Raw genomic sequence first — 144179 nt, forward strand, 5'->3', positions numbered from 1 at the left:
TAGATTTCCTCGTGTTTGCATCTATGGATATTGTACACTTGGATTTTCAGAAGGCCTTTGATAAGATGCCACACATGAGTCTACTGAACAAGTTAAGAGCTCATGGTATTACAGGAAAAACACTAGCATGGATAGAAGATTGGCTGACTGGTAGGGGCATAGAGTAGGAAGAAGTGGCACATTTTCTGGTTGGCTGCTGTTAACTTGTGGTGTTTTGCATGAGTAGGTGTTGGGTTGTTTTACGGGTGTAGGTGTTGGGACTGGTTCTCATCACCTTGTGAGTTAATGATTTTGATGATGGAATTGATAGCTTTGTGTCCAACTTTGTGGATGATACGAAGATAGCTGGAGGGACAAGTAGTGTTATAGAAGCAAGGAGTCTGCAGAAGAACTTAGACAGATTAGGAAAACAGGAAAATAGGAAAAGGTGGCAGATGGAATAAAATGTAGGGAAGTCCTGTACTTTGGTAGAAGGAATGAAGGCACAGATTATTTTCTAATGGGAAGAAAACTTGGTGGAACAATGGGTCTTGGGAATCTTCATGCAGGATTCCCTAAAGGTTGACTTGCAGGTTAAGTCAGTGGTAAGAAAGACAAATGCAATGTCGGCATTCATTTTGAAAGGACTAGAATATAACAGCAAGGATGTAAGGCTGAGGCTTTATAAGGCATTGATCAAACTGCTCTTTGAGTATCATGAGCAGTTTTGGGCCCCTTTTCTGAGAAAAAATGTCCTGGCGTTGGATGGAGTCCAGAGGATGTTCATGTAAATTATTCCAGGAATGAAAGAGTTAACATATGAGAAGTGTTTGATGGCTCTGGGCCTGTACTTGCTGGAGTTTAGAAGAATGAGGGGGATCTCACTGAAACCTATTGAATTTTGAAAGACCTAGATAGAGTGGATTTGAAGAGAACGTTGCCTATAGTGGGGGAGTCTAGGACTAACGGCACAGCCTCAGAATAGAGAGATGTCCCTTCTTAACAGAGATGGGGTGGAATGTCTTTAACTAAAGGGTGGTGAATCTGTGGAATTCCTTGCCACAGACAGTTGTGGAGGCCAACTCATTGAGTATATTTAAAATGGATGTTGGTAGTTTCTTTACTAATAAAGGCATCAAAGTTTACAGGGAGAATGGGGTTGAGAGGGGTCATAAATCAGCCACGGTGGAATGGCAGAACAGACTCAATGGGTCAAATGGTCTACTTCTGCTCCTAATTCTTTTGATCTTATGATCTAATTTTCAGAACTCATGCTGACAAATCATCTTTATAAATAAATACAAATAAAGTTTGCCCGCTCACTTATTCACATAATGTCATAGATTCTATAATTTATATGGTATATAATACATTACTATAATATAATAAGAATAATGGTAAGACTTTCATCACTCATTGCTTCTGCAGAGTAAACCAGAAAATCATTATCTGTGTGTGTGTAAGATGCAGAGATCAAGGAGTTGCTGTTAAATTTCTACAACTTCAGGCTGTAACTTGCCCTGCAGCCTTACTCTTAGAGTGTTTTGGTACAGATGTTGGTTAAGGAGATATATATCTGCTTGTCCTGTTTACACTGATCTCAGATTCCTTGAAGAGGTTGATTCTTCATTCCCTATCTTCTGAAAATTCCAGATGAAAAAAACCATCGATCTTCTGTGGCCAAGTATAAATGGAATGAGAGACATTGCTTAGAGAGGTTTATGAGACTGCCCTTTAAAGTCATGTATTTGCTTGAAGTATGTGTTTGTGTACGATGTTGATCATTTATCTGAAAGAGTTTGAAAACAGACAGAAAGAGGTAATATGTTTATTGCACAAAGCTTTAAAGATCCCATCTCAACATTACATTTGCTTTTGGCCACAATTTCAGTTAAGATTTATTGGCAGTCAAGAGAGTAAGTGTCAAGAATGAGATCAGGTCTTAAAGAATTATAAAGATTGAAATTGGTTGGCAAATGCAGAACTTGGAGGTCCTAATCTTGAAAGCAGAGCTTGATTATTTGGGTGTGTAAATAGGACACATTATTCTACAGAACAGACAAGTGAAATATGTATGTCTCATTAAAGAAAATGTAGATATCAGAGCAATAAATTTTTTTCAGTCCTATCAGCAATAGATTTCTATAAGGTAAGTATGTTAGGAGTTATAGATAAAGAGCAGTTAAATGACTCTAGGTATAATGACAAATAATCTAATTGAATGATAAAATAACCCATTTCTATTCCTCTACACCCAGGCGCATGTTATTATGTTAGTCTGATTCACTTGCATTGGAAAAGATATTGGTTTGGATTTTAAATTATTCTTCTAAAAATCTTATCAAGCCAAAGCAAAGTATTATTCTAGTTTGGATTCAAAAGATTCCTTTCTTTAAGCTTTGTTCTCATAGTCAGTACCACACCAGGTCACTCATAATCAGTGCAGGAACTCTTAAGAGAACTTGATCTCTTTTTCCATTTGTAGCTCCTTATAATTTCCCCTGATTTATATATAACTACTTATCAATTTTTTTCCTGGTTCTGAGTGTGTGTCTGAAGTGCTCCTAGGATACAGAGCAACCTAGGATATAGAGCATTGTTCTTTATCAAAGCCTAAAATGCCACCTCTGAAATTCTTGGGAGCTGGTCCATTCTAATGTTCCACCACTCACCACTATTTGCCAGTTTAGATTCAATTCCTGCCTAAATTCCAGCATTAGTTTCAGTAATAATGCTTAACAGGATAACTTTAATTGATACATGGCACTCATGATTCTATTTAATTGATGTTTGGTATTGGCTAGATATAGCTGGTTCTTCACTTGCAAAGATCAGGAGGGACGAAGAGCCCTCGGGAGTGAAGGCAGATACATTGGTGACTGTAGAGGCCAACTCTAGATCTGTAGACTCTGGAGCAGTAGGGACACAGAAACAGCTGGGACGTAGGTGCTTGTGCAGTAGAATCCTTCCTGTGTCTCCTCTTCTCTTCAGCAGTTGCTATCCAATTGATAAGTTTGGTTTGGCTAGATATAGTGATTATTAAAATTCCTAAGAAGCTTAAGTTGAAATGTTTCTTAAAATATTGAAGAACGGAATTCTTTCATTGGAGTCATAGAGCCATAGAAAAGTACAGCACAGAAACATGCATTTCGGCTGATCTAGTTTGTGCAGAACCATTTAGTCTGCCTGCTTCCATTGACCTGCACCGGGACCATAGCTCTCCATACCTCTACTATCCATATAGCGTTCCGAACTTCTCGTAAATGTTGAAATCGAGCTTTCATGCACCACTTGTGCGGGCAGCTTGTTTTTTGTGGCCCTCTGAATAAAGAGGTTTCCCCTCATGTTCCCCATAAGCTTTTCACTTTTCACCATTAACCCATGACCTCTGGTTGTGATCCCACCCAACCTCAGTACAAAAAGCCTGCTTGCATCTATCTGATCTATACCCTTCATAATATTTTACCTCTAACAAATCTCATCTCAATCTCTTGTCATGGTCCGGTTCACAGTCCAGTCCATCGACCCTTGCCCCAGATTTTCCTGTCGACCCTGTTTCTGTTCTTGTTGAGCTCTAATTGAGCCAGCTGATGCTCGTTGGGGCTGGCTGCATAAATACCTCCAGAGACCAGGGTGTGGCTGCTGGATTGTTCTTGTCCTTACTCCTTGTATCCCTTCCCCCTGCCTTCTGTTTCCTCGCCTGAAGCCCTGTCTTGCCTTGCCTTTGCCTTGCCTTTGACTTGACCTGGAGCCACCTTGTACCTAGCTCCCTTCCTGTCCCTTGGCTCTGCCGGGTAAGTCAGGCTGTCTTGCTGTACCCTGCGGTTGGTTCTGTCCCTTCTTGTCCCTTGCCTCCGTCGGGTGGAGACCTGTGCCATGCCCAGGTGATCTGAGCCCTGCCCAGGAGTATCGCGCTCTGCCCAGGAAGAGCTTCAAGACCCCAAGCCTCAAGCCTTGCCCCAAGCCAAGCTTCAAGACCCGAAGCCTCAAGTCTCTGGTCCCCAGCCTCGCCTCAAGTCTCAAGCCTGAAGACTCCAGCCTCGTCCTGCCTGCCAGCCAAGACACGTCCTTGCCTAGCTCTGGGGTCCGAGCCAGAGACAAGACCCAGGTTCTGGGCCCTTGTCCAGTCTCTGGCTCGGAGTCCAAGCCCTGGCTCCTAGATCTCTTGTCCTGTTCCGGGTTCCCGGTTTTCATGTCCATGTCCTAGCCCTCACCCTGTATCCTAGTCCTGTCCCTAGTACTTCAGTGTCTGTGTCATGCACTTGGGTCTGTTCCCAGCCATCTCCTTATGACATCTTTTATATTCCAAGGAATAAAGTTCTGACCTATTCAATCTTTCCTTATAACTCAGGTCCTCCAGACCTGGCAACATCCTTGTAAATTTTCTCCATATTCTTTCCACCTTACCTACATCATTCCTGTAAGTAGGTGACCAACACTGCACACAATACTCCAAATTAGGCCTTACCAATGTCTTATACAACTTCAACATAACATCCCATCTACTTTGATCTATGAAGGCCACTGTGCCAAAAACTTTCTTTATGACCCTATTTACCTGTGGCACCATTTTCAATGAATTATAGACATGTATTTCCAGATCCCTTTGTTCTAATACACTCCTCAGTGCACTACGGTGCACTGTGACTGACCTACCCTGGTTGATCCTACTGAAATTCAATACATAGAAACATTGAAACATAGAAAACCTACAGCACAATACCGGCCCTTCGGCCCACAAAGTTGTGCCGAACATGTCCCTACCTTAGAAATTACTAGGCTTACCCATAGCTCTCTATTTTTCTAAGCTCCATGTACCTATCCAAAAAAAGACCCTATCATATCTGCCTCCACCACCGTTGCCGGCAGCCCATTCCATGTGCTCACCACACTCTACGTTTAAAAAAAACTTACCCCTGAAATCTCGTCTGTACCTACTCCCCAGCACTTTAAACTTGTGTCCTCTTGTGGCAACCATTTCAGCCCTCGGAAAAAGCCTCTGACTATCCACACAATCAATGCCTCTCATCATCTTATACACCTCTATCAGGTCACCTCTCATCCTCTGTCACTCCAAGGAGAAAAGGCCAAGTTCACTCAACTTTGTACTTGTCTGCATTAAATTCTATCTGCCATCTTTCTGCCCATTTTTCTAGCTGGTTGAGATCCTGCTGCAGGCCATGATAGCCTTCCTCGCTGTCCATTACGCCTCCAACTTTGGTATCGTCCACAAACTCGCTGATCCAGTTAACCAAGTTATCATCCAGACCCAGCACCAATCCCCCCAGCACTCCACTAGTCAGACAGCCAACTGTCTAATTCCACTCTCTGGCTTCTCCCACAGAGCCAATGTCTAATCCAGTTTCCAAGCTCATCTTGAATGCTGAGCAACTGAACCTTCTTGACCAACCTCCCATATGGGAATCTTGTCAAATGTCTTACTAAAGTCCATATAGACAATTCTAATATTCTTTTCTGACCCAGCATTACTTTTCAAACATGTTTGGAACTTTTGAACTTTGGTCCTCAAATACTCATTGTCCTCTAATTTTTACACAGATAGGTACCTTTATGTGACCCTTGAAGGCTGACATTGAAAAATAGATATCTGCTGCATGGGATGAAATGATATCATGTATGTCTATACTGTTAGATAGGCACATGGATGAAAGAGAAATGGACAGAAGCATTAGATTGATCTCAGTGTAGATTAAAAGGTTGACACAACATCATGGGCTGAAGGACCTCTACTGTGGTGTCTTGTTCTATGTTCTAATCTTGGGTTAATCATACGAAGCAAATTACATGCCAATATTCAAAAGATAGGAAGCATGTAAACTCTTAAAAACAGGTATTTTCCCCACTATGCCAAAAATCTGACATAAAAACATGATAAGTAGAAATAGGCCACTTGGCTTATCAAGGCTCCTCTGCCATTCAAAGTTTCAGAGATTCATTTATTATCAACGTATACAACTCTAAGATTCTTCTTCTCCATGTATCCACAAAACCAAGAAAAAAAAGGATGTCAATGGGATCATCAACCTTCAACACTCACCCTCCCCACCCCCACAGGAAATGCAACAAGAACGTCGGCCCCCAAATACCTCTCACCCAAACACAAAAAAATGAACACAAACACAACAAGAACATTGACCCCAAAACCTCCTTTCCCTGCATAAAATGCGAAAAAAGAACATTGGCTTCCAAATATCCAGCTCCCTGCACAAGAAACTAACAAAGAAATGCAACAAGAACATCGACCCCCAGATTCCCCTCCCCCATACAAAATGGCACAAGAACATCAACCTCCAAATCCCTGCCCCACCCCCCCCCACCACCACCACCACCACCACCACCACCACCATCATCATCATCATCATCATCAGGTGCTGTGCCCAATTTGAGCTTTGACTGCTATGGCCCACACACTCCTGTTTCGGGTCAAGTGGATCAATCAATTGGTACTCATTTTCAAATCTCTGGCAGCTGTCTCCATCATCATTTGTCTTTGTCTTCCTCTTGCTTTCTTCCCTTGAGTCTTTCCCATAATTACTGTGCATTCTAGCTCCCCTTCCCTAATCACATGTCCAATGAAGTTACGTTGCCTTTTCATGATCGCATACATTATTTCTCTTTTTGTGTTTGCTCTTTTCATGACATCCTCGTTAGATATTTGTTTCATCCATGACATTCTTTGCATCCTCCTCAAAAACCACATCTCCACTGCTACAATTCATTTCTTCATGTTACTAGATGCTGTCCAATATTCTGAGCCATATAACATAACTGGATAAACATAACACTTTAGTACTCTGAGGCGGGTTGTCATGCTTAGTTTAGTATTGGTCAGTATACTCTTCATTCTCATAAGGTGTCTTTTGCGATCCCTATTCTTCTTTTGATGTCCATGTCGCACCTGCCATCTGATGTTACCCAGCTTCCTAAGTAGCAAAAGTTCTGTACTTATCTTATGTCTTTCCCGTTTATTATCAGCCTGCAGATAGGATTCTCCTTCTTTTTGGATATCACCATACATTCTGTCTTTTTGCCATTGATAGATAGACCCATTTTTGCACTTTCTTCAACAACTATATCAATTAAGTTTTGTAGTTCTTCCTCCATACTTGCAATTAACACAGTGTCATCCGCATATCTGAAATTATTGATGTTTTCACCGCCAACTTTGATTCCCAAGATGTCTCTTATTTTTTGTAATATTGTTTCACTGTACACATTAAATAAATCAGAGGAGAAAACGCACCCTTGTCTAACGCCTCTCTCGATTTTCGTAAACTTACTCAGTTCTCCATCTATTCTTACAGCGGCAGTTTGTTCCCAGTACAGATTTCTGATTAGGCGGAAGTCTTTCGAATCTAGATCTAGAGCTCCCCCCCCCCCCCCCCACCACTGCATAAAAAAATGAGAAAGAACAGGAGAAAACACAGAGTATAAAAAAAAACACTGAAAGAAAATTCCACAGTCCATCGTCCAAATCCATATCCCTGTCCAAAACGCAGAAAACCTTGGTGACATCCTCCAGGCACAACGGCAGGGCACACAGTCTCCCCTTTCTGGCAGTGGAGCAATCTCAACAGCGATCAGGAGGCAGCAGCTGGCACTCCCCTTCTGCATTTGCCTCAATATTGCAATCTCCCTCGTCATCAAGGCATTGGCTAATCTTCAGTCTCAGTGGCATTTTCCTGTAGCCTTAACACCACTGAGTTTCTTAATGCCCAGAAATCTATCAACTTCTGTTCTGAATATTTAATATCCTGTTTATCTCCTGAATTAAAATACATTTTCATACTTTTCAAAGTGAATATAGCCATTAACAAACATATGTACAAAAGTAGTCCATAAAGCTGATCCAGTGGAAAGGAAGTAAGGTTTATATAATGAAAGGTCAACAAATCAAAACAAAAACATTTGAAATTTACTGACAACGCACACAAAAAATGCTGGTGAACACAGCAGGCCAGGCGGCATCCATAGGAAGAGGTACAGTCGACGTTTCGGGTCGAGACCCTTTGTCAGGACTAACTTCGTTAGCCTCGGCCCGAAACATCGACTGTACCTCTTCCTATAGATGCTGCCCGGCCTGCTGCGTTCACCAGCATTTTTTTGTGTGTGTTGCTTGAAATTCCAGCATCTGCAGATTTCCTTGTGTTTGTGAAATTTACTGATGGCTCTTTGACAACATTTGTATGAACAGGGTCCAAGTTCCATGTCATGTAGACCAGTTTTCTGAAAGGACCTTTAACCAGAAGAGAAAAGAACTCCGCTTACATGTTTAATACAAGATTGATTGGAATATATTATCAGTAAAAACGTCTAACACAGCACATTAGCACACTATCTACAGAAGGCAAGAATTTGAATCATTAGAATAAGGTGTGTGCTGAAAGAATAGCAACATAAAATGCAGTAGTCAAGGTGCAATTCACCTGTAATGAAGATAATGTTATCATACAAATCCTTAGAACAAAGGTCAAATGCATTTTTTAAATCAATTTCTTATCTACAGAAGTTCATATTGAATTAATAGAAATGAGTACTGTTATTCAAATGGTTTTTATTTAACAATACTGTACATTTATCACATATCTTATTTCTATATAAAGCACAATTTTGCTAGAGCTGTGATAAATTTTGGCATCAGTCAAAACTGGTATTAAATGCTTGGTTAACTAGCATTATATCTTGTAGTTAACAGCACAGTAAAGACAATCTAATGACATTTTGGGCAGTGATACAAGATGTCAGCCTGAACTTGGATTAATACATGAACATTTAGTACCGTCTTTAACAGAATAATTTTTATAAGGTTCTCCATTTTGAGGAACTTTACTGCACTTAAGTTTGGGAGCATGATTATTAGTATTTTTATGACTAATAATTCTATTCATGTTATGACTAATATTTTGTGATCATGTGGCCATAAACATTGCAACACAAAAGCAATGCTGGAGGAGCTCAGCAGGCCAGGCAGAATCTATGGAGAGAAGTACAGTTGTTGTTTTGGGCTGAAACCCTTCCGCAGAACTGGAGAAAAAAGGCTGAGGAGTAGATTTAAAAGGTGAGGGGAGGGGAGATAGAACCACCAGGTGATAGGTGAAAACAGGAGGGGGATGGACGAAGTAAAGAGCTGGGAAGTTGGTTGGTAAGATGAGGTGAAAGAGGGAAAAGGGGATGGGAAATAGAGGGGGGTGGGGTGGGTTTGGGGGGCATTACCAGAAGCTTGAGAAATCGATGTTTATGCCATCAGGTTGGAGGCTATCCAAATGGAATATAAGGTGTTGTTCCTCCAACCTGAATGTGGCCTCATCTCAACAGTGGAGGAGGCCATGGATGGACATATCAAAATGGGAATGGGAAGTGGAATTAAAATGGGTGGCCACTGGGAGATCCCACTTGTTCTGGCAGAAGGAGTGTAGATGCTCAGCGAAGCAGTCTCCCAATCTACATTGGGTCTCACTGATGTACAGGAGGCCACACCAAGAGCACTAAACACAGTAAGTGACCCCAACAGACTCACAGGTGAAATGTCGCCTCACCTGGAAGGACTGTTTAGGGCCCTGGATGATAGTGAAGGTGGAGATGTAGCACTTGTTCTGCTTGCAAGGATAAGTGCCAGGAGAGAGATCAGTGAGGAGGGATGAATGGATAAGTGAGTCACGTAGGGAGCAATACCTGCAGAAAGCAGAAAGTTTTTACAAGTAACGGTGAGAAGAGATATAGTACAGGTAGCTGTGAGAGTCCGTGGGTTTATAATAGATATCATTAGATAAGCTGTCTCTGGAAATAGAGACAGTGAGATTGAGAAAGGGAAGGGAGATGTTGGAAATGGACCAGGTGAATTTGAGGGCAGGGTGGACGTTGGAGGAAAAATGGATGAAATCGACAAGTTCAGCATGGGTGCAGGAAGAAGCACCAAAGCAGTTGTCGATGTAGCTTAGAAAAAGTGTGTGACGGTCATCAGTGCAGGCTTGGAACATAGGTGGTTGCACGTAGCCGACAAACAGGTGGGCATAGCTGAGACACATGCGAGTGCCCATGGCTACCCCTTTAGTTTGAAGGAAGTGGGAGGAGCCAAAGGTAAATTACTAAGAGTGAGAACAAGTTCCGCTAGGCAGAGGAGAGTGGTGGTGGAGGGGAACTGGTTAGGTCTGTGTCTAGAAGAAAATGGAGAGCTTTGAGGCCTTCCTGGTGGTGGATGGTAGTGTATAGGGACTGGACATCCATGGTAAAAATGAGATGATGGGAGCCACGGGACTTGAAATCCTTGAAAAGATCAATAACCATAAACATTTAAGTTTCCTACCAGTTTGTGTCTGTAATTACGGATATTTCCCTTATGGTGTAGGGTATTGTATCAAGCATCAAGGAGTTAATAATTGATCACATTGCACACATTTTTTGGAATAATGTTTGAGTGTAAGGTTCCCACCTTGGGGCCCACAGATCCCTTGGTTACATAAAAAAAGGTTGGCAACCCCTGTTCTAGTGATAGTTTGAGTACAAATATCTCCCAGCTCACAAGACAGCCCTTTTGCTTAACTCAAATGATATAAGGGAATACATCATGGAATCTGAATATTTCTAAGGTGATGATATCCTGCAATGATTTAAATTAACTTACTCATTATCCTCTTTCTTTAATGAATAAATGATACCAATAGGAAAAAAATATCACTGTAAAGGAACACTCACAACACGCTGGAGAAACTCAGCAGGTCGGGCAGCATCTGTGGAAATGGTCAGTCAACGTTTCGGGCCAGAACCCTTCGTCAGGACTGTCCTAATCACATGGTACTGGAGACACAAAGAGTTAATCACGAATCAGCATAAATTGAATCTGGGTTTAGTGGAGGGACATACCGCCATCAGTTTTGGCCATGTGTACCAGCTAAACCAAAGCACTAACTAGGTTCAGCTAGAATAAAGTCCAGAAATTAAGAGTGGCTGAACATGGTTTTGCATTCCAAATTTCTAAATCTGATTGTATCACCTCAGAGTTGTTTGAACTGCTAATGGAAAAGAACACAAAGAATCCAAAGTAGCAGATTAATTCTCTGAGATCCTTAAGTGGGATCATCTTTTGATTGAATTATCTGATTCACTCCCTCTGATATGACATTCTGGAGGTGGTGGTGTGGGTGTAGGTAGGTTGATCAGGTGTCTCTATAACCAGGAGGCCACAGTTGTTGGTGCAGTGGTTATAACAAACATTTATTTGACAAGTCTTGATTCACAAGGAGACAGATTACCTTTCTGGCCAGGGCTTTCTTTAGAGCCAAGTTGCCCTTATGTATGGCTTTATAACATCTAGGTTAAATCGCTCCTTCAAGTCTCCTAGTGTTAATGTTCATTACACTGCTTGTGTTTAGGGCAGCTATGAAGATCCTCCATCTCTGGTGGGGTTCAGGGATTCCTTCCAGGTTTTCACTATTGTCAGTCATGCAAATCCAGAGTGGAGACTCCGGAGTATCATCACACTTAGATGTAAAAGGATTCTTCATTGCTGTTTCCATAACAATTTTGTTCTACCAGTTAGGGTTGTTAGCCCTGAGCTGACACCCCCCCCACCAACCTGGAGGACTGGTGGATCGTTGGTAGTCTGTCCTCTATGCTTTGATCTGTATGGCATGGGTGGCCCTACCAAGAGCCAGCCAAAATGGCTCTCCATGTCATTGAGGCACGTAAGCCTCCAACCCACGACTAGGTTTTGGTACTCTTGGAGGCTATTTATATACTCGTGGCATAATTATCACGTTTACAGTAAAGTAGGGGCTTGTTTTTTTTTGCTGGTGCCCTGCTCCCGGCTACGATGAGCAACTTAAAATGGCAATGTGCCTAAAGGCAACATGTTCCAAGTAAGTGACTGTATGACCATTTGACCTGCACTCCGCGCGCCATTGTTCGAGCAGGGTTAAAATTGCTTTTGCCGGGGTGTAAATTGCACGTAGGTTTAAGTTTGGTGTGTAAGCCAAGCCATACATTCGCAGGATATAAATATCATGACAGTCTTTTTGCAGCATAGCAATAAACGTTATACAGTACGGAGATTATATATTCAGGACCCATCGGCTAGTGGGAAGGGGCAAAAAAAGAGAAACAAATGGCTCCGGAATCCAAGCGCTGTTCACCGGTAGGGGGTGGGGGGAATCAGTGGAACGGGTCATGAGTTTCAAACATACACTGGCATTACTCGCGGTAAATCGGTCTGAACTGTTTAACACTGACATAAGCAGATTCACGCTCTGATGTAACAGTGGTAGCCAGGGATACGTTTCCTGCTAATCCTTTAATTCCCATTGTGAGCCAGTTTTAACTTTACTTCGGCTCGTTCTCGCTGGAACTCCCCATTTGTTAACCGCACCGTCGGCGTGTCCACGGGAAACAGCGGAGCACCAGAATTCAAGGCGGGACTAACAAAGTCTATAAAATGGCCCTAGGTGACTGGAAGCTGGGCTGTTGGTTATACAAGAGGAGATAACTCGACTTTACGTCTCCGAAATTGTTTGGTTCACGGGAAGTACTCGCCTCAGCATGGCACAGAACTCGACAAACAACAGACAGATATTTAACAAACCTAGGGTAAGACAAGCAGACTTGTTGCTTTGCCAGCGGGGCAGTTGCAAGTTATTTTAAACCGCTTAACCGAAACTAGATATGTAACAATAGACCCTAGGCTAAAGAGAAAGATCCTGGTCAAGAATGATTGATTGGTTTGACTGCTTATTGTTTTTATTTACTTGTCTGCTAAATTCAATTTATTTCGATTGTTCACGTGTACTTCCGGGCGGTATAAAACTGGGGTTTGGAGTGGCTGCTTGTTTGGTCTCGGAACAGGACAGATTATTGGTGCTGTAATCCTAAAGGAGATTAATTGCTAGTTAAAACAATTGAAATTTTAGGGATTATTGCCATTATTAAAATTGCATATTTTGGTATTAGTATAAAACGAGCTTTGCAAGCTGAAATCATGTCCAAGGTTTTGAGAACCTTTTGCAATTATTACTGTAAATCCTAAAAGAAATTAGATGTTGTCGTGGTTTCTCGTTTCTCACAAATGACAAGGAGACGCAGAAAATCTTTCAAGTAGTTTTAAACTTTAATTTGCAAATCAAAACTGAGACAATCAGAAAACTAGATGCTGACTGCCCGTCGAACCTTGTACATAGCACTTTTTATAGCAATTTTCCTATCTTAGCTACATTATCATATCCAATCGGCCTGTGATTACATATCATCAATATATCCACTCTTGACTTTACACTGTTGTTTTACTCCCCAATTTAATTATGTCCTAGTTTACATTTTTGGACCATATGTCTTCTCATCCCTAACCACAGTTATTTCTTAATTAGTCTTGCATTGACATACTGCCACATATTTCATCATCTTACCCGCCACTGTCATCTCTCTACTTGGTTTCATTCTAGTTCTCTTCATGAATTAATAGTGAACAGGTCAAAAGTCATGGCTACATAGTGAATACCTTCTATTGAGCTAACAGTGGTTACATAGTAAATATTGTAGAAAATACAATCTGTGCATTTGAGTAAATACAGGTTTCCCCTGCCATCCGAAGGTAGAGCGTTCCTATGAAACGGTTCGTAAGCTGAAATGTCGTAAAGCGGAGAAGCAGTTACCATTTATGTATATGGGAAAATTTTGTGAGCATTCGCAGACCCAAAAATAACCTACCAAATCATGCCAAATAACACATAAAACCTAAAATAACAGTAACATATAGTAAAAGCAGGAATGATATGATAAATACACAGCCTATATAAAGTAGAAATACTTCTCTACGACGATTGGCTGCACAGATCTCCGTAGCGAAAATCTCACACAAGCGCTGTTGGCATAAACATGCTCTCCAGTAACTTTTAAACTATGAAGCTGCCAAATCTATCAAATAACACGTAAAAATACACAGCCTATATAAAGTAATAATGTATGTACTGTGTAGTATCACTTACGGGAATTGGGAACACATCGAGCACACTGATGATGGTGTGTTAGACTGAGTCGTCGCAGGTTGGGGTGGTGCAGTGGCACCCACCCTCTAGGCCGCTGACTGATACATTGCCGCGAAGCACGTAGGGGTAGCCGGGAGGCACACAGCACATCTTTAAGAAAAAAGCCGAAATAAACATGCTAATTAATTAGGTGCTGCCCGGCACATAAATGTCGGCGCAGATCAGAAGTGATTGCCGATTGCAAACCATGAGCACAGTAAAAAAGAAGTCTCAAAAATCCCCAAGTCGATCGATTCCCGAGTCCCCGATAGCAGGCGGCAAAAGGGAGAAACTCCCTGCCATAAACCTCCAGGGACTGTCAACTTGTCGATGCTTTGGAAGCAGCCGACCACAGCCGACGCTGAGTCCATCCGTCTGAAAACTTCGAGCCTCCGACCAGCCCCTCCGATACAGCCTCCCGAGCGCCTTTGACCTAGCCCCGGCCGCTGAAACAAGCAAAGCTGAGGATTTTGGGGCCTTTTGCTCTGGAGATTCCGGTTACCACACAGTAGCAGCGGCAGTGAAGCAGGCATTTCAGAAGTTTTCCAGATGTTCCTTCGTACTCTGACGTACGTCTCCATCAAATCAGAATTGTGCATGGTCCCCTACTTGACAGATTAGATTATGAGGACACGCAGTCCTCTTTTATTGTCATTTAGTAATTCATGCATTAAGAAATGATACAATATTCCTCCGGTGTGATATCACAGAAACACAGGACAGACCAAGACTGAAAAACTAACAAAAACCACAGAATTATAACATATAGTTACAACAGTGCAACAATACCATAACTTGATGAAGAACAGGCCATGGTCACAGTAAAAAAAGTTCAAAGTTTCTCGAAAGTCCCACATCTCACGCAGACGGGAGGAGGAAGAAAACTCTCCCTGCCATGCCAGACCATAGTCCGACTCTGAGTCGTCTGAAAACTTTGAGCTCCGATCAGCCCTCCGACACCGAGCATCATCTCTGCCAAACGCTTCGACCCCAGCCTTGGTCGCCAGCAGCAGGCAAAGCAGGGGATTTTGGGGCTTTCCCTCCATAGATTCTCGATCGCACAGTAGCAGCGGCAGCGAACTGGGCATTTCAGAAATTTCTCCAGATGTTCCTCTGTGGCTTCTCACGTCTGTCTGCATCAAATCAGAATTGCGTACGGCATCCTACTTACAAATACGATATAATTTCACCGGACAGCTGTGCGCGCTGTGTCGCTCCGCCATCTTCTCCTCCAGATAACAGATATTATAACAGAAATAACCTTTGACAGCCCTCCACACTATCCACAACACCTCCAACCTTTGTGTCATCAGCAAATTTACTAGCCCATCCCTTCACTTCTTCATCCAGGTCATTTATAAAAATCACAAGGAGTAGGGGTCCCAGAAACAGATCCCTGAGGCACACCATTGGTCACCAACCTCCATGCAGAATAGGACTTGCCTACAACCACTCTTTGCCTTCTGTGGGCAAGCCAGTTCTGGTTCCACAAAGCATTGTCCCCTTGGATCCCATGCCTCCTCACTTTCTCAATAAGCCTTGCTCGGGTACCTTGTCAAATGTGTTGCTGAAATCTATATACACTACATCTACTGCTCTACCATCATCAATGTGTCTAGTCACATCCTCAAAAAATTCAATCAGGCTCGTAAGGCACAACCTGCCTTTGACAAAGCCATGCTGACTATTCCTAATCATATTATGCTTCTCCAAATGTTCATAAATGCTGCCTCTCAGGATCTTCTCCATAAACTTACCAACCACTGAAGTAAGGCTCACTGGTCTATAATTTCCTGGGCTATCTCTACTCCCTCTCTTGAATAAGGGAACAACATCCGCAACCCTCTAATCCTTCGGAACCTCTCTTGTCCCCATTGATGATGCAAAGATCATCGCCAGAGGCTCAGCAATCTCCTCTCTTGCTTCCCTCAGTAGCCTGGGTTACATCTCATCCAGTCCCAGTGACTTATTCAACTTAATGCTTTCCAAAAGCTCCTGCACATCCTCTTTCTTAATATTCCCATGCTCAAGCTTTTCAGTCTGCTGTAAGTCATCCCTACAATCGCCAAGATCCTTTTCTGTAGTGAATAGTCATTGTCATACTTTATTGATCCTGGGGGAAATTGGTTTTCGTTACAGTTGCACCATAGATAATTAAATAGTAATAAAACCATAAATAATTAAATAGTAATATGTAAATTATGCCAGGAAATAAGTCCAGGACCAGCCTATTGGCTCAGGGTGTCTGACTCTCCAAGGGAGGAGTTGTAAAGTTTGATGGCCACAGGCATCAATACTGAAGCAAAGTACTCATTAAGTACCTCTGCCATCTCCTCCAGTTCGATATCCTTATCCTCTTGCTCTTCGCATACTTGTAGAATGCCTTGGGGTTTTCCTTAATTCTGTCCGCCAAATTTACTTTGAACTTGCAACGTCTGTTTGGTCAGAATCTGGAATCCTAAATACTATATACTAATACTAAATGGGTTCTGCACATAGTGCTAATGTGAAATCATGAGCTACCAGCAAAATTGTGAAATCAGTCCCACTATTTAAAGAATATTCACACTAGTTGTAATTGGACCATCCCCATTTTCCCCAGTCGTCCTTTTCTCTGTTTGCTAACTATAGATTTCATCTCTCTCCCTAGCAGTTGTCTGAGGCTGAAGCAGTCTGTTTGTTATCTTGGTATCACATTTAACCACAAGATACAGAGCAGAGATAATCCAGCACTAGTTAACATAGGAAGAGATGCAGGAACATTGCTTTATGGCCCAGTTAAAATAGTTAAAGATAGTATTTGCTGCTGAAAAAGGAGCAATATGAAGTTGCTTGAGGGAAAAGTATTAAGGCTGATGATTGGGAGCAGTTTAAACTTAGGCAAAAATAGACAAAAGATTAATTAAGAGTGCCAAAATCAAGTATGAGAATAAAGTTGCAATGAACAAACAGTGGACCATAAGAGCTTCTAAAGACATGTAAAGAGGAAAGAAAAGTCAGATAAGAACTTCCTCATGTGGTCCGTATTCCATGCTCCTCTCTTATCAGATTCCTTCCTCTGCAGCCCTTTACCTTTCCTACCCACCTGGCTTCCCATCACCTTTTAGCTATCCTTCTTCCACCACCCCACCTTTTTAATCTAGCATTTTCTCCCTTCCTTTCCTGTCCAAAATGTCGACAGTTCATTCATTGCCAAGAAGGCTGCCTAACCTGCTGAGTGTGTTCCTCCAGCATTTTATGTGTAAAGATAATCATAGGTTGCTTTCAGTCAGAAACAAGTGAATTTATAATGCAGTTTGAAAAAACGACTGAGCAATTAAAATAAGCACTTTTCTGTCTTTATAGGAAAGAGCACAGACAAAATTCCAGAAATGTAAAGGAACCAGGAGACTATTGAATAGGATGAATTAGAGTAAATTAGTATTAATGGAAAAAGAAAGTGCTGGAGAAATTAATGGGACCGAAAAGTGATTAAATTAATTCCCAGGGTCTGATGATCTACATTTCAGTATAGGTAGTGTGGAGATAATGGACATGTTCATTGTTAAGGCCTAAATCCATAGATTTTGAAACGCTTCTTGAAAATTTGTTGGCGACAGATGGGGTTTCACTATTCTCTAATGGAGAGGAAAATACCAGATAGCTTGATATTAGTAAGAGCAAAAATGCTGGAGTCTGTTTTAAAGGCTGTGATACTAGAACACATGGATTAGAATCGCTTAGATGCGATTGTTATTCCTCTCTGTGCCTTGAGGCGCATCAGGTGGCAACCTTGCCATTCCTTTAGCATTTTGTCTGTTTTTTATAGAGGGGCTAGCTCAACACTCAACCCACCACAGATGGAAAGCATAGAAGGACCTGGCCGGATTCGAACCCAGGGGCAGTCATCTTAAAGTCCACTACATGACTGGCCAGCAGTATTAATGCTCAATGTCAGTTTATGAAAGGAAATTTGTATTTAAAAGATGTACTGGGGTTTTGGAAGATGCAAATGTTAGAATAGCTAAGGAAAAACCAATGAAGACTGTTGCCGAACATCGCACTTGTGTGGCCATTAGACACTACACCACGTTTAGAACATGTGTGTGTTTGTGTTCAAAAAAACAGTGATTTTTGTCACTGATTGTTGGTGAGAAATAGGCAGTGAGACAATTCAGAACTGTTGTGCTCACTGCAGTTTCAAGTATTCAGGCTTGGAAATGTCAGAAATGGTCAGGAATGAAAATGAAACAATTTCACTACTTCATCAAGTTAAGAACTACAAAGAATGTGAAGGTTTCAATAATCATGTTAAATGTTACAATGAAAATGAAGATTTGGAGGATACAATTTTCAAAAGCATTGTACGAAGGTAGTCCATTATTTGCAATAGGTGTGGTGCTCCTTTTGTTCTTTTACAGTCAATCAAAAGATCTTAGCAGCATATGCTGGAAAAACTCCTCTGTTGATAACTATTAGGTACTAAAACACAATTTTATGGTAATGTTGTAATATTGGTATTGTTCTATTTTATTCTATCTTTTATTAAAATACATAAATTGTATCTCAGTTAAATGGTGGTATGTCTTTGGCTAATTGGGGCAGTCACTTAATTGGGCCAAAATGTACTGGTCCCATTGTATTCTAATTAACTGGAACCCACTGTATTCCTAAATTTGCTGAGGATGCAAAACTGGGTGGGACTGTGGATTAGCAGGAGTTCACAGCCGACCTTCAGATGAGTGAAAGATGAGTTGTTGTTGGGGGGGGAGGGGGGGGAAACAGGATGTGTTGGTGGGGATGGGCAGAAGATAAAGTACATTCCATATGAAAGCAGCTGATCATACACCATTGCTGGGATTGGACCTGTGAATGGGAGCAAACCACCAGCTTGCTGCATGGGTTGCAGTTGTGTTCGACATGAAAAATTAAGGAATTGTTTTAAGACCTTCATTGGCATTTGTTAGTACTTCTGTTGAACAAGGAGTAATGAGTCGCAGGACATCATCATATTCAGACAATGTTATGGAGTTGGCACAGGGCCTATCATGAATCATGCAACACACATCAAAGTTGCTGGTGAATGCAGCAGGCCAGGCAGCATCTCTAGGAAGAGGTACGGTCGATGTTTCAGGCCGAGACCCTTCGTCAGGACTAACTGAAGGAAGAGTTAGTTAGATCTCTTACTAACTCTTCCTTCAGTTAGTCCTGACGAAGGGTCTCGGCCTGAAACGTCGACCGTACCTCTTCCTAGAGATGCTGCCTGGCCTGCTGCGTTCACCAGCAACTTTGATGGGTGTTGCTTGAATTTCCAGCATCTGCAGAATTCCTGTTGGTTGCTATCATGAATCATGATGGAAAGTTCCTGGTCCAAAATACAAATGATTGGGACTTTTATTTCCCCCCAAGAAATGGACGCAAATATTTAAAAACAGGCCCAAATGAATTTTTATTTGCAATTGATACACAAAATGGTAGTTTAGGGTCACTAATCAGCCTTGCATTCAGAGATGTGCATTGTATCTGGTTAAGTTCCAAGTCATTTGAATTGCTTCATGATCTCATGCCCCACCCACTCCCATCTTTATCCTTCATTCCATTTCTTTCCCTTTGTGACATTCCCACTTCTCCAATCCTGGTCTGCTGAGCATTCCCATTAGCACACTTTTCCAAGAAGCTGATCTTCAGACATCTCAAGCTAAAAGTTCTGACTGCTTCATGTCATGTCAGCTCCTGATGTCATGTGGAATGAATTAAAGAGAGTTAGTGAGCTACAGAACTGAAAGTCTTGAGCCTGGGTGTACACACAGGGCTTGACTTTTGGCACACAGTATCAAGCACGAGTTCTTCAGGTGACCTGGAATTCCCAAGCAAATCTCTGGAACTCCAGGAATTTTCATAAATTAACAGACTCCAGATCAAACCATAGAGAGCACCTTCATATAATGATGGCAACAAGGTCTGGAATTCCATGCCCAACAATTCCCAACTTTTTAAATTCCTCACTTCAGTTAATCATTAAAAACTTAACTCTACCAAACCTTCGCTACACACACAAAATGCTGGAGGAACTCAGCAGGCTAGCAGCATTGGTGGAAAAGAGCAAACAGTCAACGCTTCGAACCGAGACCCTTCATCCCAGATCCATTTACCAAGCCTTTGTCCATTTTCCCAAATACATTCTTATACTTGCACATTGTCCTTACATTGTGAAAATTTAAATGTTTTTTAAGGAGATTTAGTAATTTGAGGTACATTTAAAAAGATTTTGCTTATATTACTGTAGGAGTGGGATCTTGCATGCTTCCTTCCTGGGCAAGAGTTTGACTGGCAATTTGAATGGGAAGATAGCTAGCAGTGCAACATCACAGAATTCTAACATCTATTTGCATTAATCCAGGCATATCTTGTTCCATACCTTCATCTATTTACAATGCTGCTCTTGTTTTAATGTATAATGGTCGGGCGAAATTTGCTTATGTTGGCCTTGGATCAAGAATCGTGTCTAGCTGTTGCTTTAAGCAAGTGAACGTGAGGGTCAGTATCCTAATTGCTTTTTAAATGCTTAAGCTTTATGTGATTGCAGTAAGTGAATTGCTGAATTTGGTTGCTTGTTCAGTTTGTCAGAATTTGGCCTCCTTGACTCAGTTTCAATGTAACCTGTGTTTCAAAAGGCAAATGTACTTAAAGTAGGGCTGCTAAGTTTGGCTGGCCATATTCCTGAAGGTTTCCTAGCACGACTCCTGCTTTCAACCACCTAATCCAGTAGAATGGCCTTTTATTTCACCTGCAGTACTTCCGTAACTCATGAATGAAAACATTCAAAAATTGTAGAAGGAGAAAGCATACTATTTTTGAAAGCCCCTTGTCTCCTTGGTGTATGCCCCAGTAACCAGGGAATTAATTGTGATTCCTGGAGACTTCCAGGCAATGATTAGTAATGTTAGGGAAGACCCAAAATGATTAAATTCAATTACAGGTCCAAATGGGTACAGGACCCTGTCCTTTGCGATTATTTACATATATAGTTGTGGATTTGAAGCAATAGTGCAATTTACATTGGCCAGCCATGGGTAGGGAGACCAAGTGAGTGTCCTATACCGTAGCTTGACAACCTGTGGTTTTCTGGCATTAGGCAACCTCAGCTACAGTCAGTGAAACCTACGAGGATTTGGGGGCAGGAAAGGGCTGTAGAAGGGATTTAGAGGGTCACTATGGCAGTGAATCAAGTCACTTTTAGAGTTTGGAGAACAGAAATGCCATAAAACTAATTGCAAACTTGCTTGCTTGCACCTCATCAATAGATGTTAGTGTGCTCATTGGCAGAAGATACCCAACGTTAGGCTCTTTTCAATACATCATTGATGTTGTAGTTGGTGTTACCTTGGCATCACTTTTCTGAAGGAAAAGCATTAGCTTTCAGTGAATTGTGTTCAAAGATACCCAGACACTTTTGAATGCAGCATTTATCAATTTCTTGCCATGAAGAAATACCGTGTCTTTATTTATTTTGCATCTACCTTTTGAACTATTACTATTTTCTGAATGCAATGCTTCCACTTCATGAATAATAGGTTTCAGCTCTTCCTGTAGTCCTTGTTCATAAAGGTAAGTGTTTCTTTAACTCCCAGTTCTTGCTGGTGCTGTTCCACTATTGTCTCAATAGCAACTTCCTTAATTATCAGGGTGCCTGTTTGAACTTGGCAATTTATCAGTTTGACCAGCTTGTCAGTTACCAGAACTTCCCCTTTTTTCTGCTCTGTTCGGCAGATGGTTCACAGTTACACAGCTCACGGTGGGAAATAAAGCTGTTTCAGCTATGTTTTTTCATTGACACTTACCGGAGTGTTGATCATGTGAACTTCCTTCACCGTACTTCTTTGTTCTTGGTTCCCAGATCTCTCCCTTGTCAGCAGAGTGGCAGAGTGCCCTCCCAGATCCTGAAGTGATACTTGACCACTCTGTCTGGCTGCTATAACGTAATCTAGGGGATTTGATTGCCACCTGCATCACAGTCCAATTAACTATACCATTCCCTAATGAATGGCAGTTTTAGCTTTGGACTCTAGTCATTAGATTAAATTAGATTATGAGGACACTCAGTCCTCGTTTATTGTCATTTAGAAATGCATGCATTAAGAAATGATACAATGTTCCTTCAGAATGATATCACACAAAAACAGGACAAACCAAAGACTAACACTGACAAAACCACATAATTATAACATACAGTTACAGCAGTGCAAAGCAATACCATCATTTGATAAAGAACAGACCATGGGCACGGTAAAAAGAAAAGTCTCAAGTCCTGATCGACTCCTATAGCCCCCAATAGCAGGCGGCAAAAAGGGAGAAACTCCCCTGCCATAAACCTCCAGGCACCGACAACTGACAACTGCTGATGCATTGGAAGCACCCGACCACAGCCGACTGAGTCCGTCCGAAAACATCGAGCCTCCGACCAGCCCCTCTGATACAGCCTCCCGAGCGCCATCCACTGCCGAGCGCCTTTGACCTCGTCCCGGCCGCCAAAACAAGCAAAGCCGAGGACTCAGAGGCCTACTCCTCCAGAGATTCTGGACCACACAGTAGCAGTGGCAGCGAAGCGGGCATTTCAGAAGTTTCTCCAGATGTTCCTCCGCGCCCTCACGTCCGTCTCCATTAAATCAGGATTGTGCATGGTACCCTACTTAACGAATACAGATATCATTCCGGAGCAGCCACTCGCACTGCGTCACGCCGCCATCTTCTCCTCCTCCATCACCTTTGAGTTGAAGTTCCTTGAGCTGCAGACAGTTAATGCAATGTAGTGGCCTTAGATAACACAGGATTTTAACAGCATCCACGTACTATGGTATCAACATGCCATTTGTCTTGCCATATCTGTCTTAATTAATGCACAAAAAATAATGCACTCAGAGCAACCATCATGGTGGAAGGAATGTTGGCTTTTGATGAAAATAATATGTGTAATTGTACAAGTGATGCCATACCTATGGTAATTTGTGTAGTTTTGATCTTCATACCTGAGGTGATACAAATGTAGATTCGCTAGAGTGGATTCTGGAAACAGAATTTTATATCAACAAGAAGTGGTTGATTAGAATTGATCTACAGTGAAGTGTAGATGACTGAGAAGTGATTTCATTGAACCACATGTTTCTGAGACCACTTTATAAGATTTGTACATTGAAAGGCTATCCATTCAGGTTGGATTGTTTCAGGACTGACACAGCCATTGGGGCTGACAAAAGGAGAAAGCTCAAGATAGTTGTAGAGGACAGGAGATGTTCAGTTGTTGAAAGTCAGTTCAAAGTAAAATTCAGTACATTTTTAGTCTCTCAAAGAAACTGAAGAACATTGGGATTGGGTGGAGAAGTCAATGCGATTGAAGAGCAGCCATGGTTTTGTTATTCATTCCTATTATTTTTAGATTCACAACCATTATTGTAGTAAACCAGTTCCATATTTAATACGTTTGTACAGGAATCATATAACTAACATGGAATTTTCATGTCTTTTCTTTGCAGGTAGAAATTCACCTTCATCTTGATGGGGCGATAAAACCTGAAACAATTTTGTACTTTGGCAAGTAAGTTGATGTATAGTTTGCTGTTGAAATGTCAGTTAGACATGGCATTTGCATTGGAAAAAGATCCAAGGATGCTGGATTCAAGCTTATGCCATGCACTTAAGACAGAAGTGAGAAGTGTTAACTATTTTAAGTTCTGTAAAGAAAAATCAGTCTGCAAATCAACTAATTTATTGCTGAAATATTTCTGATCATTTTAACAGTTCTTTAAGAATATTTTGAAGCTATTGAACTAGGAATAGTTAGAATCCCTCCTGAAGTATGTTGTTGGTATTTTTGCAATAATTATGGTTGAAGATGTAATTAAGGGTCATGATTCCAACAAAAGTGAAATGTGGACATATGAAAATTTAAGATAAAAGCCAAAATCTAAGCATTGGCTGTATGTCTGTATTTTTGGAATAAACGGTGGGTTAATTCACAGGTCATTCTTCAGATGAGAATTTTCAGATTGTTCAACAGATCATTTAGTATTTCTGGTTTCTGACTGGGATTATAAGGGAATTTGTTTCATGCATACTGAATGCGCAGATATCCTTGTTACTTACTATGGGTTAGGTCTTTTTGACTTTTTCAATTCTCTCTTTAATCTATGACTGTCCTGTACCAAGGATTTCTAGTTCTGGTATGATGTGCTTTAAAGATTTGTTGCTCTGCTCTAATTTTCCCATCACCGATCCCCAAAAGGTCTGTTATTTACCTGCAATATCTCCCCCCACCAAGTGGAAAGTGAATAAAACTGAATGGATGATTCTTTCCTTTATTTAACCGCAATTCTTCTTGAGCTGCATGTTGCATGCTTAATAAATATAGAGTCTGACAGGAATGTAAAAATATCACATCAGCTTGTAACTTACAGGTTCCCCCCGCCATCCGAAGGTAGAGCGTTCCTACGAAACAGTTCGTAACCCGAAATGTCGTAAAGTGAAGAAGCAATTACCATTTATTTATATGGGAAAAATTTGTGAGCATTTGCAGACCCAAAAAAACCCTACCAAATTATGCCAATTAACACATAAAACCTAAAATAAAAGTAACATATAGTAAAAGCAGGAAAGATATGATAAATACACAGTCTATATAAAGTAGAAATTCTTTTCTGCAATCATTGCTGCACTGATCACCGTTTTGAAAATCTCACGCAAGCGCTCTCGGCAGAAACACTCTGTCCAGTAACCTTTAAGCTATGAAGCTGCCAAATCATATCAAATAACACATAAAAACACACAGCCTATATAAAGTAGAAATAATGTATGTACAGTGTAGTATCACTTACTGGAATTGGGAAGACAGTGAGCACACTGATGATGGTGTGTTAGGCTGAGTCATCGGAGGCTGGGGTGGTGGGACACTGGGTCATCTCATCGTTGTCTGTTCCCATCAGGGCAGGCAGGTCATCTTCTATGTCTGCTTGCCTCGATGTCGAAGGTTGAGGTTCTTTGTCTTCTGTGGCTGATGTGGAAGGCTTGAAAAATGACAGTATGCTTGACTGCTTAGCCTCACGCATTTTTCTATCATACAGTTCTTTGTAAGCACTCAAACCATCCTGCAAATATGCCCTAAGCCTACGTACCCTTTCAAAATTAGAGTCGTACTTTTCTGCAATCATTCTTGTCAATTGCAGTGAAAATCTCGCACAGTTGCTTCGCGTTCAGTTCCTGGATGACTTCACTTTCGGTCCGTTCGCTACTGTATTCAGTTTCGATTGTTATCCTTTCCTCTTCCAATTGCATCAGCTCTTCATCTATCAGTTCTTGGTCATGGGATGCCAAAACCTCTTCAACATAATCTTCGTCAACTTCCACAAGCCAAACTCACTTTGTCCTTACTTCGTTCACCACGATCGAAACGCTGAATTATGTCTAGTTTTACGCCAAGTGTAACACCCTTACAAGCTCTCTTAGGCTTTTCCAATACCTTAGAACTCATCTTGTTAACAGATGCTCAAAATAAATCAACGTAAAGCACAGATGCTCACAGGCACGTGTTTAAGCAATGCCGGCTAGAATGCAGTTCCGGGGAAGGAGCTTGGCTGCTCGGGGCGCGTGCTGCCTTTTTTCACACGCTGCCTTTTTTCGTAACAGTGAAAACACCTTCTGTTAGCTTTGTACCAGCGAGGTGTCGTAAAGCAAACATTCGAAAAGCGGGGGGACACCTGTATTTAAATTCCTGGAAGGCTGTCAGACCTTAAATGTGAAAACTTAAGTCCATTTATCTGCCTTCAAATCTCCTTGTCACAAAAAAGCCAGTTAATTTTGTCGCAAGTATTTCATTTCTCTCAACATTCATAGACTTTGAGGAAGAATTGCTAATTCTAATTCTATATCACCAATTTGGTTAAATTGGTAAGAGCTTGCTTTGCCAGCAATATTCATAGGTTATGGTAAAATGCACAAAAAAAGACCCAGCTCTAATTTAAGATTATACCCTTTTTTCTGAATCCCCTCACCAGATGAAAGAGTTTTTTTTAAGACCTATCATTACCATTTTAGTCATTTTGATCATCTACAACAGCGGTCCCCGACCACCGGGCCGTGGACCGGTACTGGGCTGCAAAGCATGCGCTACCGGGCCGCGAGGAAACCACATGATTTGGCGATATGAGTCAGCTGCACCTTTCCTTATTCCCTGTCACACCCACTGTTGAGCTTGAATGCACACGAGGTCATTACCCGCGTGTCATCCATGTCAGCACGGGAAGGAGATCAACTCCTTGAGCTTGCAAATGACGGCGGGCTGAAAAGCATGTTTGATATAACATCTGTGCCGGCATTCTGGATCAAAGTCAAGGCTAAATATCCTGAGATAGCCACGAAAGCACTGAAAACGTTGCTTCCATTTCCAACATATCTCTGCAATGAATGCAACGAAAACTAAACTGTGGAACAGACTAGACATAAGGAATCCCCTTCGAGTATCGCTGTCTCCCATCACCCCTCGACGGGACCGTCTTTGTTGCAGGAAAACAAGCCCAGGGCTCCCACTGATTCAGCGATATTGGTGTGTTGTAATTATTTTGTATGTTCATACGGGGAAAACATGTGCTGTGTGTTTAATATCCAAACATTACTTAAAATGTTATGATGCTATTGACTTATATAGCCATATAACAATTACAGCACGGAAACAGGCGATCTCTGCCCTTCTAGTCCGTGCCGAACGCTACTCTCACCTAGTCCCACTGAGCTGCACTCAGCCCGTAACCCTCCATTCCTTTCCTGTCCATATACCTATCCAATTTTTCTTTAAATGATAATATTGAACCTGCCTCTACCACTTCTACTGGAAGTTCGTTCAACACTTACTTCAAGCTCCCCTGATAATTGACTTATCACTATATTCATGCGAGGAAAATATGCGCTGTGTGTTTAATATTAAATTCGTTAGATAAACCCCTTTAGAAACGAAATTGAGTGTATTAGCCACTTATAACCTATATTGCGCTGGTGATTAACACCCCCCCGACAGAATCGCCAAAACCGATTTGTAGAAAAAAACCGGCACATACACGCATGCGCACTGGTGCCCGCGCAAGGCTTCATGGTCATTGTAGTCTTTCTCGGAGTAAACCCAACGTATTTGACTGCTACTCTTCAGTCCTGATGAAGGGTCTTGGCCTGAAATGTCGACTGCACCTCTTCCTAGAGATGCTGCCTGGCCGGCTGCGTTCACCAGCAACTTTTATTGTGTTGCTTGAATTTCCAGCATCTGCAGAATTCCTGTTGACTGCTACTCTTGTTCGTTGGCAACCCTACCACCCCCTTGGTTGGCCGGTCCGCAGGATATTGTCAATATGAAACTGGTCCGCAGTGCAAAAAAGGTGAGGGACCCCTGATCTACAATCTCTTCAAGAGGGAATACAAGCCAAGTTTATGCAACCTGTATTTATAATTTAACCCTTTATGACATTGTCGGCTGATGGCGCAGTAACACCAGCGCTGGACTCCAGAACGGAGGTTCCCGGGTTTGAATCCAGTCGGGCCACTCCCGAGTACGCTTTCCATCTGTGCCGGGTTGAGTGCTGAGCTCGCAACTCGACCTCGTAAAATAAAGAAAAATACTGCGAAATGTCTGTGTGAGGAGTGGCGCCCACACAGCCTTCCGATCTGCGGAAAGACATGAAAATGCCTGACGTTGGCCTCTCAAGCCTGAGTCGACATCATCATCATCATCACATCATCTTTATGACATTGGACGATTGCTATGAGGTTTCTCATTACCCCTTCAAAAACTCTTATATCTTTCCTGCTGCACGCCCAAGATTATGTACAACTGCTTCCCTTTTGTATTCCAGACCCCATGTAATAAAATGTAATCTTTTATTATCCTTTTTGACTTTTTAAAAAAGTGCATTTAAAGATTTGTCTATCTTGGCACATAATTCCTTTCCAAAATGCAGAATATTGCAGATGCTGGAGTAAAAACAAAAAAAGAAATTGGAGATGTAGAAAATAAGGTTGCAGCAGTTTGGAATAAAAAGATATTGACCAGAAGCATTTTGAGTTTTCAACTGATGTTGTCTGACCTAGTCAGATTTTCAACAATTTTCTGTTTTTATTTTTAATTACCTTTGTCTATGCACATGGCCTATTTACTGAATATTTAAAAAAAATGTCCAGAGAAACTGGGTTTGTATATCTTCTCTTGCCAGTTTTCATACTGTTTATTTCTTAATTTTAGTCTTTTGACTGCATATTAACAGAGTTTATGGAACAGTGCAGTTTACAGTGTTTGGTATGCAATACTCTAGTCATCCAACTAAATAAGTGTGAATGATGAAAAATTCTGCAGTAATTACTGATTGCTGGAAAATGGTGTTTGTAATGTGCTGCCAATTCAAATATAATCTCCTTTATCTTAACCTCAATTACTGACCCACTTAATGAGGCTATTTGCAGTTTTGTATTTCAATAACATCTGGAGCAAAGCCTTCTGAATTACCATCTGAAAATGCAACAGGCAGATCTCAAGAGCACTCATTTGTCCATATTTCCTTGTTTCTTTCGATGCCCTGGAATGGAAACAGTTAGCTCATGGAAAACAGTTAATTTCTCCACCAGCTCTATACTAAGTCGATTAATTTATGTCATTACTTTTATGCCATTCCTGATGCCATTCATATTTTTCCTGGACTTCAATACCATTCTTACTGTTCAGGGCAGTGGCTCACCAATACCATAAAGTCATCTAATTGGATAAATATACAAATGGGAAAGAAAACAAACTCCTGGAATAGCTCTACATTAGTGTTCATGTTGGGTTCTCAGAAATATTATTGTCAACAGCACCTCACAATGCCCATTTTGTGTGTGGGAGAATGAGATAGGGTTGTCAAACATGAATCTCAGATTTGGTTGTGGAATTTTGGCTGCCAAAACTGGTTGAATCCTTACACAGCCTGCATCAACAAACAGGTCCCTCCCCTTCTGGGGCAGGTGAATTTGGGCTTGGGGTGACCATGGGTGCCTAATTGTGGGTTGTGATCTCAAGCCAAAAGTCCAGTCTCTAAGCAATTATTAAAAGAAGTAAGGAATTACACAGTGTGTCAAATTTGGCTGGGGATTAAATTGGTGATTTTAAAAACAATGTCATATTTTGCTTTGTTTTGAAATTGGCTGAATCTAACGTTACATTGTAAACATGAGATTTTGAAGTTATTGGAAATCTTGAGTAATACTTGCAAAATACTGGAGGAACTCAGCAAGTCAGGAGTCTATGGAGGGGAATTACATTAGAGTGAGTGAGTATCTCTGAGTCAGCAAGCCCTCTTGGTATTTTCATTAGGGAACTTTGGCAATGCAAACTGTCTTGGGCAAATTGATGATAGTACTCTTGCATTATTGCTTTCTCATGTCTGTGGTTGTGTGTACTAAGCAACTGAATTAAATTTGCAGAATAGACTTATGCCCGTTTTAAAAAAAAAAATCACCCAATCCTGCTTAGTGATTGGATTTCATAAGAAGCAAGTCATACGGTGCTACAAAAATTTTCTAGGCTATTGTATATTCTCCATTTTCCAGGAGCCGTTTGCTTGAATAAAAATGTTTCATAATGTCCTTATAGTAATATTAAGTATTATTTAGTAACCTTAAATCATTGTTTGTGTACTTGTCATAGAAAAGCAGTGGTGAATGACATTTATATTCAAAATTTATCTTTATAATCATTTTGATCTGCAGCAGTAAAAGTAGTAAGCTCCCAAGATATTGTGAAAATCTTCTAAAGATATTGTGAAAATATCTGTTCATTTGAATTGAAATCATTCAATAAATGCTTTTATCTAAAATGCATTAGTTTTGAATTAATAGAAGTAGATTGAATGTAGCATGAAGGGAAGATGTGAATATTCAATGATTGTGGAAAAAGCTAGTTGTGCATTCATACAGTTAAACACAGGATACTCACCCTGATTGTTTCTGCAGGTATGATTATAAATAGTTTTCTATCTGTGTTGATTACCTTTGCAGTATCTATAATTGTAGATCTGAGCTGTGACAAACTTTCGTGACGTCAGATTCCAGTGTAAGTTTTGGTTAGAGGAGTTAACTTTAGCATTTAAATGTATTTCACTTCCTTTTGAGATGAATCATTCTCTGATCATCCCCAAATTGCTTCAATTAAGTGTATATGACTTGTGCTTTGGATTCACGCATTGATGCATTTGGGTTATATCAGCAAGAAGGATCACTGGATACTGGGTTTCACTTTCAGATTCAGAGCACGTCAGTAGAGTGGAGCAATGAGACATCTAGCCAAAACTCCCAGCAAAAGGCATGAACCATTTTTATGGTTGGGTGTGTTTTTAACTTTGACTCTCTGCTCTTTGAGTTTAGTGTGCTGGGGTTGGGTAACGGTGAGTTACAGGAGATCAAATGCCTTCTTTACACCTTCAAATTCAAAATGGGGTGTAGTTGGGGAAGAAGCGGCAACAATCACCGATAAGGCTGGCTTCTTACAGATGATACAGGTTTTGTGTGCAAGGCTATGATGCCTTTTCCACTTGCAATGACATTGATCATTCTGTTGTAGCATTTGACACGATTAACTCCATTGTTGTCTCACTTTTGATCTGACCTTGTTTGGGTTCATCTTTATCAAGTCATGAGAAGGATGTTGCTGGAGTAGGTTCCAGTAATGTACAGATACCTCTGAAAATGTCAAAAGATCTACAGCTCTCTTCTTTCTATGTTACTACTTCTCCTCGGATTTTCTTTATATTTATTTGCACCTAGGCTGTGCGGTTGTTCTGCTGGCCTGTTCTTTATCCTATCCTGCATCAGCTTGGTATTCTGCATACTAAACATTTCTTTACCAAGCCATGTTGACACACCTTCCTCCTGGGTCTTGCAATACCCTCTGTTTCTTAATTTCATTCTCCGTGTGACTTTGCACCTGGCATCTTGCTCTCCCCTCTCTCTGACTCTTCAATGGGTACCATTCTTTCAGCCATCTCAGTGTCAAGTCTGAATTCCTTTCCCAAAACCGTCCATCTGCCATTCCTCCTCCAAGCCCTTCTAAACATTCTCCTCTTTAACCAGGCTTTTAGACAACCTTGCTATCTGGCACAGAATACACTTTAGACTGATTTATAGCCTATAGCATTCTGGCAGGCTTTTATTTGCTTTAGGTCATGGGAATGCCAGCGGTGGCTGCATACTAGTAAATTTTTCTTTGCCGCCCTCTTTCAACTTGTATCTCTTGTTATATATAGCTGAAAGTTACAATACTTACCCAAAAATTCATCCATTATCTCCACAACTACAGTACTTCCAGTCCGTATACAGTTCCTCCATTCCACCCCCCCCCCACCATTAGGTTCCCTTATCCTCTCCCCACCTTTGCAACAGTTTTCTCATCATCTGCATGTTGGCATTAAAACAAGCCCTTTTGCTAGAAAAGAGGCTGTATGACTGAATTTCCTGCACTGGTTTAAACATATTCCAGACTGATTAATATTCATGAAAGTCACATTTGCAAAAGACTGTAGCTGTCTCAAATTCTATGTCCACAATATGTTTTACATAATCATTATTGAAGTTATATAACATGTAATAATGAACATTATGTAAGCAACAAGAACTATTTGGATAATCTTCTATATCCTCTCTTTAGAAAACGAGGAATTAAGTTGCCAGCAGACACGGTGGAAGAACTTATGTGCTACATTGGATATGATGAACCAATTGATCTCACTCAGTTCCTTAAGAAATTTAGCTATTATATGCCGGCTATTGCGTAAGTGAAACCACTCCTTCATTATTTTGATACATTTATTGAAACCATGATTTGGTTTTCTTTTTTGAATTTAAATCTTCATAAACAAGTGTTCAACTTGGCGTAAATTATATATCGTATTATTTAAAGAATATAGTTACAGAGGTTTGGATTCAACAAGTGACATCAAGCAACTGTTAAGAGACAATAAGGAAGATAAGACTCCAGTGACAAGTTCTGTCCAGCTTTCCAATGAGGCTGATAAATAATACTCTCTTTCTCTTCTCCACCCCACACCTCAAATGTTTGACCAAGAAGCTCACCTACCTGACAGATAGAAGTAGGAAATCACTGTTAGGAGGGTGCTGCAGGGATCCTAAGGAACTGTGCTCAACACCATCTGTGTGGTCGGGATGACGTCTAACTTGGTGGGGGAAGATGATGACCAAAGTACGAGAGCCACATGATTTGCCTGTGGGCTTGCAGAGGAGACATTTGGCTTTTCCAGGTCCTGCTCCTGGTCTTTCTAAGGAGAAAGGTGCCCTCAAAATGATCTTGGACTTAAATTACATTGGAACCTCAAATGCAAAATTAGAAGAATTTTTTTCACTGCCTTCTGGCACTATTCTCTTGCCTGTTCCGAAGCAGGTTAGCCAGCCAGTGCGTAGGAATGCATTAGGCAATGGTTTCAGCCGTTTTAGTTGTATATCTAGACAGCCAAGTTTGTAATCAGCCTTCAAATTTAAAGTTCAATATAAGTTTATTACCATAGTACATATATGAAACCATATACAACTCTGAGGTTCATTTTTCTGCAGGCATACTCAGTAAATCCAAGAACCGTAATAGAATCAATGAAAGACCGTACCCAATGGGATGGACAAACAACCAATGTGCAAAAGACAGCAAGGTGTGCAGATACGAAAGAGAGGGGAAAATATAAATAAATACCCAATAAATATCGAGAACATGAGATGAAGAGTCCTTCAAAGTGAGCCCATAGGTTGTGGGAAGAGTTCAGTGATGGAATGAGTGAAGATGAATGAAGTTATTCCCTTTGGTTCAAGAGCTTGATAGTTGAGCGGGAATAACTGTTTCTGAACCTGATGGTGTGAGTCCTGAGGCTCTTGTACTTTCTTCAGAAGAGAGCTTGACCTGGGTGGTGGGGGTCTCTGCTGATGGATGCTGCTTTCTTGTGTCAGTGCATGCAGGAGAGTGAAGGAAGGTACTGAATGATCAAATTAAGTAGATAGGCTTCTGCAAACAGGAGAGATGCAATGATGTGGGGGTTTCAGGAACGTGAGACCGGTACCACTGATGAAAATAGGCTCAGTGTTGATGAGTCAATAAAAAAGGAGGAATGGATTCAGCTGGTGGAATAGAAATGGAGTGCTGAGTTGGAGGGGGATGCTTGGCGAAACTGTGCAGAGACTTGTAAGCAGAAGTTATGAAGTTTCTGTATGAGGAAATGGGCTGTTCTTGCGGTGAGGTGAAAGATTAACCAGGACAGACTGTGAGTAGTTAGTCTGAACAAAACTAGGTTAATTTTGTGTAAGAGAAGGATAAATGAAGCCTGCTGGTGGCTGACTTAGTTGCTATAAAGCATTAAGTATTTAGGCAGCTAATATAGCAAAGTTAAAGTAAACACCCTTGACGTTATCTATGAAATTTGAAACTTTGCTCAAGATCAGGCTACATAACCCTTGTGTTTGTGAACTTAGAGTTAAGTCGTACAGCAAAATAGCAGGCCTTTCGGCCTAGCATGTCTATGCCAACCATCAGTTACTTATTTGTAATGACATTCACCAGTACTCCATCCGAGCCTCCCATCCACTGGTGAATCAAATGGCCGTGCAATGCTTCATATATGCTGTACAAGTATCTGCCTCTACGATCCAGTCAGGCTGTACATTCCTGACTCTAATCACTGTCTGAGTGAAAATGTTCTTCCACAGATCTCTTCAAAGCCTCTTACCCCTTACCCTAGACCTGTACCCATGACTTTTGGAGACCTCTGCTGTGGGAAAAGTTTTCTATTCTCTATGCCCCTCATCATTTTGTATACTTATTTCTCTCTCAGATTCTAGTTTTTATAGGAAACCAAGTCTCTCATAACTGTATCATTCAGTCCTAGGCAGCACTGAGGTGAATCTCCTCTGCACCTTCTCCAGTGCAATCATGCTCTTCCTATAGTGAGCAACCCGTACTCCAGCTGGGTCTTGTCCAGTGTAATGGCTAATGAGGACAAGTATCCGGTGAGCCGCCTTCACCACTCTGCTGCCTCCTTCAGGGATCCTTGCACTCGTACACCAAGGTCCGCCAGTTCTTCAATCCTTTGTAAGGCCTTGCCATTCATTGTGTATTCCCTACCCTTGTTAGTCCTCCTAATCACCTCACTCTTTTTAGGATTAAATTTAATTTGCCATTGCTTTGTGCATCTAACAAACTCACCAAAATCATTTTGTAGCCTCCTCACTATCAACACCTTTGGTTTTTTGTGTCATCTGCAAACTTATCAGCCATACCCTCTCCATTCATGCAGTATACAAATCATTAATATGTGTAAGTAAGGGTTCCATCACCAATCCCTATGGTACATCAATGGTCACAGGCTTCACAGAAACATTCATGTACCATCACTCCCTGCCTCCTATTACCAAACTAACTTTGGATCCATTTTGCTGATTTGCTCTAGGTCTAATGCCCGTTGACTTTTTTGGACCAGTTTCCAAAGTTGTATCTTCTCAAAAGTACAGTCCATGTAGACTGCATCAGCTGTATTGCTCTCAACACGTGTTGTTACTTGATAGAAAAAAATCAATCAAATTCACCAGATGGGATCACCACCATCAAATCTATGATTAAGCCCTGATTTTTAAAATGCAGATTAATCCTTACGTTCCTTATTGTCTTGTAATAATTTCCCCGCTCTGCTGATGGACTCTTGGGCCTTTTTTTGACCTAGCTTATCCCCAGTACTTTTTTTGATTAACAGTTCCCATATTTGTTGCTCTTCTGTCAGCTGACACCTTTTTAAAAATACCTTTCAGGGCACCGGAAATCTCCACTCATGCCCACTACCCCCACCCTCCACAGTAGCCTAGAATACATTTTACCGGGGCCCTACGAAGAAGAGGAATGGGCAACATTTAATTTTATTTTAGCAAATACGGTATGGATAACAGATAAAATGTGTACAATGCCTGACTTTTTTTTATTTTTGACACAATTTGTCCTCTTTTGCCCATTGGATGTTTGTCAGTCGTTGTTATGTGTGTTCGTCCATCGTCAACGTCAGTGAGGACCTTGACAGTATTATGATGGTGTCGAGACTACCGTGTGATTTGTATTTAAGTGAGGGAGCGCAGCGTCAGTCTCTCTCTGTCTTCCCAATTCCCATCTGGATCCAGTGGCAAGACAGAGTCGAGACGGCTGGAGATGGGACTAGGTGCAGTGGATGACCAGGACGTCTTCTGTGTCTTGTCCTGTTCTACACGTTCCACGACGCTTGCAGAGACCGCCTTCTTGACCGTTGGACCTTCCGCTGGTCTCGTCCGCTCAATCCGCCGGAGTCTGTCTTCACATGCTGGGATAGACAACTCCCTATCTCACCGAGGGTTTGAGACCCGTCGGCTACCCTCACCTGGTTTAGCCGGCTTGTCGAAGCCGTTGCCCGGGGTGTGGCTGCTGTCACATGCAAACAGCTACAGGGAGCCACAGGTGAGAGCTGAGTGCCAGGTGGGGACCAAAGGTGGACTAACTGCCTTGAAAAGGACGTGACGTGTTCCCGCAGCAGAGGTGCTACCCCTCCCTGACACCCCATACACCCCAAATCTGTTCTCTCTATTATATCATGCTGATTCTATGCAGTTTCCAGCATCATATTTTGTAATACAAAATAATGTGTTGTATTGAAGGTAGCAACGCTAAGATGATAATGCAGTGCTGAACTTGTGCCTTTTAAAATGACAGACTTTGAACTATTGATTCCTGGATTGCTTGATTTGGTTTCCTACCTTTGAGCCATCTGTTAAGTGAAATTTATGGTTCAAATCCATATCGATATGTACCTGTGTATTTCATGGTACCTGGACTCTCATGATTTAGTGGAAGCACCCTGTTTCTTTTTCCATTGAGTACATAAAGTTCAATCAGATTGCATTTAATAAGTAAGCTTTATCTTGGTTATAAATGTATGTTTATCTTGAAATGTACCTGCTTCATTAATCCTCTGCTGCATGGCTCATTCAAACAATTCTTGTTGCTGTATTAAGATCACAGTCCTAGCTTATGATCTTGGCAAAATGGCGCAAGCATATTTTCATTAGCAACGCTCTTTCTTTCTTTCTCTATTGTTGTAGGCTGTCAGGAGAGGCACCAACATCTAGTGCTTTAGGCTTGACAACAAAGGCAGTAAAGCAGTGATTTCCAACCTTTTTTTATGCCATGGACCAATACCATTAAGCAAGGGGTCTGTGGATCTCAGTTTGGGAACCCCTGCACTAGAGGCAGTGGAGGAGGGAGGGCATGACAGAAGAGCATGAAGGCAGAGCAGCACATTGTGTAATTGTCACAAACACAAGAACATCTGCAGATGCTGGAATCCAAAGCAACACACACAAAATGCTGGATGAACTCAGCAGGCCTGGCAGCATCTATGGAAAAGAGTAAACAGTCGACGTTTCAGGCCGAGACCCTTCATTAGGACTGGAAATGAAGTTGGGGTGGTGGAAGTCAAGTAAGAAGGTGCAGGGAGGGGAGGTAAAAGTACAAGATAGCTGGTGATAAGTGAAACTGGGAGGGAGGAGAGGGTGCAGTAAAGAGCTGGGCAGTAGAGGAGGCCATGGACTGCCATGCCAGAATAGGAAGTAGAATTGAAATGGGTGGCCACTGGGACATCCTGCTTTTTTCTGGCTGTCAGAGCATAGGAGCTTGGCAAAACGGTTTTCCAATCTCCGCTGAGTCTCTCTGAATTACAGGAGGCCACAGCGAAGTTACAGCGAATTATAACCAAGATGAAAGAGATAACAGGCTAGAAAAGGGGAAATCTGATTGGCGAGGAGAGAGGACCATGGTAGAAAGGGAAGGGGAGGAGCATTAGAGGGAGGTGATGGGCAGGTAGGGAGATACTGTGAGAGAGGGAAACAGGAATGGGGAATGGTGAAGGAGAGAGGGGAGGCAATTACTGGAAGTTCAACAAATCGATATCCATGTCATCAGATTTGAGGCTACCCAAACAGAATATAAAGTGTTGCTTCTTCAACCTGAGTGTGGCCTCATCATGGCAGTAGAGGAGGCCATGGACTGCCATGCCAGAATAGGAAGTAGAATTGAAATGGGTGGCCACTGGGACATCCTGTTTTTTTCTGGCTGTCAGAGCATAGGAGCTTGGCAAAATGGTTTTCCAATCTCCGCTGAGTCTCTCTGAATTACAGGAGGCCACACCGGGAGCACCGGATACAGTAGATCACCCCAACAGACTTGCTGGTGAAGTGTGGCCTCATCTGGAAGGATTGTTTGGAGCTCTGAATGGTAGTGAAGGAGGAGGTGTAGGGGCAGGTGGGGCACTTGTTCCGCTTGCATGGATAAGTACCAGGAGGGAAATCAGTGCAGACGGATGAGTGGACAAGGGAGTTGCGAAGGGAGCGATCCCTTCAGAAAGCAGAAAGTGGGTGGGAGCGAAAGATGTGGTGGGATCCTTTTGGAGATGGAAGAAGTTACAGCGAATTATGTGCTGGATGCAGAGGCTGGTGGGGTGGTAGATGAGGACCCCACCAGCCTCTGTGTCCAGCACATAACTCTATCCCTGGTGTGGCGGCAGGAGAATGAGGTGAGGCCAAATGTGTGTGAGGTGGAAAGTTGCAGTTGAGGGCAGCGTTGATGATGGAGGAAGGGAAGCCCTTTTCTTTGAAGAAGGTGGACATCTCAGCTGTTCTGGAATGTAAACCATCATCCAGAGAGCAGAAGTGCTGGGGACAGAGAAACTGACAGAAGGGAACGGCATTTTTACAAGTGACAGGATGGCAAGAGGTATGGTCCAGATAACTGTGAGAGTGAGTGGGTTTATAAAAGATATCAGTACATGGACTGTCTCCAGAGATGGAGACAGCGAGATCAAGAAAGGAGATCAAGATCAGGAAATGGACCAAGTACATTTGAGGGCAGGGTGGAAGTTGGAGGCAAAGTTGATGAAATCAACGAGCTCAACATGAGTGCAGGAGGTAGCACCAATGTAGTTGTTGATGTAGTATAGGAAATGTTGGGAAGTCATATTGGTGTAGGCTTGGAACATGGACAGTTCCATGTCGCTGATGAAAAGGCAGGCATAGCTAGAAACCACGTGAGTGCCCATGGCTACACCTTTGGGTTGAAGGAAGTGGGAGGAAGCAAAGGAGAAATTGTTGAGGGTGAGAGCCAGTTCTGTCAGATGAAGGAGACTGGTTGGGTCTGTTGTTCAGAAAGAAGCAGAGAGCTTCAAGGCCCTCCCTTTATGGGATGGAGGTGTATAGAGACTGGATATCCATGGTGAAAATGAGACGATCAGGGCCAAGGAGCTGTGTAATTGTGCCTGATAACCCTCAGCATCATTTCAGATATTGGCCCTATGAAGGCAAAGACACTAGGGGTGTGAATTTTCTTGCACTGATCTGTGGTCAAGCAGGAGGCAGGGAAGTCCAATGTGCTGGAGCCATAGAAGGGGAAGTATTGTGTCAGAAGATATGGGTAAAGTCTGATAAGTAAGAACCCATGGGAAGATTGGTGTAGGTCGACAGTTAAATGTTTTGTGTGTTGTTCAGAATGGCAAATAAATTGCACACGTTGGCAAAGAGCATGGAGAAGTTGGTGTAGTAGATCATGTAGAGCCAAGAGGGCATCATTCCCATGTTTGAGCTCATTGGACTAGATGTTTCAATCCCTTTGATAAGCAGATCCGAATTCGGGTCATAGCCTCGAGATCTTGAGGGGGGCTTGGTGGGTGGTAGATGCTTCCCAGGAGTCATCAGATGGGCACCCTCCTTCTTAGATATTTCGTCAACTTAAATCCTAGAAAGGGACTCCCAATCCCGTCAGCAATCTGACCATGGAAATAGCCACAAATCCTCTGCAGCCATCCTCTACTGGGAAAATTTGCACCTTCCATCCACGCCGGTGAGCATCTGTGGTCAGCTCAGCGTATCTTACATGTTTCCACTCGTACGCCTTGTAGGCTGCATCTTCCCAGGGCACTGTGAGTTCCGAGATTACTACAGCCTTCAGACTGCTGGACCACAAGACCAAATCTGGTCTGAGGCTGGTAGTGGCTATCTCCGGGGGAGATATTAGCCTTTTGTCAAGGTTGACAGCCATGTTCCAGTGTGCCTGCCACCAACCGTGTCACTGAGGGTGGCACCGTCTGTCCTTGCTGGACAAAGGGGATGGTGGTTCTTCCGGTCATAGGGGGCTTATAAATGCAAACATAAGGAAATCTGCAGATGCTGGAAATTCAAGCAACACGCACAAACCGTACTGGTGAACGCAGCATCTCTAGGAAGAGGTACAGTTGACGTTTCGGGCCGAGACCCTGCGCCAGGATTAACTGAAAGAAGAGATAGTAAGAGATTTGAGAGGGGGAGGGGGAGATCCAAAACAATAGGAGAAGACAGGAGGGGGCGTGGGAGCTAAGAGCTGGACAGTTGTTTGGCAAAAGGGATATGAGGCTGGAGAAGGGAGAGGATCATGGGACGGGAGGCCTAGGGAGAAAGAAAGGGGGAGGTGGGGGAAACTCAGAGGATGGGCAAGGAGTTATAGTGAGAGTGACAGAGGTAGAAAAAAGAGAGAAAAAAATACATAAAAATAATAATAAATAAATAACGGATAGGGTATGAGGGGGGAGGTGGGGCATTAATGAAAGTTAAAGAAGTCAGTGTTCATGCCATCAGATTGGAGGCTACCCAGCCGGAATATAAGGTGTTGTTCCTCCAACCTGAGTGTGGCTTCATTTTGACAGTGGAGGAGGCCGTGGATAGACACATCAGAATGGGAATAGGATGTGGAATTAAAATGTGTGGCCACTGGGAGATCCTGCTTTCTCTGGCGGACAGAGCATATATGGGGCTTAGAGTTGTTATTCAGCCTTTGCTTCTCCCTTCAGCAATCTGACCATGGAAGTAGCCACAAATCCTCTGCAGCCAACGTCTATTGGGAAAATCTGCACCTTCCGTCACACTGCTTAGCATCTGTGGACAGCTCAGCATATCTTACGTTTCTGCTCATTCTAGGGCTGAACAGTACAACTGTGCCAGCTGTTGGTGACAGCTATAAGAGGTTGATGGATACCGTGCCACCCTGTTCAGATTGGGGCACCATGGTAGTGTGGCGTAGGCATAATGTAGGCATAACAGCACCAGTGGCCCTCTTCAATTCTGCTGCTCTCTGGAAGGAGTTTGTATATTCTCCCTGTGACCACTTGTTTTTTTTTCCAGCTGCTCCAGTTTCCCCCCATGTTCCAAAGACATACAGATTAGTAGGATAATTGGTCACCAGGGTGTGATTGGGTGGTGTGGGCTTGTTTGGCCAATTGGGTGTATTACCATGCTGTATCTCTAATAGTAATAGTAGTAAAATGTCTTAAGGTGGTCGTCACCAAGTCTCTGTGCCTTGGTGTAGTCTCTGCCTCTGTAGTCTCATTTTTAACATGTATCAAAGCAGATCCACAATGCCAGGTTGTCTGGCCAGTCCCACGAGAGTTTAATTGGCGTTGCAGAGTGTGAAAGTGCTGCTGTGCTTCAGGAGTTCAGCATTTTGCTTCTTAGCAACACTTCACAACCATTGACCTGCCTGTTAGCCAATTATGCCTGAGTGCAGACACTTGTGATGACATGCTCCAGTTGGAAGCTGGCCCTTCCAGGGCAAAAGCTTGTTGTAGCTGTTTATCACTAGTGAAAGAGAGTTCCTTATGTCAGTAGCTGGAAGGCAGGTCTAGAAAGGTAGCATCTGATGCTTCATTACTGTCCTAGACCATGCTGGAACAGACCCTGTGTTGCCACCCATCCACACATCTTACCAAGATGTGCAGAGCTGATTTTACTGACTCGTTTCCTCGAATCAAGTAGTGAGGTCATGTTGACGGGTTTATCCCAGTAAGCCCATTCTGTAACATTTTGATAGCTCTCAGTTTAAGGCAACGCCTAGGTGGAGTTTATTCTCCTGTCAAAATCCGCTAATGAACCTAATGTGTTTTGTTTTACTTCTTGGGCATCCAGAGATACTAAAAATGTTTATTTTATTTAAAATATTTCTATATAATGTATTGTTAAAGACATTAAAACTAAGAATTTAATTAAAAGATTAGAAATCTTGAAGTCAAAGTTGAGTTTTTTGTCATACGCACAAGTACATGTAATACAGGTAGAATTAGAAACTTGAAGCAACCTCACAGACAAATATCATCATATAAGCAGCATTCAAAAGAAAAGCACGAACAACTTTTTACAAAAACGTGTATGGAACAAAGAAATGTAAAGTCATCAAAGTCAGTATTGCTTAACTTTAGTGTTTAGCATTTTTCTGGTTCAAGAAACAAATAATTGAAGGGAAGTGGCTGTTCTTGAACTTGATGGTATCAGATTTCAGGCAAACCAGGTGGGGACTTCAGGTACCTCCTAAACACAGTATTTTACAGATGCTGGAAATCTTGAGCAACGTACAGAATGCTGGTGGAGCTTAGTTCATCAGGTCAGGCAGCATCTATGGAGGGGATGATGAAGTGTCTTCATCTGAAATGCCAATTGTTTATTTCCTTGACTAACTTGTTGAGTTCTAGTATACTGTATCTCCTGCCTGATGGTAGCTGTGAATAGAATGGCATGGCCCAGATGGTGGGGAATCTTTGATAGATGTTGTCTTCATGAGGCAGCGCCTCCTGTCAATACCACCAGTGGTGAGGGAGGGTGTGCGTCTTGATGTATTGGGCTGAGTCCACTATCTCTTCAGTTTCTTGTGTTCCTGGGGAATATAATGGGAAATCTGTTCCCTCCATCCTACAGCCTGTGAATCTCCAGTAATATGATGTCTTACCACATGCTATTCTGGTAAAAGTTGAACTTCCTGCTAAAGTAAAGGCATCCGTTAGTGTTGCGAGACCATGGATCTGCGCCCGGAAAGTCTCCCCTCTCCACGACACCGATGTTGTCCAAGGGAAGGGCATTAGGACCCATACAGCTTGGCACCAGTGTCGTCGCAGAGCAATGTGTGATTAAGTGCTTTGCTCGAGGACACAACACGTTCCCTCGGTGGGGGCTTGAACTCACGACCTTCAGGTCGCTAGTCCAATGCCTTAACCACTTGGCCACGTGCCCACACTTCCTGCTAAATAGTGTTGACAATGCCAGAAGCTCCTGTATGGTTTTGCAGGTAGTTTTGTTATTCTAACTGAGTTATTCTAGCAAATTGAGAACAGAAACCGGGAGTTAAACAGACATTTGAATCAATGGTGAAACAACCTGAAAAGGAAATACATTTATATAGCACCTTTTAACTTTTAAGCATTTCCAAAACCAGGCATGTGTAAATTGTCAGGTCTATAAGGAACAAGCAAATTAATTAGTTTCTTTTTGGGATACAGAAAAATAGTGGTGAAAACAATAGGGGCAAGATTTTATTATAAACCACCTCCTTCAAAATTTGAGCCAATTTTTAATTGGAGATTGAAAAGGGTGCTGCATTCAGCACTAAAGCTCACTTGAGTTTCTGAAGAAAGGTAAAATCTGTGAAAATAAGTAGTGCGGCATTTATATTACAATCACTCACTAAGCATGCAGCTCTGTGCTTCCCATTGGGAGCAGCATATTAAGTTTGTTGCTGTGGGAAGTGAGCTAGTGTTTAAAGACCTCAAGCCGTTGAAGTTACAAAACAGTGGTAGAAAAGGCTGCCGTGGATATGATAAGACACTATCTGAAAGTTCTAATTTCCTCACCAACATTTGCATGTGATAATTTAGTGTACTTGCCTCAAAACAGAAGTCATTGCGTGTGGTTTGGGGTTGGGGGGAGAAGATGGGGGTAGTGGCATGCATGTGCACCAAATGGCTCTTTGGTCATAAAGTGACTTCTACATCATTAATCATGAAGCTTCCCCTTCCTTCCACAAGTAAGAGAAATTGTAGTATCTGTAACTTTATGCACAAGGAGCCTTTTGGAGTGTTTGCATGTCACCAGTGCCACACCACCACCATGCCACATCTAATGAAATACCCCAGCTTGTCACCTGTCCCATGAGTGAGTGCAAACCGCCCAGGAGCTGCAAGCTGGGTCGACAGAACTATCATCATTTATACAGGGTAATTGTGCAAACAAAATGAGACTTTCAATGGAGGAAGTTCCAGTGAACTGTGTGACATTATATTGGCCATTGACAAGTGAGTCTAGAAATTGTGTGTACAGAATGTGTAACCATGACATCTCATTCCTGACCTCCACCCAGCTTTACTCCTGTTCACTCTTTAGATTGTACTTTTTTTTTACAGATGGTAGAATTTCTGCTTATTGTGGAGGGAAGGGGAAACTTCATGATTAATGACCTAAAAGTCATTTTCTAGCTAATCACAATACTTAAAAATGATCACCAGCATGGTCTCACAGAATATTTAACACAGAACAATGCAGTAGTGGAAAAGGCCCTTTGTTCCACGATGCTGTGCCAAATTAATTAAGCTATTGATGTGAATTAAATTAATCTCTTGTGCTTGCACATGAATCAAATTGCTCATTATGCATAACTCGGTTAGTAGTGATTCAGTAGGTTCTGCTTTGAGGTACAGTTGAGGTGAGCTATGCCCTTGAATGGGAAACCCTACAAAAAGTAATGGTTATGGCCCAGTCTGTCATTGAGCACATCAACATGAATCATAGGAAAGCAGCATTCACCATCGGGTACCCCGACCATCCAGGTCATGCACTCTTCTCGCTGCTGCCATCAGGAAGAAGATACAGGAGCATCAGGCCTCACAACGTCAGGTTCAGGAACAGTTATTACACCTCAAACATCACGCTCTTGAACCAAAGGGGATAACTTCACTCAACAAGTATGTGAAGAGCAAGAGGATAAGATGTGAGAGAATTGGAGCAATCAAGTGTGACAGTGGAAAAGTGTGTCTGGAACTGGAGGAGATAGTGGAGGTACTTAATGAATATTTTGCTTCAGTGTTCACTATGGAAAAGGACCTTGGCGATTGTAGGGATAACTTACAGTGGACTGAAAAGCTTGAGGATATAAACATTAAGAAAGAGTTTGAGCTGGAGCTTTTGGAAAGCATTAAGTTGAATAAGTCACCAGGACTTGACAAGATACACCCGACACTACTATGGGAGGTGAGGGAAGAGATTGCTGAGCCTCTGGCAATGATCTTTGCATCATCAATGGGGACAGGAGAGGTTCTGGAAGATTGGAGGATTGCAGATGTTGTTCCCTTATTCAAGAAAGGGAGTAGAGATAGCCCAGGAAATTATAGACCAATGAGTCTTACTTCAGTGGTTGGTAAGTTGATTGAGAAGAGCCTGAGAGGCAGGATTTATGAACATTTGGAGAGGCATAATATGATTAGGAATAGTCAGCATAGCTTTGTTAAAGGTAGGTTGTGCCTCATGAGCCTGGATGGATTTTTTGAGGATGTGACTAAACAAATTGATAAAGGTAAAACAGTAGATGTAGTGTATATGGATTTCAGCAAGGCATTTGATAAGGTACTCTTATGCAAGGCTTATTGAGAAAGTAAGGAGGCATGGGATCCAAGGGGACCTTGCTTTGTGGATCCAGAACTGGCTTGCCCACAGAAGGCAAAGAGTGGTTGGAGACAGGTCATATTCTGCATGGAGGTCAGTGACCAGTGGAGTGCCTCAGGAATCTGTTCTGGGACCCCTTCTTTTCGTGATTTTTATAAATGACCTGAATGAGCAAGTGGAGGGATGGGTTAGTAAATTTGCTGATACACAAAGGTCGGAGGTGTTGTGGATAGTGTGGAGGGCTGTTAGAGGTTATAGCGGGCATCAACAGGATGCAAAACTGGGCTGAGAAGTGGCAGATGGAGTTCAACCCAGATAAGTGTGAGGTGGTTCATCTTGGTCGATCAAATATGATGGCAGAATATAGTTTTAATGGTAAGACTCTTTGCAGTGTGGAGGATCAGAGGGATGTTGGGGTCCGTGTCCACAGGATACTCAAAGCTGCTGCGTAGGTTGACTGTGGTTAAAAGGCATATGGTGCATTGGCCTTCATCAACCATGGGATTGAGTTCAAGAGCCGAGAGGTAATGTTGCAGCTATATAGGACCCTGGTCAGACCCCACTTGGAGTACTGTGCTCAGTTCTGGTCACTTCACTACAGGAAGGATGTGGAAACCGTAGAAAGGGTGCAAAGGAGATTTACAAGGTTGTTGCCTGGAATGGGGAGCATTCCTTCTGAGAATAGGTTGAGTGAACTTGGCCTTTTCTCCTTGGAGCGACAGAGGATGAGAGGTGACCTGATAGAGGTGTATAAGATAATGAGAGGCATTGATCGTGTGGATAGTCAGAGGCTTTTTCCCGGGGCTGAAATGGCTAACACAAGATGGCACAGTTTTAGGGTGCTCGGAAGTAGTTACAGAGGAGATGTCAGGGGTGAGTTTTTTATGCAGGGAGTGGGGAGTGCGTGGAGTGGGCTGCTGGCGACAGTGGTGGAGACAGATACGATAGGGTCTTTTAAGAGTCTCCTGGACAGGTACATGGAGCTTAGAAAAATAGAGGGCTATGGGTAACCCTAGGTAATTTCTAAAGTAAGTACATATTGGCACAGCATTGTGGGCCGAAGGGCCTGTATTGTGCTGTAGGGTTTCTATGTTTCTAAGTTTCTGACTTTGCCCCATAATTGATGTGTTCCCACATACGATGGATTTACTTTCAAGGACCCTTCATCTCATGCTTTCAAAATTTACTACTTATTTACTTATTATTATCATGTTTTTGTTTTTGCATTCGCACAATTTGTTGTCTTCTGCACTCTGGTTGGATACCCAATTTAGGGCAGTCTTTCATTGATTCTGCTATGGTTATTATTCTATAGATTTATTGAGTATGCCTGTAAGAACATGAATCTCAGGGTTGTATATAGTTTCATATACATACTTTGATAATGAATTTACTGAATTTTGAAGATTGTAAATTATTGCATTAAATATCCCAACATTGTTTTTATATAGTTATTTCAAATTATCTGGATACCAATAGATGTGCAGACAAAAACAGACAACAGAGTGAAGATTAGATTTTAATACTGATGATTGAAAGAAAAAAGTTAAGATCTTCCAAGTTGTATCCTTGGATATCTGATATGTTTATATTGGGACCCAACTTGACAATGAATCCTAATGCAATGGCTCCTCATTATTACATAGTGAGAACTTAGTTTATATACGTGACTGAGATAGGGTTTCCAATTCAGTATCTGCCCTGGCGGCTGGACTGAATTACTTGAGTCAAGCTGATATTCTTTGCCAAATGTCCAGCTCCTTCAATTAGTATGTCATTTTCAAAATGCCTTGTCACTTGTTGAGGCAATAGCCTGTGGAAAATAATTTAACTAGCACAATGAGATAATGTCCAGGAAATAAAGGAATTCCTGAAATATCTGTAGGAAGTATGAAACTTTGCTAGAATATGTTTTCAATACTACTTTAGTCAGATTTTACTCATGGAAAAAGTGTTCTTTTCTTAATTATTCAGGTTAAATGCATTCAAAACTATAAACGGAGGCCAAAAAAAAAAAATCACTCCCTGGTTACTTAGGACCTAAGCTTACAGAATAAGGACTTTACGAAAAGACTTTTTATTCAGCATTGTTAAATAAACAAAATACAGAATATAAATAAGCTGCTTTAGAACTGATAAGAATGTATTTCTTTAGCCAGAGGTTGGTAAATCTGTGGAATTCATTGCCATAGATGGCCGTGGAAGCGAACTTATTGGGTATATTTACAGCAGAGGTTGATAGGTTCTTGATTAGTCATGGTGTCCAAAGTTACATGGAGAAGCAAGAAGATAGGGTTGAGGGGGATCATAAATGAGCCATAATTGAATAGTGGAGCAAACTCGATGGGCCAAATGGCCTAATTCTCCTGTGTCTTATGGTCTCATGGTGAAAATGAGTGTGTGCTTTCCTAGTTTAATTGACCAGCACCATGAGGGTTATTTTTGTACTAACTAAGGTGATCTATTAATAAATATTGTTGCCTCTGTACTTGTATGTTGGTAATATAGACTCAGAGGCCACTTTTATTAGATACACCTGTGCAGCTGCTCATTACTGCAAATATCTAATTAGCCAATCATGTGGCTGCAACTTAATGCGTAGGAGAATGCAGACATGGTCAAGAGGTTCAGTTGTTCAGACCAAACATCAGAATGGGAGAAAAAATGTGATCAAAGTGACTTTGACTGTGAGATGATTGTTGGTGCCCGATGGGGTAGTTTGAGTATCTCAGAAACTGCTGATCTTCTGGGATTTTCAAGCACAAACTTTTCTGGAGCTTAGAATCTCTCGAGTTTACACAGAATGGTGTAATAAACAAGAAAACATCCAGTGAGCAGCAGCTCTGTGAGTGAAAATGTCTTGTTAATGAGAGAGGTCAGAGGAGAATGGCCAGAATGGTTCAAGCTAACAGGAAGGTGACAGTAAGTCAAATAACCACATGTTACAACAGCAGTGTGCAGAAGAACATCTCTGAACACACAGCACGTCAAACCATTTTGTGGATGGGTTACAGCATCAGAAGACTGACAAGGTGACAGTAATTTACATAACCACAAGTTACAACAGGTATGGTTGCCATGGCAGCGTAGTGGTTAGTGTGATGCTATTACAGCTCAGGGGCGGTCTGGAGTTTGGAGTTCAATTCTGGCGCTGCTTCTAAGGAGTTTGTATGTTCTCCCTATGAAAAGTGTGTGTTTCCTTCGGGTGCTCTGGCTCCTTCCCACAGTCCAAAGACCTACTGGTTTGATCATCATAAATTCTCCTGTTATGAGGCTAGTGTTTAAAAAGGTGTGTTGCTGAATGGTGCAGCTTGAAGGCCTCTCTCGTGCTGTGTCTCTAAATGAAATGGAGTGCAGAGGAGCATCTCTGAACACATAGCATGTTGAACCTTGAAGTGGATGGGCTACAGCAGAAGACCAGACCGGGTTCCATTATTACCCAATAAAGTGGCCACTGAGTGTATCTGAAACGAATTTCCAGGTTGTTTGCTCAAATCGTAAACACGACAAAGGCCCTCCGTTGGTCAGGACCAACCACAGGTATTGCCTCCTAGCTATCTATGCGAACCAGGGTAGTATGATATGGAGAATAAGATATTGCCCATGCAGCAGGCTTCCCCTCAGATCAGAGTTTTCCTCTTCCTTGATGTGCTGCCAACCACAGCAGATGAACTCCATCTGCCCTAAACGACTGGCTTTAAGGCACCAGTAGCCTGCTTTTGCCTCTTCTGTCAGTGGAAACAGTTCCGCTGGGCTTAGTAGCTAAGCCACATGGAGCTAGACTTGGTTGTCAGAGGCTATTTGAGACACGCCATTGGGAGCATTTAATAGGTAGTGGAAGCTTATCCCCACCACCACCACTACCACGCCCAACAACAGCAACCTTAAGGAACCATAAAAACACAAGAGATTCTGCAGATGCTGGAAATCCAGAGCAATACACACAATATGCTGGAGGGACTCAGCAGGTCAGGCAGCATCGATAGAAATGAATGAACGGTTGACATTTTGCGTTCAGACTTCATCATGACTCTCAGATGTTATTGTAACAGTTAAATTTATGCAGTTGTGGAAATTTGTTCTTGTATTCATGTCACTACTGTCTCCCCTCTCTCCAGGACAGGCTCTATAGACCATAAGATATAGGAGCAGAAGTAGGTCATTTGGTCCATCGCGACTACTCCGCCATTCAGTCATGGGCTGATCCAATTCTTCCAGTCATCCCCACTCCCCTGCCTTCTCCCCATACCCTTTGATGCTCTGGCTAATCAAGAACCTATCTATCTCTGCCTTAAATGTACCCAATGACTTGGCCTCCACAGCTGATTGTGGCAACAAGTTCCACAGATTTACCCCCTTCTGACTAAAATAATTTTTCCACATCTCTGTTCTAAATTAATGTCCTTCAATCCTGAAGTCATGCCCTCTTGTGCTAGACACCCGTACCATGGGAAATAACTTTGTCATATCTAATCTGATCAGGCCTTTTAACATTCGGAATGTTTCTATGAGATCTCCCCTCATTCTCCTGAACTCCAGGGAATACAGCCCAAGAGCTGCCAGATGTTCTTCATACAGTAACCCTTTCATTCCTGTTATCTTTCTCGTGAATCTTCTCTGAAGCCTCTCCAATGTCAGTATATTCTTCTAAAATAAGGAGCCCAAAACGGCACACAATACTCCAAGTGTGGTGTCATGAGTACTGAGCCTCAACATCACATCCCTGCTCTTATATTTTATACCTCTAGAAACGAATGCCAACATTGCATTTGCCGCCTTCACCACTGATTCAACCTGGAGGTTAACTTTTAGTGTATCCTTCACAAGGATCCCAATTCCCTTTGCATCTCTGCATTTTAAATAATAGCCTGCCCGTTTATTTCTTCAACCAAAGTGCATGACCATACACTTTCCAACATTGTATTTCATTTGCCACTTCTTTGCCCATTCTGCTAAACTACTGTATCTAAGTTTCTCTGCAGGCTCTCTGTTTCCTCAACACTACCTGCTCTTCCACCTATCTTTGTATCATCGGTAAGTTTAGCCACAAATCCATTAATCCCATAGTCCAAATCATTGACGTACATCGTAAAAAGCTGCGGTCCCAACACCGACCCCTGTGGAACTCCACTGGTAACCGGTAGCCATCCAGACTAGGATCCCTTTATTCCCACTCTTTGTTTTCTGCTGATCAGCCAATGCTCCACCCTTGCTAGTAGCTCCTCTGTAATTCCATGGGCTCTTACCTTGCTAAGCAGCCTCATGTGCGGCCCCTTGTCAAAGGCCTTCTGAAAATCCAAGTACACCATGTCTATGGCATCTTCTTTGTCTACGCTGCTTGCTAATTCCCTCAAAATAAAAACGCAGTAGGTTAGTCAGGCAGGATTTTCCTTCCAGGAAACCATGCTGGCTTTAGCCTATCTTGTCATGTGCCTCCAGGTATTCCGTAATCTCATCCCCAACAATCGATTCCAACAACTTCCCAACCACTGATGTCAGGCTAACAGGTCTATAGTTTCCTTCCTGCTGCCTCCCACCCTTCTTAAGTAGTGGTGTAACATTTTTGGTTTTCCTGTCAACCGGTACAATGCCAGAATCTATCGATTCTTGGAAGATCATTGTTAATGCCTCCGCAATCTGTCCAGCTACTTCCTTCAGAATCTGAGAGTGCATTCCATCAGGTCCAGGAGATTTATCTACCCTCAGACCATTAAGCTTCCTGAGCACCTTCTCAGTGGTAATTTTCACTGCATATATTTCACTTCCCTGACACTCTTGAATATCTGATATGCTGCAGAGGTCATCCACTGTGAGGACTGATGCAAAATATGCATTCAGCTCCTCTGCCATCTCTGTGTCTTTCATTACAATATCTCCAGCGTCATTTTCTATTGGTCCTATATCTACCCTCAACTCTCTTTTACCCCTTATATACTTAAAAAAGTTTTTAGTATCTTCTTTGATAGTAGTTGCCAGCTTCTTCTCATATTTTATCTTTTCCTTCTGAATGACCTTCGCAGTTTCCTTCTGCAAGTTTTTAAAAGCTCCCCAATCCTCTATCTTCCCACTGGCTCTGGCTTCCTTGTATGTCCTCTCTTTTGCTTTTACCTTGGCTTTGACTTCACTTGTCAGCCTTGGTAGTGTCCTTCTTCCATTCGAAAATTTCTTCTGACTTGGAATGTATCTGTTGTGCACTTCCCTCATTTTTCGCAGAAACTCCAGCCATTGCTGCTCTGCTGTCCTTCCTGCTAGTGTCTCTTTCCAGTCAACCTTGGCCAGTTCCCCTCTCATGCCATTGTAATTTCCTTTATTCCACTGAAATACCGACACATTGGAATTTAGTTTCTCCTTCTCAAATTTCAAAGCGAACTTGATCATATTGTGATCAGTGTTTCCTAAGGGTTCTTTAACCTTAAGCTCTCTTCTCACCTCTGTATCATTGCACAACACCCAATCCAGCACAGCCAATCCCCTAATGGGCTGAACAACAATCTTTTCTAAAAAGCCTTCCCTCAAACATTCTACAAATTCTCTCTCTTAAGGTCCAGTACTGGCCTGGTTTTCCCAATCCACTTTTGTGTTAAAATCCCCAATGATTATCATGACATTGCCATTCTGACATGCCTTTTCTATCTCCTGCTGTAATTTGTAATCCACATCCAGACTGCTGCTTGGAGGCCTGTATACAACCGTCATTAGGGTCCTTTTACCCTTGCCATTTTGTAACTCAACCCATAGAGACTTTACACCTTCTGATCCTGTGTCATCCCTTTCTAATGATTTAATATTATTTCTTATACATAGGGCCATACCACCCACTCTGTCTACTAACCTGTCTTTCTGATACACCGTATATCCTTGGACCTTCAACTCCCAATGGCAACCATCCTTTAGCCAAGTTTCAGAGATGGCCACAACATCATACTTGCCAATCTGCAGCTGAATTTCGGGACAGTCCATTTTATTTCTTATGCTGCGTACATTCAAATACAACACTTTCAAGCCAGTACCTGTTGCTTTCTATTTTAACTGCACCACGCCTCTATTGCCCTGTAACTCATCCCACTGGCTGTGATTAGGCCTCATCTCCTGCTTGTCTTTTCTATCATCTCTGTTGCACGCTACCTTTGATTTATTTCTGTTTTCCCTTTCCTCAGCCCTATCACTCTGGTTCCCATCCCCTTGCCAAATTAGTTTAAACCCTCCCTAACAACTCTATTAAACCTGCCTGCTTGCATATTGGACCCCTTTGGGTTCTGTAGCCTGTCCTTTTTGTACAGGTTGTATAACAAGGCAAACAACGTATTGAACAAATCAGTTGCTTTTATCTGTAATTGCACTTTCCTCTGGGATAAGGCATCTTGCTTCTACGTAGTGGCTCAGACAGCTATTTTATTATTGGTGGTAATGTACTCCTGTACCTCGTCACATGGTGACTACTTCTTTAGTTAATAGTTGTATTGATGAATAAGCACTCATTGGATGGACGATGTACTTTCTAATCAAGGCCTGCATTTGGCTCAGAGCATTTGGCTCGGGGGCCATGCACATTCTCACCATAGCTGACATTAGAGGTAAGAATCATCCTTAATTATTGCTGCCAAGTATTTTCTATTGCTGCTCATGTTGCAAGATGTGACCTATTTTTATTGCTAAGTAATGATATAAGAGTTAAAGTTTCAGCATGAAATTTTCCAATACCCTATTTAGCACACTTGCTGGGCATCTAATTGAACCACAACCCCACCTCCCCCATGATCCCATGATTCATGGGGACAATGCACCTGTAGTTTTTTGTAAGCTATCCCCTGCATTTAATATCTTACGGCTGCAAGATCATGAACAATTATTTCCTTTATTACCATGTTCCATGAAGGAATGTTCTTCATTGATTCTATGACATTGCCAGGTAATCTTAGCCAGACAGATGATGTTTTTCTGGTTACTGAAGCACCAGTTAATTTAGGTCATAATATGTAATTGCCAAGCCTACCTGAATATGTACATTTCTAGCTTCCAAGTACAGCAGATAGGCCACACATTCTATTTTTATTTTGCGAATATGCAAAATGAATTCCAACTGTGGTGGGCCTTAGCCTGATGTACACCGAAGTCATTTGTTTTACAGCTGCTGTCATTGCTTCAGATCAAAAGAACACATAGGACATATTAGAACTGTACTTGACACAATGCCATATTGTGATTCCAGTGTGTATACCCTCTACAAAATGGCATCTGCTCTGCAAGTCTCCTCTGAAGTCACCTCCCACTGAGAAGGACAAGGTCAATATGTGGAACACAACCATCTGTAGATTTCCTCTCAAATCCCGCCACCATCCTGATTTTGGGAATGTATTGCATGTCTTTCTCTCCCTGGGGCTGAATCCCGCCAATCTCTATCTAACAATGATGTGAGTGAAATTTTGAGTGTACAGAGTTCGTATGTTCCTGTCAGAATAAAAAGTGAGGCTAACAGATTTAAGGAATCTTGGTTTTTGAGAGATATTAAGGCCCCAGTTAAGAAGAAGGTTGTGCATAGCAGGTATATGACAAAGAAGAGCAAAATGAGGCATTTGTGTATAGAAAATGCAAGAGGACAAGAAGGAAATCAGGAGGGCAAGAAGAAGGCATGAGGTTGCTCTATCAGACAAGGTGATGCAGAAGCTGAAGGGGTCCTTCAGGTATACAAGGAGCAGGTGGATAGCAAATGACAAAATTGGTCCTTTTATGCATTTATAGATCTTAAATGGATTTTTTGTGTCTGTATATACTCAGAAGACAGAAACAGTCTATAGAAGTGAGGCAACATGGCAGTGAGTTCATGGACCATATGCGGATTATGGAGGAGGGGCTTAAAAGGGATTGGATATATATTTGGATAGACAGGGACTGCTTAGGGATAATCAACATGGCTTTGTGCATGGTAGGTCATGTCTAACCAATCGTTGAGCTTTTTGAGGAATTTACCAGAAACACTGATAAAGGAAAGGCAGTGGATGTTGCCTTCATGGACTTTAGCAAGGCCATTGAACAGGTCCCGCATGGGAGGTTGGTCAGAAAGGTTCAGTCATTTGGCATTTAGGATGAGGTAGTAAACTGGATTAGACATTGGCTTCATGGGAGAAGCTAGAGTGTGGTAGTAGATGGTTGCCTCTCTGACCGTAAGCCTGTGACTAGTGGAGTGCCACAGGGATTGGTGCTAGGTCCATTGCTGTTTGTCATCTATATCAGTGATCTGGATGAGAACATGGAAAACCGGATCAGCAAATTTGGAAATGACATCAAGACTGGGGCACAGTGGAGAGTGAAGAAGGCTATCATAGCTTTCAGCATGACCTGGTCCAGTTGGAAAATGATCTGAAAAATGGCAGAGGGAATTTGATGCCAATAAGAGTGAGGCATTGCACTTTGGATAGACAACCTAGGGTAGGACTTGCAAGGTGAGTGGTAGAGCACTGAGAAGTAGGTAGAACAATGGGAATTTGGAAAAACGGATCTATAATTCTCTGAAAGTGGCATCACAGGTTGACACAATCATAAAGAGAGCTTTTCATACATTGGTCTTCATGAACACTGGACACAGGCATTTTGCTTTCTGAATATTTTTGGGTGTACCTTATGGCTTTTGGGCTGCTGATCGTGAAAATCATCATGAAATTTGCCTATTTCACACTATTTTCTTGAATTGCCATATATTTGTTATTTCAGTTCATAATTAAAATCAGAATAACGGATGCCAAAGTTGGGGAAGGCATTTTTGTTGGTCCACAAATCAAACAAATAATCAATGATAGGCAATTCAAAAAACCTCTTGTGGGGTTGGAGAAAATTGCATGGAAGGCATTCAATGAAGTTGAAAACTTTCTTGGCAACTATACAGCACCAAACTATGTGCATGTGACAACATGCTTCAAACGTGCAAAATCATGGAGTTCTTCCCTACAAATCTTGGCGCTGTCAGTGGCACTGAAAGCTTCCACCAGGACTTTGTGGTCATACAGATTGGTATCAGGGCAACTGGTATCTATCAATGCTGGCTGATTATTGTTGGACACTTAGACGAGAAGCCTCAGATACTGAGTACAACTGAAAATCATCCACAAAATATTTTTAGATTAGTTGAACTACTGCAAAGCATCAGCACCATTAGATTGGATTATATTAGATTATGAGGACACGCAGTCCTCTTTTATTGTCATTTAGTAATATATGCATTAAGAAATGATACAAAGTTTCTCCAGAATGATATCACAGAAACACGACAAACTGACTGAAAAACTGACAAAAACCACATAATTATAACATATAGTTACAACAGTGCAAATCAATACCATAATTTGAAAAGAACAGACCATGGACACGGTAAGGAGTCTCAAAGTCTCTCGAAAGCCCCATCATCTCACGCAGATGGTGAACCTCCAGCGCCGCAAACTTGCTGATGCAGCATCCTGGAAGCACCCGACCACTGTCCGACTCCGAGTCCGTCCGAAAACTCCGAGACTCCGACCAGCTCTCCAACACTGAGCACCGAGCACCATCTCTGCCAAACGCTTTGACCCCGGCCTCGGCAACAGGCAATAGGCAAAGCCGAGGATTTGGGGCCTTCCCCTCCGGAGATTCTCGATCACACAGTAGCAGCGGCAGCGAAGCAGGCATTTCAGAAGTTTCCCAGGTGTTCCTCCGTGCTTCTCACAGCTGTCTCCATCAAATCAGGATTGTGCACAGCCCCTAGTTAACACATACGATATCATTCCCGCGCGCTGAGTCATGCCACCATCTTCTCCTCCCACCGCCAGTGAACATTAGACAATTAAATTCATCATATTCAATAAGACTTTATTTCTTGTTTCTCCAAATTCCTACATGATACAAGTAGTCTGAAATTATATTTGTGTTTAGCTTCAGGTGGGCTATCATAAAGAAAACAAAAATTCTGAGGATGCAACACTTTCAAAAAAATTTGTTGTCGAGTGAAATCAAAGTCTTGAGTACAGGAGCTGAGATGTTATGTTGAAGTTGTACAAGGTATCGGTGAGGCCTAATTTTGAGCATGTGTGCAGTTCTGGTCACCTACATAGAGGAAAAGTATCAATAAGATTGAAAGAATGAAGAGGAAACTTGGAAGGATATTGCCAGATCTTGAAGAATTGAGTTAGAGGGAAAGGTTGAATAGGTTTGAACTTTATTCCTGAGTGTGGGAGAATGAGGGGAGATTTAGTAGAGGTGTGCAATGTTATGAGAGGTATAGAGAGAGTAAATGCAAGCAGACTTTTCCCACTGAGGTTGGGTGAAACCAGAACTCGAGGTTAAGGGTGAAAGATGAAAAGTTCAAGAGCAACATGAGGTGGAATTTCTTCATTCAGAGAGTAGAACGAGCTGCCAGAGAAACTCGGATAGGTATATGGGTGGGAGAGGCATGGCTTGCTATGGGCCAGGTACAGTTCAATGGGACTAAGCAGCGTAATAGTTTGGCATGGACTAGATGTGCTGAAAGACTTTTCTGTGCTGTACATACTCAATGACTTTATGAGAGTACCTTCACTAGAAGGTCTATAGCAATGCCAAAGGCAGATTACTACTGTCTTGTTGAGGATATCAAGGATGAACAATGACTTCTAGATTTTCTGTGATATTCTCTTCCTGTAAATGGTTTAACATTCAAATAGCTCATCATACACTGAGAATGTAGGCTATGCGTTTTCCATCACAGCCTGCTAATAGGCCCGCTGCAAATTATTTCCGTATTTGTTGTATATTAACTAATAATGTTTTCAAAACCGACGAGTATCATCCCAATTTTACTTACGAGTCAGTCTTTAAGTATTGAAGACTTTCATTCTCTTATGTTTGAGGGTAACCATTAATATCTTTCCCTCCCTATGTATAGTGGAAGCAGAGAAGCTGTGAAACGAATAGCTTATGAACTTGTAGAAAGTAAAGCCAAAGAAGGCATTATATATTTTGAAGCAAGATACAGTCCGCATCTACTGGCTAACTGCAATGTTGATCCAATTCCTTGGAATCAAACACCGTAAGTAATCTGAATATTATCTTTAAGGATTATTTTACAATTTTTTTTACAGAAATATTTTGTAGAAACATAATGGTTAACTATCAACTTTACGAGCTGCTTTCTCTCATTCTCTTTATTGGTTAGATTGCATAAAGTTTTTTTATGTCAATAAATCACTGTCAAAAGTATGCTTTTTATAGCTTTTGGCATTTATTACTTCTTCTACAAATCATGTTGTTCTGCATCAAGAGGGGACAGGAAAGAACAACGTTATTATTAGGGTGGAAATTAAACTAAAATTTCAGCTAGATGAAAGGGCACTGAGCAGGTGCAGAAGGCTTGGTGTATTGAAATGTTTATCTTTTGCCATTAATTTGAATAGTGCTTCTAAGATGCAATTTCTTTAACATAGGAATTCTAATACTGTATGTGGAAGTGCAGCAACAAAAGATGTAAACACACAGTCACTTACATGAGAATGTATAAGGCTCAGCAGTCAGCCACTCAGAAAATAGTTATTCTCTCCAACAATTATTCTCTCCAACAATTATCATCGAGTTGTGTCTGAACAATTTGCTGTAATAGCTATCACAATCTGTTCTGTAGATGGTCTGGTCGTTCTTCCGTCAGCCAGCATGTAAGCAGCTAAATATAAGCTTTTGGTGCCATTCTTCTTCCAAGTTTGAGTAAGTCCTTCAATTTTGGACATTTGGCACTTTCATATACTGTTTTGGCGATCCATAGAAATTCATAGAGCTATACAGCAAGCAAACAGACCCTTCAGCCCAACTTGCCTATGCCTACGGAGAAGCCTGTCTTTGATAATCACATTGACTGTGTTTGGCTAACATCCCTCTCTACCTTTTGTATTCATGCACATATCTAAATATCTTTTAATCACTCTAATTGTACCTTGCTGCCATCTCCTCCAGCAGGTCATTCCATTACCCTTTGTAGCAATAAACTTGTCTTTCTGATCCCCTTAAAATCTGTCTACTCTCACTTTAAAACTGTGCCTCACCTACCCTAAGAAAAAAAAGACTGTGGCCGTTTCTGTTCCTTAAAATTTTATAAATTTCAGTAAGATCAACCCCCAGCTTTCTTCACTTCAGGGATAACAGTCCCAGCCCGTACAATCTCTCCTTATTATGCAAGCCCTCCGATCTAGGTAACATTGCTCTGAATCTTTTCTGCATTCTTTAACTTACTTGCATCCTTCCTCTGGTGTGGCAAACAGATCTGCGCTCAATACTCCAAGCATGGCTTTACCAACAACTTGTACAAGTGTAACATGAGGCCTCAACTGTACTCAATGCCTCAGATGATGCAGTAAGCATCCAAACACCGACTTCACTACTATGTGTTGCTACTTTCAGGGAACTTCCGACTTAGACTGCAAAGTTTTCTGTTCAATAACACTGCACAGTGCCCTGCCATTCACTGTAAACTTCCTGTTCTGTCTTAACATTACAAAATACATCATCACTTCATAACAGTTCAAAATTAGAATGAGAATCAGGTTTATTATCACTGGCATGTGACATGAAATTTGTCAACCTAGCAGCAGCAGTTCAATGCAATACATAATATAGAAGAGAAAAATCAATTAATCAATCAATCAATAGTGTATATTTTTTTTTAAAAAGTGAGGTAGTGTCCAAGGGTTCAATGTCCATTTAGGAATCGGATGGCAGAGGGGAAGAAGCTGTTCCTGAATTGCTGAGTGTGTGCCTTCAGGCTTCTGTACCTCCTACCTGATGGTAACAGTGAGAAACAGGCATGCCCTCGGTGCTGGAGGACCTTAATTATGGACACTGCCTTTCTGAGACACCGCTCCCTAAAGATGTCCCTGGGTACTTTGTAGGCTAGTACCCAAGATGGAGCTGACTAGATTTACAACCTTCTGCAGCTTTTTTCGGTCCTGTGCAGTAGCCCCTCTGTACCAGAGAGTGATGCAGCCTGTCAGAATGCTGTCCACAGTACAACTATTGAAGTTTTTGAGCGTATTTGTTGACTTGCCAAATCTCTTCAAACTCCTAATAAAGTATATCCGCTGACTTGCCTTCTTTATAACTGCATCGATATGTTAGGACCAGGTTAGATCCTCAGAGATCTTGACACCGAGGAACTTAAAGCTGCTCACTTTCTTCACTTCTGATCCCTCTATGAGGATTGGTATGTGCTCCTTCATCTACCCCTTCCTAAAGTCCACAATCAGCTCTTTTGTCTTACTGACGTTGAGTGCCAGGTTGTTGCTGCGGCACCATTCCACTAGTTGCCATATCTTACTCCTGTACGCCCTCTCGTCACCACCTGAGATTCTACCAGCAATGGTTGTGTTGGTGACCTTTCACTGATCCCTATGGCACAATAGTGGTTACATGTCTCCACTCTGAAGAGCACCCTCTACTTCCATGTGCTAGCTCTTAACACCAAGCCAGTTTTGTATTCAGTTTGCTCTCTTACCCAGGATGCCATATATTCTAACCTCCTTGACCAGTCTACCATGTGACGGCTTCTCAAAAACCTTGCTAAAGTCCTTATAAATGACATACACCAGTCGACCCTTGTCCATAATACATAGGAGCAGAATTAGGCCATTTTGCCCATCGAGTCTGCTCTGCCATTCAACCATAGCTGATCCTTTAGTCCCCTCCTCAGTCCCACTCCCCAGCCTTCTCTTCTCCCTGTAACCTTTGATGCCACATCCAATCAAGAATCTACCAAGCTCTACCTTATATACACCCAATGACCTGGTCTCCACAGCTGCATGTGGTCATAAATTCCACAATTTCACCACCCTCTTGCTAAAGAAATTTCTCTGCATCTCTATCCTAAATGGACCCACTCTATCCTGAGGCTGCACCCTCTCGTCTGAGACTCCCCCACCATGGGAAACATTCTTTCCACATCTACTCTGTCTAACTAGGCCTTTCAACATTTGAAAGGTGTCAATGAGATTCCCCCCGTCCTTCTAAATTCCAGCGAGTACAGACCCAGAGCTATCAAATGTTCCTTGTATGATAACCCTTTCATTCCCAGAATCATCGTTGTGAATCTCCTTTGAACCCTCTCCAATGCCAGCACATTTTTTTAGATGAGGAGCCCAAAACTGTTCACAATCCTCAAGGTGAGGCCTCACCAGTGCCTTATAAAACCTCAGCATCACATCCCTGCTCTTGTATTCTAGAACTCTTGAAATGAATGTAACATTGCAATTGCCTTCCTCACCACTGACTCTACCTGAAAGTTAACTTTTAGGGTGTTCCGCACAAGAACTCCCAAGTCCCTTTGCATCTCAGATTTTTGGATTTTCTCCCTGTTTAGAAAATAATCTGCACATAGGTGCATGACCATGCATTTTCCAACATTGTATTTCATTTGCCACTCTCTTACCCATTCTCCTAATCTGTCTAAGTCCTTCTGCAGCCTACCTGTTTCCTCAACACTACCTGCCCCTCCACCAACCTTCGTATCATCTGTACACTTGGCAACAAAGCCATCTATTCCATAATCTAAATTATTGATATACAGCATAAAAAGACCCAACACCAACTCCTGCAGAACACCACTAATCACTGGCAGCCAACCAGGAAAGGATCCTTTTATTCCCACACGCAGTCTCCTTACCTTTTAGCTAATGCTGTAACCATGTTAGTGACTTTCCTGTAATACCCTGGGCTGTTAACTTGGTAAGCAGCCTCATGTGTGGCACCTTGTTAAAGGCCTTCTGAAAATCCAAATATACAATGTCCACTGCATTCCCTTTATCTATCCTACTTGTAATCTCCTCAAAGAATCCTAACAGGTTCATCAGGCAAGATTTGCCTTTAAGGAAACCATGCTGACTTTGTCCTATCTTGTCCTATGTCACCAAGTACTCCATCACCTCATCCTAAACAATTGACTCTAACATCTTTCCAACCACTGAGATCAGGCTAACTGATCTATAATTTCCTTTCTGCTGCCTTCCTTCTCTCTTAAAGGGTGGCGTGACATTTAAATTTTCCAGTTCAGTTCAATAATTTTCGAAAGATCATTACGAATGCCTCTAATCTCTATCTTTCAGTGCAGTTCATCTGGTGCCTTAATGTACCCTTAGGTCTTTCAGATTATTGAGCACCTTTTTCTTTGTAATAGTAACTGCACTCACGTCTCTTCCTTCACACCCTTCAACATCTGGCATACTGCTAGTGTCTTCCACAGTGAAGATGGATGCAAAATACTCATTTAGTTCATCTGCCCTCTTTGTCACCTTCTCAAAAACAAAAATTCAATCAAATTTGTGAGACATGATCTCCCTCAAACAAAGCAATGTTTAATGTCTCAATTCAGTCCTTGTCTTTCCAAATGCAAACATCAACCTGCCCTCAGAATCCTTTCCAGTGTTTTTCCCACCAATTAATTAAGTAGCGCTCACCAGACATCTGTTCCCTGCTTTTCTTTCCAGTGTGTCATAAATAAAGGCCAAAGTTAGCTTTCCTCCAGTCATCCAATACTTCCCTCATGGCCAACCAGAGCCCTAATATTTCCCTTGTATGCTTTCCACTGTATCCTAGGCTATGCTTGTTAAGGCCCTGTTTATTTACCCACCTTTATGTATTTCAAGACTGCCAATATCTGCACCTTAACATTTATATGTTTCCACATATCTCATTATTTTGGGTTGCTGCATCCAGGATCAATATTTGCTTCACATTAAACAACTGGGAGCTCTCATTTATAGCTCCTTGTAATTAAGCATTAATTTGCTTAAATTAATCTTTTGTAGTGAAATAGCCAATATTTTATAAAGGCTTAATGTGAACATTAGTGTTTACTGTGCAAGCTTCCTCACCAGTCGTCCATAATTGTGCTCCGACATTTCTGTCTATTGCAGCAAAATGTGTTATGGGGTTTGAATGAGTAATTTACCAGTATTCCAGATCTCCCCCATTTCCCCTCTCTCCCCCCCCCCCAAATTTTGGCTTTTTGATTTACATTCAGACTGCTGACATCCCTATTTACTGTACAACTGGTGTGTGAAATTCAGTGTGTTATCTATTTTCACTTCCCCAAACATTTTGTGTATTAGCTTGTTTTTCCCTATTTTTACACGTCAGCATGATTGAAGTAACTTGCCTCAAAAAAACCAAAGTAAGCTTTTTTTGGCATAACCTGACTCATTCATCCTATGTCTGAACTATCTAAGTGCTTCATGATTGCCCTTGCCTCTTTTTACGCTTACAGCCAATGATATTAGGCTCATTAGCTAATAGTGTCTAGGATAATTACAGTGATTTTATTTCTCCTTTGAATATTTTGTCCTAAATATAGAGAAATTGTCAATGGCGATGATGAGAACCCACATGTGTCTTTAACAAGCTTTTGACTGATGGCTAAGGTCAAGGTGATCCTAAATGCTGTTAGTAGTAGGTGACGGTTTAATTGTTGCAGCCGGTGTATCTGTTTGAAAAAAATACTGCTTCATTGGTTGCCTAGTGTAGCTACCATTGCCTTCATAAGGCAGAGGAAAGCTATGTAGTATAGAACTGTCTTGAGGTTTTGGTTTGAATTGGCAGGTGCAACTGGAGTGGAGACATTGGACTTCTTTGAGGGGATAGGCCAGTGACTGATGCCACTGCTTTGATCACCAGCTCTTCTACCAGAAATTAATTGTGTTATATTGTTGAGTATTGCTTCCAACTGTGTCATTGTTCAGTCCATATTCAGTGCCTTGAAAAAAGTATTTGTTTTTTCACGTAAAAAGCAAATAAAGTATTTGTTTTTTCACCCAACCCTTTGTTCACGTAAATGAGTATTACAATCAGGGATTCTGATAAATTTAACTGAAATTTTTTATTTGTGAATTACGTGCTCCTTTTTTCACAGTAGAGCCCCCTCCCGAAAAAAGGGGAAATCATAAAGCATGAAAAACTCAAAATTCAAAAACTGTAATGCATTCATCCCCCTTTGCTCAGTACCTAGTTGAACCACCTCTCCCAGCTATTACAGTCAGTAGACTTTTAGATTAAGTCTTTGTTAGCTTTGCACAGTTTTGGAGCACGATTTGCCCATTCGTCCTGGCAAAATTGCTCAAGCTGTGCCAGGTTAGTTGGGGAGCAACAGTGGACAGCAATCTTAAGATCTTGCCAAAGATGTTTGATCAGCTGAAGGTCAGCACTCTGACCGGGGCACATCAATTTTCCTCATGTGAAACCACTCCATGGTTGTTCTGGCAGTGTGCTTTGGGTCGCTGTCCTGCTGAAAGACGGAATTCCGCCCTATTTTAGCCTTTCTGGCAGAGGCTAGCAGGTTTTTATCCAGGATCTCTCTGCATTTAGCAGTATTCATCTTCCCATCAATCCTGACCTGATTTCCAGTCCCTTCTGTTGAAAAGCATCCCCATAGCATGATGCTACCTCCACCACACTTTACAGTAGGGATGGTGTTAGCTGACTATGCGCAATATTTGATTTATGTCACATGCACCATTAAGCATAAGCATATCCTTACCCTTAAAGACTTTACAAAGCATCACTTAGAAGGTATTGTAAATATGTGAAAGGAGGTCTTGTGTTCAGATGAGACCAAATTGGAACTTCTTGGCCTCAACACTAAATGGTATATGTGGTGTAAATCTAATACTGGGTCAAAGTAAACTCTGGCAGAGAGTTGAAATACATCAATTAAAGTGTACCAATTCCTTTTTTGAAAGGTCTGGGTTAATTTTATAAGATAAGATAAAATAGTTTCTATTAAAATTTATATTTTTCAGTTATCTAGATGTGATTTTTAAAAACAAAATCAAGGTTTATCAATTGTTTCTGATCCACGATATGTGTCTGCAATGAAATCAATATCAAACCTGCAATAAGTATAGTGGTTCTGTTAAATTATTTACATGGGGACACGTGGTATTTTGTTTTGGATTGAAACAGTATTAATGAAGAAGACATTGACTGTTTCAAAAAAAAAACAACTCTGCTCTTCTAAAATTACCATGTTGGCTGGTTTTATCCAAAATGGCTGCTTGAGTATGTGCAAGATGTGTGTGTTCAATCTGTCTCTAGCATGTTTCCTTCTGTATCCAGAGGGGACTTGACTCCTGATGAAGTGGTTCACCTTGTCAACATGGGCTTCCAGGAAGGAGAAAAGGATTTTAAAATTAAAGTAAGATCCATCCTTTGCTGCATGCGGCACATGCCAGGTAATATGTCATTGCACAAGCAAATAATCTTTCACCTTTGCCTACTCTCTTTTAATCAAATGTGCATATAATGGGCATTTTGTTAATTATCAGCATTGCTACCTGAAGCATTTGATAAATCTGTTAATGTTCAGTCCTTGTTTATCATTATCATAAGTGAGTTCGCCAAGCTTAGGCCCAAAACTAAATGGTGTTGTCACACCAGTCTTTTCATTTGACCTATTTTTGGCTAATTAGGCCAAGAAGGAAAACAGCCTCATTCCTTCCAAGGCTGTCATGCTGTAGTGTTGCCACTGCTTTCCCCTGTGATTGATGCCACTGTTGTTTCTAGGTCCATTTGGAGCCTTGTAGGACTTATGGATTATCTTCAGTCCTTTATGCCACTTTAATTTATTTTGTATTTTCATTGTTTTATACACATCATCAAATTTAAAATAAATAATTTACTGCAGTAAGAAACAGGCCAGAAATTTGGGATATAGGAGTGGAGTAATTTCTAGAAGCAAATTGGATGGAATGGAATTATATTTGGGGTCTGCCTCTGTCGGGTCCTGGTCTATCCTTTCCAACTCCTCCACCTTCTCTCTAACCTCCCACAGTCAGTTTTCTTCCAGTCTGTTTTCTCCCTCTCTTGTAAGCTATCTACCATCCCAACTAGCAGTTCTCACTGGTGAGTTTGTTGTAGCTATATTAATGCATAATTGGAAAAACAGAGGGGAAGAAAAACATGTGTTCTCATTAAGACTTATTTCCTGGATATTTTCAGTATTCCCAGCACAACTCCCTTCTGAGCTGTTCTGAAACTCACGGCCATGCCCTTCGATTTGAAAGGTCAAATTACAAATTTTCAGAATACTAATTTCTTCCAAGAATCTGCTGGACCTCAGGCAATTTCTATACCTTTTCAACTTAGGAGTGTCTTCCATCTACCAACAACTGAGATTTTCAGTGTATTATCTTTGAATTGCGTTCATCCAGTACAATTGGATCTAGGATTCATTATGTCCCTCTGTCTGCCAAATCCAACTTAAGGCAGCAACGGAAGATTTACACCAAACTTACAATTCATAGACTTTAATAATTATTTTCTATGTGTTCTCAGTGGAGTATTTTTTAATTGCATTATTCCAGAGGAAGTGATGCAACCATAACCTTGGGAATACTTATGAATCTCTATTTAAAGATGGAAACTCGAGTGGACCCGATTTATTGTATGTCTTATTCCTCACTTAAAATAAGACAATTGCTCAATGAGCCTGGCAAGATTACGAAAAAAAGAATGTATTTTAAAAAAATCTTTTAAAACATTGGAAAAGGTCCTTTTTAAGCATCTGGCACATGGATCTGGAAAAACAGTTAGTATTTAGCTGTCACAAATGTCACCGTTTACCACTCCGATCCTGTGAATATTAAGTTAATAAATATAGACTGAGAAAAAAACAACTACCTTACTGAATTTTTTTGGGTGCAATCCAGAGATGTCTTCTATCTAGCATATTTCACACCAATCTTGGAATAAGAATATTGAGTTATGAAGTGAATTGGTGATTGATGATATCTCCATGAAGAATATATGGATGGACTTTTGGTCAATGGGATGGATAACTTCCATTGCTCTGTAAAAGTGACAGTGTGCGAGTTCATAGGCTGGTAAAAAGGGTGCATGGCATGCTCGCTTTTATTAGTCGAGGCAGTGAATGTGAGTTATGTTACAGCTTTATAAAACTCCTGTTAGGCTGCATTAAGGGTATGCATTTAATTGGAGTTCCCCTTTATAGGAAGGATATGGAGGCTTTGGAGAGGGTGCTTAAGAAGGTTACCAGGATGTTGCTTAGATTAGGGGGCATGTGCTATAAGCAGCGGCAGAGGCTGACAGTAGACCTGATAAAAGTTATAAAATTACGATCTTGAATATCCTAACCCTGACTGACAGTGGTAAAGTGACAAAATTACGCTTTTGGTATTTCTTTTCAGAATGGTCTGCTGAAGTTGTACGCTTGTGCAAGAAATATCGCAATGAAGGTGTTGTGGGCATTGATTTGGCAGGTGATGAGTCTTTAAGTACTGATGTCCATTCAGGCCATGGCAAGGCCTTTGAGGTAGGTGTTTCCCATTCTCATAATGAATTAACTTAATAGGAAAGACTGGGAGCTAAATTCAAAAATAAAATCAATCCCATTTGGTCTGTTGGACACCTAAACTTTGCAACAGATAGAGGTGGTAACACAATGCATTCCTTGAACTGCTCTCATCAGAAGGCACTCAGCTTGTTCTGTCGCATTCTGAGGGAGACATTTCCAGCAGCATTTCCAATGAGCCTCCTGAACGGAGGATTAAAAATAGATGCCCTGGGTACATCAAGCAATCTTACTTTCCCTTCAGCATCAGCTGAGGTCAGATGAGTGAAAGGGAGAACCCCCTTGTACATCTGCCTCTGTGTCCATCAAGAAGTAGGGTTTGATTTTTTTTTTAAATCTTTCATAATTTAGGTAGAATAAACTCTTCTTGGGCTTCCAGCCAAGTACAGGTATCAATTATAACTGATGTTTTGATGACAAACTCTGCCATCTCCATCACGGATGATGCTTGGGCATGTCTAGTGTGGTGGTATGTAGACCCCCATAGCCCCTCCCTCCTGAATGGTTGGTGATCATCCAGTTAGGTTTCCACTCTCCCACCTTGTTTACAATCAAATTCCATTTCTTACTTAGAGTGAGACCATCGTCTTTGTTAAAATTCTTTTCTTCTAGTTTTTTTTCAATGGTTTCCTATACCAGGCGGTCCAAAAGCCATTGGCATGGTACAGTAGTTTTGTGCTGTCGAAGTCAATCCTACGGCCATTGCAAATGCAGTGTTGTGCTACCGCTGGCTGATTTCTCTGGGTAACCCAAATGAATATTCCAATTATAATCAATACCTGTACCTGCAGGAAGTCCAAGAAGAGTTTATTCATCTTGTTTGCCGGGAAAGCACTAGATCCTTTTTCATAATTTAGGTAGGATTAGCAGTTTATTTCATACACATAAATACACCATTGCCACCTTGATTATTAACACAGAATATTCTTTCAAGTGGCTGACAATTGGTTAATCCCATAGTTTTGTTGTTATATGAATTGATTGCTATTAAATATACAAGTTATGTGTGTGCTCTAAAATGTTCTTTGATATTGTAGCTTATCACACAAAATATAATTCTCACCTTCAACTGACCTTCCTTATTGCAAGGATCCCAATGTCATTGGTTTCAGGTTGAGTAAAATGGTGTGAATAAAAAATAAATGCAATCTGGATATATATTTATGAAACAGTTCACTGATTAGATGAGGAAAGGCTATTATCTAGATATCATAACTGCAATAAGGACTTTAATATATTAGCTTTGTAATGTTTAATTTCTGCCTCATAAAAATGAAGGTAAATGCTGTTGGCTGTCTTATAAACTGTCAACATTTACTTGTGTAAATACATTAGGTTTAGGACTGGGGTGTGTTTGGCAGTTCCGAGCTTACTGACAGATTTCTGCTGGTGAATTTGTCATTGAGCTCCACAAGCAGGCCACACTTAGATTGAAAACCCACAGCACCTGCACTGGGGAGTGTGCTCACAGGTCTAGGGAGCTGAAGGCACTTACGTGGAGCTGGAAGAAATAATGCTAAAAGGAAGACTTTTTTTGAATAATTTGTATGTTTTGTAATGATTTTAAAATGTTCTAGGTGAATTTATTTTTTAAATTATACAAAAATTTATTTATTTTTAATATTCTCAAGGTTTCTGTATGTCAGTCTAGTCAAAAGCATTGAGGAAAAATAATTTCACAGTTTTGAGAGATGGCTTTTCTGCCTGTAAAAAGGTTAACTCTGGAGGTTTGTGCGTGGGGCTTGTGCTGGTTTATTCATGTGACCTTATTTCCTTACTGCCTGTATGCTGGGCTTTGCCGATCAGGTCCAGGAGGCTTGAACCCAGAAGCTACTTTTAAGAATAAGCATAAGGTAAATGAGAAACCGAGCACAGGGAAAGCAAATATTTTCAACCTTGACCTTAAGTATGTCACAACAAGAGAAGGGAGAGCTATCTGAATTACTCAAACACAGGGTGAAACACATACTTTTTATTACTGTGTTAACTTGTGCATGTCTTTCTTCTAGTGCCAAAAGATACAAAATTATGATAGTCCACATTTCTTTATATGCTGCTGCTCCTGAGTTTCATAGACTGTCACACAAGTCAATTTGCAGTGACTTTCAGCAATTAACTTTTCAGTGATCCTTCCCATAGAAATAACCAGACCTTGAAAGAGGAAGCATGTTAAATATTACTGCCAATTTTACACTAAATTATTATAATATGCTGAAACACATTTGGCTGGTAATGGAATAAATTTTTGGTACGGCCGCCTTATTCTTTCAACACAAACCACTGAATGGGATTACTCAACCAACACACATCAAAGTTGCTGGTGAACGCAGCAGGCCAGGCAGCATCTCTAGGAAGAGGTACAGTCGACATTTCGGGCCGAGACCCTTTGTCAGGACTAACTGAAGGAAGAGCTAGTAAGAGATTAGAGAGGGGGAGGGGGAGATCTAAAATGATGGGAGAAGACAGGAGGGGGAGGGATGGAGCCAAGAGCTGGACAGTTGATTGGCAAAAGGGATATGAGAGGGTCATGGGACAGGAGGCCCAGGGAGAAGGAAAAGGGGGAGGGGGAAAAACCCAGAGGATGGGCAAGGGGTATAGTCAGAGAGACAGAGGGAGAAAAAGGAGAGAGAGAGAGAAAGAATGTGTGTATATAAATAAATAACGGATGGGGTACGAGAGGGAGGTGGGGCATTAGCGGAAGTTTGAGAAGTCAATGTTCATGCCATCAGGTTGGAGGCTACCCAGACAGAATATAAGGTGTTGTTCCTCCAACCTGAGTGTGGCTTCGTCTTTACAGTAGAGGAGGCCATGGATAGACATATCAGAATGGGATGTGGAATTAAAATGTGTGGCCACTGGGAGATCCTGCTTTCTCTGGCAGACAGAGCGTAGGTGTTCAGCAAAACGATCTCCCAGTCTGCGTCAGGTCTCGCCAATATATAGAAGGCAATGGGATTACTCATTTATTTTGTGGGTGTGCGTCCATTGACCTCCAATACAGTGCAAGTGTGATTAAGGCCATATGTGGATTAGCTATTCTCTATTCATGGAAAATCTTGCCACAGTGTTGATTCAATGATAAGTAATATGAAGTAGCTATATTATTAGCATATTGGCTATTTAAAAAGATTGTACTATAAAAGGACCACTAATCCTTTTAACCTAAAATAAGTGATTTGTTACTCGTGAAATCAATGATGGACTGGAAAACCAAATGATCAATATCAGTCAGGAGGAGACCCAATCTCTCTGATCTTTGTGGTACTCCTCTAGTCACAGTCTGTCAGCTTGAAAAATATTCATATATTCCCAATCATTATATCTCTGTCTTATAACCTGATCAGTACAGTACACCAATTCCACGTTACTTGCTAATCAATCAGTAGGTAAGGTGAAACTAATTTATGTGAAAGCCTTCTGGAAATTTCAGATACACTGCATCCACTAATTTCTCCTCATCTCCTTTACTCACTACATCTTCAAAAAGCTGCAAAACAATTTTCCTTTCATTGAATCTGTGTCTAAAGCCTTGTCATTCACTTCTAGCTGTTTTGTTATATCAAGCTTCAGTATAGGTTCCTACTTTTTCCCCACCACTGACACTAATGTAACAACCAGGTCCTTATTTTGTATTCATTAATTTAATAAGGCAACTGTTACTATAGTGTGATTGTGTAGAAGTATTTTTTACCTTTCCTCTTAAAATGCTGGTGTTGGATTTGGCATCATGTACTATATTTCATAGATACAATTCCAGAATCCACAAAATCTTCAAAGATGATCAGTTGTCCCTGTCAAAACAATAGGATAAAGATGCTTGGAATTAATAAGCTTTCAAGTTCGCAACTTCTATAGTACAATTTTTGGACTAATACTTTTTCTCACCAGGATCTTGATTTCGCGATATATTTGTCTGTTTTGGTTTTAATTCTGTGAAGACTAATACTAACTGTTTATTTGTTCTACCACTTCCTTACTTCTGGTTATAAATTTCCTTGTCTTTGTCTGCATGGGGCTCATATTTGCCCCCACCTCTCTGGTGGAGTATAATCAATCTGAAATATTATCTGTTTCTTTCTTGACTGATGCTGATTGCTTGCAGGATTTTTGACTTTTGTTTTAGATGGTGAACATTTTCAGCTTTTAGCTATTACACTTGATAAATAGATTATTTTATTGAAGGAATGGAAAAAATACCAAACAATCATTTAATTATCAACCGAATCCTCCATTTGCAAAATTTAAAAAATTCTTGTCAATTCTAGCTGATATACAGTATAAAATCAGAAAAGATGGTGACTTTGGAGGTCCAAATTCACCTCTTTGCCAAGAGTATAATTGATGTCAGCAAATTTACTCTTTGAGTGGATATGTTGAGAGGAAAATTGTTCTTGCCCACTTCAATAAAACAATTTATCAGGTGCTAACTTAAATGCCTTTAATAAGATAAAGAGCCACACTCAATTATTAAGGACAAAAGTCCATTGGTGAAACATTATAATAGGAAGAAAGTGTTATTCTTGGAAAACTAGATAGATCCTTTTAGCAGCAAGGTAATCTGAAATTACATAATGAAAATAGTCTACTGATATGTATACAAATTGTGAAACAAATAGAATTGATAAACTTTGGACTGCTACACCCTGAACAAAGTTCAGAGATTACAAAAGTTGTGATTTCTCTACTTATCAAAAAAGACAAAATGGTATGTATCAAGAAAATATTAATGGTGATTAACTTGTTCCACAAATTGCATCATGAAGCAGGAGTTTGTCTTTCTGGGCAATGCAAGACAGGTTTCCAAGTATTCTTCAAAGCATAATGAGACAGAAAAAATAGCATGTGACAACACAGTGTTTGGATTGATGACCAAAGCCATTTGTGGCCTTGGTTGGTACGGGAGTTAAGGATTATGGGGAGAAGGCAGGAAAATGGGATTAGGAATAAAATATATCGGTGATAATTAAATGGCAGAGCAGACTAAATATGTCAAATGGCCTAATTCTGCTCCTATATCTCAGTCTTGAAGAAAGAGAAGAGACAGGGGTTGACAGAGTGGAGTGATGTTCAGCAAAGGGCTTTCTAGTGTGTCCATTATTTAGCAATCCCAATCACTGAATTTAAAGATATTTCATTGTGAAGTACCTCATACTACACTGTTATGAGGTCTAAGGTCATGGAAGGGAATGATGCCATTTTTTAGTACTCTAGATGATGCTGTTATTAGGTTAACCATCCAACTTGCTTCTCTTCAGTCATTTTAGTTGTAGGCATGGGCGGTTGTCCAACTGATGGAATTAGACAGTCTTTGGATACTAGACCCAACAGGCATGCTCTGAGTTCAGCATGTTTGTTTAGGTTATATACATATGTCAAAATCTCTTCTTTTTTTTGCATTTCCTTCTCAGGAAGCTTTCCAGTGTGGCATCCATCGAACTGTACATGCTGGTGAGGTTGGAGGACCTGTGCTAATCAAAGAGGTGAAGCAGTTTTTATGGTTCTTTATAACTTGTGTGCTTAATATTTTACAGAAGTGATTAATTTAAATCCCAGTGCATTCTGACGTCCAATCAACTTCTCTTTTAGTTCTAAGTCTGTCATCAAGAATGTTTTATGCTGGACAATGTATGACCTTCTGGACAAGTAAAATGAGTAACAATTATTGACATTGAAAAGAGAATGCAGATCAAATTATTTACTTTGGAATGGTCTGAGTGGAGAACTAAAAGCAACAAATTGGAAAAATGTGAACTTCAATTACATGTCCAGATTGCAATACTTTGCTGACATAACATGAGTTATGTTTTAATTTTTGACTGAATTAACTGCAAACCATATAGCTTTGTTGGCTTTCTCCAATTTAGATTATTGATTTCAAAAGATAATTAGTTAACATTTGTTTTGTTGATAGGCCGTAGCTGTTTTGAAGGCAGAACGGATTGGACATGGATATCACACAATTAAAGACCCTAATCTCTACAACCAATTATTAAAACTAAATATGCATTTTGAGGTAAGCAGTTCCTGATATACACCTAAGATTTGATGGTTTGGAAAAAAATTTGAACTATTTTTTTAGTTTTTACTACACTAAAATCAATGATTCAATTCTGAATGGAGCATTCAGATGTGAAAGGTTTCAGTTATTTTATTTTTGCCTATCCAGGCTTGTCCTTGGTCTAGCTATCTCACAGGAGCATGTGATCCAGATCTTACAAAGCATCCGCTCATAAGGTAACTCCAGTTCTTCTTTTATTTACTGGGAGAATAAGATATCTTTAAAGGAAAAGCACTGGTTTAAGCCAGGGGTTCCCAACCTTTTTAGTGACTTGGAGCCTTACCATTAACTAAGGCTCCGTGGATCCCAGGTGGAAACCCCTGGTTTAAAGTGTCACATTATTATTGAGGGGTACTTTCTCAACAAACTGCCACTGGTGCAGCAAACATTAAACTTGTTGAATGTTAACTGTATCTGAACCTATTTATAAAATTTGTGCAGCCAGAAGCAGGCACTGAACTTACTATTTTCAAATCGGTACAGCCATGTCGAAGAGTTTCCAAACTGAAAATAAGAGGTCTGATCATCTCAAACATGTCAGTTGATCAGATAATGGTACAGCAGTATCAACAAGTGATAAGTTATTCAACCATGTTCTTGGTCACCCTAATGCCTGAAATTTTAGAATAAATGGACAGGTTGATCCTAGTTGATTTTTTTTTAAAGTAGCAGAATGACTGTTGACATCCAAAATACTCCCAGAGGGCATCTAATAAACACAAGAGATTCTTCAGAAGCTGGAAATCCAGAGTAATAGACATAAAATGCTGGAGGAACTCGGGGATTAGGCAGCATCTTTGGAGAGGAATGAACTGTCGACATTTCGGGCCAAGACTCTTCATCAGGACACTGTTCATTCCTCCCCATATTTGCTGCTTGGCCTGCTGAGTTCCTCCAGCATTTTGTGCAGTTAATAAACTGCTATATGTGATTAGCAAATGGAAGTCATAGAATCTTAAATATGAATCATAGAATCATAAAGATTGATAGTACAGTATAGAAAGTGACGAGTCTGCCCACATCCTCACGGTATCGCGGAAACCTTGATATGTAGGTTTAAATTTGGTTTAGAAGCATTAAGAGGTTGTTGTGACACTGGTTGTGTTTCTTAGTGTTCGGTATGCCTTCCCACGTGGCTTGAATGAAGTACAAAATTGCCATTCTTTGTTGGAAGATGCTGTCAAATTATGAAGAACAATATAAAGTTAGAAAAGGGAGAAAAGTTAAGAAAAAAGAAAAGTGGTTTGACAGAGAACCAAGTGGGAAAATGAGATAATCCTGGAAAGACCCATTGGAATATTTTGGAAATTTAGTAAATAGAAGATTAAAATATTTTAATGCCAAAGCACATAAATCAGTGAAAGTTAGAGCACAGCCAATAGTCAATGACCCAAAAATAAAATTTATCAAAAAATAGCATTTATCTTGAGGATGAGGACATATGGAGGGAATGTTCTGATTCAGTTGTACATTTCTGAGACATGAATGTTAATTCCTTCTTCTATATTCACAGGTTTAGAAAAGATAAAGCAAACATTTCACTGAATACTGATGATCCTTTGATATTCAAATCCACAGTGGATAAAGATTATTACATTGCATCAAAATACATGGGTTTCACAGAAGAAGAATTTGAGAGAGTGGTGAGTTATGTTAGGGTTTAGCAAAAACAAAGCACATTTAATGTCTTGGGACATTTTCTGGTTATTCTTTGAACATTAACCTCACAAGAGCAAAAGTATATTTTTAATGAACATGAGAGCAATATTTGCATTTTTTAGGAAAAAACTATAGTTGTAAATAAATATTGCGGCAGTTATATGCAAAGTATTAGTTATTGTTTAATGCTGTTTTAAACTCAAGGAGAAGTATTGGAACTAGAAACTTAATACGGAGAAATTGCAGCATATTATGTAGTTACAAAAGTGTGGAGAGGATGCAAGCAAAGTAACAGTATATTTCAATGAGGGGAATTAAAATTAATATAGGGAAAGTGTTAAATGCAACATCTTGGTGCTTGATATGGGTCACATTCAACAAATGTGATGAAGGCAAATAAAGTAATATTTATTTTGAACTTCTATCTTGTAAAGCTGTAACATAACTTCCAAATTCTTCTTCTCAGTGACCTGGCCAATGAAGGCAAGCACGTCAAACACCTTCTTCCTCAACTGTTGCCATTTTTGGGAACTATGTACTTGTACTCTTTGATCTGTCTGTTCTAGAACACTTTCCAAGGCCCTATCATTTACTGTGAAAGTCTTGCTATGGTTTAAAGTCCCAGAGTGTAACACTTGGCACTTGCCTGATTTAAATAACATCTGCCATTTGTGGACTCATTTTCCCAGTTGATCTATATCTTTCACTGTCTACTAAGCCACCAGTTCTGGTGTCATCTGCAAACTTGCCAACCATATTCTCATCCAAGTTGATAATATGAATGACAACAGTAGACCCAGGACTGATCCCAGTGGCAGACTGAATTAACCTCTCCTTCCACTAAGCCACTTTGTTATCCAGCGGCTAGCTCACCCTGGATTCCATATGACCTAACCGTTTGGACTAGCCTACCTTGCAAGATTTTGTCAAAGGGCTTGCTAAAGTCTAGAGAGTCATAAGGCATAGAAATAGGCCCTTTGGCCAATCTAGACTATGCCAGCCTGGTCTTCTGTCTAGTCTCATCAACCTGCACATGGATTATAGCCCTCCATACCTCTCTCATCTATGCGCCTATCCAAACTTAAATGTTACGATTGAACTCACATCTCCCACTTTTGATGGCAGCTTGTTCCAAACTTGCACCAGTTTCTGAGTGAAGAAGCTTCCCCTCAGATTCCCTTTAAATATTTCACCTTTCACCCTAAACTTATGACCTCTAATTCTATTCTCACCTAACATGAGGGGAAAAAACCTGCAAGCATTCACCCTGTCTACATTCATCATAGTTTTGTATACCTTTATTCTCCCCAGCTTCACGGAATAAAGTCCTAACCTATTCAGTCTTTCCCTACAAAGCAGGTCCTCAAATTCTGTCAACATCCTTGTAAATTTTTCTCTCAACATTATTGGTATTTTTGTTGTAGGTAGGTGACCAGAGACCACATCTACCACACTGAGCTTATCAATTCATTTGGTTACCTCATAAAAATATTCTATCAAATTAGAGAGACATAACTTCCTATCTACAAAACCATGCTGACTATTCCTAGTCAGGTAAATTGTGTTCATAATTGAATGACTGTATAGTTTGGTGGGGGGGGGGGGGGGTTGCTAAGTGCAATATATCTGCTCCTAATTCTTGTTTCCAGCTACTCTGCAATTGATGTGGTAATTGAGGATCAGTCTTCTGAAGTGTACTCAGTGTCAAACAAGGATAAGATCTCAGTGTACTTAGAGGCACATGATAAAATAGGCCCAAGTAATTAAAATAATCTGGCAGGGGAATGGCAACTGGAGTGGTAGTGCTGAAGATGAGATAGTTGGGTTACAAAGGGAGGCAATGTGCAGGCCACTCCTAGCAATGAGAGGCTGATAATAGGGCAAAATTACAGTCATCAGGATGAGTTGCAAAGTAAAAGGCAGACTAAATCGAAAAGGGTGAATACAGGACTAAAGGTGTTGTATTTGAATGTGCGCTGTAACAATAAGATCGATAAATTTGTAGCAGAGTTGCAGATTGGTATGTTGTAAGCATCACTGAATCATGGCTGAAAGAAGATTATAGCTGGGAGCTTAATGTCCAAGAATACACATTATATTGAAAGAATACATCATGAGAACTGTACAAGACCTACCTGGAATAAGCATAGGAGGATACAATATCAACAACCTCCACTATGCGGATGATACAGTACTGATAGCAAACAGTGAAGTAAATTTACAGAAACTAGTATATACCATCAACACAGAGAGCGAAAGACTTGGCCTAACCTTAAGCAGAAGGAAACTGAAGTAATGGTAATATCAAAGAAACCTGATATCCCAAACTGTGGGATCGTATTGGGAAATGAAGTCGTGAAACAAGTTCACAACTTCCAGTACCTTGGAACATGGGTAACATCTGATGGCAAATGCGAAACAGACATAAAAGCAAGAATAGCAATGGCAAGAACAGCATTTACAGAAATGAGAAACATCCTAACGAAGAAGAAAATAGCAATTGACATCCGCCTTAGAACTCTCAGCTGCTGCATTCTTCCTATATTGATGTATGGCTGCGAGTCATGGACCATCACAAATGCAATGGGAAAAAGAATCAATGCAGCAGAGATGTGGTTCCTCAGAAGAATGCTATGCATATCATATCCGGACGAGATAACCAACGAAGAAGTTCTACAGAGAACAAAAACAAAACGTACATTACTTAAAAAAATCAGAAAACAGCAATCAAAATTCCTTGGACACCTCATGCGAAAAGAGACATTAGAACATTTAGTTACAACTGGAAAGCTGGAAGTTTAAAGAAGCAGAGGCAGACAGAGAATGAAAATGATAGATGGATTAACATCGTGGTTAGAAACAGGGGCGGCAACAACGCCGAACGGCAAGGCACCGGCATGAATGAATTGAAAGAATAGGCAAGAAGGCAGAGGGGGTGGCATAGTCTGTTGGTGAAAATGAAATTAAATCATTAGAAAGAGGTGTCATAGGGTCGGAAGGCATTGAATTGTTGTGGATAGAACTAAGGAACTGCAAGGGTAAAAGGACCCTGATGGGAGGTATGCACAGACCTCCAAATAATAGAAAGGATGTGGTCTACAAATTACAATGGGAGATAGAAAATGCATGTCAAATGGGCCATGGCATGGTACTCATGGTGGATTTTAATATGCAGGTAGATTGGGAAAATCAGGTTGGTGCGGAATTCCAAGAGGGTGAATTTCCAGAATGCCTACGAGATGGCTTTTTAGAGCAGCTTGTGATTGAGCCCACTAGGGATCAGCTATTCTCGACTGGGTGTTGTACAATGAACCAGAATTCATTAGAGAGCTTAAGATAAAAGAACCCTTAGGGGAAAGAGATCATAATATGATCAACTTCACCCTGAAACTTGAGAAGCAGAAGCTAAGGTCAGATGTATCAGTTTACAGTGGAGTAAAGGAAATTACAGAGGCATGAGCGAGGAGTTGGGCAGAATTGATTGGAAAAGAACACTGGCAGGGATAACAGCAGGGCAGCAAAGGCAAGAATTTCTGGAAGCATGTTGAAAGGTGCAGGATATATATACATTCCAATAAGAAAGAAGTGTTCTCTAGGCAAGCTGACACAACCATGGCTAACAAGAGAAGACAAAGTCAACGTAAAAGCCAAAGAGAGGACATATAATAAAGGAAAAATTAGTGGGAAGTTAGAGGATTGGGAAGCTTTTAAATACCAATAGAAGGCAACAGAAAAGTGATTAAAGAGGGAAGGATGGAATATGAAATTAAGCTAGCCAATAATATTAAAGAGGATACCAAAAGTGTCTTCAGATACATAAAGTGTAAAGGGAGGTGAGAGTGGATATTGGACTGGTGAAAAACAATGCTGGAAAGATAGTAATGGGGGACAACAAAATGGCGGACAAACTAAATAAGTATTTTGCATCAGTCCACTGTGGAAGACACTAGCAGTATGGTGGAAGTTCCAGGTGTCTGGGATTATGAAGTGTGTGAATTTACCATTACTAGGGGAAGGTTCTTTGGAATCTGAAAGGTCTGAAGATTTGTAAGTCACCTGGACCAGGTGGTGTACACCCCAGGATTCTGAAAGAGGTGGCTAAAGAGACTGTGGAGGCATAATGATCTTTCAAAAATCACTAGATTCTGGAATGGCTCCGGAAGACTTGAAAATTGCAAATGTTACTCCACTCTTCAAGAAGTGAGGGAGGCAGAAGAAAGGAAATTATAGGCCAGTTGTCTGAGCCCACTGTTGGGAAGATGTTGGAGATGGTTGTTAAGGTTGTGGTTTTGGGCAACTTGGAGGCACATGATAAAGTAGACCATAGTCAGCATGGTTTCCTCAGGGGAAAATCTTGCCTGATTAATCTGTTGGAATTCTTTGAAAAAATAATAAGCGGGATAGACAAAGAAGATTCATTTGTCCTGTATTTAAAAATGCAAACACGAGGAAATCTGCAGATGCTGGAATTTCAAGCAACACACACAAAATGCTGGTGGAATGCAGCAGGTCAGGCAGCATCTATAGGAAGAGGTACAGTCGACATTTCGGGCCGAGACCCTTTGTCCTGACAAAGTGTCTCGGCCTAAAACGTTGACTGTACCTCTTCCTATAGATGCTGCCTGACCTGCTGCGTTCCACCAGCATTCTGTGTGTGTCAGTTGTTGCGTACTTGGATTTTCAGAAGGGCTTTGGCAAGGTGCCACACTTGAGCCTGCTTAACCAGCCCTTGGTAATACAGGAAAGTTTCTAGCATGGATAAAGCAGTAGCTAATTGGCAGGAGGCAAAGAGTGGGAATAAGGGCGCCTTTTCTGGTTGGCTGCCAGTGACTAGTGGTGTTCCACAGGGGTCTGTGTTGGGACTGATTCTTTTTACGTTATATGTCGATGATTTGGATGATGGAATTGATGGATTTGCAGCAAAGTTTGCAGACAATATGAAGATTGGTATAGGAGCAGGTAGTTTTAAGGAAGTGGAAAGGCTACAGAAGGATTTAACAAATTAGAATGGGTATAGGAGTGGCACATGGAATATAGTGTCGGGAAGTATATTATCATACACTTTCATAGAAGAAATGAAAGGGGTGACTATTTTCTAAATGGAGAGAAAATACAAACATCTGAGGCACAAAGAGATTTGGGAGTTTTGTGAAGAATTCCCTAAAGGTTAATTTTCAGGTTGAGTCTGTGGTGAGGAACGCAAATGCAATGTTGCCATTTATTTCAAGAGGACTAGAATATAAAAGCAAGGATGTGATGTTGAGACTTTTATAAAGCACTGGTGAGGCCTCACTTGGAGTATTGTGAGCAGTTTTGGGCCCCTTATCTTAGAAAGGATGTGCTGAAACTGGAGAGGCTTCAAAAGAGGTTCACAAAAATGATTCTAAGATTAAACGGCTTGTCATATAAAGACTGTTTGATGATTCTGGGCCTATATTCACTGGAATTCAGAAGAATGAGGGGTGATCTAATTGAAACCTATCGAATGGTGAAAGGCCTTGAAAGAGCGGATGTAGAGAGGATGTTTCCTATGGTGGGAGTATCTTAAGACCAGAGGACACAGCTACAGAATAGAAGGGCGTCCTTTTGGAACAGAGATGAGGAGGAACTACTTTAGCGAGAGAGTAGTGAATCTGGAATTGTTGCCAAAGGCAGCTGTGGAGGCCAAGTCTTTATGCATATTTTATCTGATTCTTGATAGATTCTTGATTGGTCAGGGCATGAAGGGGTATGGGAGAAGGCAGGAGATTGGGGCTGAGAGGAAAAGTGGACTAGCCCTGATGAAATGGCGGAGCAGACTTGATGGGCCAAATGGCCTAATTCTGCGCCTATATCTTATGACCTTAGAGTCTCCATGGTTTCCTCCAGGTGAAATCTTCCCTGACAAATCTTTTCAAATTCCCTGAGGAAATAATAGGAAGGTTAGACAAAAGAGAGTCAGTGGATGTTGTTTATTTGGATTTTCAGGAGGCCTTTGACTAGGTGCTGCACATGAGGCTGCCTAAAAAGATATGTGCCCATAGTCTTACAGGAAAGGTACTAATGTGGATAGAAGATTGGCTGACTGGCAGGAGGCAAAGAGTGGGAATAAAGGGGGCCTTTTCTGGTTGGCTGCCGGTGACTAGTTTTGATCCAAAAGGGTCAGTGTTGGGATCAACCATTTCTTTTCATGTTATATGTCAGTAATTGGATGAAGGAATTAATGGCTTTGTGGCCAAGCTTGCGGATATAATGCATTTTTACAAAAGGAGTAAATTCTAAATGGGGAGGAAATTCAAAAATCTGAGGTGCAACGGGACTTGGGAGTCCTTGTGCAGAATACCCAAAAGGTTAACTTGTTGTTTGAGTCAGTGGTAAGGAGGGAAAAAGCAGTGTTAGCATTCATTTTGAAAGGACTGAAACACAAAAGCAAGAAGGTAACGCTGCAGTTTTATAAGCTATTTATCAGTCCACACTTGGAGTATTATCAGTTTCGGGCCTCTTATCAAAGAAAGAATGCGCTGAAATTGGAGAGGGGCTAGAGGAGGTTTATGAGAATGATCCCAGGAATGAAAGGGTTAACATAGGAGTGTTTGATGGCTCTAAACCAGTACTCACTGGAATTTAGGAAAATGATGGGGGGGGGGGGCACGGTTGAAACCTCATTGAAACCTTTCGAATATTAAAAGGCCCAGATAGAGAGGATGTTTCCTACAGTGGATAGGACTAGAGGACAAAGCCCCAGAATAGAGGGACATTTAGAACAGAGATGATAAGGAATTTCTTTAGCCAGTGTGGGGTGAATCTATAGAATTCATTGCCACGGACAGCCATGGAGGCCAAGTCTTTGAGTATATTTAAAGTGGAAGTTGATAGTTTCTTGGTTAGTCAGGTCTTCAAAGGTTATGGGGAGAAGGCAGAAGAATGGAGTTGTGAGGGATAATAAATCAGCCATGATGGAATGGTGGAGTAGGCTCGATGGGCCAAATGGCCTATTTCTGTTCCCATGTCTTAAGGAAGGACATTAAATGCTGACCTTTGCAATGAAGCCCAGTTCTCAAAAAAAGTGACTAGAATATCATGTCCCACTCAGGTATATCAGAATAAATAGATTGGGGATTAGGGTGATTTTAAGCTGTCTGAAGTTAAGATTCCAAAATGGCTAATTTATCCAGAGGCTTATAAACATGTTAGTAGTAAATCACTGAATTTTCACAGAAACATCCACATTCGTGAATCCTATTTGGTGACAATCATATGTTGTCTTTCCTAAATAAAATAATTTTCCCAAATAAAAATAAGTTAAAGAGAAAATGCAGCTGGGGAAAGGTCCTTTGCTATACTGAACCTGTCTCTGAACACAACATCTCATGGTCCCAGGACACACCCTACACAGTCGAGAAAGCTCACCAATGCCTCTGCCTTCTGAAGAGAGCTTGACTTTGCACATCCATATTCTCATTATTCTACAGGTATGCTGTAGATACCATCCTGACAAGCCGCATCACTGCGTGTTACGGAAACTACCACTGCAGCAGACAGGAAGGCTCGACAACGGGTGGTCAAAACTACCCAAAGCATTACTGGCACCAGCCTGCTTGCCATCAAGAATATATATATATACAGAAAGGTGCCAGAAAATGGCCAGTAACATCATGATGGATCCCACCCACCCTGCTCATGGACTATTTGTCTCACACTCATCAGGAAAGAGGTTTCATAGCATCCACAGCAGGACCACCAGACTAAAATAATTACTTCCCCCAAGCAGTAGGGATGATCAGCACCTCTATCCACTAACTCCACCACTACTTTATTATTTCTAGACTGTCACCTTGTGTAAAATACAACATCACATTATGGGCGTACAATCAATCAATGTATATAAGCTATCTTATGTATTTATATTTATTGTTTTTATTATTATTGTTCTTACAGAGACATCTGCATGATGCTAAGCTAGGGCACATCATCGGTGATGTTACCTGGGGTCGTTGGGTGTTTCGGGTCTTTCAACATCATCCACCCTCGCCCAGGCGTCCCGACCGGGGTTGATCAGAACCCAGCCTCTGCCCTAACAGCAACCCACAGATCTGCCCTCTTTATCCAGAGCCATCTTGACACTTTCTCTGCTGCATCTGCGGTGGTAGAAATGGCTGTCCTCCTTCTCTCTCCCGTGATTCCAAGTGCAATGTATACTTTGCAGAGCGACTGTCTGCAAAGCCACGACACCCAGCCTCCATGGGCCAACACTTAGCTCTCCAGCCTCTTCTATGGCAGTCGTTCTTCAGATCTTCATACTTGGCTCTTTTCTGCTCATAGGCCTCCTCCATGGTGTTCTTTATCTTTTGTGGGGTTTTTTGTACTGCATTGAATCTGGATTAAAAACTATTTTGTTCTCCTTTACACTTGTGTAGAGGAAGTGACATTAAATAATCTTTATTCTTGAATATGAAGATCATTATTGAGTTACTTTATTTTAATGAAACCAACAATCTTTTAATAATCAGTAAATATTCTTCAGTGGAAATGTGGCTTATTATACTTTGTATAATGGGGCCCTAGTCTTTGCAAAGGTTATAAAAAATGTTTGCCATCTAGAGCATGTATAGACTTCATTAAAATGGTTACATAGCAGAAATGGAAGTGTGGGGGGGGGGGTTGTAATTCATGCTTTGCATTTACTAATTTGTCCTAATTTAGAGAGAAATCAGACTTTGAGTTGCTTCAAAAATGTCTTGTGAAATGTGCTAAGAAAATTTGTATCTAAGCAATTGGTTGTAAAACATTTTTTTTCCTCATTAATCCACAGAATATTAATGCAGCTAAGTCCAGCTTTCTCCCAGATAAAGAAAAAGAAGAACTTCTACAAACATTATACAAGGCGTATGGTATCCAGAACAATGCTGTGTAAACAGTTGCTAATATATCATCAACATGATCAGGAAATTCCAAGTGACTACCTGAAGAATCCAGTTAATGGATTAGAACATTTTTTTGCTGAATACTCCATTATTAACTGTTCACTTTGTGACAAAGATGTAACATAGCTTTTCTTGCAAATCTTATGAAAAGAACACAAAACAATCTAAATTGCCTTTTGATCTTTTAAGTATTGTATAATCAAAAATATGGATTTAATTTTTTCTAAGACACTATTATTTTTGGCAATGGCTTTGCAGAAGAGTTTAAGAAATAGAGAGCACTTATATGATAGCAGAATTTTATAAAGCAGCACCTTGCCTACAAATGTCCCAAAAGGATCACTAAACCACGTCCAATAATGGATGGCTGATTTACTCAACTAGTATACTGAATTTAGGATGATGATTTGAGAGAGAATTTCACACCAATCAGCAGAGAGGATTAATATTGTCTGGTGGAATGAGGTGGGCATGAGAGGAGCGAGGCCTGACTTCGCCAAGTGATACATCACCAAAAATGAGAGAAGAGGCCTCATAGGAATTTAAGGAATTAGCTTGTATTCCAGTGGATGGTTAGAACCAGGCTGATATTGCTAGATAGGAAATAGCTGAGTATGGATTTTGTCCACAAATTAGTGATTATAGAATATTAGATGGCTCCATTTTCCAATAGCAATAGTTCTAACTTTTCCCACCTTGTATAAAGATTCCTCACATTCTGCTAGTGTTTCAGTTTTTCCCTGATATGGTCCTTTTTAAAGGTTACATTATTGAGTATTTAAAACTTGCTGACATGGTGTTTAACAGTAACAAAGATTAAATTTAAATATATTCTTACTAGGAAATTATCATTTGATGCAACTGGCTAATTGTTCAAGTATTTAGAATATATTACTGTAGGTCCCCTCTCTGTTACTCCAAATCTCTTATATGACTCTTTGTGCTGAGTTGCATCTTGCATCTCTGCCATCAGTAACAGCTTGTTTAGTGTGCATTTCCGAGAACGATCACAAGTAATATTTTGACTGCAGAATCCTTTATTTCACCTGTAAACATTAGAACTCTGTTAATGTGGGATGTCTGATTATTATTTAATTTGCTGTACTGGCATAAAGGCTGATAAGCAGTATTTTCACATTTTGTTAATTTTTGATCCGAACAGTGCCACCAGTGACAGGTATCTCACTACCAAAAGTTGCACATTGGGAAAGATAAGTGACAGTGTCAATGTGTAACAGTGATAGAAATGAGATTATCAAAATTCATATGAAAAGGATTGTTGACAGGCAACTTTTATAATTCACCATCTGGATTGAATTCAGATGTATAATCTCTTTTAGACATAATTTGTACATTTGTATGTGTCAAATTTGTAAAATGTTTAAAAATAAATTTTAAAAAAGAGGCTTTTCCAGAACTGTTTCTAACCATTTGAGTCCTAAATGTGTTTTAAAATATTTTTCCAATATTATGCTGCCAATGACATCCATATCTAATAAGCGCATGTAGCCAACAATTCTATAATCACCGTCCACTTCTATGAACTTATCAAAAACAACTTATTCAACATCTTCAAGGGAGTTAATTTTACTTTATAAATAGAACTGATGAATTAGACAAAAAAAATTAAGATTACATTTTAAAATGTACTCCTTTTATTAATCAGAATTGAACACCTCAAAACATATTGGGGATAAATCTATTTCTTAAAGATGGTAAGTAACGTCTATATAATCCCACTTTTGAACTTGTGCATAATTCATTGTTGGTGGAGAGGGAGATTAGTGCTTGAAAGTTAAAAGGTAACTTGAAACATCAAACACTAATATGAGATACTGGTTATCTATTAGAGGCAATGCGCTGTGACAGATAACCTCTACTGCAGTGAGCAACTTTATTTATTTTATATACTTCAAGGTACGGCACAGTAACCAATCCTGACCTAACGTGCCTACGCTGCCCAATTACGCCAATTAACTACTAATCCACACGTCATTTGAATGTGGGAGGAAACTGGTGCACCTGCCCAAGCCCATGTGAGAACGTACAAGCTCCTTACAGACAGCCCTAATTGAACTCGGATCGCTGGCACTGTAATATTGCTCCACTACCATGCCGTCCTGGTTAATTCTGATAATGTGCTAGACTACCATATGCTAAATATCAGTGTTCAACCACCCCACCAATAAGTGGTCAGTGTCCAATGTCTTGGGTACAAGTAAAGCCACGTGAAAATGATGTTTGTATGTGTGCACGTGCACTTCAGTAAATGGATCAGTGTGTGTCTACCCTACACCAAACAATGCAGGTAACCCATAAGACATAGGAGCAGAACTGGCCATTCAGCACATTGTGTCTGCTCCACCATTCGATCATGGCTGATTTATTTTCCCTCTCAGCCCCATGTTTCCAGCCTCCTCCTTGAAACCTTTGATGTCCTTACAACCAAGAACCTATCAACCTCCACTTTTAATATACCCAGTGACCTGGCCAGCTGTGGCAATGAATAGAATAATAAAATAGGACCACTGTTTGATTTTGTTGGTTTTTGGAACTGAGGTCATACCTGAGAGCGTCGGCTGGGGTCATAAGTATTGTGTCAATAGAGGTGATTTTCTTGGACTGGTGCAAGATGGACTAAAGCGAAGTTAAACTAGTTATAAAGAGCTAATGCTTGAAGTTATGCAATTTCATTGGAAATGCGTTGTGAAACAGTAAGGCTGGTGGTAACAGTTTGAGCAATGCAGCAGAGAAACATTAGAAAGGGGGAACAGATTTTACAAAAAAGTTTCTTTGTATATTTTGATTGGATTGTTTCATGCACTGATTAATTAACTTTTGCTTCCATAGACACGTAGGAAAATTTTTAAAATCTGATTGTATTAAAAATTTAACACTATTGAACATAGATACATATTCTGAGCAGTAATGAACCTGTTTTCTGATGTTGGATATTATACCTAAGAGCAGAAACCAAGGGCTATAACTTCACTGACAGGGAAGCCACATTAAACCTGCAGTGAGAGCCCAGTAGACTGTTCTGTGACTGAAGACTTTCTGTTGCAAAACATGACAGAGTACAATGCCAAAATATGTAATTGAACAGGCCTCACAAAGGGTGTAGAGATGGAGGAAAGGGTAGGAAAATGGGCCCTGCAGGAGGAATTCTTGCCACTTGCAATGATCCCCTATCAGTTACGCCAAGTCTATTATATGCTGTTGTGCTGAACTGCATTTTGCATCTCCGCCATCAGTAACAGCTTGCAGACACTCTATTTCACAAGTAATATTTTGACTGCAGAAGTTATTTCATCTGTAAACATTAGAACTGAAACTCTGGAACTGAGGGATGTTCTGATTAATATTTCATTTGCTGTATGATCCCGTGAAGCTATTTTCCAGTTCCAACTCTTAAACACGATGCTAGTGTCCTACTCTAACAGGAGGACCTACACTACAACTGAAGAGGGCACTCGATGCCACAGTTTTGAGCAGCATCCCAGAATGGGTGTAAACCCTTTTACTATGCCACAACTAGCTAATTAAGAGCGGCAACAGTGTTCCTATAGACCTTGCATGCCTGGTGATATGCAATGGGTATCAAACTTGTTCATCATTTGATTCAATGCATCTGCCCAAAATCCATGTGTACAGAAAAAAAATTCAGCTGTTAAATCAAATTGACCATCCAAGCTCAAAAGTTTTGGCACCCTTGGCATCAAAGGCATATGGTTCCTAACGAAATTGGTTCAAATGAAAAGACTAATTCTTAAAATGTATTTGAAAGAGGAAATCTCTATGTAACCCTCGGTTCGGCTAGCAGCTAAGTCTAGGGGAAGGCAGCCCCGGCCCGGCCAAACTTAAGAAATCTTATTTGGGTGGATACTGCATGATGTGTTCGCCTGTTACAAATTAGCACCATGAAGTAACAAACAGTACACAATATGCGATTAAGCAATTGAGCTTTGTAATTCTTAATTTGACTATATGGTTAGTAAAGAAACAAAAAAGGAAAAGGGCCCATTTTCATGAAGCAGTCTAATGTGCAACATTGGAGCTCACAGTTCCGTTCATTTGTTCCCCGTCGACCTTCTCCGAGCGTAGCTGACCCTCGGACACTTGCTCCAAGTCCACTCCGTCCAGCGGTCTACCAACCCTCTCCATTTGCATCTTCTCTCTTCATCTCTCCCCAGCAAAAGACTGCAAAATCTCTGCTCCCAGACCCACAAAGAACAACATGCCTCTCATTCGATAGCCCACATTCCAAAGCCCCGTTATCTCTAGTCATAACCCAAACATTGCTGCTACAGAGAAACTATTACCATAGCAGTGAAACGTTACAGAGAGGACATTACATTAGCAGTGAAACCTTATGGCACGTTACAACTATATTATAAAGCTAGGGCTTTACTCTTTGGAGAGAAGGAGGATGAGAGGAGACATGATAGAGGTGTACAAGATAATAAGAGGAATAGATAGATTGGATAGCCAGTGCCTCTTCCCCAGGGCAGCACTGCTTAATACAAGAGGACATGGCTTTAAGGTAAGGGGTGGGAAGTTCAAGTGGGATATTAGATGAAGGTTTTTTACTCAGAGAGTGGTTGGTGCGTTGAATGCACTGCCTGAGTCAGTGGTGGAGGCAGATACACTAGTGAAGTTTAAGAGACTACTAGACAGGTATATGGAGGGGGGTTAGATGGGAGGCAGGGTTTGAGGGTCAGCACAACAATGTGGGCTAAAGGGCCTGTACTGTGCTGTACTATTCTATGTTCTATGTTAAAATGCTTTAACAAAATGTCCCAAGAACATAAAGAGGAATAGTATTTGAAATCTTCTTGCAATCTTGATTGAACCCCTACAGCAACCCCACTTTCCCCGTGCTTTTGCCGCATCCAAAAGTCTGAAAATCCACTATTCTGAATTTTGACTCTACACAACTGAGCACTACTAGCCTATGTGGGAATGAAATACATGAATTCACAACCCGATTAGTAAACAAATACATGCTTATCCTAATTGACACAAACATTATCATGAGAATATGACCCCTGGTTCTAGGCTCAACTGCCAGTCTTATTTAAAAAAGATCACCTTTCATTTTTAAAGGAATCTGGGGACCTTTTTACACAATCTTTCAAGATAGAAAAGTCCTCCCTCGATAATGCAAGGAGGTGTGTTCAGGCTTTCCTCTTCCAATATTTCATTTCCTCAACAACACATCTTTTGCTATTTTCTGCAATTGCAAATTTGCAAGTTTCCAAAAGTACTTGAGTACATTCTCAAAATCATTTTCTTGATATATAAACTACTTTTCCAGGAGGATACTAACCGACAAATAAGAAAGAGCTATTTTGAAAGGATCTGTTTAGTTAAAGCATTCGTTTTCAAAACATTTATGGGTAGTATGCGATTTTGCCCTTGTTTCACTGCATATTTGGCTTCAGATTGATGTGACGTCAGACATAGAACTTAAACCTGCTGCAAAGCAATAAATTCAACTTTGGGGAAAGGTAGCTGACAATGTTCTTCCAAGTACAGCTGGTAATGGCTTGTGTTACTGCAACAATTAAGTTCAAAGGAACAACTAGAAAACTGATGAACCACAGAAGGCCGCTATAACTTATTTAGTGAAATATTTAGTGACCACTTAATTCAATAGTGAACTCTCCATTCTTCAGTACCTGTAGTACAATGAATGTAAGTATAATAGCATTTGCTTGTTTGCAGTTCCAACACACCTCAGGTGGAAAATATCATCAGATCATTTCGTAGTTTGTTTTTCATAAATTAAGTATTTTTTTCCAAACTTGAAATTACAAACAATAAATAGTACTTTCAAAATAAATCATATAAATAACTTTATTAAATGGCAGGCATATTTACATAAGTTGCTTTAAGCAGGAAGATGTAGCAATACCTAAGTCTCTTTCATCAATAGTAGAGTATTTTTTCAATTCACATTACATAACAATGAAAAATAAATAAACAGTAATTAATGGGATTCTTGTTCCCAATGTTTCTGTTTAATTATTAAATTTATGCATTTTATGAATAGCTTTATTAATAAATGCCATTTTTAGACTTGGTTTATCAGTTTAAAAATCCACATACTAAAATACTCTCATTCTAACTGTCCATGCAAAGCCTTCTTAAACAGGGACATTTAATTTCATACATTGAGAATATGGAACTTGAATATATGCTGTAGAACATAATAAAGTTATCCTTTAATAGTGAATATTAATTTAGATTCTGCTTCTAGAGCTGTTTAGACAAAATAACTTGAATGTACACTAGAACATAATAAAGCTATCCTTTAATTGTGAATAAAAATTTAAACACTGCTTCTGTAGCTGTTTAGAACAAAATAGTCCACATATACCAGACAGCTCTGAGAATGTATATAGGATGGCAATGCTCCAAATTAATCAGGGTTAAAAAGATCTAATGAATTAATGTCATGCCATCGTGCAGCAAGGAAATACTATGCATATAAATGTGGTCCTTGAAAGATTGCTAAATAGGAATGGTGAAACACATACAAACAACTAATTGCTTACCTTGTAATAGCAAACTTAATGCAAGTAATTTAAATAATGCTTAGTGTACCTGAAAAGCTTACCAAAGTGACAATGAATGATTATAGTTTTGCAATACTGTTTCCTGTGTAGAATTCCACTGGAAGAAAATATAACATCACATCCTTATGGCATTACATTCTGTGTAGAATGTACAGTTTTGTTCTAGCAGTCATCAGGAAATTGGCCAAATACCAAGGGACAGAGTAGTGACAGAGTTGATACTTTACTAGTATTACATGATTAATGGTATCCTGTTACTACATGATTAATGAGCCTGAACTAATCTCAACAATTGTAAACAGATGATGAGCTAGAAAACTTCTCCATAGCATATCGATTGGTAGCATTATAAACAGAGTAGGTAGAAGCAGGGGATTACAAAGAGGTATCAATAGATAGGCCAATGGGCATAACTGTGGCAAATAGATTTCAATAGAGGTAATATAGAAACATAGAAAACCTATGGAACAATATCGGCCCTTTGGCCCACAATGCTATGCCGAATATGTACTTACTTTAGAAATTACCTAGGGTTACCCATAGCCCTCTATTTTTCTAACCTCCATGTACCTATCCAGGAGTCTCTTAAAATACTCTATCGTATCCGCCTCCACCATGGTTGCCAGCAGCCCATTCCACGCACTCACCTTTCTCTGTGTAAAAAATTTAACCCTGACATCTCCTCTGCACCTGCTTCCAAGCACCTTAAAACTGTGCCCTCTCGTGTTAGCCATTTCAGCCCTGGGGAAAAAGCCTCTAACTATCCACATGATCAGTGCCTCTCATCATCTTATACACAAGTACAAGGACACAAGGATAAAACAGAAATTCTAAGCAATAACTTAGAAATGGAGATGCTCCAGAAGGGACTTGGTAGCATCTTCACAAGGATCAGTAAAATAACATGCACAAATATAGAAAATACCTGAAATGTTAATGTAATACTGTCCTATATATTTAAAGGATAATAAAGGAATAGATTTTATGCTGCAGATTAACAAAAACAGGGTTGGATCATACCTGAAAGATTGAGCATTCCTGGACCCTGCTCCCTCAAAGAGCAACAAGTCCTTCTAGAGGCTTAGTGTATAGATGATTTGGAATGATACTTCGATTCTAAATGATTAATTGTATGGCTGGATTACACAAAGGTGATAAGGCTAGCAGATCTACTGCCCCACTGCTTCGGTGAGCAAGATTCAACCCTGACCCCGTGGTTCTGTCAGTATGTGCTTTCTCTCTATAATGCCAGGGGTTTCATCCTGGAGCTCTCATCTCCTCAAGGTATGCAGGTTTGTAAGCAAATTGACCCCTAAATTGTCCCTAGTGGGGTAGTTTAGTGAGTGAATTGGCGGGGGGGGGGAGGGAGGGAGGCAAAATTGATGAGAATGTGGGTAAATTATAGGTCCTCTCCAGATTACAAACTCCCTACAAAGGACCGAGCATCTGGGAGACTGGGGGGATGGATTTGCTGGTTGGTGTGAGGCTGCAGGTATCCTCTACCAGGTGTAAATGGTATATTTCCACTTCTCCCCTCATCCTTGCATAGCAATTGGGAGCTCGGTTAAGGCAAAGGGAATTGGGAATGCTTGAGACTGCTCACTGTCCTGTCACAGTCATTTTCTGTGATCCTCTCTCAGAAGCTTTTTTTCAGTTCATTTCTTGACATTTTTGACACTACTTCCTGAGGAGACTGAGGTCCTTTGGAGTATGCAGGCCTCGTCTTCAAACATTTTACCAGTCTGTTATTGCCAGTACAATCTTCCCTGCAGTAGTGTGCTGGGGCAATGGCATCAACACGGGTGATGCCAATAGGCTCAATAAACTGATTAGAAAGTCTGGCTCTGTTATAGGAGTCAAACTGGACACACTGGAGGCTGTGGTAGAACAAAGGACCCTACGGAAAACCCTGGCAATTCTGGACAATGCTTCTCAGCCTTTGCATGTTACCTTGGCAGAACAGAGGAGCAATTTCAGTAACAGACTGACAACTGCGCTGCTCCAAAGAGCACTATATGAGGTCATTCTTACCCTTGGCCATAAGGCTCTATAATGAATCAACCTATAGCCAGAGTGATGACCCCCCCACCCGTTTAAGGTAACTTATTTTTTATTTATTCTTCTTACAAACATTTATACTTCTCTTCTAATATTGCATATCTGTGAACTTGTAATGCTACTGTGACACTGTAACTTCCTTTGGAATCAATAACGTATCTATCTATCTAAAGAATTATTGGAAACTGAACCCTGTTATAGCCTGGAAACTACTTGTACTTGGAATATTAGTGGGGGGAAAAGGATTGCTTTGTAGACCAGCATGAATTTGATGGGCCAAAGTGGCCTTCTATGTTATAAGGAAATATGAAAGCAAAATAAGTTTATGTTCCCTGAAATTTTGATGCTTAATGATGGCTAATTAGTCAGTTTATATTTTCAAGATATTACAGGAAACCAGTGGTATTTCTCCATCTTCAATTGGTTATAGCTGCTGGGAATGGGAAATAAAATTAAAGTAGTGCAGTGTCATTCAGGAGTGATGGGAACAGTTTCTTCTGCAAAGAGCTTGTTTGGTGGATTGTCAATTTCAAGACTGACACTAATATACCATCAGAATCAGAATCAGGTTTATTATCACCGGCATGTGTCGTGGAAGTTGTTAACTATCACTAAGATATTAAGGAATATGTGGCAAAGGCAGGTTTATGGGTTTTTAGTCATGGTCAGTAGTAATTTCACTAAATTGCAGAACAGCTTTCCAAGGGATAAATAATCTTCTCACAAAATTTCTCAGTTTAAATTATGCAATTATACATATAAAGGCATAATCAAATTTTTCCCATGTTTTTATACCTTCTCATTCATCCACCATGTTAGCAACAGCCTAGCATTTTCACAAAATTATTCTTATACATGACATTGGTAAAAATACGGAGGAAATCCACATTTCATAACTGCTAATTAGAGTTTCTAGTTCAATGTTTAAGAATCATCCCCAAGGAGACAGCTATAAAGAAATTCCTGACTAACTTGATACTGTTTATGATGGAAATGAATCTTAAGCTTTGACATTTTGTGCAACAGGATTCCTCTTACTCTGTACTAAGTCTTCCACATTTAGTCTTGCCTCCTTGGACACTCATTCTAAATTTCTCCAGAGTAACTCTCTAGGAACCTGACATTTTTAAGAGATTTTGTTATACCATCCATTGTCCAATGGATAAAAGCCCAAATTGCCACAGAAAGTAATGCCGCTTGCTGCGTACTTAAACACGTTCAAGGTGGCAGATTAGTGCCTTGCATTTTCACCTATCAGGCATAAACAGTACTCTGACTGTCCACTGAAACTTTGCTAAAGTCCACAGTGTTTACTCCAATTTTCTGCTATTATCTTGATAGAAACTTCAATCATGCTCCATAAACAGTATTTCCACTGACTTTTGGTAAATAATGTCCTATCTAATTAAGCACTGATGCCTGACATCATCCTCTGAAAACACAGGACAAAATTCCTTCCAAATGAATGTGGACATGGACCAAACACTAATCCAGATGACTAAGCATTGGAAAGACTGATCTCAGAACCTTAAATCACCACGTGAATCCTCTTTCCCCAGGTACGCAATGGCATGGCATTTGTCCAGAAACAATACATACTGTTCACGACCCTATCATCCCACTTAATCCTGAGATTTGGACCTAAACCTGATTCAGATTATCACATATTCACCATCCCTGCCTTGACTCATCTGCCTCTGATGCCCTCATCTATGATTGTGTTACCTTTGACCAAACTAATCCAGCTGATACTCTCTGCTGTTTTTACCCAAACTCTAATCAAGTCTGATCCAACCATTTCCCCTGTACTTGATGATTGATCCTGGCTCCCAATTATGCATGAACTTAAAATTTTCATCCTTGTTTTAAAGTCCTTACGAGTTGTATCCCTCTGTATGTATACTCTCCCCCATCTCTGTCAGAAATATCTGCATTCCTCCAATTCTACTCTCTTGAACTTATATAAAATTTAGTCACATTATTATTGGTGACAGCCCTTTGCCTAGCAAATGGCCTAAACTCTGAATTTTTCTCCATACTCAATTCAGGAAAGTCCTTCAAACCCATTGTTCTAATCATTTATTTGGTCCTCCTTATTAATTTCCTTATAATATCAATGCCATTTTTCTATTTGTTACTACACCAATGAAGTGAATTGGGATATTTTTGTGTTTTTGAATGTACAGCCTACAAGTTCAGGAACTCAGAACAAAAAATCCCCTGGTGAACAGTGTAAAGCAACAAAGGGATGTGAGGAGAAGTCTAAAGGTCAGGGTGGGACTTATGTAAAAATGAGCACTTGATGATTGGTGTGGATTTGATTAACCAAAGCGCCTGTATCTGTGCTGCACTACTCTCTCTCTCTCCCTCTCCCCCTCAATTATTTACTTAAAAAATTAGGGTCACAATTTCATTTAGGATATTTAGTATCATAAAACCCCAAAATCCCCTTTCCATAAAAACATACTAAATAATTAAAAAGGCTCTCTTTATTGCTCTGTGAAAACAAACCTCCAAATTTACTTTTCCATAGCACTGAACATACTTCCATTCCAGGAAGAATTTTTTAAATTGTTGCCCAACCAAAATGCATCATTTTGTACTTATTTATGTTGAATTCCACCTTTTTAAGTCGATTCCTACCTCTCAACAATACACCTTTGGCCACCTGAAGGATTAAATGTGTCTTCGATTTTGTTATTTTTTTCAACCAGTTCCTTCAGTTTTTACATTGAAATCTTTGATGCACAAACTGAAGAGGCCTCAGAGTAAAGAAATCCACTTCTTCAATGAGAGAATAAATTTTTTGCAAGCAGACCAATTGATCAGCAACTGGCTTTGGAAGGACTTGCATTCAATTCAAGCAGTGTGTATTCAATTTAACCATGTGCTAGTGTAATGAATTTGTTTTACACTATGCGTAGATTTAGACTTTTGAATCTAGACTGCATTTATTGATTTTCTTACAACTATACCAAGTGAAATTTAAAATGCCTAGAATACCAGATACTTTGTATATAAAGGAACTAATTTATCTTATGTTTTTGCAAGTTAGTGGAGACTGGATTTTGCTGTAGAAATAAGTGAAACTTTTAGTACTTATTATTAATATCCCGTTATCTTACATGTTTAGTTACATGCAGCAATCAGAAGATAGCATATGGAGTTACCCTGCTACTCTAGAATTTTTTTATACGGCCATCTAAACATGCGGCATTAAATTACAACAAGCATGAAATTAGTGTACTCTGTCTCACTTTTATTCTTCTTTCAATACTAACTTTCTTTCTGTCTGTCCCGTTTTCTGTACATTAAAGTCTGTCTCGAGCCTGTACATATTATTAAATAAATGATTCTAATGTATATTTCCTGGCTCAGACTCTGATGTTCACTAACCAGTCTTCAAATGATTGGTCAGGAAGAAATTCAGTTGTTTTCTCTGTTCACTGCTTCTAAATCCGCTATAGAATTTACTGCTCCAAAATGATTACCTATTCATAGCAAGTTCCATTGCAAATACCCAGAAATGGGCAAATGTAATGACTGATGGTATCTGCATACCTTTGACTATAAATACCATGTGCTATTTTTTTAATGAAGACTTGCATCACACAGTGGAATATCTACAAATTTTTTTTGTGGAGTTCTGGTCCCCAATTGATATTATGAAGTGTCTGATAATACTTTTCCAAATTTCTTACAAATTAATGCCTAGGTTTAACGTATCAAGAGATCTGAAAGGAATCAAATAATCTGTATAAACATTAAATGTTATTCAATTAAATGCAACAACTTCAATTTTATTTTTAATCTACAGAAACCAGTTATCTTGTACCTTAGCTGCAGTAAAATATATCAGTGTTTAGAACATAAATCACAAATGCTAATTGGTGTCAATAAATCAAATGCAGAATTTCCTTTGAATTCTACAACTCTTCAAAATATTCTTTTGGTATTGGAATGAATTATATTCTGAGAAATTCTTAGCTCTTGGATGATCAAAACCAGATTTGCATTCATCATTGGTTTTCACAACCATCCTTGCACTGAGAGGATGTCTCCTGGTTCTCTACTTGACAAGGAGTCTGTGCTTCTGTAACAGGCTTTGTATCTTCAGTGCATTCTATAGATTAAAAAAAAGCAAATATTAAAATACAATATAGATGCCATTTTCTGACAGCATGCAAGATGCCAGTGAGGCAATATTGAACAGAATCGATATTATAACAAAACCAAGAAAAATACAAGAGGGATGTTCCATGAGAGATTTTTAAAATATGAGCAAACCACCAGGCCTTGGCTATAGTAGATTACTTAACAACTATTGTGGCATATTCTGTAATCTTTTGTAGAAGAGATTCTGTAGATGTTGGAAATCCTGAACAATGTACACAAAGTGCTGGAGGAACTCAGCAAGTCAAGCAGCATCTACGGAGGGAAATAAATGCTCAGTCATTTGTGTGCTTTTGTTTTTAATTTAAAGCAGTCAAAAAAGTTGTACAGAAAGAATAACAAAAAGTCCGGACAGAAAAATGAATAGTGTAAAATGTTTTTCAATCGATAGTTAATGTATTCTCACAACTAAATCTTTTAAGATTTATTTTTTATCTAAAGCTACAGCGTGGAACAGGTTTTTCTGGCTCAGTGATCCGCACCATACAGCAGCCCACTTATTTAACCCTAGCCTAATCACAGGCCAATTTATAATGACCAATTAACCTACTAATTGTTAAATCTCTGGACCGAAGATGCTGTCATATTCATTTAACAGGCATGGCCAGTGATGCCAAAAACAATGCTAACACAGTTCCTAATCCAAAGTATATTTTACTGCTAGAAAGTAAAAAATCTTTCTTTACCCCCTCCCCACTCCAAACTTCATTCTGGCAACAGAACCGAGAATACAATCTTGGATTTGAACAAGTTTTGCAGTCTAGAATATATGACACATATCTGTCCCCCTCATAGTGATTCCTTTCAGAGTTCACAAAAGCTGGAATAAACCTAATTGTTAACCAAACTTTGTGAGTGACTGCATGTAATCACATCAGAAGTATTAAATGTATTGAGCTGGCATGCTTACAAAAGATAACCTATAAAATTTACAAAGGTTAGAGATTCATAGCAATTCAAGCAGAAAGGATATTTTCCATTGGTATTCAACCCTAATGGGTTTGCGAATCATAGATAGATCTCTAAATCAGAATTGAGTACAAACCTTCAGATTTGATTGTAAGCTTTGTCATGTTTACAGTTAAACTGCTTTTGACCACATCGTCCCTTGAAGGCTCCTGCAAATCTGTTATGTCAGGTAATGCATCCCTTCGACCAGCCCGTTCAGAAGAAATGAATTCTCTAAATGAACTATCTACGTCCGTCATTTGAGACCCATTTGTAGGCATCGGCACCTAGAAACAAGTAAGGTTAATGTAAACCATAAGCAGATAATAAAGTCAGATTGAAACCAAATTCTGGCTAACTTATATTTGCAAGAAACTGGTAATATTACACAAGTTTCCCTTTTAAAAATGTGTGCTTTCTTGGCAGCTTTATATATAGGAAAGATAGTCTCTTCTTCCCCACTTCTTACCTTAGCAGCTAATGATCCAACTGGTTTACAGATAAAAAGTAATCATAAAAGCAAACCCTCAGACCAGATTTGGTCTTGTGGTCCAGCAGTCTGAAGGCTGTAGTAATCTCAGAGCTCACAGTGCCCTGGGAAGATGCAGCCTACGAGGTGTACGAATGGAAACATGTAAGATACGCTGAGCTGACCACAGATGCTCACCGGTGTGGATGGAAGGTGCAGATTTTCCCAGTAGAGGTTGGCTGCAGAGGATTTGTGGCTATTTCCATGGTCAGATTGCTGAAGGGATTGGGAGTCCAAGACCAGGGCTAGTAGCAAGCTATAAAAGACCTCTCAGAGGTAGCTGAGCCAAGCAGCCACTGGTTACGAATGAAGAGGAATGAATGCAGCTGGGCCCTAAAATGACCCATGGGTGGCCAGATGTGAAGGGAGTGCCTCTGGGATGCTGCACCGCACTGTTGAGCCCTCTGGAGATGTAGTGAGCTAAAATTGATGAAACACCTAAGAAGGGAGTGCCCACCTGATGATCCCCAGCAAGCAGTTGCCACCCACCAAGCCCCCCTCAAGATCTCTCTGCTATGACCCAAGTTAGGATCTGCTTATCAAAGGTATTAAAACAGGGGATTCAGATGAATCAAGGTTGAGGGAAGCAGACAAACTAATTGTCTTTGTTTCCGCCATTTTGTGAACTGGGAACTGATTCTTGCTGTGGGATAATCTAATCAGAGCAATTGAAAGTGGACACAAGGAGCTTCAGGTAATGACCTGCTAAATTTGAGACCATTCTCAGACAAGTACTACCTATTATAAAGAAGTAATTTGTAATCTTGTGAGACTCAGTGACTGGTTCAAACCAGTCAGAGATAAGAGGCACAAATACACATGGCTGGGGGGTGGAGGGTGCAGAAACCATGGAACAATGTTGGTTGTAGCCCTGGACTAGAGCCAGTAAGAAGGTGACCCAGAAAGGTCAGGTGAACTTGAGGCAATGGGATGGAGATCCATCAGTTCAACAGTTGTGGAACACTATGAGAGTCAGGAGCTCCAAATATGTAACAGTGTAGGAAAACAAGCATTGCATTTGAAGAGGGTCACGTTAAAATGGAGATTTGAGTTGGGACTACGAGGAACATACAGCCAGTAGCAAAAACTCCTTTTTAACTGGTATTATATTTTCTATTCTTTGACTGTTCATGGAAGGTCAAGAAAACTTAGTAGGTGTGCGCAGGTATTTGCTTGTGTAAGTTCACGTGTTCTTCTGTTGAGACAATAAAGGTAGTTGTCGGTAATTACAGATTCACTCTGTGCCTCACCTGATCATTATTAAAGGGGGTGAATCTTGTAATAATCCACATCCTCTTTAAATAGCCCCAGTGTCTAGCCTCCATAATTCTAGAGATTCACTGCCCTGTGTGATAAGTTACTGTGCATCTCTAACTAGGAGTATGTTAAGCTAGTGATGTGTGGGACAAACACAGCATAGGCTTGGCAGTAATTGGAGGCAACTGTATATTTGAACTTGTCTGAGATCTGGTGCTCATTTGGAAAAATGCTGTGTTGATAACAGTCCCCACCAGTCCCACAAGATGACCGCTAGATTATCTTGTAACAATATTCCTTGTTCAAGAGTCCCTCACAAGTGGAAACATCTTGCTATCTACACTGTCATGCACCTTTAGTTCAAGTTCAAATTTATTGTCATTCAACTGCACACATGTATACAGCTAAACGAAACAATGTTCCTTTGGGATCGAGGTATAAAACAAAGTACATATCACCTTAAATGTACCTTATTATTGTTATTATTTATTATCACTGCCTGTTATGCTGCTGGCATTTAGCAGCAATGAAGTTCCTCCAATTCTGATGGTGTTCAGGGCTTCCTCCATCATGTCAGTAGCTTCCTCTCAGTTTTCACTATTGTCAAGCATGCAGATCCCAGGTGAAGTCTCAGGAATACTGTCGCACTCAGATATAGAAGCATTCTTCACTGCTGTTTCCATACCAGTTTTGTTTTATCTGTCAGGGTTGTTAGCCCTAAGCTGAACCCCTGAATATGGAGGACCAGTGGACCACTCAGTCTGTCCTCTACCCTTTGACCTGTTTGGCATTGGCGATGCTACCAAGAGCCAAAGCATAAAGTGCTGATTCCAGCCAACATAGTTCTCTGGGTCATAGAGGCACGCAAGGGTCCAATCCACAACAATGTTGTGGTCCTCTTGGAGGGTGTCCACTATATGATCCAACAAAAATCACCCCCCATTATTCCAGACTCCCAACACACACCATTCCCTGTCCACCCCAACATTCCAGACATGGCAATTCAGCATGCTGCTGGGACAATGGGCTAAATACTCCTTTTGTCAGATATTAGTTTAAACCAGCTACAACATGATGCACTGAGCACTGTTTTTGTTACATTTGAATAGGGTTACCAACCTTCCCCATTAAAATCTTAAGTGAAGGCTAGTTGTATTTTTATAAAGAAAAACTGATTAAATGTATGTTGAAATAGACTCAAGTAAAACTGAAGTAGAATGTTGACATTATATGTCAAAGGATGTCGTTTTTCCCTTATCGGATAGCAGTGGAAAAATGAATGTGCTGAGATGGTTAGGAATTGCACAAATGAAAGAATGTAAAGTGACTTTGTTTGTCATCTATATAAATCAATATATCAATCATCTGGATGATAATGTTGTAAAATGGATCTGCAAATTTGCAGATGGCACCAAGACCCGGGGTAGTGGACAGCAAGAAAGGCTATTGCTAATATTTAATATTTGAATAACATTTGAATAATTTTGTGTTTATATATGTTGATTAAGCATTCTTGTTTGTTAAATAATTCATTACAGGTTATAAGTATAAATACATGAATTAGATACGTTTTCACACTACCAGGTGATACGTGCGCACCTTGCCAAAAGTAAATTCGAAATTAGATTCATATTTTTGGACTCCCATATCTTCATTTGAATTAGTTTAATGTTTTGAAATTACAGAAGATAATATTATGTTTACTCAAACAATATTAAACAGACAATAGCTATCAAAGCTTGCAGCATGATCTGGACCAGCTGAAAAAATGGGCTGAAAAATGGCAGGTGAAATTTAATGGAGACAAGCGCGAGGTATTGCGCTTTGGGAGGACAAACCAGGATAGGACTTACATAGTGAGTGAAAGGGCACTGAAGAGTGTGGTAGAACAGAGGGATCTGGGAATACAGATTCATAATTCCTTGAAAGTGGCATCATAAGTAGGCCATGTCTGCTGCATTCCTTCAGCATTTTCTGCGTGTTGCTTTGAACTTAAAACATCCGCAGATTTTCGCACGTTTATTGAGTCCAAGAGTTGGGATGTTATGTTAAAGTTGCACAAGACATTGATGAGGCCTAATTTGGAGTTTTGTCTCAAGTTCTGGTCACCTACCTGCAGGAATAATATTAATAAGATTGAAAGAGTGCAGAGAAATTTTACAAAGATGTTGCCAGGCCTTGAGGACCTGAGTTAGTGGCAAGGATTGAATAGGTTAGTATTTTATTCCCAAGAGCTAAGGAAATGAGGGGAGATTTGAGAGAGATATACAAAATTATGAAGTATATCGATACGGTAAATGCAGGTGGGTTTTTTTTCCACTGAGGTTGTGTGAAACTAGAACTAGAGGTCATAGGTTAAGGGTGAAAATTGAAATATTTAAAAGGAACATGAGGGGCAACCTCTTCACTCAAAGCGTAGTGAGAGTGTGGAATGAGCTGCCAGTGAAAATGATGGATCCAGCTATGATCACAATATTTAAGGGAAATTTGGATAGGTACATGGATGGGAGGGAGACTTAGAACTCTGGGCCGGGTGCAGAACAACCAGACTGGGCAGAATAATAGTTTGGCATGGACTAGATATGATGAAGGGCCTGTTTCTGTGCTGTTGTACTCCAGACTGTATAACCTCTAAACAATGCAGCAGGGCAAAAAGCATGAGTGTCCCTGTATTTGTCCTGTAGCCTTTATTTTGTGACCAAAACTGGCCCTGCCACATATGGATCGGTTGCTTGGTAATGGCATTCAGCATTTGTTTCTCAAAACAAAATGAAAAAAGGCTGAATATTAAAGTAAGAGTAACCACCGATACTGGATTTAATTGTTTTTTTCCTGAAATCAAGGACATTAAAATGGACTTCTGAGTTCTAATGGATAATAAAAAAGTTGACAGAGCAAGGGCCACAAGTTTATTTAAGTTCTCTTTAACATTACAAACATGCTACCAAATACAGTTCAGGTTTTCAAAGAATGCATTTTTCCTTCTGACTTCTTCTATGTTCCCAGCTTTCCGACTGAATGAAAATGCAGGAGGCAACACAATCCAAGCAATACATTACCCACAGCTGCTATCATTACTATTCCGAAGTCAGCCAGCATGAGAACCTTCATTACATGCAGTAGTCTGTCAGCAATAAAAAGGCAGAACAACAATGTAGTCTGAGACTCATATTTATGGTCTTCTAGCCGAGAGAAGTTTAGTAACTTCATAGCCCAAGTGAACTCCATAGAGTGGAGTACATTAAGATAATTTCAAGCATGCTGCAGCTGAATTAATTCTAAATACAGATAACTTCATACAGAGAAAAGGCCCTGTACTTTGTGTTGGGAAGTTGATTGCTATTTACAAACTAAAGCTCAAGTTACAGCAAATATGATGGTGTTTAAAAACTTCTAATGCTCATGGTGCCCAAGAACTACTGCCAAGACCCAATGTCTTCCATTACTTGCGTAAATACACCTTGTTGCTCAGTTTGTAATGTCCACGAGCGGAGATTTGTACACGTGCAAGTTTCACTAAGCAAAACTCTCACTGCACTAAATAGATATGCATTTTTATACACAAGTAGAATGCAGAATTGGAAATTAAAAATTACTTAAAACTGCACAGTGCACATGGGTGTATTTTTCATTTTTGCTGGGATCAGCCTTGGAGTTTTGCCCAGTATTTTGTATTCCAGCACAAAATATCAGTTCCCACGGCAATGTAAAACACAAATGATAAACTATTTAAACTGAGCACCCAAAATTGACACTGTGGCCTTAGTTGTGCATGGATTCATCATTCATGGACAACGCTCTGCCTTTTAAAAGGAAAATACTTATTTTTTTTCCCTAAGACCATACAATATAGGATAAGAATTAGGCTAGTTGGGCCATTGAGTCAAATCGATTCCTCATGCAGTCCAATGTTCTCCTCTTAATCAATTTTTACTCATTTGTTCACTCTAATTCACCTTCCTTTCCCATTGTTCCTCATTTTATGCTTCATCATTCAAATCTTGAGCCACATGCCCCAATACTTCATACAAATTATACAGTACGTCAGATGAGGAAAATGCTTTGCTGAAATCCATATACACTACATCTACTGCTCTACCTTCATCAATGTGTTTAGTCACATCCTCAAAAATTTCAACCAGGCTCGTAAAGCACGGCCTGCCTTTGACAAATAGTCATAGTCAAAGCCATGCTGACTATTCCTAATCATATTATGCCTCCACAAATGCTCATAAATCCTGCCTCTCAGGATTTTCTCCATCAACTTACCAACCACTGAAGTAAGACTCACTGGCCTATAGTTTCCTGGGCAATCTCTACTCCCTTTCTTGAATAAAGGAACAATATCTGCAACCCTCCAATCCTCCGGAACCCCTCCTTGTCCCCATTGATGATGCAAAGATCATTGCCAGAGGCTCAGCAATCTCCTCCCTCGCCTCCCACAGTAGCCTGGGATATATCTCGTCTAGTCCCTGTGACTTATCCAACTTGATGCTTTCCAAAAGCGCCAGCGCATCCTCTTTCTTAACATCTATATGCTCAAGCTTTTCAGTCCACTATAAGTCATCCCTACAATCGCCAAGGTCCTTTTCTGTAGTGAATACTGAAGTATTCATTAAGTACCTCCGCTATCTCCTCTGGTTCCATACACACTTTTCCACTGTCACACTTGATTGGTCCTATTCTCTCACGTCGTATACGCTTGCTCTTCACATACTTGTAGAATGACTTCTGGCGTTCCTTAAACCTGCTTGCCAAGGCCTTCTCATGGCCCCTTCTGGCTCTCCTAATTTCATTCTTAAACTCCTTCTTGCTAGCCTTATAATTTTCTAGATCTCTATCATTACCTCATTTTTGAACCTTTCGTAAGCTCTTCTTTTCTTCTTGACTAGGTTTTCAACAGCCTTTGTGCACTATGGTTCCTGTACCCTACCATCCTTTCCCTGTCTCACTGGAACATACCTATGCAGAACACCATGTAAATATCCCCTGAACATTTGCCATACTTATACCGTACATTTCCCCGACAGCATCTGTTCCCAGTTTATGTTTCCAAGTTCCTGCGTGATAGCTTCATATTTTCTCTTACTCTAATTAAATGCTTTCCTAACTTGTCTGTTCCTATCCCTCTCCAATGCTATGGTAAAGGAGATAGAATTGTGATCACTATCTCCAAAATGCTCTCCCACTGAGAGATCTGACACCTGACCAGGTTCATTTCCCAATACCAAATCAAGTACAGCCTCTCCTCTTGTGGGCTTATCTACATATTCTGTCAGGAAACCTTCCTGAACACACCTAACAAACTCCACCTCATCTAAACCCCTTGCTTTAGGGAGATGCCAATCAATATTTTGGAAATTAAAATCTCCCCACCATGACAAAAAATATTTTAATACAGTGCAGATTCTGTGCATTACTAATCACATCAGGCAAGAGAATGCCTGAACTAAGGTCCAAAGTAAACAAAGTTTTCAAGTTGCAATCTGGTTAATACAAAGATTGCCATTGACACTATGACCATATGAACTGCCTTTGTCCCAGAAAGGGCAGCCATCCAAACAAGTTTCAGTTTCAGAGTTACTGCTTTCAGAGGAGTAATGAATTAGGAATTGCAGTTAATGACCAAATGAAGACGTGCAATTCATAGCAATCATGGTGTAATTCTTTGGATGTGCATTTCTTTACCATTCTGTTGAGTTTTTATTTTAAATTCCATCTGTAACATGGGCATCACTGACAACCACAGCATTTAATAGCTATTTGTTAATGTCCTTTAAAAGGTAACAGTAAGGTATATTCTTGACCTACTGTAGTCTGCCTGTTGAAGATAAGATAGATTTGATAAAACTAAGTGGTTAGGCCATTATAGTAGGAACTGGAAGATCAGTATTACATGTCTGAACAAGTTTTTCATCCTCTCTTCTTCTGGTTTCTTTCCTAAAAGGCTTCAATAATCCAGAATTTATTACTTTAATTCCAGATTAACTACTGTAAAAATTCCCCATCTTCCACTGAAGGATTTAAATTTTACTTGAGTCTTTAATAATATAATTTGGAGACTTCCACATTAAAGATTGAAATTAAGTGATGTGAATGTTTTGCTGATTGATTGTGGTATAGTTAAACAATTTGGGCAAAGTAGCAGATGGAATACAGAATTGGGAAGTGTATGGTCCTGCACTTTGGTAGAAGAAATAAAAGTAAAGACTATTTTCTAAATGGATAGAAAACTCAAAAATCTGAAATGTAAAGAGATTTGGGAATTCTTGTGCAGGATTCCCCAAAGGTAAATTTGCAGTTGGAGTCAGTGGTGAGGAAGGCAAATGTGATGTTAGCATTCATTTCAAGAGGACTAGAATATAAAAGCAAGGATGTAATGGTGAGACTTCATAAGGCACTGGTGAGGTCACACTTGAAGAGTAGTGTGTGCAGTTTTGGGCCCCTTACCCAGAAAAGGATGTTCTGACATTGGCGAGGATTCAAAGGAGGTTTACAAGAGTGATTTCAGGATCGAAAGGCTCGTCAAATGAGGAGTGTTTGATGGCTCTGGGCCTGTCCTCTCTGGAATTCAGAAGAATGAGGGGTGACCTCATTGAAACCTATCAAATGTTGAAAGGCCTAGATAGAGTGGATGTGAAGAGGACATTTCCTATGGTGGGGATATCTAAGACCAGAGGACACAGCCTCAGAATAGAGGGATTTCCTTTTAGAACAGAGATGAGGAGGAATTTCTTTAGCCAGAGAGTGCTGAATCTGTGGAATTCATTGCCACAGGTAGCTGCGGAGGTCAAGTCATTGGGTATATTTAAGGCAAAATGTTGATAGGTTCTTGAGTGTTCAGGGCATGAAGCAATACAGGAAGAAGGCAGAAGATTGGGACTAGGCTATGGATCAGCAGCCATAAAGAAATGGCAGAGCAGACTCAATGGGCCAAATGGCTTAATTCTACTCCTACACCTTATGGTCTTATGAGGGTGATAATTAGTTATGATAAGATTCTGAGAGGAGGTTAGAATGATCCAGGGTGTAATAATGTGAAGTAATTAATCAAAGATTGATAACAACAGACAGCTTGCAGCCATTGTTTATTAGTAACATGCCACATTTCTAGCCAAAGAAGGCTCTTGCTTCCCTGGAGATACTCATAAGAGTTGCGCAACAAGCAACAGAGCACAGCAGGTGAACGTGCTTGGTAATCTAGTTGACTATATTGAGCTCACAGAACGCTAGTATAAGGAAAAAATGACGAATGAATCCGATATACTTGAACATATACAGATTGGCAGGTAATAACAACATTCCCCATGATATTCAAGGCATTAGTGACATCAGGATTTCAGTTCATCTCAGAGGATACCCATCTGACATGGCAGTTAATGTCATCACTGCATGGATTCCTCTTCTATTGCTTAGACACTTCAATGGATCCAACTAACACACATCTTAGTCTGGCAAATGTAATGGAATTTCTGGAAATAACATGGTTATTTGCCAAAAGAATGAACATACTCTATTAATGTTCTTTGTGCCTCTGCTTCCTCATCTTCAGCAAGCAAAGGGTCCAAGATACATGGTCTTAAGAAAAGGCTGAAGCATTTGCAAATATGTTCATTTGGAAGTGCCAAACCGACAGTCCATTAAGGCTTCTTCTTGGGATCCCCAACATCACAGATGCAAGTCTCCAGCCGACTCCTCTCAGTCCACGTGATAGTCGGAGCACGGCAGAATGGAAACAGGCCCTTCAATCCATCCAGTCCATGCTGACTTATTTTTCTGTCTAGTCCCAACAACTTGCACCCGACCACAGCCTTCCATACTTCTCACTCATGTACCTAACCAAACTTCTCTTAAATGTTGTAATTGAACTCACACCCACCACCTCCACTGACAGCTCATTCTACACCCACACCTCCCTCTGAGTGAAGAAACTCCCCCTCAGGTTCCCCTTAATATCACCTTTCACACTAAATCTATGACTTCTAGTTCTACTCTCACCCAACCTCAGCGGAAAAAATACCCTGCACGTGTTTACCCTATCTGTACCCTTCATAATTTAGCACGCTTTATTCTCCTACACTCAAGGGAATAAAATCCTAGCCTATTCAACCTTTCTCTATAACTCAGGTCCTCAAGTTCTGGCAACATTCTTGCAAATTCTCTCTGCACTCTTTCAAGATAATTGATACCTTTCCTGTAGGTAGGTGACCAGAACTGCACACAATACCCCAAATTCATCCTTCTCAACGTCTTATACAACATCCAGACAACATTCGAACTCCTGTACTCAGTGCTCCAGTTTATGAAGACCAACATGCCAAAAGCTCTCTTTATGGTTCTATCTACCTGTGATGCCATTTGCTCAAGTCAATGCTTCAACAGTTGGCCAGATTTTGTGGGGAGTGATGGCAAAGATTATGATTCTGCGAATGTGAGAGAATGCAAAAGTACCAAACCCACGAGCAACTATTTAGAAATTTCACAGAGCACGAAGTTCCCTCAGTTCCTCAGTGCTTACCCCAGGAAGTCTACAACCTGCTCCAGGTTTAATTTGGCATAGGAATCTTACTGGGAGGCGAATGCTTGAAAAGTTTTCTTAATTTTTAAATTGTAGTGTTTTTAAATAAAGTTAAGCAAAGTACTGATAGAAATATTTAAATTTTGTAAAGTATCTGAATGCTCCAAAACTGTCAGAAGCAGTCGTGTTTTAACAGTTTGACAACCAGCTAAGTCAGGATCAAGCCTTTGCAAATTGTTGCATTTTCCTTCCAGCATATCATGGACAGTACTTGTTCTAGGGGTCCCATTGTAATGTATGTCACACCATGCTTCTAGCTAGTATTGCCATGAGTTTGAATAGGAAATACACCACAGGTGGGAATTTTCTGTGGACTGGCTGCTCTTCAAGTGGCTGCACATTCTAGGCAATATAATTGCCATCACAAGATAATAACTACTGAGCCACATGTCATTTCTGCAGGAAGCAAAATGACAATAAAACAATGGCAATCTTTGCAAATCTCTAAGCAAATGCTACTTCATATTTCCAGTGCCAAAATCCTGCACAAATTAAACTTACTTGTGACAGAAACACAAAGCCTTTGACCAAATGGAACTGCACAGGATTCAATAGTTAGCAGACACCCATTGTTTGTTTATAGATGTTTGCTTGGAGGCTGACACACAGCTGATTCAAATAATTACTCTGAATTATCTAGAGCTGCAGTTGGAACTTGGCTAACCTTCATAGTAAATCAATATCATGAACAAAACTTCGCTTGCCATTTTTGAACTGAGCAGCTGCTTGGAAAGCAGAACAATAACGAAATTTCCCTCTTACCATAAAGTTCTTTCTGCTGATACTATCTCCATTTTCAAAATGAGCAAATTTCAGGTCAATCTCACAGGGTTATTTCAATTGAGCAAAACTTTTCACCTGACCATAACTTTACTGATTTGTGATCAATCCACCTTCATACTGATTAATTGAACCACCCCTCATCCAGCTCCCATTGAAAATTGGTGGGGTTAATCAAATCAACTGAACAACTTATTGAAGGTCAACCAGTAATTGTAAACCTCTGACTTTTGACTGGATACTAGGCATTTATAGCAAGAGGATTTGAGTACAGGAGCAGGGAGGTACTACTGCAGTTGTACAAGGCCTTGGTGAGACTGCACCTGGAGTATTGTGTGCAGTTTTGGTCCCCTAATCTGAGGAAAGATATCCTTGCCATAGAGAGAGTACAGAGAAGGTTCACCAGATTGATTCCTGGGATGGCAGGACTTTCATATGAAGAAAGAATGGATGAACTGGGCTTGTACTCATTGGAATTTAGAAGATTGAGGGGGGATCTGATTGAAACGTATAAGATCCTAAAGGGATTGGACAGGCTAGATGCAGGAAGATTGTTCCTGATGTTGGGGAAGTCCAGAATGAGGGGTCACAGTTTGAGGATAGAGGGGAAGCCTTTTAGGACTGAGATTAGGAAAAACTTCTTCACACAGAGAGTGGTGAATCTGTGGAATTCTCTGCCACAGGAAACAGTTGAGGCCAGTTCATTGGCTATATTTAAGAGGGAGTTAGATATGGCCCTTGTGGCTACGGGGGTCAGGGGGTATGGAGGAAAGGCTGGGGCGGTGTTCTGAGTTGGATGATCAGCCATGATCATAATAAATGGCGGTGCAGGCTCGAAGGGCCGAATGGCCTACTCCTGCACCTATTTTCTATGTTTCTATGTTTCTATACATGCTACCTATGATTTTAGCCAATAACAAAAAACAAATGTCCACAATACCACCTTAAATTTGAGAAATTCTTAAGCTGATATTATATTTTGCAATGTATATTTCTGTATGAATGCATCTATCCACATGCAACGAATAGATTATTGATCACGTTCATTTGTGGGTCATGACAGAAGCAGACAGTTAATGATGTGATTAGTTAACCCCAAGGGTGCAACCAGAATTGAAAAGTAATGATGTTATGATAAAGCTGCCTTGAACCTTGATTAGAACACACTTAAGAGCCTACCATTTTGGATGCTGTATTATAAAAAGGGCTTCCTTAGGGTTGCTATAGGCGGGGGGGTGGGGTGGTAATGGGGACAAGCTCCCACTAGCTGTTAAATGCTCCCAATGGTGTGTACCTCAAATAGCCTCTGACAACTAAGTCAGCTCGTGGCCTTCATGTGTGGCTTAGTTACCAAGCCAGACAGAATCATTTCTACTGACAGGAGAAGGGGCAAAGATGGGTTACTGGCACCCGAAAACCAATCACTTTATGCAGATGGGGCTTGTTAGCCGTGGTTGGCAGCTCATCTAGGAGAAGGAAAACGCTGATCTCAAACCTCCGCTACCTTGCGGCTCTATCCACTCAAGGGGAAGGCTTTGGGAGAAAACACAGAAAACTCTGGAGCTGGAGGCCCTAAGGCAGTCCTACATTGAGTTCAATGCTGACTGGCAACTCCTGTGACACTGCTAGTATCAAACTGTACTGGTCTCTGCCGTTCCTTTGGGTTCTTCAGCTGCGTGGAGAGGGGCAGTTTGCTACGTGGGCGTGAACTTGCTCTTCATATCGTACTGCTCAGGCTTGTCTATCTAGACAGCTGGGATGTAATATCTAATGTCAACTCTGACCAACAGAGGTCTCAGACTCAGATTATAGAAAGGCTAAAGAGGTAGAGGAAAGAGTGCAGAAAAGATTTACACAAATGTTACCAGAAATGCATATAATCAGCAAAAGAAGAACAGACTGAATTCCCTTTTTCTTAAGAAGGGTGAGTGTTCACCAACAAACATCTGTAAAGTAAGAGCTTTGATAGAGAAACAACTTACCCTTGTGAGGATGAGCTTAACTAGAGGCTATCACTATTCTGAAAGGTCTAAAGGTAGATAGATAAATCAGCTGGACCAAATGGACCACACCCTAGGGTTCGGAAAGAAGTAGCTGAAGAGATGATGGCGGCATTAGTAATGATCTTTCAACATTTACTAGATTCTGGAATGGTTCCTGAAGACTGGAAAATTACAATATGACTCTACTATTTAAGGATGGAGGGAGGCAGAGAAAAGGAAATTTATAGGACAATTAGCCCAACTTCAGTGGTTGGCAAGGTGTTGGAGTCCATTATTAAGGATGAGGTTTTGGGGTACTTGGAGGCACAAGATAAAACAGGCCAAAGTCAGTATAGCTTCCTTAGGGGGAAATCTTGCCTGACAAATCTTTCAGAATTCTTTGAAGAAATAATAAGCAGGATAGAAAAAGGAAAGTCAGTGTATGTTGTAAACTTGGATTTTCAGAAGGCCTTTGATAATGTGCTGCACAGAAAGCTACGTAACAAGATAAGAATACATGGTGTTGCAGTAAAGATACCAGCATGATACAAGATTGGCTGACTGGGAGGACGCAAAGAGTGGGAATAAAGGGTGCCTCTTCTAGTTGGCTGCTGGCGGCTAGTGGTGTTCCACAGGGTCATTGTTGAGACTACCTCTCCAAGTTGCGTGTCAATGATTTGGATGACAGATTTGATGAAGTTGTGGCCAAATTTGTGGATGATACAAATATAAGTAGACAGGCAAGAAGTGTTGAGGAAGCAGGGTGTCTGCAGCAGGACTTAGTCAGATTCAGAGAATGGGCAAAGAAGTGGCAGATGGAATGTAGTGTATGGTAGTGTATGGTCATGCACTTTGGGAGAAGAAATAAAAGCTTAGTCCATTTTTCTAAATGGAGAGAAAATTCAAAATCCGAGGTGCAGAGGGACTTGTGAGTCCTCATTCCAGATTCTCTAAATGTTACCTTGCAGGCTGAGTTGGTGGTAAGGAAGGCAAATGCAATGCTAACATTCATTTCAAGGGGACTAGAACATAAAAGCAACGATGTGATGCTGAAGCTTTATATGGCACTTATAAGGCACAGGGCTATGTGCTTAGCCCCATGCTCTACTCACTTTACACCTATGACTGTGTGGCTAAGCAGACCTCCAACACCATATGCAATTTAGCTGATGACACCACTGTTGTGGGCCGTATCAAAGGTGGTCATAAACCAGCATACTGGAGGGAGATTGAAATTTTGGTGGAGGGGTGTCATAGCAACATTTCAGTCGACGTCAGCAGGACTAAAGAACTGATTGTAGACTTCAGGAGAGGGAAGCCAGAGCTTCAGTCCTCATCAGAGGATCAGAGGTGGAGAGGGTTAGCAACTTTAAATTCCTGGGTGTTACTATTTCAGAGGAACTGTCCTATACCCAGCACATAAATGAAATTGCAAAGAAAGCACAACAGCACCTCTACTTCTTTAGGAGTCTGTGGAGATTCAGCATGACATCGAAACCTTCGACAAACGTCTATAGATGCGTAGTGAAGATTGTATTGACTGGTGGCATTACGGCTTGGTTTGGAAACACCAATGCCTTTGAATGAGAAAATCCTTCAAAAGGTAGTGGATTTGGCGAAGTATATCACAGGTAGAGTCCTTCCAGCCACTGAACACATCTACATGAGAGGCTGTCATAGGAAAGCAGCATCCATCAGAGATCCTCACCACCCAGGCCGTGCTCTTTTCTCAGTGATGCCATCAGGTAGAAGATACATGAGCCTCAGGACTCGCACCATCAGGCTTAAGAACGGTTACAACTCCTCAACCATCAGGCTCTTGAACAAAAGGGGATAACTTCACTCACTTGTCGATCCATTGAGATGTTTCCACAACCAATGATCTCACTTTAAGGTTTCTTTACCTTGTTATTTCATGTTCTCGTTATTTATTTATATTTGCATTTGCACAGTTTGTTGTCTTCGGCATTCTACCTGATCTTTCATTGATCCTATTATAGTTACTATTCTATAGACTATTCCCACAGGGAAAATAAATCTCAGGGTCGTATATGGTGACATATATGTACTCTGATAATAAAACTTACTTTGAAATTTGAACGTTGGTCAGACCGCATCTGGGAGTATTGTGAGCAGTTTTTGGCCCCTTAGCTAAGAACTGATGTGCTGGCATTGGAGAGGGTTCAGAGGAGGTTCACAAGAATGATTCAGGGAATGAAAGGGTTAATGTGTGAAAGGTATTTGATCGCTCTGGGACAGTATTTGGAGGAGTTTAGAAGAATGAGAGGGGATTGCAATGAAACCTATTGAATACTGAAAGGCCAAGATAGGGTGGATGTGGAGGGGATGTTTCCTATAGTCGAGAGTCTAAGACAGAGGGTATAGCCTCAGAATAGAAGGACGTCCATTTAGAACAGAGATGAGGAATTTCTTTAGCCAGAGGGTAGTAAATTAGTGGAATTCATTGCCACAGATGGCTGTGGAGGCAAAGATGGGTATATTTAAGGTGGAAGTTGATGGGTTCTTGATTACTCAGGGCGCCAAAGGTTACGGGGAGAAGGCAGGGGAATCAGGCTGAAGGGGATAATATCAGCCATGATGGAAAGGCGGAACAGACTCAATGGGCTGAATGGCCTACTTTTGCTCCAATGTCTTATGGTCTCATTGTAACAGTCATTTGTACAACAATTAGCTCAGGAAGAAAATTTCTCCTTTATCCAAAGAATGATGAGACTTCTAAATACTCTATATGATTTTATGATTTTATGATTTTTTACCACATAGAGGGATTTGCAGCAAAAAGGGAATGTATAAAGGGAAGTTGGGCAAGCCAACAACGTAGAAGGAATAATGAGAGTTGTGCTGATAGATTCAGATAGGGAAATATAAGAAAAGGTTTGACTGGAGCATCAATGCTCGTGCTGATTAACTGGATTGAGTTAGTCTGTACCATATTCTATGTAATCATCTACAATAAATACTGCAGCAACTCACTGTGGTAAACTATATATGTTGTAACTGGGTTACCTGTCTGGACACGCCCCTCTGCTGACTGCTCCTGTGGCTCCTCCCACAGACCCCTGAATAAAGGCAATTGTGACATTGCTCCTCCTCTCATTCAAGGGGCAGATACTCAGCATGGTGGAGGTCACATTTTACTGCTAATAAAAGCCCTTCTGTATTTACTCTACATCCAGTCTTTTGGAGTTATTGATAGTGCATCACTCACCAAGGTTTCTTCAACACCATCTCACACCATGTCAATTTTCCCACCTTAAAGGATAAGGGCAGCAGGCAAATCACATATCCCCTCCACGTCACTTACAACCATGTCTTCAAAATATTGTCAGTATTTTTGTTCCTTCTTTAATGCCAGATCAGACTCGGAACTTGCTAACAGTATTATACTTGCACCCTCACTACAGAACTGCAGAAACAAGCTCTCCACTATTTCTCAAAGTCAATTAAGGAAATTACAATGATTATTAGTATTGAGAGTCTCATTAAGAGAATGGATTATAAAGCAAACAGTTGACACAATGGAAGACTGATCTGTAGACCAAAGCAAAAATATTTCCAACAATATATCTCTAATGTAATTACCAGGTCCAGTATGCTATTCTGCATATTTGATGGGAAATCAGTCAATTCCCAAAATTTCCAAATCACTTATAATTACTTCCTAAGACAAGGTTACTGTTTGCAATATTACATGTCCTCTTTAACTGTCACTGCTAATACACATCCTTTTTAAATGAGGCTGCTAAACAAGATAATAGCCCATGATATTACAGAAAAGATAGACAGAATAGACAGAAGATTGTTTGACAGGCAGAAGGCTAAGAATGGGAATAAAGGAGGCCTTTCTGGTTAGCTGCCAATGACTGGTGGTGTTCTGCAGGGGTTGGTGTAGGGTCCGTTACTTATCATGTTATAAGTTAGTGGTCTAGATGATGGAATTGATAGCTTTGTGCCCAAGTTTGTGGATGATACAAAGATAGGTGAAGGAGGTAGAGAGTCCACAGAGGACTTGAACAGATTAAGAGATTGGGCAAAGAAATGACAGATGGAATACAGTGTTGGGAAGTGTATGGTCATGCACTTTGGTAAAAGAAATAAAAGCTTAGACTATTTTCTAAATGGACAGCAAATTCAGAAATCAGAGGTACAAATTGACTTGGGAGTCCTAGTTCTGTCTGCCTTAAAAGTTAACTTGAGCTTGGGTCAGTGATAAGGAAGGCAAATGCAATGTTAGCATTCATTTCAAGACAACTAGAATATAAAAGCAAGGATGCAATGCCAAAGCGTACAAGGCAATGATCTGGCTACATTTGGAGTATTGAGAGCAGATTTGGGCCCCATTCCTAAGAACAGATGTGCTGGCATTGGAGAGGGTCCAGGAAGGTTTACAAAATGACCTAAGGAATGAAAGGGTTAACTTATGACGAGCATTTGATAGCTCTGGGCCTGTAATCACCAGACTTTAGAAGAATGAGGGCGATTTCATTAAAACCTGCCAAATATTGAAAGGCAAACAACAGGAATTCTGCAGATGCTGGAAATTCAAGCAACACACATCAAAGTTGCTGGTGAACACAGCAGGCCAAGCAGCATCTGTAGGAAGAGGTGCAGTCGACGTTTCAGGCCGAGACCCTTCGTCAGGACTAACTGAAGGAAGAATGAGTAAGGGATTTGAAAGTTGGAGGGGGAGGGGGAGATCCAAAATGATAGGAGAAGACAGGAGGGGGAGGGATAGAGCCAAGAGCTGGACAGGTGATAGGCAAAAGGGGATACGAGAGGATCATGGGACAGGAGGTCCGGGAAGAAAGACAAGGGGGGGGGGACCCAGAGGATGGGCAAGAGGTATATTCAGAGGGACAGAGGGAGAAAAAGGTGAGAGAAAGAATGTGTGCATAAAAATAAGTAACAGATGGGGTACGAGGGGGAGGTGGGGCCTTAGCGGAAGTTAGAGAGGTCGATGTTCATGCCATCAGGTTGGAGGCTACCCAGACGGAATATAAGGTGTTGTTCCTCCAACCTGAGTGTGGCTTCATCTTTACAGTAGAGGAGGCCGTGGATAGACATGTCAGAATGGGAATGGGATGTGGAATTAAAATGTGTGGCCACTGGGAGATCCTGCTTTCTCTGGGGGACAGAGTGTAGATGTTCAGCAAAGCGGTCTCCCAGTCTGCGTCGGGTCTCGCCAACATATAAAAGGCCACATCGGGAGCACCGGACGCAGTATATCACCCCAGTCGACTCACAGGTGAAGTGTTGCCTCACCTGGAAGGACTGTTTGGGGCCCTGAATGGTGGTAAGGGAGGGAGTGTAAGAGCATGTGTAGCACTTGTTCCGCTTACATGGATAAGTGCCAGGAGGGAGATCAGTGGGGAGGGATGGGGGGGACGAATGGACAAGGGAGTTGTGTAGGGAGCGATCCCTGCGGAATGCAGAGAGAGGTGGGGAGGGAAAGATGTGCTTAGTGGTGGGATCCCGTTGGAGGTGGCGGAAGTTACGGAGAATAATATGTTGGACCCGGAGGCTGGTGGGGTGGTAGGTGAGGACCAGGGGAACCCTATTCCTAGTGGGGTGGCGGGAGGATGGAGTGAGAGCAGATGTACGTGAAATGGGGGAGATGCGATTAAGAGCAGAGTTGATAGTGGAGGAAGGGAAGCCCCTTTCTTTAAAAAAGGAAGACATCTCCCTCGTCCTAGAATGAAAAGCCTCATCCTGAGAGCAGATGCGGCGGAGACGGAGGAATTGCGAGAAGGGGATGGCGTTTTTGCAAGAGACAGGGTGAGAAGAGGAATAGTCCAGATAGCTGTGAGAGTCAGTAGGCTTATAGTAGACATCAGTGGATAAGTTGTCTCCAGAGACAGAGACAGAAAGATCTAGAAAGGGGAGGGAGGTGTCAGAAATGGACCAGGTAAACTTGAGGGCAGGGTGAAAGCTGGAGGGAAAGTTAATAAAGTCAACGAGTTCTGCATGCGTGCAGGAAGCAGCGCCAATGCAGTCGTCGGTGTAGCGAAGGAAAAGTGGGAGACAGATACCAGAATAGGCACGGAACATAGATTGTTCCACAAACCCAACAAAAAGGCAGGCATAGCTAGGACCCATACGGGTGCCCATAGCTACACCTTTAGTTTGGAGGAAGTGGGAGGAGCCAAAGGAGAAATTATTAAGAGTAAGGACTAATTCAGCTAGACGGAGCAGAGTGGTGGTAGAGGGGAACTGATTAGGTCTGGAATCCAAAAAGAAGCGTAGAGCTTTGAGACCTTCCTGATGGGGGATGGAAGTATATAGGGACTGGACATCCATGGTGAAAATAAAGCGGTGGGGGCCAGGGAACTTAAAATCATCGAAAAGTTTAAGAGCGTGAGAAGTGTCATGAACATAGGTCGGAAGGGATTGAACAAGGGGTGATAAAACAGTGTCGAGGTATGCAGAAATGAGTTCGGTGGGGCAGGAGCAAGCTGAGACAATAGGTCGGCCAAGACAGGCAGGTTTGTGGATCTTGGGTAGGAGGTAGAAACGGGAAGTGCGGGGTGTGGGAACTATAAGGTTGGTAGCAGTGGATGGGAGATCCCCTGAGCGGATGAAGTCGGTGATGGTGTGGGAGACAATGGCCTGGTGCTCCTTAGTGGGGTCACGATCGAGGGGTAAATAAGAGGAGGTATCCGCGAGTTGTCGCTGTGCCTCGGCAAGGTAGAAGTCAGTACGCCAGACTACAACAGCATCCCCCTTATCGGCGGGTTTAATAATAAGGTTAGGATTAGTGCGGAGGGAGTGGAGAGCAGAGTGTTCCAAAGGAGTGAGGTTGGAATGGGGACAAGGTGCGGTGAAGTCGAGACGGTTGATGTCCCATCGGCAGTTAGCAATAAAGAGATCCAGAGCAGGCAGAAGACCAGAGCGGGGTGTCCATGAAGAAGAGGAGGGTTGAAGACGGGAGAAGGGATCATCGGTGGGGGTGGAGGAGTCCTTGCCGAAGAAGTAGGCTCGGAGACGGAGACGGCGGAAGAAAAGTTCCGCATCGTGGCGAACACGGAACTCGCTGAGGTGTGGGCGAAGGGGGACAAAGGTGAGGCCCTTACTGAGAACAGAGCGTTCTGCCCCAGACAGTTGAAGGTCGGAGGGGATGGTAAAGACCCGGCACGGATGAGAGCTCGGATCAGAGGGGGGAGCGGGGTGGCTGGGGGTGTCAATGGAGAGGGGAGGCTTGGGGTGAGAGGAAGATGGAGCCTCTGAGGGCCCAGGAGTTGACGGTGGGATCTGAGGAAGACGGGGCTGCGGAGTGGTGGTGGGGGAAGGGGAGACGGGAGTCACAACAGCGGCCTGGAGTTCAAGGCTGGAATCTTGAGAGCTGGGATCAGAGGGGGGAGGGGGAAGGCTGGGGGTGTCAATGGAGAGGGGAGGGTTGGGGTGAGAGGAGGATGGAGCCTCTGAGGGCCCAGGAGTTGACGGTGGGATCTGAGGAAGTCGGGGCTGCGGAGTGGTGGTGGGGGAAGGGGAGACGGGAGTCACAACAGCAGCACATAAAAGACTTGGCCTGGAGTTCAAGGCTGGAGTCGCAGTTGGTGGTTGCGCAATCGCTGTAAAGGTGTCCATGGTCGTTGCTGGAGTCCGAGTTTTGAATATGCCCTGAGGTGTTGGAGTCGGCCAATATTGAAAGGCCTAGATAGTGCACATAGAGAGAGCATTTCAAATAATGACAGAACCTAGGGCCAGTGGGCAGAGCTTCCGAACAGAAGGACATCTGTTTATAACAGAAAGGAGAAGGAGTTTCCTCAGCCAGAGGGTAGTGAAACTGTGAAACTCATTGCCACAGACGACTGCAGAGGACAAGTCATTCAGTGTTTTTAAAGCAGTGGTTGATTGGTTTTTGATTAGTAAAGGTGTCAAAGGTTACGAAAAGAAGGCAGGAGAATGGGGTTGAGAAGAAAATTACATCAACCATGATCAAATGATAGTGCAGACTTGATGGGCTGAATGGCCTAATTTTTCTCCTCTCTCTTATGTTCTAACTATTCATCAATATTATCCATAAACATATTCCAGAAATGGCCCTATCCTAATTACATAAACCAGATTAACCTACCTCTAAGTACCAGATTTGTGCCCATTACAAATGCAGATCTTCTGTACGTACCATCGCACGTCGTGTGGCATCACTCGATTCCATAAATTGCCCAAAAGTCTCTCTTTTATGTGACTTAATTCACACTGACTATATATTCTTGTATGATGCTGCAGGCTGTGATGTAATAATTGCCCTTTGTGACCCAAACTTGACATACAGGTCCTCAACACAGGCATTCCAACCTATCAAAATACACTTGGAAAGACAAAATCTTACAGAGATTATGCTTGTTCGTTTTAAATCAGGCATTTATAATGACATTGCATTATTGCAGTCAGTATTATCGGCTCTCCTATATGCTGACTACCTAGTGCAAGCACCTCATGGCACTAGAAAAATACCACCAACACCAACTCCATAAAAGTCTCCAAATTCACTGGGAGAGCATACAAACAAATTCTGTCTTCAAACTGACCAAGGTCACCGCCATTGCAGCCAGAGTTAAAATTAGTCAGCAAGAAATCAATCATCCTTCATGTGCCTGACATCAGACACTTCAAACAGAAGCTTTAGTCAGAACTCTGCTGCGGGAACCAGGAAAATGAAAAAACATTAAAAGATTCACTAATGTGTTCAAAGCCTCCACAAAAAAAAGCATTGTGCACACTCACTCCTAAGAACCTCTAGCCCATAACTACACAAAGGACAGAAGGAATATTCAAGATGCTATTGAGAACATCAAGGTCATGAACTGGGAAAACACAGAGGTGATAGACAATAGACAATAGATGCAGGAGTAGGCCATTCGGCCCTTCGAGCCAGCACCGCCATTCACTATGATCATGGCTGATCATCCACAATCAGTATCCAGTTCCTGCCTTATCCCCATAACCTTTGGTTCCGCTATCCTTAGGAGCTGTATCCATCTCTTTCTTGAAAGCATCCAGAGACCTGGCCTCCACTGCCTTCTGGGGCAGAGCATTTCACATATCCACCACTCTCTGGGTGAAAAAGTTTTTCCTCAACTCCGTTCTAAATGGCCTACCCCTTATTCTTAAATTGTGGCCCCTGGTTCTGGACTCACCCATCAGCGGGAACATGCTCCCTGCCTCCAGCGTGTCCAATCCCCTAATAATCTTCAAAGTTGCTGGTGAACGCAGCAGGCCAGGCAGCATCTGTAGGAAGAGGTGCAGTTGATGTTTCAGGCCGAGACCCTTCGTCAGGACTAACTGAAGGAAGAGTGAGTAAGGGATTTGAAAGTTGGAGGGGGAGGGGGAGATCCAAAATGATAGGAGAAGACAGGAGGGGGAGGGATAGAGCCAAGAGCTGGACTGGTGATAGGCAAAAGGGGATACGAGAGGATCATGGGACAGGAGGTCTGGGAAGACAGACAAGGGGGTGGGGACCCAGAGGATGGGCAAGAGGTATATTCAGAGGGACAGAGGGAGAAAAAGGAGAGTGAGAGAAAGAATGTGTGCATAAAAGTAAGTAACAGATGGGGTACGAGGGGGAGGTGGGGCCTTAGCGGAAGTTAGAGAAGTCGATGTTCATGCCATCAGGTTGGAGGCTACCCAGACGGAATATAAGGTGTTGTTCCTCCAACCAGGTAAACTTGAGGGCACGGAACATAGATTGTTCCACAAACCCAACAAAAAGGCAGGCATAGCTAGGACCCATACGGGTGCCCATAGCTACAACTTTAGCTCAGCCTTTTCTCCTTGGAGCGACAGAGGATGAGAGGTGACCTGATAGAGGTGTATAAGATAATAAGAGGCATTGATCGTGTGGATAGTCAGAGGCTTTTTCCCAGGGCTGAAATGGCTAGCCTGAGAAGGCACTGTTTTAAGATGCTTGGAAGCAGGTACAGAAGAGATGTCAGGGGTAGGTTTTTATACAGAAACTGGTGAGCGCTTGGAATTGGCCGCTGGCAACGGTGGTGGAGGCCGAAACAATAGGGTCTTTTAAGAGTATCCTGGACAGGTACATGGAGCTTAGAAAAATAGAGGGCTATGGGTAACCCTAGGTAATTTCTACGGTAAGGACATGTTCAGCACAGCGTTGTGGGCCGAAGGGCCTTTATTGTGTCGTAGGTTTTCTATGTTTCTAGAATAAAGTATTGGACACAGAGAGAGATGGGGTGTAGGTAAAGACAACTGAATCCTTCTTGCATTGCCAGCAGAACTCCATTGTACAGATTATTCTTCATTTTGCATTTTAGCAATAATACCATTTTCTAAAATGGCTAAACATGATATTGTGGAAAATGATCATGAGAAACAAAAATAATAATTTGATGACTGCTTGTGCAAAAAGGCAAGCAAAGAAACTTGAGGAACTTCATACGTTCATGAAATGTAGTTAGTAAATGCCCTCAAACATTTAGGAAAAAACAAACCCTAAATTTGAAGCCAATTTGGCTATTAAGATTTTAAAAGTTAAATCAACAAGAACAAGGTAAGTGGATAATCATGCTTAAAATCAATGAAAACTGGGCATGTTTTCAAAAAGAATGACCTAAACTGCTAAGTGGCAAAGATGAAATTGTGCAGTTATTTCCACTGGTTTTAAGTTGTCCAAAACATTTACATTTTAGAAATAGCTCTCATGAGTACTAGAAGAATGTAATCTGAAAAATGTTGAAAGGGCTTTTAGAAGGAGTTAACTTGATCACGTCCTTCTTTTATTGATAGACTTTCTCAACATGTTCAGATCATTTACAAAAGTACTTAAGTTTCCAAGCCACTTTCCCAGTTTTTGTTTTGCACATTTCTTAGTTCTCACTTATTGTTCCTTGCCCACAGGCTTTAAGTGTAGTGACATAAAGGAATACGCTGTCTTTTTTTAAAGTAGTGTAATGTCCTATTTCGGGATTTTATTTTTAATGTTACAAATTTTGAGCATTAAAGCAAAAGTAAGAAGATCTGAGATAATTATGACATGTATGAACTGCAGGATTTTTTTTTACTCTTTTCAGAGATTGTAAATGACTGGCTGCTATTCATTCCTTGCTTTCTGTATCTTTGAACTCTTGACTCCAATTTTGTTGGGAGGTCTTTTATTTATTGTTGGCTATTCACCATCAGGAAATAAGGCAAACATCAGGTGCCTAAACAAAGGGGCTTTAGGTTTTTCAAAGGAAGTAACGGTTGAAGCTTCCAGAAGTAATGTGCTTGAAGAGCAGGATGCTGCTGAATTGGAAAAACGTTAATCATAATGAAAAAGGATGTGGAATAACGGGTCACCTCACAGAAAAGCTGTGCTGACTGAACCAACAAAGCGGGGTATTAGTACAGCACTCTTCACTTTATGCTCACTCTATCATTATGTAAAGGCTTTATGAATTGAACTGTGACCTTGGTCATAGCCCAGGCCTTTGGAACAATTAAATAAAGGCCCCTATCAATGACAGGGATATCAGGCTGATTTCATTAGCAGGTTTAAGTAAATATTTACATGGGAAGGTACAATGTTACAGAAGGCACAGGGGAATGATGCAAGTATCAGAATCAGGTTTATTATCACTGGCATGTATTGTGAAATTTGTTAACTTGGCAGCCGGCGTTCAATGCAATACACAATATAGAAAAAGAAAATAATAATAAATAAATTACAATATACATTGAATCGTGCAAAACCAGAAATAATATATATTTTAAAAGTGAGGTAGTGTTCACGACTTCAATGTCCATTTAGGAGTGTGTGCCTTCAGGCTTCTGTGCCTCCTGCCTGACAGTAACACTGAGAAAAGGGCATGCCCTGGGTGCTGGACGTCCTTAATAATAGACACTGACTTTCTGAGACACCACTCCCTATAGATGTCCTAGGTACTTTGTAGGCTAGTACCCAAAATGGAGCTAACTAGACTTACAACCTTCTGCAGCTTCTTTCAGTCCTGTGCAGTACCATCCCATCCCCATACCAGACAGTGATGCAGCCTATCAGAATGCTCTCCATGGTACATCTATGGAAGTTTTTGAGTGTATTTGTTGACGTACCAAATCTCTTCAAACACCTAATGAAGTATAGTTGCTGTCTTGTCTTCTTTATAGCTGAATCGATATAACCATATAATAATTCCAGCACGGAAGCAGGCCATCTCGACCCTTCTAGTCCGTGCCGAATGCTTACTCTCACCTGGTCCCATCTACCTGCACTCAGCCCATAACCCTCCATTCCTTTCCTGACCATATACCTATCCAATTTTTTTTTAAATGACAAAATCGAACCTGCCTCTACCACTTCTACTGGAAGCTCGTTCCACACAGCTACCACTCTCTGAGTAAAGAAGTTCCCCCTCATGTTACCCCTAAACTTTTGCCCCTTAACTTTCAACTCATGTCTTCTTGTTTGAATCTCCCCTACTCTCAATGGAAAAAACCTATCCATGTCAACCTTTCTCTGTAACTTAGGTGCTGAAACCCAGGTAACATTCTAGTAAATCTCCTCTGTATTCTCTCTATTTTGTGACATCTTTCCTATAATTCGGTGACCAGAACTGTACACAATACTCCAAATTTGGCCTCACCAATGCCTTGTACAATTTTAACATTACATCCCAACTCCTATACTCAATGCTCTGATTTATAAAGGCCAGCATACCAAAAGCTTTCTTCACCACCCTATCCACATGAGATTCCACCTTCAGGGAACTATGCACCATTATTCCTAGATCCCTCTGTTCTACTGCATTCCTCAATGCCCTACCATTTACCATGTATGTCCTATTTTGATTAGTCCTAACAAAATGTAGCACCTCACACTTATCAGCATTAAACTCCATCTGCCATCTTTCAGCCCACTCTTCCAACTGGCCCAAGTCTCTCTGCAAGCTTTGAAAACCTACTTCATTATCCACAACGCCACCTATCATAGTATCATCTGCATACTTACTGATCCAATTTACCACCCCATCATCCAGATCATTAATGTATATGACAAACAACATTGGACCCAGTACAGATCCCTGGGCACACCACTAGTCACTGGCCTCCAACCTGACAAACAGTTATCCACCACTACTCTCTGGCATCTCCTATCCAGCCACTGTTGAATCCATTTTACTACTTCAATATTAATACCTAACAATTGAACCTTCCTAACTAACATTCCATGTGGAACCTTGTCAAAGGCCTTACTGAAGTCTATATAGACAACACCTGCCACTTTACCCTCGTCAATTTTCCTAGTGACCTCTTCAAAAAATTCAATAAGATTCGTCAAGCATGACCTTCCACGTACAAATCCATGTTGACTGTTCCTAATCAGACCCTGTCTATCCAGATAGTTATATATAACATCTCTAAGAATACTTTCCATTAATTTACCCACCACTGACCTCAAACTTAGAGGCTGATAATTGCTAGGTTTACTCTTAGAACCCTTTTTAAACATTGGAACCACATGAGCAATACGCCAATCCTCCGGCACCTTCTCTGTTTCTAATTACATTTGAAATATTTCTGTCAGAGCTCCTGCTATTTCCACACTAACTTCCCTCAAGGGCCTAGGGAATATCCTGTCAGGACCCGGAGACTTATCCACTTTTATATTCCTTAAAAGTGCCAGTACTTCCTCTTCTTTAATCATCATAGTTTCCATAACTACCTTACTTGTTTCTCCTACCTTACACAATTCAATATCCTTCTCCTTAGTGAATACTGAAGAAAAGAAATTATTCAAAATCTCCCCCAGCTCTTTTGGCTCTGCACATAGCTGTCCACTCTGATTCTCTAAGGGAGCAATTTTATCCCTCACTATCCTTTTGCCATTAATATAACTGTAGAAACTCTTCCAATTTATTTTCACCTTACTTGCCAAAGCAACCTCATATCTTCTTTTAGCTTTTCTAATCTCTTTCTTAAGATTCTTTTTACATTCTTTATATTCCTTGAGCGCCTCATTTACTCCATGCATCCTATATTTATTGTAGATCCCTCTCTCTTTTTCCAAACCAAGTTTCCAATATCCCTTGAAAACCATGGCTCTCTCAAACTTTTAACCTTTCCTTTCAACCTAACAGGAACATAAAGATTCTGCACCCTCAAAATTTCACCTTTAAATGACCATTTCTCTATTACATCCTTCCCATAAAACAAATTGTACCAATCCACTCCTACTAAATCCTTTTGCATCTCCTCAAAGTTAGCCTTTCTCCAATCAAAAATCTCAACCCTGGGTCCAGCCCTATCCTTCTCCATAGTTATATTGGAACTAATGGCATTGTGATCACTGGACACGATGTGCTCCCCAACACATACCTCCGTCACCTGACCTATCTCATTCCCTAACAGAAGATCCAACACTGCCTCTTCTCTAGTTGGTACCTCTATGTATTGCTGCAAAAAACTATCTTGCACAGATTATACAAACTGCAAACCATCCAGCCCTTTTACAGAATGGGCTTTCCAGTCTACATGTGGAAAATTAAAATCTCCCACAATCACAACCATGTGCTTACTACAAATATCTGCTATCTCCTTACAAATTTGCTCCTCCAATTCTCGCTCCCCATTTGGTGGTGTATAATATACCCCTATAAGTGTTACTACACCTTTCCCATTCCTTAATTCCACCCAAATAGCCTCCCTAGATGAGTCCTCTAATCTATCCTGCCAAAGCACCGCTGTAATATTTTCTCTGACAAGCAATGCAACACCTCCCCCTCTTGCTTCTCTGATTCTATCACACCGGAAGCAACAAAATCCAGGAATAGTTAGTTTCCAATCACACCCCTCCTGCAACCATGTTTCACTAATAGCTACAACATCATATTTCCAGGTATCAATCCATGCTCTAAGCTCATCCACCTTTCTTACAATGCTCCTGGCATTAAAACAGATGCATTTAAGAAACTCTCCACCTTTTACTCTCTGTTTATCCTTAATGGTGCAAACAACTTTGTTATCTTTTTCTTCCTTCTCCCCTACATCTTTGGTCCGAGTGCTCCCGTTCTCTGTCCCCTACCTATCCTCCCTCACACACTGTCTACTAGCTTTCTCTATTTGTGAACTAATCATAGAACATAGAATACTACAGCACAGTACAGGCCCTTCGGCCCACAATGTTGTGCCAACCCTCAAACCCTGCCTCCCATATAAGTCCCCAGCTTAAATTCCTCCATATACCTGTCTAGCAGTCTCTTAAACTTCACTAGTGTATCTGCCTCCACCACCGGCTCAGGCAGTGCATTCCACGCAGCAACCACTCTCTGAGTAAAAAACCTTCCTCTAATATCCTCCTTGAACTTCCCACCCCTTACCTTAAAGCCATGTCCTCTCGTATTGAGCAGTGGTGCCCTGGGGAAGAGGTGCTGGCTATCCACTCTATCTATTTTCTTATTATCTTGTACACCTCTATCATGTCTCCTCTCATCCTCCTTCTCTCCAAAGAGTAAAGCCCTAGCTCCCTTAATCTCTGATCATAATCCATACTCTCTAAACCAGGCAGCATCCTGGTAAATCTCCTCTGTACCCTTTCCAATGCTTCCACATCCTTCCTATAGTGAGGCGACCAGAACTGGACACAGTACTCCAAGTGTGGCCGAACCAGAGTTTTATAGAGCCTCATCATTACATCGCGACTCTTAAACTCTGTCCCTCGACTTATGAAAGCTAACACCCCATTAGCTTTCTTAACTACCCTATCCACCTGTGTGGCAACTTTCAGGGATCTCTGGATATGTACCCCCAAATACGTCTGCTCCTCCACACTACCAAGTATCCTGCCATTTACCTTGTACTCTGCCTTGGAGTTTGTCCTTCCAAAGTGTACCACCTCACACTTCTCCGGGTTGAACTCCATCTGCCACTTCTCAGCCCACTTCTGCATCCTATCAATGTCTCTCTGCAATCTTTGACAATCCTCTGCACTATCTACAACACCACCAACCTTTGTGTCGTCTGCAAACTTGCCAACCCACCTTTCTACCCACACATCCAGGTCGTTAATAAAAATCACGAAAAGTAGAGGTCCCAGAACAGATCCTTGTGGGACACCACTAGTCACAATCCTCCAACCTGAATGTACTCCCTCAACCACGACCCTCTGCCTTCTGCAGGCAAGCCAATTCTGAATCCACCTGGCCAAACTTCCCTGGATCCCATGCTTTCTGACTTTCTGAATAAGCCTACCGTGTGGAACCTTGTCAAATGCCTTACTAAAATCCATATAGATCACATCCACTGCACTACTCTCATCAATATGCCTGGTCACCTCCTCAAAGAACTCTATCAGGCTTGTTAGACACGATCTGCCTTTCAAAAAGCCATGCTGACTGTCCCTGATCAGACCATGATTCTCTAAATGCCCAGAGATCCTATCTCTAAGAATCTTTTCCAACAGCTTTCCCACCACACACATAAGGCTCACTGGTCTATAATTACCCGGACTATCCCTACTACCTTTTTTGAACAAGGGGACAACATTCGCCTCCCTCCAATCCTCTGGTACCATTCCCGTGGACAACAAGGACATAAAGATCCTACCCAGAGGCTCAGCAATCTCTTCCCTCGCCTCGTGGAGCAGCCTGGGAATATTCCGTCAGGCCCCGGGGACTTATCCGTCCTAATGTATTTTAACAACTCCAACATCTCCTCTCCCTTAATATCAACATGCTCCAGAACATCAACCTCGCTCATACTGTCCTCACCATCATCAAGTTCCCTTTCATTGGTGAATACCGAAGAGAAGTATTCATTGAGGACCTCGTTCACTTCCACAGCCTCCAGGCACATCTTCCTACCTTTATCTCTAATCGATCCTACCTTGACTCCTGTCATCCTTTTTTTCTTCACATAATTGAAGAATGCCTCGGGGTTTTCCTTTACCCTACTCACCAAGGCCTTCTCATGCCCCCTTCTTGCTCTTCTCAGACCCTTCTTAAGCTACTTTCTTGCTTCTCTATATTCCTCAATAGACCCATCTGATCCTTGCTTCCTAAACCTCATGTATGCTGCCTTCTTCCACCTGACTAGATTTTCCACCTCACTTGTCACCCATAGCTCCTTCACCCTACCATTCTTTATCTTCCTCACTGGGACATATTTATCCCTAACATCCTGCAAGAGATCCCTAAACATTGACCACATATCCATTGTACATTTCCCTGCAAAAACATCATCCCAATTCACACCCGCAAGTTCTAGCCTTATAGCCTCATAATTTGCCCTTCCCAAATTAAAAATTTTCCTGTCCTCTCTGATTCTATCCTTTTCCATGATAATGCTAAAGGCCAGGGAGCGGTGGTCACTGTCCCCCAGAGGCTCACACACTGAGAGATCTGTGACCTGACCCGGTTCATTATCTAGCTAGTACTAGATCTAGTATGGCAGTGGTCCCCAACCACCGGGCCGTGGACCGGTACTGGGCTGCAAAGCATGCGCTACCAGGCCGCGAGGAAACAATATGATTTGGCAATATGAAACAATATGAGTCAGCTGCACCTTTCCTCACTCCCTGTCACACACTGTTGAGCTTGAATGCATGCGAGGTCACTATGCACGCGTCATCCATGTCAGTGCGGGAAGGAGATCAGCTCCTCGAGCTTGCAAATGACGGCGGGCTGAAAAGTATGTTTGACATAACATCTCTGCCGGCATTCTGGATCAAAGTCAAGGCTAAATATCTTGAGATAGCCACGAAAGCACTAAAAACGTTGCTTCCATTTCCAACATATTTCTGCGAAGCGGAGTTTTATGCAACGAATGCAACGAAAACTAAATTGCGGAATAGACTGGACACAAGGAACCCCGTTCGAGTATTGCTGTCTCCCATCACCCCTTGATGGAATCGTCTTGTTGCAGGAAAACAAGCCCAGGGCTCCCACTGATTCAGCGATATTGGTGTGTTGCAATGATTTTATATGTTCATACGGGGAAAATATGTGCTGTGTGTTTAATATCCAAACGTTACTTAAAATGTTATGATGCTATTGACTTACTTATATAACCATATAACAATTACAGCACGGAAACAGGCCATCCCGGCCCTTCTAGTCCATGTCGAACGCTTACTCTCACCTAGTCCCACCGACCTGCACTCAGCCCATAACCCTCATTCCTTTGCTGTCCATATACCTAACCAATTTTTCTTTAAATGATAATATCAAACCTGTCTCTACCACTTCTACTGAAAGTTTGTTCAACACTTACTTCAAGCTCCCCTGATAATTGACTTCTCACTATATTCATGCGAGGAAAGTATGCGCTGTGTTTAATATTAAATTCTTTAGATAAACCCTTTTAGAAACAAAATTGAGGGTATTAGCCACTTATCACCGATATTCCGGTCATGATTAACATCACCCCCCCCCCCACCCCCGGACAGAATCGCCAAAAACAATTTGCAGGGAAATAAATCGGCAGGTACACGCATGTGCAGGTCATGCATGCGCATTGGTGCCTGGGCAAGGCTTCATGGTCATTGTAGTCTTTCTCTGGGTAAACACAACGTATTTGACTGCTACTCTTGTCCGTTGGTAACTCCCTCCCTGTAGTATGGCATTCCCCCTAGTCGGCCTGTCCACATACTGTGACAGGAATCCGTCCTGGACACACTTAACAAACTCTGCCCCATCTAAACCCTTGGAATTAATCAGGTGCCAATCAATATTAGGGAAGTTAAAGTCACCCATGATAACAACTTCGTTATTTTTGCACCTTTCCAAAATCTGCCTCCCAATCTGCTCCTCTGTATCTCTGCTGCTACAAGGGGACCTATAGAATACCCCCAACAGAGTAATTGCTCCCTTCCTGTTCCTGACTTCCACCCATATAGACTCAAAAGAGGACCCTGCTACATTACCCACCTTTCTGTAACTGTAATAGTATCCCTGACCAGTAATGCCATCCCTCCTCCCCTTTTTCCACCCCCTCTATCCCTTTCAAAGCACTGAAATCCAGGAATATTGAGAATCCATTCCTGCCCTGGTGCCAGCCAAGTCTCTGTAATGGCCACTACATCATAATTCCATGTATGTATCCAAGCTCTCAGTTCATCACCTTTGTTCCTGATGCTTCTTGCATTGAGGTACACATATTTCAGCCCTTCTACCTTACTGTCTTTACACCGTTTATTCTGCTTCTCTTTCCTCAATGCTTCTCTGTATGTTAGATCTGGCTTTACTCCATGCACTTCTTTCACTGCTCTATCGCTCTGGGTCCCATCTCCCTTGCAAATTAGTTTAAACCCTCCCAAACCTTGCTAGCAAACCTACCTGCAAGGATATTGCTCTCCCTCGAGTTCAGGTGCAACCCATCCAATCTGTACAGGTCCCACCTTCCCCAGAAGAGATCCCAATGATCCAAAATCTAAAACCCTGCTCCTTGCACCAACTCCTCAGCCACGCATTCAACTGCCATCTCCTCCAATTCTTACCATCGCTGTCACGTAGCACTGGCAGCAATCCTGAGAACGCCACACTTGAGGTCCTGTTCTTCAGCCTTCTGCCTAGTTCCTGAAACTCGCACTTCAGGACTTCATCCCTCTTCCTGCCTATGTCGTTGGTACCAACATGTATCATGACTTCTGGTTGCTTTCCCTCTCGTACCAGGATGTCATTCACCCGGTCAGAGACATCCCAGACCCTGGCACCCGGGAGGCAACAAACCATGCGGGAGTCCTTCTCATGTCCACAAAATCTCCTGTCTGCTCCCCTGACTATAGAGTCTCCAATGACGACAGCTCTCTTCTTCTCCGTCCCACCCTTCTGCACCACCGGGTCAGACTCAGTGCCGGAGGCCCTGCCACCCTGGCTCACACCCGGTCAGTCGTCCCCGCCAACAGTATCCAGGATGGTAAACTTATTATTCAGGGGAATGGCTACAGGGGTGCTCTGCACGACCTGTCTGCTCACCTTCGCTTTCCCCCCTCTGACTGTCACCCAACGACCTGCTTCCGACAGCCTAGGTGTGACTACCTCCCTGTAGCTCTCATCTATGACTGCCTCATTCTCCCTTATGAGTCGAAGGTCATCTAGCTGCTGCTCCAGATTCCTTACATGGTCTTCCAGTTCGCCCAGCCATATGCACTTCTGGAGATGTGACTCTGCGGGAGAGGGGGGTTCCCCCAAGACTGCCACATCTCACATGAGAGGCACATCACTGTCTCAGGAGGCATTATAAAGACTAACTGCGAGCTAGCTTGTCTTCCGCCTCTTCTCGTCGAAGCTTCTCGAGTCAAAGCCTCAAAGCTCCACTCCTTCACTGGCCCACTCACTCACTGGCCACTTTCTATTTATCTGTTTGAGTTTTTCAAAATGCTTGGACATCTGACCTCCTCCTCTCTCCTAGTCTCTTCACTTTGATTCCCACCGCCCCCCCCCAACCATTCTAGTTTAAAGTCTCCCCAGTAGCCTTCGCAAATCTCCCCGCCAGGATATTGGTCCCCTTAGGATTCAAGTGCAACCCATTCTTTTTGTACAGATCACACCTGCACCAAAAGAGGTCCCAATGATCCTGAAACTTGAATCCCTGCCCGCTGCTCCAGTCCCTCAGCCACGCATTTATCCTCCACCCTCGTTCCATTCCTACTCTCACTGTCGCGTGGCACAGGCAGTAATCCCGAGATATGTTGGGACCAGGTTTGGTCCTCAAAGATCTTGACACCCAGAAACTCGAAACTTCTCACTCTCTCCACTTCTGATCCTTCTATGAGGATTGGTATGTGTTCCTTTGTCTTACCATTCCTGAAGTCCACAATCAGCTCTCTCGTCTTACTGACGTAGAGTGCGAGGTTGTTGCTGTGACACCACTCCGCTAGTTGGCATATCTCACTCCTGTATGCCCTCTCATCACCATTTGCGATTCTACCAACAATGGTTGCTTATATTGTTATTTACATAAATAGTGTGGTTTCATTGCAACGTTCATTCCCTTGAGCTCATAATTTGCCACAGATCCATTGCAACATCTTCCATGGTTACCCATTTGTTAATTTTTATTTAAATCCTCACAGCTATTTCAAAGTAGAGTTATTATGAAAATACATATATGTCACCATATACTACCCTGAGATTCATTTCCCTGTGGGGCCATGTCCCAACAGCTTTCAGCATTTGTATTTCCCTCCTTCATCACCTATGTCCTACTTGGTGTTTCCAATTGTTGGTCTTTCACCAAGTGACTCTGAAGTACTCCTTCAGAGCCACATTTTCTAAACAATCAATCATAATGCGATAACCCAACACCAAGGCAGAATGCCTAATGCTCCTGGAAGGGATGGGATGTTAAACAATCCTACAGGGCAGCTGAAGAATCTGTAGTAGTTTTTTTTTTACGTGATGGATATTAGTGAACCAAAAATAAAACCTCATTTTCAGAGTGAGAGTATATTTTCATTTATTCAAGGGATCAACTTTATTTGCATGCTTTGGGAATCCGCTGCAGTTTATTCATTTATGAGCTTGAGCATGGTGTTTAATGAGGCAGTGGAGAGTTAGCTTAAAATACTGTCATCATTTTGGTGAGGGCACTCCATCAATGTCTTTGGGGAGGGAGTTCTAGGATTTAGCTGGTGTGCCATTTGCTTCTACAAGGGGACAAGTATCCATCTTGCAACACACATAAAAGTTGCTGGTGAACGCAGCAGGCCAGGCAGCATCTCTAGGAAGAGGTGCAGTCGACGTTTCAGGCCGAGACCCTTCGTCAGGACTAACTGAAGGAAGAGTGAGTAAGGGATTTGAAAGTTGGAGGGGGAAGGGGAGATCTAAAATGATAATAGAAGACAGGAAGGGGAGGGATGGAGCCAAGAGCTGGACAGGTGATAGGCAAAAGGGATACGAGAGGATCATGGGACAGGAGGTCTGGGAAGAAAGACAAGGGGGGGGGACCCAGAGGATGGGCAAGGGGTATATTCAGAGGGACAGAGGGAGAAAAAGGAGAGTGAGAGAAAGAATGTGTGTATAAAAATAAGTAACAGATGGGGTACGAGGGGGAGGTGGGGCATTAGCGGAAGTTAGAGAAGTCTATGTTCATGCCATCAGGTTGGAGGCTACCCAGACAGAATATAAGGTGTTGTTCCTCCAACCTGAGTGTGGCTTCATCTTTACAGTAGATGAGGCCGTGGATAGACATGTCAGAAATGTCAGACTGGGAATGGGATGTGGAATTAAAATGTGTGGCCACTGGGAGATCCTGCTTTCTCTGGCGGACAGAGCGTAGGTGTTCAGCAAAGCGGTCTCCCAGTCTGCGTCGGGTCTCGCCAATATATAAAAGGCCACATCGGGAGCACCAGACGCAGTATATCACCCCAGCCGACTCACAGGTGAAGTGTTGCCTCACCTGGAAGGACTGTTTGGGGCCCTGAATGGTGGTAAGGGAGGAAGTGTAAAGGCATGTGTAGCACTTGTTCCGCTTACACGAATAAGTGCCAGGAGGGAGATCAGTGGGGAGGGATGGGGGGGACGAATGGACAAGGGAGTCGCGTAGGGAGTGATCCCTGCGGAATGCAGAGAGCGGGGGGGGAGGGAAAGATGTGCTTAGTGGTGGGATCCTGTTGGAGGTGGCGGAAGTTACGGAGGATAATATGTTGGACCCGGAGGCTGGTGGGGTGGTAGGTGAGGACCAGGGGAACCCTATTCCTAGTGGGGTGGCGGGAGGATGGAGTGAGAGCAGATGTACGTGAAATGGGGGAGATGCGTTTAAGAGCAGAGTTGATAGTGGAGGAAGGGAAGCCCCTTTCTTTCAAAAAGGAAGACATCTCCCTCGTCCTAGAATGAAAAGCCTCATCCTGAGAGCAGATGCGGCGGAGACGGAGGAATTGCGAGAAGGGGATGGCGTTTTTGCAAGGGACAGGGTGAGAAGAGTAATAGTCCAGATAGCTGTGAAAGTCAGTAGGCTTACAGTAGACATCAGTGGATAAGCTGTCTCCAGAGACAGAGACAGAAAGATCTAGAAAGGGGAGGGAGGTGTCAGAAATGGACCAGGTAAACTTGAGGGCAGGGTGAAAGTCGGAGGCAAAGTCAGTAAAGTCAACGAGCTCTGCATGCGTGCAGGAAGCAGCGCCAATGCAGTCGTCGATGTAGCAAAGGAAAAGTGGGGGACAGATACCAGAATAGGCACGGAATATAGATTGTTCCACAAAGCCAACAAAAAGGCAGGCATAGCTAGGACCCATACGGGTGCCCATAGCTACACCTTTAGTTTGGAGGAAGTGGGAGTAGCCAAAGGAGAAATTATTAAGAGTAAGGACTAATTCCGCTAGACGGAGCGGAGTGGTGGTAGAGGGGAACTGATTAGGTCTGGAATCCAAAAAGAAGCGTAGAGCTTTGAGACCTTCCTGATGGGGGATGGAAGTATATAGGGACTGGACATCCATGGTGAAAATAAAGCGGTGGGGGCCAGGGAACTTAAAATCATTGAAAAGTTTAAGAGTGTGAGAAGTGTCACGAACATAGGTCGGAAGGGATTGAACAAGGGGTGATAAAACAGTGTCGAAGTATGCAGAAATGAGTTCGGTGGGGCAGGAGCAAGCTGAGACAATAGGTCGGCCAGGACAGGCAGGTTTGCGGATCTTGGGTAGGAGGTAGAAACGGGAAGTGCGAGGTGTGGGAACTATAAGGTTGGTAGCAGTGGATGGGAGATCCCCTGAGTGGATAAAGTCGGTGATGGTGTGGGAGACAATGGCCTGGTTCTCCTTAGTGGGGTCACGATCGAGGGGTAAATAAGAGGAGGTATCCGCGAGTTGTCGCTGTGCCTCGGCAAGGTAGAAGTCAGTACGCCAGACTACAACAGCACCCCCCTTATTGGTGGGTTTAATAATAAGGTTAGGATTAGTGCGGAGGGAGTGGAGAGCAGAGCGTTCCGAAGGAGTGAGGTTGGAATGGGGACAAGGTGCGGTGAAGTCGTGACGGTTGATGTCCCGTCGGCAGTTAGCGATAAAGAGATCCAGAGCAGGCAGAAGACCAGAGCAGGGTGTCCATGAAGAGGAGGAGGGTTGAAGACGGGAGAAGGGGTCATCGGTGGGGGTGGAAGAGTCCTTGCCGAAGAAGTAGGCTCGGAGACGGAGACGGCGGAAGAAAAGTTCCGCATCATGGCGAACACGGAACTCGCTGAGGTGTGGGCAAAGGTGAGGCCCTTACTGAGAACAGAGCGCTCTGCCTCAGACAGTTGAAGGTCAGAGGGGATGGTAAAGACCCGGCACGGATGAGAGCTCGGATCAGAGGTGGCAGGGGGGAGGCTGGGGGTGTCAGTGGAGAGGGGAGGGTTGGGGTGAGAGGAAGATGGAGCCTCTGAGGACCCAGGAGCTGACGGTGGGATCTGAGGGAGACGGGATTGCAGAGTATTGGTGGGGGAAGGGGAGACGGGAGTCACAACAGCAGCACATAAAGACCCGGCCTGGAGTTCAAGGCTGGAGTCGCAGTTGGTGGTTGCACAATCGCTTTGAATGTCTCCATGGTCGTTGCTGGAGTCCAGGTTTTGAATATGCCCTGAGGTGTTGGAGCCGGTAAGATCAATGGCAGAGGCAATCTGAAGTTCATGCCTGCCAGTTTCATGGCCAGCAGGCTCTGGAGTCCGTAGATGTAGGATCTTGAAGTATCCATCTTGGCTGGGTTTACGAAGCGTTGATGGAGGAGTCTAAGTAAGCAACCACAGTGATTTTGTGGATGCTACACAAATTTGCCACCCTGTACCAGTGAGGAGGGTCTGAACAATTAGGGTGGTAGATGTGTTGTCAGTCAAGTGGACTGCTTTCTCCTGGAAGGTACTAAATTTGGACATTAGCAAAGCATTGATGATGGTGTGGGAAGGGGTTTAGACATCATTGCAAGGCAGCCAGACTCTGATGTGTTTTGCAGCCACGATATTGAGGTAGGTGGCACACCACTGGCCACCTCAGGAAGCTAATTTCACTCTCGTTAGGGATGGTTATAACTTGGCACAAACATTATTCATTACCGATCAGCAATCTCAAAGTTGTATAAACAGATCGGCTGCTTGCAGGCAGGGATTGAGGTTTTGTTCATAGAATTAAGCATGGTGCTATCATGTGCAAATATATTCCACTTTCTGCCTTATCAAGAAGCAGTAGGGACAGTGGAAATTAGCACATTTCCCCCCAGAACTTCCTCCAAATGAGAGAACTGATGTTCAGTTTTTTTTTTAAATTCCAGATTTTCATGATGATTTTTTTTAAATAACCTCTTGCCATGATAGAATTTGAATTGATGTCTCCGAATCATTACTATCAGCTGTAGCTTGCCATTGCAGATACTCGGAAAACAGCTAATACTGATTCACTCTGCACTGCTGTTTGTTCTCTTTCACCTGGTGATTATCCATATTCTACTTTAGAGCTCTTACTCTACTTGTTTGTACCCCAACTTTAAGTTAGGCATGTTAGGATAGGCTATTTTAATTATTTGCATTCTTATGCCTTAGGGGTTCCCAACCTTTTTTATGCCATGGACCCCTACCATTAACCGAGGAGTCCCTGGACCCCAGGTTGGGAAACTCTGCACTAAAGAATGCTGAAATCAATAGGCATCAAATGAAAAGATACTCCAGAACTAGTACAAAGAAAAACGGCTGTGCTTGCGACAGGTAATGTCGTCCCACCCCGGGTATTCTAGAGCTGATCTACGCCACTGCTACCAGAAAGTACAGGGTCTGGTTTGATGAAAACCGTGTCAACATCAAACAACTGCTGGATGAAAAACATCTCCACAAAGCTTCCTTCAGCGACCCCAAGTCCATCACAAAAAAGGATGCCTTCGATAACATACGAAGGACGGTATAACACAAATTGCAAGAGATGCAGGATTCCTCGAGATCCAGGCGTATGCAGATAGTTATGATTTAAGGAACTTTTATGCTGCACTGTCTATGGCTCCACATCGTCAGGATTATCCCCTCTCCTTAGAGCTGATGGGAACACACTGATCACGGACAAAGAAAGTTCTTCATAGGTGGGCTGAACACCTTAACAGTTCTGAATCGTCCTTCGACTATAAATGATGAAGCCATTGGTCACCAGCCCCAAGTACCTGTCAATGAAACACTGAATATTCCAGACCTTAGCCGTGACCCAGAAAGTGATGCCTCTACTCTCTAATGGCAAAGCACCCGAATCAGACACAATACCAAGTGAGGCCTACAAGGTGGTTCAGTGCTAAAAGAAAAGCTCCATCAGCTCTTCCAACTCACGTGGCAGCCACAGACGATTACACAGGAATTTAAAGTTGCATCCATCAAACCTCTGTACAAATGAAATGAAAACCTACAACAACTATGGGGGAATATCTTTGCTATCTATTGCAGACAAAATTCTTGCCATGCTTCTTCTTAACCATCTTAAATCGCAGTGTGGCCAGGGACTCCTACCAGAGAGCTGGTGTGGATTCTGGAAGGGTTGTGAGTCTATCAACAAGGCGTTTGCTGCAAGAAAGCCGCAAGAGAAATTTCAGGAGCAAAACGCTGACCTGTTCTCCTGCTATGTCGATCTCACTAAGGCCTTCAACACTGTTAGCAGAGAGGGTCTGTGGAAGATCATGGCGAAGTACGGATGCGCAAGGAAATTCATCAGCATGGTGCAGCAATTCCATGACGGCATGCAAGCTAGAGATCAGGACAGTGGTGAAACATCCGCACCCTTCCGTCTCAAAAGCGTTCAAGCAGGGCGGTATCTTTGCACCAACGCTATGCAGACTGGTGTTTTCCACCATGTTGACTGATGCCTTCACAGACAGCTACAGAATAAGAATCAGGTTTATCATCACCGGTATGTGACGTGAAATTTGTTAACTTAGTAGCAGCAGTTCAATGCAAAACATAATCTAGCGGGGAAATAAGCATAATGATAATAATAAACAAACAAGTAAAACAATTCCACATATTGGCTTTAAAAAACATGCAAAAACAGAAATACTGTATATTAATAAGTGAGGTAGCGTTCACGGGTTCAATGTCCATTTAGGAATCGGATGGCAGAGGGGAAGAAGCTGTTCCTGAATCACTGAGTGTGTGCCTTCAGGCTTCTGTACCTCCTACCTGATGGTAACAGTGAGAAAAGGGCATGCCCTGGGTGCTGGAGGTCCTTAATAATGGACGCTGCCTTCCTGAGCTACAACTCCCTGAAGATGTCCTGGGTACTTTGCAGGATAGCACCCAAGATGGAGCTGACTCGTAGCAGTGCGAGGTTGAAAATGTCCGCTAGTTGGTTGGCACAGGTTTTCAGAGCCTTACCAGGTACTCCATCGGGAACTTCTGCCTTGCAAGGGTTCACTCTCTTTAAAGACAGTCTAACATCGGCATCTGAGACGGAGATCACAGGGTCATCAGGTGCGGCAAGGATCTTCACAGCTGTAGTTGTGTTCTCCCTTTCAAAGCGTGCGTAGAAGGCATTGAGTTCATCTGGTAGTGAAGCATCACTGCCATTCATGCTATTGGGATTCACTTTGTAGGAAGTAATGCTTTGCAGTCCCTGCCAGAGTTGCCGTGCATCTGATGTCGCCTCCAACTCATTCGAAATTGTCTCTTCACCCTTGAAATAGCCCTCCGCAAATCATACCTGGTTTTCTGGTACAGGCCTGGGTTGCCAGACTTGAATGCCACAGATCTAGCCTTCAGCAGACGACGTACCTGCTTTTGGTGTGGGAATGTACAGTAAGCCTTTGTAGGCACACATTCATCCACACAGGTTTTATTGAAGTCATAAATGCAGCATACTCATCCAGCTTCATAGATGAATCCCTGAATACAGTACAGTCCACCAATTCAAAGCAGTCCTGTAGGTGCTCCTGTGCTTCCCTTGTCCATACCTTCTTGGTCCTCACTGCTGGTGCTGCAGTCTTCAGTCTCTGCCTATACACAGGGAGTAGAAGTACAGCTAGGTGATAAGACTCTCTGAAGTAAGGGCGTGGAATAACACGGTAGGTATTCTTGATGGTGGTGTAGCAATGGTCCAGTGTGTTGTTTCCTATGGTACTGCAAGTGATCTGTTGATGGTAGTTGCTTAGTGATTTTTTCCAGACTGGTCTGGTTAAAATCTCCCAAAATGATGGTGAAGGCATCATAAGCATTGACATCAGATTTCCCACTGATTGGGAAACTGTTCAACCTCAGGAGGTTCCAGACAAAAAGTAAGGTTATGACAGACATCATCAGAGACTTTCATTTTGCTGATGACTATGCCCTCAATGCTGGTTCAAAAATTCATACGCAGTGCTGTGTTGACAAGTTCTCTGCTGTGTGCCCTAACTTTTGGCTCACCCTCAACACCAAGCTGACTGAAGTAATGCATCAGCCATTTCCAGGGAAAATCACATGTTGGGCCAAACATCATGATCAACAATCAAAGACGCAACCCAGTGAACAGGCTCACTTATCTTCGCAGCACACTGTCCCAGAACACCGTCACTGATGATGAAGTGAGCGCCAGGACCACCGAAGTGAGTGTAGCCTTCAGCAGGCTTTGTAGCAATGTCTGGAACAGAAGAGGCACAAGCCTACAGATGAAGCTGAACGTGTATAGGACAGTTCTCTAACAGCATGCTAAGAAACTGAACCATTTCCACACAGTCTGCCTCAGAAAGCTCCTCACATTAAGTGGCAAGACAGTATCCCTGACAGGGAGGTATTTACCAAGGCTGGCCTGTCCAGTACCTACACCATTTTGATGCAGTCACATTTACACTGGGCAGGCCACATAGTCCATGTGCCATACCATTGGCTGCCTAACAGGCTGCTTTACGGCGAACTACAGAAAGGAAAGTGTTCCCATGAGGCCAAATGAAACATTATAAAGACACCCTGAAAGCTTCACTAAAAGCCTTCGACACATGGGAACATATCGGCAGGATCGGGTTGAGTAACGCTCCTTCCTCTATTAGGCGCAGTGACCCGAGGCAGAAAGGACTATTGCAGCAGAGATGAAGGCTGGCCAGGAAAGACCAAGCCAGCAATCCCCAACCCAACAAGGCTGCCATCTTGTCCACATTGTCAAAGAACTTTCTGAGCGTGAATTGGCCTCTTCAGCCGTCTTTTTATACACAGACCAGTCCAGCCCCTACAAATCGAAGATGACTAGAGTGGTTCTCATCATTGCATGATGGATGAATAATAATAATAATTCCAGACACAATCATCTTCAACTGCTTCATTAACTACCTTCCTTCTACAAGGTCAGAAACTGGAATTTTCACTGTACTTGCACCATGTTCAATTCCATTCCCAGCTCCTCAACACATGAAGTTGCTGAGCAGTTAATGCATGGATAGTAGCGCCACCTGCTGGTTCCTCTACAAGTTGCACACCTCTCCAACTAGGAAATGCAGTGCCATTTCTTGATTGCTGCATCTCAAACCTGGTATTCCTTCCCCGATTGCACCACAGGGGAAAACTTCACCAGAACAACTGTGATGGTTCAAAGCAGTAATTCACCATCCTCCCCTCAAGTACAGTTTGGGGGAGAGAACAAATTCTGGCCTCTAAGGTTACCCCACAGCTTCAACAAGTGCTTCCAGCAACTCCCAGATGCTGAAAATTAATAATTAAGCTCACTGAACAAAATACACACACCTGAAAGAAAATCAATTAAAAGCATTTTATCATATTTATATAAAGCCCTTCCTCTGGCAAACAATTTTACCCACTCATACTCTATAAATGGGGCTGCCGCATGTTGATTAGGGTTTAAGTTCGCAATGGCTCAGTGGCAAGATTTCATATGGTGCAGTACAGGAGCAGCCCGCGTGACAGGATGGAAGCTGTGCTATTGGTTTACACTCAGACTGGAACAAGACACCAGGACTTCTGCTGAGAAACACTGGCAGATCTGGGGGTATAAGCACTGGTGAAGACATGTCACATTATGAATTATTGAAAAAGCATGCAAGATAAATTTCATATAATTAGAATCTCCAACAGATGGCATCAGAGACCAAATTATAGGTTCCTCCAGGGCCATAACTAGTCAAGTGACAGATTTACAATTTCTGCAAAATCAGACAATTACATTTTCTATTTTTTTGTAATTTATTTTCTAACTGAAGGAACTTGACATTTAAAAATTCTTGTCTTGAGCTAATCCTAACAGATTAATGAATTAATTTTACATATTATTCTGGTAATGTAAACCAAATTTTTCAAATCAATATGCTGAAAATGCTGGAAATATTCAGGTCAGGCAGCATCCATGAAAAAGAAAGCTAACGTTTCATGTTTAGGATTCATTGTCAGAATGAGTCTATGTTAACTGCTAAAATACGTTTTCCTTTTCTTAGATACTGCTGAGTTTTTAAACCAACATTTTCTGTTTTTACCTCAGAAATTTCAACGTTTAAGGAAGTTTAAAAGAACAGATTAAAGTGGATACTTGTATACCTAGCATTTCACAAAATGGATTTCAGAAGCAACTACAAAATATGTACTGTATAGATAAATACTATTGTTTTTAAGAATTTCAATCCACAGATTTATACTGAGAAACTATTAACAGAATTTCTCCTTCCCCACCACCCTACTTCATTCTTAAAACCAAATGCTAGTCCCTGGATGTGTCAAACATGATCCAATGTGTCATCTTAGAATTCCTGACAAGTAATCTCTGTTGATATGCTAGGCAAATTACTTCTCCAAAAGCACAATTGTGTTTGAGAAAACAAGATTCTCGTGCCAATTTATCCACTGCACTTTATTTCGAGATTTCTTGTAATCTTTAAAACTATATTTAATTACTAAAACCACTTTGCCTAGTAAGCCAAGCATGACATTTCATAGTAAAGCCACCTATGATGCCCCGAATGAAAGGAAATAAAAATAAAAATATGCCAGAAATACAGAGCAGCTCAGGCATCATCTGCAGAGAAAGAACAAACATTTCCGTTTAAAGATATTTGGACAAACACGAAGAACAGGGCAAGGAAAGCCAGTGATGAATCCAATATTATAACAGGTTCAACTGAGGAAATGGGCCATGGAATGCCAGATGGAATTTAACTCAAACTAATGCCAGGTTTTGCATTTTGGTCAGCTCAACTAGGGCAGGACTTGTACAGCAAATGGCAGGGCCCTAAAGACTGTTGCTGGACAGTGAGACTTGAGGTACAGGTACATAGTTCCATAAAGTGAAGGCAGGGATAGAAGCAGTGGTGAGCCTGGGGGCTGGCATGCTTGCTTTTATCTGTCAGAGCCCTGATGCAAGGTTAAACTAAGGCAACACTTGGTGTATTGTGTGCAGTTTTGGTCACCCAGCGATAGGAAGGATGTTATTAAGCCAGAAAAGGTGTAGAAAAGATTCACAACTATTGTTACCAGAACAGGAAGTCTTGAGTTAAGAGGCTGGACTCTCTTTCCTCTGGAACATAGCAGGTCGATGAATGAATTTTAGAAGGTGTATGAAATTATGTGGGGCGTAGACAAGGTGGGTGGTCAGCCTTGAGACAAACATCAATTAAAAATCTACAGCTCCCACAGTTATCTTCCTAAATGTTCTCCACCCTGGCTCCTGCCTAGACTATTCCCTTCTCCCCCTTCTTCCATCTCCATTATCTCTGCTTTAGTGATGAAAGTTTCCACGTCAGTTCTTCTCAATTAACCTCCTCTGTTCTAAATCACAGCTACCCATCTATCAGAGAGAGAGAGAACCCTTGACTGTGCTTTCTTCCTGGACAAAGCAAGGACAGAATTGCCTTGCTTTCACCTTTCAGCCTCTGTAGTCAGTAGATCATCGTTTGCAATTTCTGCCCCAACGTGACTTTACCCTCAAACACATTTTCCTCTACCCTTCCTTAATTTGAATGGGCCATACTTTTATTGACTACCCGGTGCACTCTTCAGTCCCCACCAAATATTCCACTTACATGGCACTTTCCCCAAACAATAATTAGCTCCTCACTTTCCAACGTCTGGAATCTTAACAACTTGGGAATTTCACATTTGGACACAGAGTCCCAAATCTACTTCAATTTATGGAGATAAATGCATAAATACCCACTTTTAACTGCAAAACATGTAGTTGTACCACCAGCAAGAATGCATAAACCAAGGTGAGCTAAACTGATTAAAAATTAACTGAAATTTCTATCCCATGATGCCCAGGGGAACCCAGTGTTAGAACTGAACTTTACAAACAGGCTACAAGTTAGAGACATTCCTGAAGTGTTTCTTTGTATAAATGCAAGCTTTCCTTCTCGATCCCTGTAATGTTGCAGAAGTTACAAACCATCACGTAGATAACATGATGGTTCTACTGCATTTAGGATTGTCCTCAACTGATGCTAGTAAGCTGAGGGATGAGAGACAAAGCACATAAAAATATCTTCAGACTATTGACAAACTCAGGTCATTTCTTCTCAGAGTTTTGCTAATGGTCCGTTAGCAATCAGTCCCCTATTGAACAATTCATAACTTTATAGCATTAAAACAGGATGAAGATGGTCCAATCAAAAGGAAATTTTGAATCAAATTGTCACAGTTGTTAGGACCTAAGACTAGGATGGCAAGCAGTTACGCCTCTAACAGCACAATGGAGGACAGAAGCAAATCTTATATGAGCTACAGGTTGTTTTGAACAGAGAAACAAAACAAAACAAGGGTTACTTGCAAAGAGTTAAAAAACAATCATTCCAGAACATAAGGCTGGGCAGTGTATTCTGTTTGAACAAGCAAAATATATTTAATTGTCTGTAAAATTATTTTAAATTGTTCAAGACATTGATAACAACTCAAATAGAAGGGTGGTTTCCAGTACTTGATCACAGAATTACAAAAGGGGGAACTGTCCTGAAAAGTCCCTTTTGAGATACAGACTGAAACTGGGCCTCCAGGACAATGAATTTGCGAAGTAGTTTTTTTTAAAAGGACACATTAGTTTCGATAGAGAGTTGCCTGTCTTTGATGTCAGCCAAGGTCAAAATGACCCAAACAGAAAACAGAACAGAGGCCATCTGGAGGCAGTGAGATAAGAAACAATGGGTTCACTCTGAAACATCTCTCATGCATGAGAGGCTTCAACAGCAGACAAAAGAGTTAGTTGTTATTATAGTAAAGAGATAACTAGATGCCTAGGTTCGACAAGATAGAGTTTCTTAGGCAAATGGAACCAGTGACCAATGGCAATGTCCTGCAGATGGCTCATAAAATAACTACCTGTACTACTACTACTACTACTACTACTACTACTACTACTACTACTACTACTACTACTTCTTCTTTCAAATATGATTCTACTACTAAGCTGTGTGTGATTGGAGCCTGTAATTTACATTTTGCTGGTGCGTTTTTGGGCCAATTAATCGATCTGGTGCTTTGCTGTCTCAGAGGGAGTTTGGGGAGGTTGGGAGTGCAGTGTGTGACCTGGAGGCCCGGAGGAAGGGCGTATGGCCATGATAAGTAGTGGATGTGACCCAGTCCATCCTGGGTAAAGCCCTCCCCACCACTGAATGCATCTACATGGAGCGTTGTCACAGGGGAGCAGCATCCATTTTCAGAAACGCCCAGCACCCAGGTCATGCTGTCTTCTTGCTGCTGCCATCAGGAAGGTGATACAAGAGCCTCAGGACTCACACGGCTAGGTTCAGAAACAGTTATTACCCCTCAAATATCAGGCTCTTGAACCAGCAGAACAACTTCACTCAGCTGCGCGTGTCCCATCTCTGAACTGTTCGCTCAACCTATAGACTCATTTTCAAAGACTCTTGACCGCATGTTCTCGATATTTATTGGTTACTATTTTTTCTCTCTTTTTGTATTTGCATAGTTAGTCATCTTTTGCACATTAGCTGTCCACCCTGTTGGTGCGGCATTTCATTGATTCTATTATGGTTATTGGATTTATTGAGTATGCCCGCAAGAAAATGAATCTCATGGTAGTAGTTACATATAGACTTTGATAAAGTTGCTTTGAATCTCTATGCTACATAAGAGGCCATTGCACAAATTAAGGTTTATGGAGGTATGTTAGCACGGATTGAAAACCATAGAAAACAAGGAACACACATCAAAGTTGCTGGTGAACGCAGCAGGCCAGGCAGCATCTGTAGGAAGAGGTGCAGTCGACGTTTCAGGCCGAGCCCCTTCGTCAGGACTAACTGAAGGAAGAGTGAGTAAGGGATTTGAAAGTTGGAGGGGGAGGGGGAGATCCAAAATGGTAGGAGAAGACAGGAGGAGGAGGGATGGAGCCAAGAGCTGGACAGGTGATTGGCAAAGGGGATACGAGAGGATCATGGGACAGGAGGTCCGGGAAGAAAGACAAGGGGGGGGGGGACCCAGAGGATGGGCAAGAGGTATATTCAGAGGGACAGAGGGAGAAAAAGGAGAGTGAGAGAAAGAATGTGTGCATAAAAATGAGTAACAGATGGGGTACAAGGGGGAGGTGGGGTCTTAGCGGAAGTTAGAGAAGTCGATGTTCATGCCATCAGGTTGGAGGCTACCCAGACGGAATATAAGGTGTTGTTCCTCCAACCTGAGTGTGGCTTCATCTTTACAGTAGAGGAGGCCGTGGATGGACATGTCAGAATGGGAATGGGATGTGGAATTAAAATGTGTGGCCACTGGGAGATCCTGCTTTCTCTGGCGGACAGAGCGTAGGTGTTCAGCAAAGCGGTCTCCCAGTCTGCGTCGGGTCTCGCCAATATATAAAAGGCCACATCGGGAGCACCGGACGCAGTATATCACCCCAGTCGACTCACAGGTGAAGTGTTGCCTCACCTGGAAGGACTGTTTGGGGCCCTGAATGGTGGTAAGGGAGGAAGTGTAAGGGTATGTGAAGC

The 144179-nt window shown here is 41.6% G+C and overlaps 1 protein-coding gene and 1 long non-coding RNA gene across 6 annotated transcripts in view; one reads left to right on the forward strand and one right to left on the reverse strand.

Moving 5' to 3' along the window:
* The first annotated feature begins 12191 nt into the window (after nt 1–12191).
* Nucleotides 12192–83923, forward strand: ada (adenosine deaminase). The gene is made up of 11 exons (XM_072240474.1): nt 12192–12579; nt 23519–23580; nt 31693–31815; nt 56440–56583; nt 63639–63754; nt 65729–65853; nt 71301–71372; nt 71804–71905; nt 72059–72126; nt 73464–73593; nt 82401–83923. The coding sequence occupies exons 1-11, from the start codon at nt 12532–12534 to the stop codon at nt 82500–82502; spliced, it is 1092 nt and encodes a 363-aa protein (XP_072096575.1). The 5' UTR covers nt 12192–12531; the 3' UTR covers nt 82503–83923.
* An 11007-nt stretch (nt 83924–94930) lies between these two features.
* LOC140186340 (uncharacterized) overlaps nt 94931–144179 on the reverse strand; it is a 76377-nt gene continuing 27128 nt past the window's right edge. For 4 of the 5 annotated variants that reach the window (XR_011882839.1, XR_011882840.1, XR_011882842.1 and 1 more), the window contains 2 exons: nt 96370–96559; nt 94931–95274 (listed from right to left, as the gene is read on the reverse strand). This is a non-coding gene — a long non-coding RNA (uncharacterized lncRNA). Of the gene's footprint in view, nt 95275–96369; nt 96560–118559; nt 118651–144179 lie in introns of all 5 variants that reach the window. The other variant, XR_011882841.1, reaches the window with a different exon arrangement.

The sequence above is a fragment of the Mobula birostris genome, chromosome 2, assembly GCF_030028105.1.
Source record: "Mobula birostris isolate sMobBir1 chromosome 2, sMobBir1.hap1, whole genome shotgun sequence".
Taxonomy (NCBI): domain Eukaryota; kingdom Metazoa; phylum Chordata; class Chondrichthyes; order Myliobatiformes; family Myliobatidae; genus Mobula; species Mobula birostris.

Bases quoted from the DNA above. Each gene is read 5' to 3' on its own strand.
- ada (XM_072240474.1), top strand. From the start codon at position 12,532: ATGGCACAGAACTCGACAAACAACAGACAGATATTTAACAAACCTAGG. The intron at 56,584-63,638 runs GTAAGTAATCTG...TTCTGTATCCAG, and splicing joins ATTCCTTGGAATCAAACACC to AGGGGACTTGACTCCTGATG. The intron at 63,755-65,728 runs GTAATATGTCAT...ATTTCTTTTCAG, and splicing joins CTGCATGCGGCACATGCCAG to AATGGTCTGCTGAAGTTGTA.